Source organism: Anomaloglossus baeobatrachus, chromosome 3 (genome assembly GCF_048569485.1).
Source record: "Anomaloglossus baeobatrachus isolate aAnoBae1 chromosome 3, aAnoBae1.hap1, whole genome shotgun sequence".
In the NCBI taxonomy this organism is placed as follows: Eukaryota; Metazoa; Chordata; class Amphibia; order Anura; family Aromobatidae; genus Anomaloglossus; species Anomaloglossus baeobatrachus.
In genome coordinates, this window is record NC_134355.1 from 443,866,715 (window position 1) to 444,010,893 (window position 144,179).

The following is a 144,179-nucleotide window of genomic DNA, read 5'->3' on the forward strand; positions in this document are numbered from 1 at the left end:
GCGAATACGTGAGTATTACAAAGTACTGATTACCAGTATGGCGATTATAAATATTACGGTACTTGCTCATCTCTAGTGACTATAATAGCTTGCTACACCATGCCAATCACTGAAAGCAAACAGCTGCAGGGAGGATAAAACTTCAATTCACCTTCTAGCCGCTCTTCCAGTAAACCAGCATATCATGATTTTTTACAATATTTAACTAAAGGTTATGAATATACACTGGAGATCAAAATTAGAGAGCAATTTATGATCACTTGCATTTTTTCAGAAATAATGTAATCTGCATTGATCAACATTTGAAGGTTTTTTGTAAGGGGTACACCATGCCACTAGAACAGTGTTTTACAAATGATCCAAAGTTTATCAACATAAAACGTTTATTTTGCCCAAAACGTGATGATCATAATTAGAGAACAGCAATGACTGTAGCACAGAGAAAGATTATAACTAAATTTTCTGAAGGTAACAACAGTCACCAATCAGTAGGAAGTGTACAGGCCTTTGCTTTGAATTACTTCAGCACATCTGCAGACATAGGACATCACTAGTCTCTCACACTGCTCTGGTGTGATTTTGGTTCAATTATCTTCCAGTTTCTTCCACAGCTCGTTCACAGTTGTGGGTTTCTTGGCCATAATTTTGTCACCAAGGATTTTCCAGAGGTTTTCTATTGGGTTTAGATCAGGACTCTGGGCTGGCTGTTTCATTGTTTCAATGTTTTCTGTTTCAAGGAACTGCTTTACCCGTTTTGCTGTGTGAAAGGGGGCATTGTCCTACATGAAAATTGCTGGCTGATTGAGTGATGAACGCCTCAAAAGGAAGAGCCACGCCTTTAGAAATTTTGGCAATTGCAGAATCCATTCTTTGGACACTTTTCCCAGGTTTTGTACAGGTCCTCGCTAAACGGATACTTCCTTTTTAAGGTCTGCAGAACCAGCACTTTTTTAACCATTGTTTTTCCATTCCTTTTTGATTATGGCCAGTAAGTATTTATGTACTGGAAATACTCACTGTCTATGCTTCTCAAGGTTACTGAACACAGCGTTTTGTATTGATTATTGTTCTTTAGAGGACTCTACCCCCATAGTGGCTCTATCAACTTTTAATAGTCTAGCAGTGTCCTCCACCAGAAAATCCAGACGGCCATACTCCCTGCCAGAAGAGGTTGATTCTGACCCCTCTGAGTCTAGCAACTCACCTCACTCTTCCTCTGAAACTAATGTCTGAAAGTGCCTGCAGCCTATTACATGGAGAAGGAGCTTTGATATGGTTGAATCTCCCTCCTCACATTGCCTTAACCTCTTGTTTAATCAGATTTTTGATTTCCTAAAAGATTCTCTCTTCTGCCAGTCTTTTCAATACATGAGCGACAAAAAGTTTCAAGTTGTAAGCTTTAGGTAACCCTTTCCTGCACTTAGCACATTCCTTATTTTTTGTCTTTGACACCGTCTTCCTGGCCTAAAATATTCATAATAATAATAATAATAATAATAATACCATCATTATGATTATTATAAGGAAAGCACTCACCCCATCCTGTGCATCGGAACTATTGGGCTAGTAGCAGGCTTTGGATCTTCTGCTTTGCCTTTTGCACTGTAGGGTTCTCCACGATGCACGCTCACTGGAACCTGATTGCCACCAAAGAAAGGAAACTATCCCTTTACTTATGATTTCTGGGGTGAGGTATAATCAAAACAGCAGGGAAGAACCATAGAAGGAGGCCCCAATAGCATGCCACTGCCCTATGCCTGCCTATCCCCTCCTCATAGGCACCAGCTACTGCTGGATCTCCCATGGACCCAGATGTGAAGTAAATTCAGAAGAAGGAATCTTGCCACACTATCACTACACCAGGATGTAATAAATTATTACATGTCTTTATTATATATCCACAGGTCAACGCATTTCGGAGGTCACAACCTCCTTCCTCATGACAACAGGCAAGAACACAAAAAAGCGAAGCAAGATACCCAATTCATTCTTCTGAATTTACTGTACTCTGCTTGGGGTTGCAGCTGTCCACCTTAATATGACGCTGATATAGGAGTTGTGACTTGCACAACTTCTCTAGGTGAGTTCCTCACTACTATTAACCAATTGTATTATCTGGTAAGACCCAATTTTGCTTCTCCTCCACAGTTCTATCTTCTATGGACCCAGATGTGGCCCTGCCCGATGTTCCCTCTGGAGAAATCACCATAGGTATATCACTGGATCCGTAGGTATCCTCTTCCAGGGACAGGAGCCATACTGGAGAGTTCAGAGAGGTACCGCCTTTTTATATCTGTAGGTTTCCTGTTCCTGGGGAAGAAGCACTCTCTCACATGCGGTGCTGTCATGGTGAAGGGAAAATTTCTCCTTTCTTGTCTGTATGCAGCACATGCTCACAAGCAGCAAGGAGCAAATTATACATCACTACTAAGCAGTCCAGCTGTGAATCCGGCACTAAAGTAAGATGAATACATACTAAAAAGCAGCACTATCCATTCATGTCAAACTCTTTTCTCCTCCTTTCTCAGGCTTCAATAAACAACTGTAATTTGACACCTGTTAGCTGTCAGTACATCTTGCTTAGACAAATATTAACTTTATTATGAGTAAAGGAGAAAAGCGATTGGGGCAAGGGTCAAGGTGACTAAGTATTATTACAACTATATTTCACTGAAATACTGTTATATCAGAGAAAATATACTTTAAAAGGCAGTCTAGGCACTATGCATCTCAGATGACAAGACAAAGATACTAGTTCCATAACTGATTCCCTACACTGACAGGTCTCTCCCTCTCTGTGTACGTTAGGTACATGTCAGTTTAGGGATGTGGTACAGGAACAATCCGCCAGAGACCAACCTCTTGGCATTTCCCCTGAGGAAGCTAGTGTATAGCAGTGAAACAAATGGGGTTTATCCCCACTAAGATCAGTTTGCTATATCCTTTGGTATTTGGATTCCATACTATGGACCTTATTTAAGAAATATATCATACTAGCTGTAGTACCCAGGCGTTGCCTGGGATACTAACTATCTCTCTTCGAGTTTCTTTCTGTCTCTGTGTGTCTGTCTCTGTCTGTATCAGTTTCTCTATCTGTCTCTGTGTCTCGTTCCCCGGTCTGTCTCTTTCCCCGGTCTGTCTCTTTCCCCGTCTATCTCTGTCTGTGCTTATGTCTGTCTGTCTCTTTCTGTCTCTATCCATCTCTCCACCGACATCATATAACCTCACGCATAAGCTTCAACTAACTTTTTATTTTGTTCCTATAGCAACCACTGACAGTTGCTATTAATAACCTATAGCTCCCACCTCCATTCAGTTTAATGGCGGCAGGATTTAGAGACTAACTGTAAAGAACTGGGTTCAATTTTTCTGTCAAAACAGTCTACGACGCTCCCTGGGTCACATGAGGCGTCTGTGCAAAATTTCGTGATTATAAATGCAACGGTGCGGATTCCTTTAGCGACATACACAGATACACACACACATACACTCAGCTTTATATATTAGATGGATTAGCTCTACATGTACTGTACATCTATTTACTTTCTTATTATTGTCTTGCATGTTTATTATTCATTATATGATTTATATGTGCCACATATTATGCACTTGCACTCTTGGATATTTTTTGATTATACTGTATTTAATGATTGATATGAAGATATATTTTTGTAATACATTTTGCTGACTGGTGATACTATTTCCCAGGTTCTAAATATTGTTGGATATTACATATATTTCCAAAAATATTTCTCATATTAAGTTACAATGAAAGGAAAATTATTATTAAATTACTTTTGCATAAGTTATATATCTACCTATTGGATGTCAGTGTTGTGGATATTTTGGTTTTATTTTAATTACAGTGTATTATTTTTGGCTTTAATAAAGTTCATTATATTTACATGCAGGTATGCTTATCGTTACTCTAATGCCTTTTTTCTTTTTCTTTACATCTAGTTTTTGCTTACTGATATAGAACCCTTATATATTCTGGCTGTGCATCTATTATATTGTTGTACAGGCTCTGGGACTTGTCATCCAAAACGCACAGGTCCAGCAAGCTGCTGACATACTCATATACTTTCTCTGAAATTATGTATAATTTCAGAGCACGGATGTAACTATAATGGTTGCAGTTGCACCCGGGCTCTGGAGTTTAAGGGGCCCAAAAATTTCATTTTAGCCCATATAAGAAGAGCAATACTATTAAAGACTAGTGATAGTTGGGAGCCCCATTGGAGGTTTTTTGCATTGGGGTATACAAGCTTTACGTTTCACCACGGTTTCAGAATAACACTTTCATGGCTGCAATAACGTAACAAGTGTATGATTTATGTTGTTGTGGTTCAGAAATCATGAATCTATTAGTCAGGTTTCTTTTAGGATTCAAATATTCACTGTTGACAATAGTTGTCTATGTTACCTTGACTCGGAACGTGAAACAATTCAGTGTGGCTGATCACACGGCAAGATGAGGTGGCTTGACCCGAGTGGGGTTCAGATAAGTGCTGTTCCACTCGGAGGTAGGGGGTCAGGTCCTGTGATAGAGGCTATGGGTCCTAAGAGTGAGGACTAGCTAGAGGGCTATTGTATTGCTAGGTGTACAGAAGCTGCTGACCAAGCTGGATAGATCGTAAGCAGCTGTTGAGTGGGGGCTTTGCCTGGCAGCATGGGTGCTGTTTGCACCTGGATTGCTTCCCATGCTGATGCGGTACTGCTGCAGTGGTTATCACCACAAGGTGCTACGCCTGACAAGTTTGAGACCTACTAGGATGTTTGCTGTGCCGTGGCAATGGGTGCCATAAATTCTGATTGCGTTTTGTTCAATTTTGTAAATTTTCGCCATTGGTCAATGTATAAGATTTGGATGTGTGGTCCCTATCTTTATTTCTGCAGCCATAGCAATGTTTGTGAGCTACGACTAAAGATTCTTTAAATCAAACCAGCGGGTCCTCATTCCCCACATTGCAGGATATCAAAGAGACTCATCCTGAGCCTTCACAGTTTTTCTAAATACCATTTTGTGAACCATAAACCATATTGTCGACCTTAAATTGCTTTACCTCTGACTAACCACCAAGATTCCTGAACCTTATTGGTGAAAAGTGTGATTGGAGTTTGGATACGCCAGGAGTAAGTTCATGTGAGTTGTGCCATCCTTTTTCTGCAGCGTAGTGGTCCCTTGAAGTCCACTTATGATTCTTGAACAAGTTAGCATATATAAATATTCATAATCCAGGCTTGTATATTCTATTGTGTTCCATGAGTGGCAGATGTATATTAACTGTAACCAAACACCTATTCGATTTGTGTACTAGCTTTCCAAACCGTGAAAAATGGCTTTTTCTAAATTTAAGCAAATTTATTACAATGTACGATATTTCAAAATGGATGTAATAAATTCTAATACTGGGGACAACGTTACTAATGGTATAAGATAACAGTCCAAGCGGTCCTCGGTTATTAAAGTTGCTGTCTCTTCATTACGGACTCTCCGCGCGGTTGACAACTTTGCAGTTGTGGTGTCAAGTCTACAATACACGACTACTGTAGCTATTCACTTGGCTTAGAAGATAAATACGGCTTATCTTAATGTCATACATAATTGTAACTCATTGTCTGATTTTTAATGAAACCGTGCAACCCCTTTATTTCAAGAATTCTGAAAAGCAATTTTCCCCAATAAAATTACAAGTGTCTTTAAAACCAAAACAAAAAATACATGACTCCAGAGAACAATTTTTCTTGCTGTTGAGGATTTTATTTGTTTCTACTTGTACAGCTATTGTTACATTGCAATAATGCAGTTTTAGAAACAGCCCAAACCCTGTCTCCCGGCAGTTTATTATTAACACAAGCAGGACAAGCGTCATGAAATCAACGTAAGGAGAACAAAAAAAAATATATATATATAATAAAATAATGACTGACCTTTCCTAAAGATTAGTGACTAGCTTTAGGATGTACCTTTAAAAAGGGATTAGGTTCGAAACATTCATTAACCCCTTTAATGCCAGTGGGACTGGCAACTTGTTGCTCTTCCCCCTGGCGCCAATGAGGTTAAAAGGCACCAAAGACAAAATATACATATTTACAAACATACAATAAGAACAAAAGTTACATAATCCTTCGACAGGGTGTCTAAGTTATTAAACTTACTGTAAACCTTCACTTCCAAATAAAAAAACAAAAAAACAAAACTAAGAAATAAAATTACAGACAGACTGTTGCGTTTAGACAAAATAACTTTTCACGTACACTGGTGCAATACATTAAAATATCTTGTAAGTGCTCCATCACAATAAAACATACCTCAGATTGAATTCTGCCCGCAGATACAATCTAAAGGTTTGCTGTTTTTCAGAATTTCTTTATAGAGCTTTTTTTAAACCTTTATTTTTTTTTCACTCTTCATAATATAGGTATATTTATATATATATTTAGATATATATATATATATATTTACAACTCTTCCATAAATTCCTTTTCCTTTGGTTAAAACTATAACAAAAGTTAAAGCCCTCTTTTAAAAAGCATATACAATAATTCTTTGTTCTATTTTTCGCCTTTATGAGTGCACATTTTGCATACCATAAAATTAAATACTTTGTAAATGTTTCAAGGGTGCAAGAAAATTAGCAACTAGAAAAATAGCTGATTTAGGTGCCTCCTAATGCTGGTATAGTATTGCAGCTATAGCAAAAAGGTACCTTCTGGGGTCATATTAGCCTAATCTAAAAGGCAAGGTTATCATTGGCCAAATGACTCAAGAATGCCTTATTGCTTTATAAAGAAGGGGAACTAAGGCGGGAGAAGTGCTGAACTCTGCCTAGGCAGAATGGAGCAGTTTATCATTTCCCATTCAAACAATATTAGTCAGTTAACTCTGCCATGACAGTCTTGTGTTGGACCACAACACGGTGCATTGCTAGGTCCTGTAGCAGCCATCAGATTTACATAGACTTAAGTGTTCCTCACATTAGTATGTCAAACATCTAGCACCTGGCACTGACACAATTCATTAAGTCCAACGTATGAACATGGCTAAACACTGCTCCCTTTGAACACCCTCCTTGTGTGCATTATATATATATGCAACTATATATTAATGTGATTTATTTCAAAGGGTTTTCTCAATTTTCATACCGATGACCTCTCTTTATGATGGGTTATCAGTATCAGATCGAAGGAAGTCTGACACCCCTATCAACCAGCTGAGGCCAGAAAACCGTGCATGGAGCAGAACACCACCGCTTTGTCACAGTGTGTAGTAGCAGTTTGTGGATACTACGGATTAGTGCTCATTCAAATAATAGAAGCTATATCCGACAGGTGACACTAAACAATTGATTTAGCTGTGCAAATCGCAACAGACCACAACTGTTAACATCCAGTCCACCGCTGGACCTGAACAGCTGATTGGTGGGGCGCCGGGTGTCTGACCCTTGCAGATCTGATATTAAAGACCGATCCTAAAGTTTTGTCATCTATGTCGTAATTGCTAAACTCACCTTTAATAGGAACTAAAGGTGGAAGGTGCTTCTTTCAAGTGCTTGTGTTCTGTTGCATCCATAGAATGCCAGATGGCACCTAAGTCTGGAGATAATTCAACAGATTTCGGTTTCCCCACTTTATACTTGGCTTCTTTACAGTCACTAAAACATGGCTGTAGACATTATTCTACTAAGCTAGACACTGTTAGCCACCAAAGGAAAACAAATCTTATAAGGTGCTTTCTGTGGGTCATCTTGGCAAGTATTAACAAATGGAAAATTGGATAATCACAACAATGCCTTACCACGGGCAAGAGAATCAAGAAATCTTAAGGGACCTGTGGATCCTTTGGGTGATGAACTACCTATCAAAGTATGGTGGGGCAAAAACTGTATTCTTTAAAGAAGCTAACTCTGGCTATTATTACTAAGAGGCATTGTGGAGTTACTCCCAAAATAAACATACTAGCATAATCACCGATTCTTATATAGCTGGTGCTTCAAAAGCTATAAGTCACTCCTCATGGGAGTGCCAGTGCATTGTTGGCTGGGTCCACACAGCAAGGTGCAACAGGCTTTGCATGCCCAATTAAACTCTTCATTCAGTCTTTTCCTCAACATTCTGATTCTTTCAGGCTGAGAATTACAATGCTGAAATAATAAAGAGCGCATGGTCACTATGCCACACAGATTTAGAAAAAAAAATTATATATATATATATATTTACAATTAAAGGCGCACATTTCACATGACCAGGACAAAGAAAAAAAAAATAGACCCGTTTTGTTTTGCCCATATGCGCTTAAAGGTCAAAAAGAGGCACTCCAGTTTCACTGGGCAGGACTCAGCAAGATTTTGGGAGATCAGCAGGGAGCTCTGCTTGAGACACACGGTACTGGACTTTTGTGTTGGTGATTGCACCATGTTTTTGACGCAAATGAAGTCTTAGTTGGCTCTTGTGACGGAAATGGAGATTGCATTTTTCGCACTAGAAAAGAAATAAAATAAAATTTAATATTACATTTTTTTTTAAAATGAAACAGAGATTATGGACTATGTAAAAGTTTCCAGAAGTCAATTAACATATTGTGTATGTGAAGTGTAAAATACTTACAATACGTAAATATATTGTGCTTAGCATATATGAATACGCTGCCTTTGAAAAGTAAGACTGTAATCAATATCTTACTTAACACAAGAATAATTTCCAAAATTTTCACATGACTGCGTTTCATAGAACATTTCAAAAACCATAACATGAACGTAAGGTAAATAATTTAACTTTCATTGCAAAATTTTTAATTTTTAATCAAATTAGGTGCTGCACAAATGAATGATCCCCATATCAAGTACTTTGTATGACCTCCATGATTTTTTAGGAATAGCACCAAGTCTTCTAGGCAAGTAATGAACATGTTTGCAACATATTACAGCATCTATCTTGTGTTCTTTAAAACAACCTCTTTTAGAGCCCGGATGCTGGATGGAGAGTGATTCTCAACTTGTCTCTTCGGAATTTCCCATAGGCGTTTCATGTGGGTTCAGATCAGGAGACATACTTGGCCTCTGAATCACTTTCACCCTATTCTTTTTCAGAAATACAACTGATGAGTGTTTTGGATCATTGTCATGTTGGAAAAGTGCACGTCTGCCAAGGGCACTGAGTGATGGTAGCATCGTTTCTTTCAATAGACGAGTACATCTGTGAATTCATGATACCATCAATAAAATTTAGCTTCCCGACACCAGCAGCCCTCATACAGTTCCACATAAGGACAATGCCACAACGTTTCACTATAAGCACTGTGCATTTAGAAAAATGCATGGTGCCTACAGTGAAACATGGGGGTGGCAGTGTTCCTTTTGTGGGGCTGCATGAGCACTGCAGGTGTCGAGGAACTACATTTTATTGATGGTATCATGAATTCACAGATGTACTGTTCTATATTGAATGAGAAGATGCTACCATCACTCCATGCTCTTGGTAGACATGCACTTTTCCAACATGACAATGATCCAAAAGACACATTATTGCATTTCTGAATAAAAAAACAGGATGAAACTCATTCAGTGGCCAAGTATGTCTGCTGATCTAAACTCAATCAAACACCTTTGAACATCACAGATCTTGCAATATGTTCATTAGATGTCTAGAAGACTTGGAGCAGTCTTTAAAATCTTGAAGGTCATACATATACAGATAACAAATATAGTTGCTTTTGTTGTGGGGTATATTCATTTTTGCATCAACTAATTTGAGAAAATCTGAAGAAGATTTTGTAATGAAAGGTATTTAATTAACCTTACTTTCATGTTAAGAGTTAAAAAAAGTTCTACAAAACTCAGTCTTGTAACGATTTTGGAAATTTATTTTGTGTTCTGTAAGACATCGATTAAAATCTTACTTTTCAAAGGGGCCCCCACTCCAATAAATTAAACAGTTGCAGAAATGTTTGCAAGAAGTATACCATGTGTGAATATAGTCAGGTGTATATCACCTGTCATGTATGTGTAGAGTTTGTGAAAAATTCAGTTGTTTTTGTACTGATACATTAGTACAAATAATTGCATAAAGAAAATGATAATGTCTACCACAACAAACCAGCTCGTATAACAGTTCATATGACTCCTTTTTACATGTGGACCTACATGATAAGGTTTCTCTCCAGTGTGAATACGTAGATGGCTCTTCAATGTCTGCAAGTGTCTAAACCTGGTTCCACAGATCTCACATGGGTACGGTTTTTCTCCGGTGTGTATTAGTACATGGGCACGAAGATGAGCAACCTACGATTTAAAAAAATACAAATTTATTTTTAAAAACATTACCCTCTGCCTAATGAAAAACATAAGGCTACACTGTCAGGAAGAAGGCATTGACTGGGAAAACCAATTAAAGATCTCTATGGAACTCTATGGTTTCATAGTATGTAAGGTTGAAGGTAGACTTAAGTCCATGAAGTTCAACCTATACTCTAACATGTTGATCCACAGGGAGGCAAAAAAACTCCATAGGGCAGACAGTAAGCTCACATTAGGGGAAAAAAATTCCTTCCCGATTCCACATATGGCAATCAGACTAGTTCCCTGGATGAGTCACCGAATCTAGTGCACATAACCAGTAATATTATATTTTTCAAGAAAGGCATCCAGGTCTGCCTTAAATGTTAGTAGTGAATCAACCATTACAACATTATGTGGCAGAGAGATCCATAGTCTCACTGCACTTACAGTAAAGAATCTGCGTCTGTGATTACCATATGTGACTAAATAAAGAGTAACAGTTTTAGAAATGCCAAACTAATTTCTTCATATAGTCTATTTTGACATTTACCTGTACAAAGCGTGCACCACATGTCTCACACTTGTACGGCTTTTCTCCGGAGTGAATTCTGGTGTGGGTCTTTAGGTTTGCAGGTCGATTGAACTGTGCGCCACAAATACTACAGCGATATGGTTTCTCCCCTAATGATGAAATAACAACATCAAATTCAATCATTGCTTGCATTTAGACCATTAACTAAGTAGGAAGATAGGGGAAGGAAAGATATTAGAAATATTAAAGTTGGACCAGCTATATCACAATTTTTACGGATTTTTTTAAGTGACCTTAGCTAACATATAAAGTAAGTGCTAAATCCTAAATTTAGATGGGGTAAAGCTGAATATCTCTTTTAAAGCTTTGCTTTCCACTAGTATTAAAAGAGGACACAATCCATTACTGGAACAGATCGTCAATAGACTTTGCAACCCTTGAGTATTTTAGCAACTCACCGGTGTGTACGGTCTTGTGGCTGGCAAGGTTTCCTTTGTAGCGGAATGAAGCTTGGCAGCGATCGCACTTATAGGGCTTATCACTGTGCATCTGCAAAGTGTGTCTTTTTAAAGAGCCCTCTTCAGAGAAACGAGAGTCGCATTCGTTACAAAAGAAAGTGCCATTTTCTGTGGAGAAAACAAAGACCTATAAGAGATTATACAAACAAAATTCTATTTTTACTATTGTCACCTTATACAAAGGTACCACGGGTTACTGTCCCAAAAGGGTAAAATCTGCATGAAGTCAACATGCATTGATATTTCAGTTTTCACTAACACGTAATAATCTTGAATACGTTTTTTGACTTCCGATCCAAGTCTCAATTGTATACAGATGACTGTGATACGGCAATTATAGATTCCAAATACATAGGATAAAAGTTTGCTGTATTTCAGCATCTGTTTCTTCTGTTTTCATGGTAGAGAAGTCACCTCCAGAGGTGTCAGGCAGAGGCTTACAGCCTTCTCCCCATTGAAAACACATGTATTCGTGGATAAATTGAGCAATGGGAGGAATAGGGCTGTTTGCTGAACGACCATCTGCACCTACCCAAGGTGTAATGGCACGTAAAATCCCATTATAGGGATTAAAAAGCATATATATATATATATATATATACACACATATACATATATACACATATATATATATATATATATATATATATAGTTCTGTCGATTTAATGATTTAAAAACCTTTAAAAGAACTGCTTTGAATGTTCTTTTTGGAAAAAAACTGACACGGAAATATTGCAGTTATCGATGTAACAAGGTATGGAATTGATGCTATTTTATTGTCAAATTTCCCATGTAGAGGGCTGAAGGAAAAAATTAAACCATGCAATGATGATAAAAAAAACTGATCTAAAAATAAAAGTTTACATATTAAGTATCTTAAATGGAAACTTACCACAGCTTGAGTCCGAAAACTCGGATTGTGTCTCCGCTATCTCTTCTCCAAAGTTGGAACCAGGGGTATGAGGACACATTTCAGGAGGGGATTGTGAAGAAAACATGCTGAATTTGGTTGCGTGGATGTAAAGAGGCGAATGCCCTTCACTGCTCAAAGGTGACCCGTCCATACTCCTGTGAAAGCAAAAAAACAGAAATCCCTTTGGGTCACCTAATGGTTTTAGGAATGGATAAAAAAAAATCTAGACAAACATGAGTCAACCAAATAAACCATTTGGGATTCCACTCAATTGTATATGACTACTGGCAAAAACATTGTGTTAAAGCATTTCGGGGCTTACCTGTTCACAATGCTGTTCAGTTTGCTAGCCTGGGTCACGACAGAGTCTTCAGGGCTCCCATTAAGTTTTGATGAATTCTGATTGTCCATATTTTCTGACTTAACTGGCTGTTGACATGATGTCTGAGAAGCGTAAAATGGCGGGGACAGGTTGACCATTTCACCTTGGTTGGCGCAGCCTTCTTTGTCACTCTGGTTTAGGGAATTCAACAATTTATACTTTTTCCAGTTACAAGCCTTTGGGTCTGTAGAGGATTTCGACAAAGGAGAACTAGAGCCTTGTGAAATTCGAGCATTTTTACTGCTGCTGGACTCTGTAGGAGAGTTAGGTTGGCAGTCTGACTTCTGTGGACTTTGAGGACTAACAAGACCTTTGCGGTTGACAGGAGAGTTAGAAGGTTTAAAGTGTATTATTTCATCTTCTGAAAATGTTCTTTCCTCCTCTTTCCCCTTGTCACAATTATAGAAAGGGCTGTTTCTCACCGATGGACCAGTAGACCGAGAGCCTGCAAGCACATTGTATTGAGAGTCACTACGGGGGTCTTCAAATGCAGCTTCCTTAGGAGAGTAGATGTTGCTGTGGCATACGTTGACAGACAAGTCAGTGACTGCTTTCCTGTAATCTCCTAGCACAGTCCTTGAATTTTCTCCAGGTAACACACTTTCCTTAGGATATCTATTGGATCTTTGGATGTCAGCCATCTGCACATCTCTTACTTCATCCTCTGGAAACAGAAACCCGTGGACTGGAATGTGACTGTACAGAGGGTATGAAGATGGAGAGCCATTGTACAAGTTGGGTATGTAAGATCTTCCATCGCAGATGGCTGTATTACGGAGAGGTACAGTATTTTCTGATATCTCACAGTTTCTGTAGGCCATAACATCAGGAGGCAACATAGACCTGCCTTGTAGAAAATCTTCTCCTCTAGATGTTTTCACAGAACTCACAATATCTTCACTGAAAGCACAAAGACAAAAAAAAAAAATCATACTTACAGCATAAAAAAGCAATTATCTGCAGAACCTTAATAAAAAGATCCCTGTAAAGGTAAGAGCAATAAGCAGAGTTCATAATGCAAGACTACCTGGACTTGAGGAACCTCTGGCAGGTGTCCACAACATGCTCCATCTGTAAGTAAAGTGCAGTGCTCATGACCGCCATAATGCTGCTCTCTCTTAAGCTGAGCCGCGATGTGTACATGAAATCCAAAAGGACTCGAAAGCCCTCTGCGCTGATTTCTGGATCAAGGTTGATGATGTTCATATTGCATTTCGTTTGGTCAGTGAAGATTGTATAGAATAATCCACTGCAAAAAAAAAATAAATAAAATCAGGTATGAGTTTCTTACTCAACAGATCTGAAGATTCCATTTCTGAACAATACGCATAATCAGGACACTAAACAATACAGTAGAGTATACAAAATAATATATGACTTCATAACACCCGGCTGCACTCACCTGCAAGCCATAAGGACTGTCTTGTGAGCACGAAAGTGTTCCCTGTTCACAACGATGATCACATCTGTCAGGATGTCTCGACTTCGCAGACGATTGAGATTCAGGAGGACATCACTAGCATGCCGCGTGAACTGGATGCAGCTGTCAGTTGCAGATGTCATTGTTGCCCCTATCCTAGAGGAAAGAAAACAGAACCTTACTACATGTATAGACCCTAACCTTAACTGTCTGATTGCGCTCAGACAATACATTACACACAAGTTTCAACTTCTACTTTTGGTGGTTTGTATTATTTATGGATCACTGAAGGTTCACCAGTTATGAAAGTTGAGTAACATGCAGGTGCGTAACCAAATGCACACACAATTAAAATGAAAAAACACATAAGTACCAAATAGTAAATAGCATGCAGAGATAGAAGGAAAACACAAGTGATAATACACACAATAAAAGGGAAAGTCATCTAAGTACTCACCCAAAGTTTCACTTTATAATCCAAACTCCTCTTTGAATACTGCAAAAAAAGCACAATCAGAAGTGAGTAGACTTGTTGAATGAGACGTCAATGACAAAGTATAGGGTTGTACGATCAGATATTAGATGATGACTTTTTCCACAGTAACTACTAAAGAAACATGACTAAGTTACAGCATGTGGAGTGAGTCTGGACATGGCAGCACATGCTGCCACCTAGGGCTTTGCTCAGCTTTACATACAGATGTGTCCACCATTACCAATTCTTACATTTAATTAAGGGCTCCTGATACAAATTTAATATACTTGCAAAACCCTTAAGGGCCTGCAATACCCTAGGTGGCCATGCGAACAGATATACCATTGACATCTCTGAACAGAGTATTGCAAAAGTGTGTCTTTGTTTTGTTTTTTTTAAGGTGATCATCTAGTAAGGAAAGAAACATCTGTATGTATGCAGAACAGGGTCCCATACTGGAATCCCGGAAGGACATCGTCTTATTGGAGTTTATTTTACGTTCACTCCATTCCTTATAATAATATTTATTCACTTATATATTGCCGTTACTTCTATAGGACTTTACATACATCTAAAAGTCCCTATCAGTATGTCTTTGGATTGTGGGAGGAAACCGGAGAATCTGGAGGAAACCCACGCAAACACGTGGAGAACTTACAAACTCCTTGCAGATTTTGTCCTTGGTGGGATTGAACCCAGGACCCCAGACTGCAGTGCTAACCACTGAGCCACCGTGCCGCCCCGTCTAGGTTTTTTCATTCTAATTCAATACAACACTGCTCATGAACATGGGTCGAGATAATATAGGCAAACTACACACTGACAAAGGTAAATGTATACACTCAGCTACAATGTGAATGTTACAGCATTGAAGGAAAGCAATGAAGTGCCTCTTAGTACTGTTCTTTCCGTACACTAAAATGTGAGAGGCTCATATCATAGGTTTAAGTACCTTTCATATCCCCACAAGTAAAAGCAGAAGCTTTGTGATTAGATGGTGGGTCCAACAGATAACCAACAGATACTAAATGGTTAGGGCTAAAAATACAGTGGTTGATTCCTCTTCCTTTTTCAAGGAATCTTGAAACTAGGCATTTCTCGCACTCGGTAGTTTCTCTACCCTTTTTGCACATTCTCATTCACACAGGAAGAACACCTTCCAGAACAGACTGAAGAAAGCCACTGATTGTTGGATGACATCAAAAGAAAAAAACACAGTCTCAGTAACCCAAAAGTAAGAAATCCATAAAATGCATCAGATTAGAATGTGTAAAATACTCCCAAATATATATGAGCCATTACCTTCTAGACAGAGCCCCGAGGAGCCGAGTGCATGCATAGCTGTGGAGGTGGAACATTGACAGATACCCATGCGATGTCACCATCACCTGCTGTACATTGTCTTCCTTTACACAGAGGAATAGGGGTGGGTATTCCAGCCATATCATTCTGGGAAATATTTGACTCAGACTGGGATTACTTCACCAAATGAACTCTACTACAATTAGCTTTCCTGGAAAGCCAGCCCAGGACACAGACGTACAGTATGCGCTCCCTTCTAGGCTTCCCTAACACAAGACACATTTTGGTAGTCAAAACTAAAAAATCATGCATCAGTATCCGAGAAACAAAAAAGCAGAATTACCGTCAGAATGGCATCTAACAGGCTCATTTTAGTAACATGTGAAATATATTTTCGCACAGAATAGAGCCATTTTACTCTAGGCTGCTGGATTTGTAAAGACATTTGCCACAAACAAAGTTGATTTTAATCAATAGATCTTAGAGTAATAATAAGTTCCACAATTGAATGTGTTTAAAAATAATGTTCCAGTGCTGAGATAATCTTATATATGTGCCCCTGCTGTGTTCTGTGTAATGGCCGTGTCTGACCATACAGGGACATGGTCTGATCATACCACAGCGCCTGGGCCGGGGAGGAAGTAAAAGAGTATACAAGTAGCACAGCACGGGATCACAAATTATTCTTTCTTTGAGGTCAACATTTTTAAAAAAAACAGGTAAGGAAATGTTTTACCTCACAAAAAGAATCATATATGATCCCATTCTACAGTGTCTTTATACTCGTTTTATCCTCCCCTGCCCAGGAGCTGTGGTAAGATCAGACCGTGTCCCTGTGTGGTCAGACATAGCCATTATATAGTACCCGTGATCCCCACTATAGCTTCTCATAAGCCAGATCAGATACCCATACTTTGCACTGAAGAGGGGAAATCACCCCGAAACACCATGACTGCAAATTGGGGTTCTGATCTGGCATAAATCATACATCATATGAAAAGGCTAGTTAAAAAGCCACTTTTGACTTTTAGGATTGCTACTTCCTTCCAATAGGTGGCACTGGAGTTTGTCTCCTTTCTCCCTGGAGAGACAATTTGAATATTTCCCAGAGCAGCCCTCACTGACAGCCAGACTGGTTTGTCAGGTTTCCGCAAGGAGAATAGTCGTCCCCATAGTACATAGTAGGGACACATATATAAGATTATCTCAGCACAGGAAGATTTTTTTAAAAGACATCCAATTGTTGAAATTATTATTATTAGAAGATCTATTGATTAAGGTGAACTTTAAAATGAACTTTTTTTTGTGGGAAAACCCCTTTAAATTTTGCTCAATTTGTAACTAAACATAAATAAACTTGTGATCTTCATAATCTAAAGCAAAGTATGTGTACTGGGCCTGCTCGCTGACATGTAAACAGTGCTGTAGTCTGCCACCAGGTGGCGATAAATAACAGTGATTTGTCCTTTAGTCAGATTTGGGCTGCAGGTAGGGAGCAGATTAGTCTAGCTGTGATCTTTGTCCTTTCTAGCAAATCACCCAGTGCTATAAGAAGCTCTCCGGGTGCTTTGCACCATTATATACTTAATAACAGGACAAAGCTATACAGGACTGGAATTGATTATTTTTTGGGGTCTATTCACTTTAATATACAGACGGGCTCTATCTTGGTCTTTAAGAAACTCCCACTGACACAAGGAGAACAAAATCAACATTATGAATATCCTAATATGCAGTTTGCAAACTGGCCCACCACAAATGTCTAGGAGTCACAATATTACAAAATGGTAAAATAATGGCCCCCTCCGTAACCAACATAGAGCCATTGTTTTACCATTCTGTAGCAGCCAGTGTAGCCCTAGGAGTAATAGAAGCTGGAGGAGAGGAGGAACTGTGCTGTAATGCCTCCATGGTACTCCTACCAGGCAGCAAAGGGTTCAAGGGAAGGGAACAGATTGCTTGATCTAAATCTGCCCGGTTAAATAGAGATGCACTTTTATTCTGCTCATAGGAAAACGGATATGAGGGGGCAATGCTCCCAGTTTTGCTTTCCAGCAGAGAATCACTTTCAAGTTCATTGGATTAATTATTTAAAAATACACAAGCCGCCAGGGATTTGTGACTGGCAGCGAGCTCTCCCTGCAATGTTACTCATTCCTTATTTAACCAACAACTTGTAACAGTATCAGAGAAGAGCAACTTCTAAGAGGCAACACGAGGCAGCACCGCCCAGGGACAGCACTCAACTGGTTAACACTCCGAGCCAAGAAGCCGTCGTGTATATTGACAAATGGAAAAAAAAAAATCAAGGAAGCCAAAATCATCATTGCGCAAAAAAAAAAAAAAAAAAAGTATGTAACAAAGCGTAAATGCACAGGGAGTAGAAGCCAGCTCTGCCCATGGTCTTGGCATTATAGGACAACTCACCTACGCTAGGGGCAGCCATGGCAAAGTTGTTGCCCAATTCATGATAGCAAGCAAGTATTCCTCAGCTTAGAAGTGAAGGTGATATACCTAACATTACAATGGGATACCCTCCTAGAGCCCAGTGCCAACAGGGTATAGGGTGGCATCAACCATCGCTTGCTCCAGCCTATGGTTCCATACAAATTCCTATATAGCTATTTGGTTCTATAATGTTATATAGGACAAGGCGGAAGTGGATTATCTGCAGTCATGTTCAGGCACAAGACATTTAATATTAATCGAGCCTTTAAGATGAAGACTGAACTAAAATAGCAAGATGTCAGCAGCGTGCCCTGAGCACCACTAGATGGCAGTGCTCCCCCTCCGGTGGGGTTTTGGCAAACACTTTCCATTATGTCCCTAAGAAAAGTTGTTTTTGGATAAACACACACACGTTTGTTCTGATGTTTTGCCCTTTTCTCGCTTAAAAAAAGAAACATTTTATGGAGTTTTGAATCCTGACTCAACATGTGATTTTTTTCCACCAAGTCACCCAGGCTCCAGCAGCCTGGCCATGAAATAACAGTGCTGAAGTCTATGGCTTTGGGGAGCTGGCAGGGACGCGGCCTGGAATGCACGGCCTAGGAGCGCTGCGCAGAGACACCTCCTTTGTAAAATAACCTGAGCAGTATTAGTGGCAGGGCCAGCTACATTCCTGCCCTCCCAAACCTGACACCAGCACATCGCTGCGGAACAAGTTTCTATTATGGAACCTATATTTTGTCACTTTTTTGTGGCTCATGCCACCCAACCTGCTGACGGGTGCCAAATCTACAGATCAGGGCTGAATACAGTGCATGGTACTCTGATGTTACTAATAGCAGGTGCGTTGTACTATGGCTACATATAGACAGCACTCTATTATTACAATGGCAGACCATACCACTATGCCAACATCACCCATCATAAAACAGTGCCAATGTCACCCATCATACCACAGTGCCAACAACGCCAATTATGCCACAGTGCCAACATCACCCATCATACCACAGTGCCAACATCACCCATCATACCACAGTGCCAACATCACCCATCATAGTGCCAATGTCACCCATCATACCACAGTGCCAACATGACCCATCATACCACAGTGCCCACATGACCCATCATACGAGTGCCAACAACGCCCATTATGCCACACTGCCAACATCACCCATTATACTACAGTGCCAACATCACCCATCACAGTGCCAACATCACCCATCATACCACAGTGCCAACATCAACCATCATACCACAGTGCCAACATCACCCATCACAGTGCCAACATCACCCATCATACCACAGTGCCAACATCGCCCCTCATACCACAGTGCCAACATCGCCCATCATACCAGTGCCAACATCGCCCATCATACCAGTGCCAACATCGCCCATCATACCACAGTGCCAACATGACCCATCATACCACAGTGCCAATGTCACCCATCATACCACAGTGCCAACATCACCCATCACAGTGCCAACATCACCCATCATACCACAGTGCCAACATCGCCCCTCATACCACAGTGCCAACATCGTCCATCATACCAGTGCCAACATCGCCCATCATACCACAGTGCCAACATCGCCCATCATACCACAGTGCCAACATCGCCCATCATACCACAGTGCCAACATCGCCCATCATACCACAGTGCCAACATCGCCCCTCATACCACAGTGCCAACATCGCCCATCATACCACAGTGCCAACATCGCCCATCATACCACAGTGCCAACATCGCCCATCATACCACAGTGCCAACATCGCCCCTCATACCACAGTGCCAACATCGCCCCTCATACCACAGTGCCAACATCGCCCCTCATACCACAGTGCCAACATCGCCCCTCATACCACAGTGCCAACATCGCCCCTCATACCACAGTGCCAACATCGCCCCTCATACCACAGTGCCAACATCGCCCCTCATACCACAGTGCCAACATCGCCCCTCATACCACAGTGCCAACATCGCCCCTCATACCACAGTGCCAACATCGCCCATCATACCACAGTGCCAACATCGCCCATCATACCACAGTGCCAACATCGCCCATCATACCACAGTGCCAACATCGCCCATCATACCACAGTGCCAACATCGCCCCTCATACCACAGTGCCAACATCGCCCCTCATACCACAGTGCCAACATCGCCCCTCATACCACAGTGCCAACATCGCCCCTCATACCACAGTGCCAACATCGCCCCTCATACCACAGTGCCAACATCGCCCATCATACCACAGTGCCAACATCGCCCATCATACCACAGTGCCAACGTCACCTATGAACCAGAAAGCATCTACAACGCAGAAAAAGTAAACACTGACAGATATTTCACAAAAGACCATTAAAAAAGGCCGTCAAATCACTCGAAACAACAGACATAGGAAAAAAATACAAATTGTTCCATTTTGGGCTAAGTAATAAGTTCCATTTAGTTCATTTACTATAGAAAATCACAGATGAGCCGAGCCAACATGCCAAGTAACAAACTCAGCACTGCTACATGGGAAAGAGAACACAATGGTCCCGGACCGCTGCTAACGATCACGATCTCATCTCCCCAGCCAGTGCGGAGGATCCGAAACCTCCAGGTAACCTCTGCATTATTAACCCCTTGTCTGGGCTTCCGAGTACCGGTATAACAGGCCATTGGCGGCAGCCCCCTCAGTGAGCGCGGAGCCGCCAGCAGCCTCTAAATTTAGCGCGTCACTGGGGAATGTTAGCAGAGGTTGTGACGGTGACCAGCAGGGGGCGCTGCGGCCCCAGACACGGCGCAGACATATGCTATTTACCATTCGTGTGGACGGCGCGGAAAGCTCTGCCGTGCACTGTCATTATATCGCCGTGTACTGCACAAGGTCCTGCACGGCGGGACGGCTAATGTGCTGCGGGCACCTGCGCACCTCCTCTATGGAGCCATGCCCACAACTAAAGGGGCTCTGTGCATTAAATACCGCCGAAATCACCCAGAAGAGCGTCTGACAGAACCTGGGCACAGCCCGCGCCCCGTCTTCTGTCAGACACAGCCATGGACACAGCCCGCGCCCCGTCTTCTGTCAGACACAGCCATGGACACAGCCCGCGCCCCGTCTTCTGTCAGACACAGCCATGGGCACAGCCCGCGCCCCGTCTTCTGTCAGACACAGCCATGGGCACAGCCCGCGCCCCGTCTTCTGTCAGACACAGCCATGGGCACAGCCCGCGCCCCGTCTTCTGTCAGACACAGCCATGGACACAGCCCGCGCCCCGTCTTCTGTCAGACACAGCCATGGACACAGCCCGCGCCCCGTCTTCTGTCAGACACAGCCATGGGCACAGCCCGCGCCCCGTCTTCTGTCAGACACAGCCATGGACACAGCCCGCGCCCCGTCTTCTGTCAGACACAGCCATGGGCACAGCCCGCGCCCCGTCTTCTGTCAGACACAGCCATGGACACAGCCCGCGCCCCGTCTTCTGTCAGACACAGCCCGCGCCCCGTCTTCTGTCAGACACAGCCATGGACACAGCCCGCGCCCCGTCTTCTGTCAGACACAGCCATGGACACAGCCCGCGCCCCGTCTTCTGTCAGACACAGCCATGGACACAGCCCGCGCCCCGTCTTCTGTCAGACACAGCCATGGGCACAGCCCGCGCCCCGTCTTCTGTCAGACACAGCCATGGACACAGCCCGCGCCCCGTCTAATGCTAGTGAAAGGAACAGCGGGAAACCCCATATCTGTACGTGTGGTGGTCTCTGTCTGCTATCTGCTGGAGAGCAGGAGACCCCCATATCTGTACGTGTGGTGGTTCCTGGCCGCTTCCTGCTGGAGACCCCCATATCTGTGCGTGTGGTGGTCTCCAGCCGCTAACTATAGGAGAGAGGGGACCCCCATACTTGTACGTGAGGGGGTCCCTGGCCGCTGCCTCCAGGAATAGCGTGTGGAGCGGCGCCAGCACTATCACTGGGCGAAGCTGATTTACGAGTCGCCCTCCCTGTGCCAAGAGCCTTCATAGTAAACACTGAACAGACAGGAGGACGCGCTGCAAATCCTGCACAGTGCCATATACCGAGCTCCACACTGTATACAGTGCCATACACCGAGCTCCACACTGTATACAGTGCCATATACCGAGCTCCACACTGTATACAGTGCCATATACCGAGCTCCACACTGTATACAGTGCCATACACCGAGCTCCACACTGTATACAGTGCCATACACCGAGCTCCACACTGTATACAGTGCCATACACCGAGCTCCACACTGTATACAGTGCCATATACCGAGCTCCACACTGTATACAGTGCCATACACCGAGCTCCACACTGTATACAGTGCCATATACCGAGCTCCACACTGTATACAGTGCCATACACCGAGCTCCACACTGTATACAGTGCCATACACCGAGCTCCACACTGTATACAGTGCCATATACCGAGCTCCACACTGTATACAGTGCCATATACCGAGCTCCACACTGTATACAGTGCCCCCTATATACCGAGCTCCACACTGTATACAGTGCCCTCTATATACTGCATACAGTGCATCTATATACCGAGCTCCACACTGTATACAGTGCCATACACCGAGCTCCACACTGTATACAGTGCCATATACCGAGCTCCACACTGTATACAGTGCCTCTATATACCGAGCTCCACACTGTATACAGTGCCCCCTATATACCGAGCTCCACACTGTATACAGTGCCCTCTATATACTGCATACAGTGCACCTATATACCGAGCTCCACACTGTATACAGTGCCCCCTATATACCGAGCTCCACACTGTATACAGTGCCCCCTATATACTGCATACAGTGCACCTATATACCGAGCTCCACACTGTATACAGTGCCCCCTATATACCGAGCTCCACACTGTATACAGTGCCTCTATATACCGAGCTCCACACTGTATACAGTGCCCCCTATATACCGAGCTCCACACTGTATACAGTGCCCCCTATATACCGAGCTCCACACTGTATACAGTGCCCCCTATATACTGCATACAGTGCACCTATATACCGAGCTCCACACTGTATACAGTGCCCCCTATATACCGAGCTCCACACTGTATACAGTGCCCCCTATATACTGCATACAGTGCACCTATATACCGAGCTCCACACTGTATACAGTGCCCCCTATATACCGAGCTCCACACTGTATACAGTGCCTCTATATACCGAGCTCCACACTGTATACAGTGCCTCTATATACCGAGCTCCACACTGTATACAGTGCCCCCTATATACCGAGCTCCACACTGTATACAGTGCCTCTATATACCGAGCTCCACACTGTATACAGTGCCCCCTATATACCGAGCTCCACACTGTATACAGTGCCTCTATATACCGAGCTCCACACTGCATACAGTGCCTCTATATACCGAGCTCCACACTGTATACAGTGCCCCCTATATAATGCATACAGTGCACCTATATACCGAGCTCCACACTGTATACAGTGCCCCCTATATACTGCATACAGTGCACCTATATACCGAGCTCCACACTGTATACAGTGCCCCCTAAATATCGATACAGTGCCTCTATGTACCGAGCACCTCCATATACAGAGCTCCACACTATATACAGAGTGTAAACAGAGCACCTCCGTCTACAGAGCTCCATATATACTGAGCACTTCCATATGCAGAGATCCACACTATATACAGAGCTCCCTATATATCGAGCACCTTACACAGTGCCCTTGTAGACCGAGCTCCCTGTATACCATCCGTCTCTATATACAGAACTCCCTATATTCCGAGCACTTCCATATACAGAGCTCCACACTATATACAGAGCTCCCTATATACCGAGCACATCCATATACAGAGCTCCACACTATATACAGAGCTCCACACTATATACAGAGCTCCCTATATACCGAGCACATCCATATACAGAGCTCCACACTATATACAGGGCTCCACACTATATACAGAGCTCCCTATATACCGAGCACATCCATATACAGAGCTCCACACTATATACAGGGCTCCACACTATATACAGGGCTCCCTATATACCGAGCACATCCATATACAGAGCTCCCTATATACCGAGCACATCCATATACAGAGCTCCCTATATACCGAGCACATCCATATACAGAGCTCCACACTATATACAGAGCTCCCTATATACCGAGCACCTCCATATACACAGCTCCACACTATATACAGAGCTCCCTATATACCGAGCACCTCCAGAGCTCATCACCTCACACAGTGCCCCTATAGCCCGAGCTCCCTGTATACCATGAGTCTCCATATACGGAGCCCCTGGGCACCCGTCCTCCTGCCCAGCACACAGTCCTCCCGGAGTTTCCAGGTCTGCGCCCTCTGCCAGCCATGTAATAAGGGCACAGGTGCAGGGCACGGCCGGGCGCCCTCCAGATGGCAGGCTGGCTGCTGCACACAGGACTGCTGTCCTTGCAGCCAGTGAGGCCAGGCAGGCAGGGAGCTGGCACACGCAGACAGGCACACTCATGGCATGGACAGGGAGACAAGACTGGGATCAGCTCCTGAGAAAAGTCAGAAGAAATGCAGGAGGGCAGAGAGGAGAAGCAGGAGGAGAGGAGCTGCAGCCCCAGCAACTGGCAAGTAATAAAAAAAAAGAATGAAAGAGAAGCAATCACCTGGTAGGGCTTTCCTAGAAAATCCTTGCATCACCACTTCTAAGAACCCCCAGTTCTAAGAATCAACAGGGCTCAATTCTCGGAATTTGAGCTTCTGATCTTACCATTATATGAAGGCAGGGGAGGACTGAGAGTCTCCCAGCCAGCCCCTTTCATCGTCCTCCTGCCTATCGTCGCCGTCTGCGGGCACTCAGCGTCTTTCCAGGCACATTGCCCGAGAGGAAAAAAATGCCTTTTACACAGGTTCATCTTTGTTGAGGGTCTTAATCGGGTGTTTGGCATATAGGGTTACCGTACCCCCCCGGCTGACTTGGTTTCGCCCGGCTGGAGGTGTCACGTGGTATGTCTTTGGCCGTGACGTAGGCTTTTAACTTGGAAGGCCAGCCCTGAAATTCTGAGAACTAATTTGCTATTCTGTGACATAAGAGAGGGTCCGGCTGCTGCCTGCGCTGCACATAATCCACTCTGTACACTCAGCACACGGGGACACGCACAATGCACACTAATAAAGGCGTCCCAGCTCTCCTACATGTCCTGGGCAGGGTGGGCTCAGCCACTGGGGTCCCAAGGTGCCCCCCACAGCCTGGACCAGGAGCTATGCAGCCGGAGCCCGCATTCTGCAGCCTGGACTGAGCAGTGCACGCTGGCAGGACATTAACCTCTTGTTGTCATGCTTCAGTAGGGCTTGTCTGGACTGTTGGCATGGACTGGAAGGGTATGGTATTCTCTGGCATATCATTCTTTGTATATTGTATGCACATTGTATGTAGTGTGTGCTGTGCCAGGCTGTTGTGTGATGTTACTGTGCATTCCTTACGTCTGACCTTTTAGTGCCCACCTAGCACAGTGAGACGATGTTATGTGTGGCAGGGAAGGTTTAAGTAGGGGCAGCTCTGTATATAGAGACAACTCTATATAGGGGCAGCTCTGTATATAAGGGCAGCTCTTTATATATGGGCAACTCTGTATATAGAGGCAGCTCTGTACATAGAGACAACTCTATATAGAGGCAACTCTGTATATAGGGGCAGCTCTTTATATATAGGGAACTCTGTATACAGAGGCAGCTCTGTACATAGAGACAACTCTATATAGAGGCAGCTCTGTACATAGGGGCAGCCCTGTACATAGAGACAACTCTATATAGGGACAGCTCTTTATATATGGGCAACTCTGTATATAGAGGCAGCTCTGTACATAGGGGCAGCTCTATATAGTGGCAGCTCTGCATGTAGGGACAGCTCTGTATACAGGGGCAGCTCTTTATATAGGGGCAGTGCTGTACATAGGCACAACTCTGTATATAGAGACAGCTCTGTATAGAGAGATAACTATATAGGGGTAGCTCATTATATAGGGGCAACTCTGTGTAGGGACAGTTCTCTATATAGGTGCAGCTCTTTATATAAAGATAGTGCTTTATATAGGGGTACCTCTTTAGATATGGACAGTGCTTTATGTAGGGACAGTTCTGTATATAGGGACATCTCTTTATATAGGCATGCACACATCTTAATATAGGGACAGCACATTATATAGGGGCAGCTCTTGTGGTCTGTTTGGGTGCCTGGGTGGGGCCTGTCTGAGCAGACACTTCATATTATCGCATACCCCATGGGTAAGGAGAGGGTTAATCACCTACACAGTGAGAGTGGCACACTGACAATCCCCAATGAGCCACAACGCTTACATCAGTAGCCGGAAACAGGATTATAGTCCTACTAATCAGATTGACCATGGTTTTATGTTGCAGCCTGTGTCTATAACATGACAGCTTTAATCGGTGACACAATGGGTTTAACTCATCCAGTGCTTGTTCCAGTTCTCATAGAAATGTAGCAGAGCTGATGTATTCTAACTCTTTGGAGCTCCATTGTTTATGAATTCTGATAAGTAAAATAATGGGTTTATCTGCGATCCTATGGGTGAAATACGCTGGCAGACACAGCCAAAAAGGGCCCCTGTGCAAGAACAGTATATGGGCCAGTTTCAGTTCAGTAACTCATCATGATGCACTATTCCACCTGCTTTGGAGGTAGATGTGGACCCCCTCACTTTGGACCCCTGTGTAAGAACAATATATGGGCCCTTTTCAGTTCAGTAACTCACCATGATGCACTATTCCAAATGCTTTGGAGGTAGATGTGGACCCCCTCACTTTGGACCCCTGTGCAAGAACAGTATATGGGCCAGTTTCAGTTCAGTAACTCACCATAATGCACTATTTCACCTGCTTTGGAGGCAGATGCGGACCCCCTCACTTTGGACCCCTGTGTAAGAACAATATATGGGCCCTTTTCAGTTCAGTAACTCACCATGATGCACTATTCCACCTGCTTTGGAGGTAGATGTGGACCCCCTCACTTTGGACCCCTGTGCAAGAACAGTATATGGGCCAGTTTCAGTTCAGTAACTCACCATAATGCACTATTCCACCTGCTTTGGAGGTAGATGTGGACCCCCTCACTTTGGACCCCTGTGTAAGAACAATATATGGGCCCTTTTCAGTTCAGTAACTCACCATGATGCACTATTCCAAATGCTTTGGAGGCAGATGTGGACCCCCTCACTTTGGACCCCTGTGTAAGAACAATATATGGGCCCTTTTCAGTTCTGTAACTCACCATGATGCACTATTCCACCTGCTTTGGAGGCAGATGCGGACCCCCTCACTTTGGACCCCTGTGTAAGAACAATATATGGGCCCTTTTCAGTTCTGTAACTCACCATGATGCAGTATTCCACCTGCTTTGGAGGTAGATGCGGACCCCCTCACCTCTCAGTTGTACCAATAATATGTCCGCCCCTAGTGCAATATAGCAATAAGTTGTGCCCCAAAGACAAGTCACCCTGGCTACATGTGACAAACTCGGCTGTGCTACATGTCTAAGGCTGGTTTCACACTATGTCTTTTTAACATCCGCTGAAAACGTTTTTTTAGCGGCAGTACGGATCCTGCTTTTACAGCAAATAACGTATGCAAACGCATATGTTATTTTGCAGGATCCTGCACTGGATGTTTAGGGGCGGGCACTGGAGTCATGTGATCGGGAGTGAGGGGAACTAGACTGGGAGGAGGCTTCTGACAGCTGCAGACGCTGGTAACCAAGGTAAACATCGGCCTTGGATACCCGATATTTATCTTGGTTACGAGTGTCTGCAGCTGCTAGGAGCAGGGCTGTCTGCACACGTAACCAACGTAAACATCGGGTAACTAAGAGAAGTGGTTACGCGATATTTACCTTGGTTACGAGTGTCCGCAGCTCTCAGGTGGGAGAGAGAGGGAGGGAGGGAGGAAGGGGGAAAGACAGATAGAGAGAGAGGGTGAGGGAGGGAGGAGGGGAGGGAGGAGGAGAGAGAGACAGATCACGCGAGACTGGTTCTGGGCATGCTCAGTACTTTCTGGGCATGCTCAGTACAAAAGCAGGATCCTGTCTATCAGCATGCCAGCGTTCACCTGCGTTTGCGTGCGTTATAGTCAGGATCCAGCAATTTGCAGTATTTGGACGGAGCTCAAAAACGCTACAAGTAGCGTTTTTGAAACATGTTAAAAAACTGCAAGTCACTGGATCCTCACTATAACGCAGGCAAACGCAGGTGAACGGATGTTAACGCGAGTCCATTGCAAATGCATTGAAATGAAAACGCATTTGCACTGGATCCGCTTGTCCGCTAAAATAACGTTAAGGACGGATGTTAAAAAGACGTAGTGTGAAACTAGCCTTAGCCAGTTGAAAAATTATTGATCATTGATTCCTCTCACTGAGAACAATTAATAATACATATATAAAATATACTGAGGAAAGCAGGCTCAGGTCCCCCCAGGAAGTGGACGCCTGTCTGACAGTCCATATTCTGATGCTGGATTCCAATCCTTGTGGTTTCTGCACTGATCTCATCTGAAATGTGAAATGTTCCTTCCCATGTTCTTCTGAGTAGCTCTGATTGTGGTCAGGGTATGACAGGCACAGCAGCCAGAGTCTTATTCCTCACCTGGGCCCTGACAGAGGTGACTGAAGGAGTGTGCTCACATGCAGCAGTTCCCTGGCTACCATCCTATGGTAGTGTTCCATAGGACAATGCTATATGTTAATGCCAATAATGCACTGCAGAGTCCAGCTACAAACACTTGTCTGCTGCGCACAGCTCACGAGGGCAGTGTGGCCGCAGATTGCTGCTATTGTGTATCGCTAAGCCTCTGTTTACACTCAGGTATGCAGAGCTGGTTTGTTGATGTTTTTTTTCTTTTTGGCCTATCTCCTTTTTTTCCGGTGACCTACTTTTTAACAACCGGGCACTATGGGCCCAAGTTGTTAATGGACTGAAATCCAGTGGGTGTTTCGGCATCCTGCACGTCGGGATATTTCTTCTGCAGCTGAAAAAAAAAGAGCTAGCTAAGTGTCGGAATATTTAACCTTGTCTACCCCAGGTGACCCAATTTATCTAAACCTTGCAGAAGATATGTAAACTATGAAGTGACAAGGAAGATCCACCCTGTTCTAACTATTGAGCGTATTAACACCAACCTGTCAATTATGTGCAGTGTTATGCAATGCTGCATGGCTCTTATTGTTATGGGCCTGACGTGTGCACAGTGATTATTATGCAATGCGTATGGGCATGGGCAGACGCAATCAAGGCCGTATATATGCGCCTAATGGTGATGGAGGAGTATTTGGGCCGGTGGCAGTGGAGCTATATGACAGCTCTTTGTGAAGGCACAAGCCTCAGCCTCTGGCTTCGTGCCATCAGTCCTATTGCAGCAGATCCTGTACCCAAGTACAATATAATGGACAAGTACTGGTACTTTTCCATTGAGAATAACTGCTCCATGCATGAAGACGCTTTTGCATTACATTCCAGTCATGGGTGCATTCCCATGGGTCCCGAGCCATAATAAAGTCTCCGGCCAAAATCTGCCTTTACTGCTTTCAATCCACACTTACGAAATACCAGATTGTTAGTCCTGGTTAATCAATAACAAAGGCCTCTTGCACATAAGTCACCATACAAGGGGCAAAGTCTGGAGGGTAGACCATTTATTTAGCTGTCGAACTACAGTGCAAGGCCCCATTCATTCACAAAGTTTAGGAGATGCAGTTTCTTTGCAAAGCATTGTAGAAAAGGGAAAGTGGGTATGACAATGTGCACTTCTAGAATGTCACTTTCAGCTTCACATTATGTGGTCTGAGAGTTATACCAGCTGCATAGACAGTAGAGGATGCAATGTACAGGAGCTCGATGCACAATGTTCTCAGGATTCGTCTTTGTTTTATCATCACAATATTATTATTTCTTTTATTTTAAAAGATATATTCAAATTGTTAGTATTACATCGTATTACATCACTTGTGATGTCACGTGGAAGACATTCATCTCTGCTATGTGTAGCACAGTGCACTCTCCCAATTAATAAGTAATAACTAATCCTATTCTCGTTTGTTATACACGCATAATAGTTGTTAATGTTTCCTTAAACTATAGCAATATTGTGAATTGCAGCTTTAAGTGCCGATATAGCAGAGCCGAGCTTCTCCGTTAACTACGTGGGGCTGCAATTTTGTGTCCTTCATGATAGCTGTTAACGTTACTTATAGTAGTGACGTGACGGTGCCTTGAATATCAATAAACATATTATTTGCAACACCTGTATATAGATACTATAGGTTAAAAGGCTCATATGCTACTGGATATCTTACTGTTATATTCACTGTTGGAAGAAAGGGGCAAAAACTAAGTGTAATTGTAACGTGGATCCCATCACTATAAGCATTATATATACAGTATGTCTATATATATATATATATATATATATATAGACATACTGTATATACAATATATATATATATATATATATATATATATATATATATATATATACATATATATATATACATATATATAGACCTATAACATTACTCTCTGGTTTACAACTGAGATGCACATTCAGCCGTAGCCTTATTATTATTATTATTATTGAAAATAGACTGTCAATGAATCCAAATACAATGTCATTCCATGACAAATACAGTTTAACGTGTCTTTTTCATGAGAACTCTGGAGCATATTAATAATGTTTGCAAGCTGGCGAATGTTACTTAGAAGAAAGCGGTAGAATGACTTATTTATCATATTAGAGAGCTGCAGCAACTAAAGGGTTAGAGGACAAGCAGCGTTAACCCCTAACATCGTTCCTTATATTTGTGCGTTCTGCGGACTTAACAGAGACCTTTAGACTAAAATAAGAAGGATCCATCATACATATATAATTAAATTGTAACAAGGATCGTATCCACAATCAGCATCCAAGCTTTAGCGATAATCCTTTTTTGGCCACTTTTTATGAACTGACACAGTTTCATGTTATAAGAAAAAAAAAAAGCAGAATCAATTTAAATCTACAATATAAAAATCGTAGTGTCCTGCTGGATCAGTGGTTAAGAGTCATACTCCAGCATTTTACAGCTCGCTCTATCCGTGTTTGTGTATTTCTGGCCACATTGTGACACTGATAATCATCAGGCTTCCTGGGAAATTATGTGTGCACGTGTCTGGATCTTGGTTCTTATACTGTTAATAAATTCCTTCCCTGATCAGAGCAGCAGTATAGAAGTCAGAACTCCCTGTACATATGTCTGGTCAAGGTTGAAGAAAACTGAACTGAGATGTTATTTAATTGATCATTAGTACAAGTAGTAAATGATTGACCGCTTACTTTGTTATATCAGTCCTATGGTCATTTATGCGAGCAGAAGAATAAACTATTTTCTCTTGTAAACAAATGCCCCGTGCTATGATTAAGATTTCAATATCTAGTTCTAATTTAAGAAGTAAATAGCACATAAGAAAGATCCAAGTGGTTGATTGAATTTGCATTTTTACTCCCCCCCCAAGATTGGAAATGAAGATGTTTGGTAATTGATCCTGTCTTGATCCATGTAAACTTAAGTCCGCTTGCTCCTGATGTATCCGCCATATCAGCTGGCAGCCATTCCTGGCATGTACTACACTTTCAGTAAAAGAATACCTTCCAATGTTATTCCTGCTGTCCGCACTCTCCAGCCTCTCCTTGGCAATTGGTTGAGGTTTTACATCCTGGAGCGCACAGTTTATTAGAAAATACTCCAGACCTAATCTGTATAATATTTTAATGTTTCCATACTGTATTTTCTTTCCTTCTTTCTCAATGCCACACATTAAAGGCTTTTTCCTTAGGATCTCAGCATCAGATCGATGTGGTTCCGACACCTGGCACTTCCATAGATCATCTATTTGCTGCCCTAGAGATGGCCCAATGTACAAGGTGTTGGCACAGGCATAACAGCACAGCTCCGTACACTGTGCAGTAACCATCCTCTGACACTGCAGCTAAGCCCCTATTCACATGATTGAACTGCGGCCATATAGTGCTTGCATCCAACCATCTCGGGAACAACAAACACCTGATGGGTTGATATTTGACCCCAGTATCGTATAATAGAATAATTAATATTCCAATTCTGAAAAACCTCTTTAAGTTTCTAAAGTTGTTTCTACCATGGCACGGTGGCTCAGTGGTTAGCACTGCAGTCTTGCAGCGCTGGGGTCCTGGGTTTGAATCCCACCAAGGACAACATCTGCAAGGAGTTTGTATGTTCTCCCCGTGTTTGTGTGGGTTTCCTCCGGGTTCTCCGGTTTCCTCCCACACTCCGAAAAACATACAGATAGGGAATTTAGATTGTGAACCCCAATGGGGACAGTGTTCCTGATGTATGTAAAGCGCTGCGGAATATGTTAGCGCTACATAAAAATAAAGATTTTTAAAGATTTTACCATGTCAACCATTTTCAGACCCTTGATGATTACTAATACATTTTTGTATAGAAAGTCTACAGAATTTCAGATAATAGCTACAACTCTCTATATTAGAGTTAAAATCTTCCCCCTTCTTTGAAATGCAATATGTCTATATAAATACTACTATACTATTTCATAGCAATCGTGAAAATGTTGTGAATATTAGGTTCTGGTTAAATCTATATGACATTAGTGGTATGTCATGCCTGGATACAAATGGTGTTTAATGGACCCCTTTGACTTATAATGGGATTGTCAGGTTCCATTAGTGCACTTTTTTCTGTAAAATGTGATGGATTCTGTGATGGAGACTTCTCTGATGCAGATGTCTTCAGTAACCGCCTGTAATAAATTAACATTCCAGTGATAAGAAATATATGCTTGAAAAAGAAGCATAGTGAATACACACTGACCTCAATCGATGGCCTCGCTTTTGTAATATGTTCTGGTGTTGGGTTGCCAACTTTCTATAAATTCCAGAACATCTCTTAAGGGGAACCTGCCACCTCAGAAAATATTGTTCACCTGCAGATATAGAGCTAAACAGCAGCTAGAGAGTTACAATGCTCCAAAGCCGCCTAAACATATGGCAAGTGGGAGAAAATAAACTGATTTCCGCCCAGGACCCGCCGGCTTTCAGTCATGGGGCAGGTACGGAACAGCTTAAGTCACTGCTCAGAGTACTAGTCAGTATACTGTGAGCCACATCTATAAATATGGTCCGGCACTGTAATTGATAGTCGCTCTGCTCTGATGCGCTGCAGAGCTGGCTGTCAATCAAAGTGTCGGGGCTTACAGCCACTACAAATAGTGTAGAAAGCGGCGCTGTGAGCAGGGACTAAAGCCAACCCCAACGGCTGAGGTCCCGGGAGGAAGGAATTTAATTTTCCCACCTCTCAGTAAAACGACCAGGAGCATTCTAACACTTTTTACCATTGGATTAATCCTATATCTGCAGATAAATAACGTTTTCCGGGGTGACCACTTTTCTTTAAAAACATTTTTTTCCAGTATCCATGAAAAAACATTGCAGCATCCATGATTTTTCTGAAGCAGGAGGAGTTTGTAGAGATTACTCTGATGGCAATTACCATCATTTTACAGGCCCCAGTAAATATACTGTGTTTATATCTGCCATTAACAGCTATTACTAGGTATGCACTATCAGTTTAGGCATTCATAGTTTTCCAGTGTGTTCCCAATAAAGTTGCCTGGCAGATTATTATTATTATTATTATTATTATTATTATTATTATTATTATTATTATTATTATTATATTAGGGTTTCATGCAAGTAAATGTAGTGAGTTACTATATGAGTCTCATTTTGGCATCATGCTACAGTCCTGGCCAAAAGTATTGGCACCCCTGCAATTCTGTCAGAGAATACTCAGTTTCTTCCTGAAAATGATTGCAACCACAAATTCTTTGATATTAATATCTTCATTTCTTTTGCTTGCAATGAAAAAACACAAAAGAGAATGAAACAAAAATCAAATCATTGATCATTTCACACAAAATTCCAAAAATGGGCAAGACAAAAGTATTGGCACCTTTAGCCAAAATAACTGCAAACAACCGCTTCCGGTAACCATCAATGAGTTTCTTACAATGCTCTGCTGGAATTTTAGACCATTCTTCTTTGGCAAACTGCTCCAGGTCCCTGAAATTTGAAGGGTGCCTTCTCCAAACTGCCATTTTGAGATCTCTCCACAGGTGTTCTATGGGATTCAGGTCTGGACTCATTGCTGGCCACTTTAGTAGTCCCCAGTGCTTTCTATCAAACCATTTTCTAGTGCTTTTTGAAGTGTGTTTTGGGTCATTGTCCTGCTGGAAGACCCATGACCTCTGAGGGAGACCCAGCTTTCTCACACTGGGCCCTACATTATGCTGCAAAATTTGTTGGTAGTCTTCAGACTTCATAATGCCATGCACACAGTCAAGCAGTCCAGTGCCAGAGGCAGCAAAGCAACCCCAAAACGTCGGGGAACCTCCACCATGTTTGACTGTAGGGACCGTGTTCTTTTCTTTGAATGCCTTTTTTTTTCCTGTAAACTCTATGTTGATGGCTTTTCCCAAAAAGCTTTACTTTTGTTTTATCTGACCAGAGAACATTCTTCCAAAATGTTTTAGGTTTTCTCAGGTAAGTTTTGGCAAACTCCAGCCTGGCTTTTTTATGTCTCGGTGTAAGAAGTGGGGTCTTCCTGGGTATCCTACCATACAGTCCCTTTTCGTTCAGACGCCGACGGATAGTACGGGTTGACACTGTTGTACCCTCGGACTGCAGGGCAGCTTGAACTTGTTTGGATGTTAGTCGAGGTTCTTTATCCACCATCCGCACAATCTTGCGTTGAAATCCCTCGTCAATTTTTCTTTTCCTTCCACATCTAGGGAGGTTAGCCACAGTGCCATGGGCTTTAAACTTCTTGATGACACTGTGCACCGTAGACACAGGAACTTTCAGGTCTTTGGAGATGGACTTGTAGCCTTGAGATTGCTCATGCTTCCTCACAATTTGGATTCTCAAGTCCTCAGACAGTTCTTTGGTCTTCTTTCTTTTCTCCATGCTCAATGTGGTACACACAAGGAAACAGGACAGAGGTTGAGTCAACTTTAATCCATGTCAACTGGCTGCAAGTGTGATTTAGTTATTGCCAACACCTGTTAGATGCCACAGGTAAGTTACAGGTGCTGTTAATTACACAAATTAGAGAAGCATCACATGATTTTTCAAACAGTGCCAATACTTTTGTCCAACCCCTTTTTATGTTTGGTGTGGAATTATATCCAATTTGGCTTTATGACAATTTTTTTTTTTTTTTCATTGAAGACAAATTAAATAAAGATAATAATACCAAAGAATTTGTAATTGCAATCATTTTCAAGAAGAAACTGAGTATTATCTGACACAATTGCAGGGGTGCCAATACTTTTGGCAAGCACTGTACCTATGTTGACCATCTCATCTGGACAATACCAGTAGCCTCTACAACTTGTAGTCAATATGAATTGAAACGAACAAGGATCACAAGTAGATCGCATAGTGGTAAAAGCAACAACTCATTAATCATAATAACCAAGGCAATAAGAGTCTTTAAATTTGCTGAAAGCAGAGGAAATACCCAGACAAGCAATAATTGAAATATTTAGAACATTTATTGAAATAATGCGCTATAGGGTATAGCAGAATAACACAATATAGTATAGGACAAGGAGAAGGAGTACTGAAGGGGAAAGAACCCCACGTGTCCTGGAGAGATGGAGAGAAAAAGAGTTTTTTAACTTGAAAAGGTGAACATAAAGAACCTATAGGTCAAGTGCCCAGGGTACAGAAGAGAGCTGCATCAGAAACAGTCAAAAGGCTCACACGGAGTACAATGTACTTCCATATGCAGCATAAAGATGAAGGCAGTGCAACTTACCGAGGCCAGTCCTTCTCCTTGTCCTATACTATATTGTGTTATTCTGTTATAATACCCTATGGCGCATTATTTCAATAAATGTTCTAAATATTTCAATTATTGCTTGTCTGGGTATTTCCTCTGCTTTCAGCAAATTTAAAGACTCTTATTGCTGTAGTCAATATAAGTCCGTTTGTTTTTGTAGTAGCCAATCAGTAAGATTTTTCATAAACATCTATAAGCAAACAAAATTTAGTTGTTTGCAAAAACATTGACTGCGGGACACCCCTGGATAATGTAATCATTGATTGTTAAATTGATAGCATATTTGTGAGATATTCTTTTCCCATTTTGTGTTTTTTTTATTGCTATTTTTCATTTCGCTGTTAAATGTAAATGTGGGAAACTGTCAGTAAGCCACTGCTGATCAAGCTCTTTGGTTAAGTTTCCACGATGAGTATTTGGTGGATTCTTGACCCTTTTTTTAAAAAAAAAAAAAAAAAGCGGCAAATTACAATTGAAGCAAATGGAATGGAATTGAAGTGACTGGGATATGTAGAAATTTTATGTCCCCTTGCTTTTTTTACGCAGCATAAATGTTTTTGAAATCCCCAATATGTTATTTTCTAATTCAAATACTTATGAGTTTGATTTTTGGATTTTCCCCATAGAGCTGAATGAGAAAACGAAAATCTGAATGTAAAAAACATATAGTGAAAACACACTAAAAGTGATGTAATCTTCACATGACTTTATCAATAAAATTTTATCCAAGCCAAGCAATGAGGATGTATCCAAAACAAAGCAGTTTTAGTTAAAACATGACATATTAAAAAGAGACAAAAGGCGCAGCAGAACAAATGTGATGTGCACACACGCAATAAAGGGATCAAGCAGAGGCGTACCGATAGAGGTTGCAGGGGTCGCAACCGGGCCCAACAGGGTTAGGGGCCCAGTCCCCGTCCTGCAGAGAAGCAGCCAGCTCTTCTCTGTAAGAGAGGAGCTACGCTGTTCAGTGGCAGACCCCGCTGCCGCTATGGGGCCCGTGAGTCAGGGGGCCCAGTGCCAGCAGCAGCATCGGGCCCACCTTGCCTGCAGGCCCTCGCCTGTCGTTGCACAAAGTAATGATGAAGGATAGAGAGGAGCGCTCTGCTCTATCCTTCATCATTCTCCCCCTGTTTCTGCGCTCGACGTCTCAGTGCAGCAGAGCGAGGTACACTAACCGGAGCAAATGAGTAGAGGTGACTTGTATTTTTTTAATCAGTGATTGCACGGTGGCCAGAGGTCTATGGGGGTGCATTAAACGGTATGGAGCTGCATAATACAATATGAAAGACACCTTATATATGGATTATGGGTCTGCATTATAATACATGAAGGTTTATGGGGTGCATTCAATGGTATGAGGGCTGCATAATATGAAGGACCATGGGACTGCATTATAAACCATGGAGGGCTATGGGGCTGTATTAAAAGGTATGGGGGCTGCATAATATAATATGGAGGCCTATGGGTCTGCATTAAATGGTATGGGGGCTACATAATATAATATGGAGGACTATGTGGCTGCATTATAATATATGGAGGACTATGGGGTGCAGTATAATATATGGAGGGCTATGGGGTGAATTATAATACATAGAGAACTATGTGGCTGCATTATAATAACTGTAGGACTGTAGGGGTGCATTATACTACATGGTGAACTATGGGGGGTGCATTCTAATATATGAAGGGTTATGTGGGACCAATCCCCCCCCACATCCCGTCCGGATCACTCTCCACATTTGACCCAGTCACAGAGGAAGAAGTCTCCAGGCTCCTCTCCTCTTCTTATTCTACCATTTGCCCTACTAATCTCTTTCCCTCACATCTACTTCAGTACTTCTCTCTAGTCATCACTACTCACCTAACTAAAATTTTCAATCTCTCTCTTCTGGTAATCTTCCCCACCTCCCTTAAACACTCTATCATTACTCCGTTATTTAAAAAACCTACTCTTGACCCATCTTGCGCAAACAACTACAGAGCAGTCTCCCCTTCATTTCCAAACTATTGGAGCGCCTGGTCTATTCCCGCCTCACTTGCTACCTCTCCTCTCTCTCTCTCCTTTACAGTCTGGCTTCCGCCCCCTACACTCAGCAGAAACTGCCCTCGTCACAGTGACCACTGACCTACTGACAGCAAAACAAAATGGTGATGGTGTTATTCTTCTTAACCTCTCTGCAGCCTTCATCACTGTTGACCACCATCTCCTTCTCTCTATGCTCCATTCAATCGGCCTAAAGGACACTGTGCTCTCCTGGTTCTCTTCTTATCTTTTTATCATTCAGCGTATCATTTGCTGGCTCCACATCTTCTCCTCTTCCTCTCACAGTTGGGATCCCTCAAGGTTCAGTCCTCGGCCCTCTTCTTTTCTCCCAATACACTGCCCCAATTAGACAGACCATCAGTCAATTTGGCTTTCAGTACCATCTTTATGCTGATGACACACAACTATACACTTCATCCCGTGACCTCACCCCCGCTGTACTACAGAACACCAGTGACTGTCTGACTGCAGTTTGCAGCATCATGTCTGCTCTCTATCTAAAACTTAACCTTTCCAAAACTGAACTACTTCTATTCCCTCCATCTTCTAACCTCCCTAAACCCAACATCTCCCTCTCTGTGTGTGGCACCATGATAACTCCTAGGCAGCAGGCTCGCTGTCTGGGTGTTATACTTGACACTGATCTGTCCTTCACCTCTTATATGCAATCTCTTGCCCACTACTGACATTTGCACCTCAAGAACATCTCTAGAATCTGCCCCTTTCTCACAGTGGAAACAACAAGAACCCTCACCGTGGCCCTGATACACTCCTGCCTCGACTACTGTAACTCTCTATTAATTGGTCTCCTCCTAGCTAGACTCTCTCCTCTACAGTCCATCCTTAATGCAGCAGCCAGAGTCACCTACCTGGCTAACCGCTACTCGGATGCCTCCTCTCTGTGCCAGTCATTGCACTGGCTGCCCATATATCACAGGATCCATTTCAAACTGCTTGTTCTCACCCACAAAGCTCTCCACAGTGTGACACCCCCCTACATCTCCACCCTCCTCTCTTTCTATCACCCTACCCGTTCCCTACGCTCTGCAAATGACATTCGACTAACATCCATACTAATCCGAACCTCCCACTCCCGGATCCAGGACTTCTCCCGAGCTACACCAATCCTCTGGAACGCTCTACCCCAAGAAGCTAGGACAAATCACAACTTACTCAGCTTCAGACAATCCCTAAAAACGCATCTTTTTAGGGTGACCTATCACACTCCCTAGCCGAACTAAATTCACATAGTCCCGCCACGCCTTCTCAGAACATAACCCCACGTCAAACTCCAGGGCACCCAAATGCATCTCATGTTTCTGGTCAACTGGTCCAGGCAGCCATTATCTATCCCCCATTTCCTTGAGATGGCTGTATTGTCATTGTACATAAACACTTGTACCTTCTCCCCCCCTCATCTCATTGTAGATTGTAAACTCTCACGAGCAAGGTTGTCTCTTTTTTTCCATACTTTAATTATTGTATGTTCTATAACTGTTATTTGTTTGTATATGAACCTCCTGAATTGCGGAATATGTTGGCGGTATAGAAATAAAGAATTATTATTATTATTATTATTATACTATATGGAAGGCTATATGGGGCCATTATAGTATTTGGAGAGATATATATGAGGGGGGACAAAGATAAAAGCATGGGATGGGAAAGTTTTGAGCTGAGGGAAAGCAGCTCTTTCCCTCAGCACCCAGCTTACCCATGCTCTGCTATACAGCTTTCCCTCAGAACCCAGCTTTCCCATGCTCTGATATCATGGGAAAGCTGCATGTCGAGGGAAAGATGTATATCAGAGCATGGGAAAGCTGCATGCTGAGGGAAAGATATATAGCAGAGCCTGGGGAAGGTGCGTACTGAGGACAAGATGGATATCAGAACATATGAAAGCTGGGTGCTGATTAAAATAGGGATCTCAGATCATGGGAAACATGTGTGCTGAGGGAATGAGCCAAGTGTCAGTGACACTATCCCGTGCCCCAAGTCAGCATGATTATCCCATACCCCAAGTATCGTCATCATTATCCTGTACCCTGAGTGTCGGTGTACGGTGGGGGGGGCCCAAGTCCAAGGTTTCCACCACAGCCCATCAAACTCTAGTTATGCCACTTGGATCAAGCAGCAGCTAGCCTGATTATTGTTAGTTTTCATGTAGATACAGCCCAAAACATTTGATTCTTTAAAATGACTTATGTCATAAGTAACAAAATTAGTAATATCAGGCTGACGATTCTTGTCTACTAGATAGAGATCCCTTTCAGCAGTCATTTTAATATAATGACAGGCAAGATTACACATAAATGTAACACTTATACAGTACTGTGCAAAAGTTTTATAAAGGTGAGAAATAAATGCAGCAAAATAAGAATGCTTTAAAAAATTAGAAGTGTTAGTTTATTTTTATCAATTAACAAAATGCAAAGTGAATGCAAAGTGAATAAACGAAACAGCATCCATTCTTCTAGGTACATTTGCACACAGTTTTTGAAGGAACTCGACAGACAGGCTGTTCCAAACATCTTGGAGAACTAACCTCAGATCTTCTGTAGATGTTGGCTTGTACAGATCCTTCTGTCACTTCATGTAATCCAAAAAACCAATGGATACGGCACCACCATTAAATATATAAGGTAATGGAAGCGTGCTCCAACCCATAAAGGGAAGACTAGAAAACAAAACACATGGGAAAATGTGAGCACAGCTAAACCAATCATGTACTGGAAAATCCAGAATAATGGAATGAAGCAAGAGAAACCCCTTGTTGTATGCAAAAGTGTGAAAGGTTTATTAACAACACAGAAAAATATTAAGAACACTTAAAAATGGGAAAGACCAAAGAAGTGATCCACCCATGAGCAAAGTGGCACATCAACACTAAAACCTCACAAAATAATGCAGATGGAACAAATCACATACGCTCAAAAATACAGTACCAAAGGGCATTATACAAAAATACATAGTCACCAAATATAGGACTATCATGGGTATGGTACAGAAAAAAGAGAGCCAATACAGTGCCAGACAAATAGTGAGCAATGAAGGAGGTAGTGTGGGTGTGCCTGTCCCACGCACATTATGGCACCATGTGTGGCTTCATGGAGGAATGACCAGAACCTGGGTATATAATATATATATATATATATATATATATATATATATATAAAAGGACCATTAATAATTTCCGATCGGAATGTAGAATACGCCGCTCACCAAATGAACAGAGAGGGTAGAATCCTCTGTAACCTACATGTAAGCCAGAACAAAGCTTACTTCATGTAATCCCAGATAGACTCAATGATGTTGAAACCAAGGCTCTGTGGAAGCCATATTATCACTTCCAGGACTCCTTGTTCTTCTTTGCACTGAAAAATGTTATTAATGGAATTGGCTGTTGTTTGAGGTCATTGTCCTGCTGCAAAATAAATTTGAGACCAATGACATACCTCCTTGCATGATGGCTATATATCTCAGCATTGAGGACACCATTAATCCTGATTAACTCCTTAACTCCATTTGCTGAAATGGAGCCCCAAACTTCCCAAGAACCTCCACAATGCTTTAATGTTGCCTACAGACATTAATTGTTCTGTTCTCCAACCTTTTGTTACATCCAAATATTTCCCATTGTGACTCATCAATTCGGAGCTTCTGCTAGCATTTTTCTACACCCTAGCTTCTGTATTTTCAACCATAGTAGAGTCGCTTGACGTCTTCATGTTGAAGAAATGTCTTTTTCTCCATAATGTTTTCTTGAAGGGCACTTCTGGACAAACTTTTCTGAACAGTAGATAGCTGTAGCTGTGTCTCACTGGTTACTCCCAGTTACTGCCAATACATTTTTCAATTTCGAAGTGAGGAAAGCATGATGTGGCTTTCATCTGCTGCACCAAGTTTCCTTGATTGACAATTGCATCTACGATCCTCAACATTGGCGATCTTGGTGGTACATAAAAAGAGCTTGGATAGCACATCTTGAAATCTCAGTCTGATTTCAAATTTTTGCCCGTGAGAGACCTTGTTGATACAGTATAACCAGTACTACCCTATGTCTTATTGCGTGGAGCATGAACTTCAGCATGAAAGAAGAACATGGAATCCTGGAAATGATATCCTCCACCCCACAGATCACTGATTTCAATAGCATCGAGTATATCTGGAATTGTATGAATCGATACAAGGACTTAATCATGGAAGAACTGTGGTTACTTCTCCAAGACGTTTGGAGCAAACTCCCTGCTGAGTTCCTTTGAAATCTGTCAGCAAGTGTACCTTGAATATTTGAGGCAAAGGGTGATTACATCAAATAGTAAGTTTGAGTTAGACTTCTCTTTTTTCATTCATTTTGTGTTTTGTTACTCGATAAAAAATAAACTATTAACACTTCTATTTTTGAAAACATTCTTTTGTAGCATTCTTTTCTACACATGTCTAAAACTTGCACAGTACTGTATATAGTAAAACAGGATTCACAATTTACAATACCTGATGGTTACAACTCATCTTTCCTAAACAACTATCTCTGCACATTTCACACACCATACCTAACTATCTATCCTATGGAAGTCAATTAGTCAGATCCTATCATTTGCCGCTAAGGCCGGTTAGACACATCCGGCATTTTGCTGGATTGCTGGATCCGTCACACTCCAGTAAAGTGTAATACAGTACAATGGCATTGTGACACCTCCAGTCACATGCTCCAATCACATGACAGCATGTGACCGGAGCTTGCCGCGATGCCATTGTACAGTATTAACACTGTACTGGAGTGTGACGGATCCGGCAATCTGGCGAAATGCCAGATGTGTGAAACTAGCCTTAGGCTACAATCTCATGATCAGCGTTTGTTGAATTTTTGGCGCAGCTAAATTTCAGCATCAATTCCACTCACACAGTTCACTTACGTCTTTCCTTGCGGTTTTGTGTGCATTTTTTATGCGTGTTTTTTATGCGTTTTTGACGCATGTGATTTTGTCTCAATAAGCTTGGTTGAACCACAGACAGTAAATTAAACAGGAAGTTGCCCAAAGCAAAGAAACAAGTTTATTATGCAGATTATAGTAATATAAAATCATGCATAATTATAACCTTCACCATCTCATGAGAAACTCTATAACTGCACACATCCCAATACACACAAACACACATATACAGACAAAAAATAAAGATATAGCTAGGGTGATGATAGAAGTATATTAGATATAATGGATAGAGAGATAGATATCCAGCAGCTATATAATGTCACAATCCCCTACATGTTATACATTTGCACCCTTTAGTGCCTAAAATGTTTTTAGCCATGTACAACCTAGTAAAGAAATAAATAAATGATGTGACGTCCCCCTATTCTTGATAACCAACAAAGATAAAGAAGACAGCTCGGAACTATCAGGCTAGTAAGCTCCATGGTTATTGGGTCCTTCCCAGCCTAAAAATTCCAGCCCGCAGCCTCCCCATACGTTGTGCATCACATTAGATGAACCAAATCTAGCGCTTCGCACCAATTTCCCTGGTGCGGCGGCAAGCGGGATACTAGTAGTTGGGGTTTATGTCAGCATGTTTGTAATGGAGAAGCATTTATCAGATACCTCCATTACTAACCCAGTAAGTGAAAAGACAAAAAAAACACACACGAATAGTTTATTTGAAAAAAATACTCCCACACACTTTCCCTGGTTCCCCATTTCATTTAAAAAGAAAAAAGTCAAGCAGGTCCGCCGTACTCTAGGGATTCCAAAGTAGTCCACATATGGAAACTTGAAAGACAGAAAAAGAGAGAAACAAAAACAAGAGACTGTCCCTTGTTCACCAATTTATTAGAAACAAAGTTCCCAGGTCCGAAGTTGTCCAGCAATTCCTTCTCTGTTCCTTGAATGCGAAGATCAAAGGCTGTCCAGCATTAGTACAAGTCTCCATAGGCTTTTAGCAGCAGCCAGTCCCAGCTCATGGAAGACCCGGAACTCTGATGAGCGGTGATCATCAGTGTCGCCAGGTCTCCCAGAGTACAGCGTGAGGCGGGACTGGCTGCTGCTTAAAGCCTATGGAGCCTTGTTCTGATGCTGGACAGCCTTTGATATTTGTAATAGAGGAACATAGTGATAACCGCTGGACTACATCGCAGCTGAGAACTTTGCTGTCTAATAATTTGGGGAACAGGGGACAGTTTCTTTGTTTTTATTTCTCTCTTTTTATGACTTTCAGGTTTCCATTTGTAGACTACGTCAGAATTCCTAGAGTACATCGGACCTGCATGGCATTTTTTTTTTTAATAAAATGGTGAACCAGGGAAAGTTTGGGGGAGTGTTTTTTGCAATAAACTGTGTTTTTTTTCTTTTCACTTACTGAGTTAGTAATGGGGGTATTTAATAGAAACCTCTCCATTACTAACAACATGGCTTGATGCCAACTGACACTACACAGCTATTATGAACCTCAGTTACTATTACCCCAACTGCCACTGGACCAGGGCAGTTGGCAAGAGCCAGGTGAAGGTGCCAGAATTGCAGCATCTACTTTGATGCGTCAATTCTGGGAAGGCTGTAGGTTGGTATTTTTAGGCTTGAAAGGGCCCAATAACCTTGGACCTGCTCAGCCTGATAATATCAGCCCACAGCTATCTGCTTAACCTTGGCTGGTTATCAAAAATAGGGGCACTCCTCTACATCACGTACAACACTGTAAGCCAAACATATTTTGTATGAGACATTCCCTGTCAGCATCAGAAATTTCCGTGCAAACTTGAATGCTGCATGCCACATCTCTTCTTGCACTAACATTTTTTCTGATGAAGACCTAATGGCAGAAACATAAAAAAAATTCACGTGGATGCTAAAATAAATTCTATTTTTTTCTGCATTGGAGTGCCAATATAGATGCACTATATCAATCTCTCTATTCTATATAATATATTTCTATCATCTCATGAGCTATATCTTTAATTTTTTGTGTGTCTCTATGTGTTTCTGTGTATTCGGACGTTGAACTCTTCGCTTTGGGAAACTTACTGTTTGCTCTGCTGCCTGTTTTCTAGCCAACTTTATTGATACCTGATATGTTATGTTTAAATGCTTTTTCAGCTGCCGATTTTCTGCATCTAATGCATGTCTATGGGGAAAGTCTGCACTGAAAACTCAGTGTACTCGCAAGATAAATTGACTCTCTGCAGCTTGGAAAAATGCACTGCAGGTGATTTTACGCAGTGTAAAAGTGGACATGAGATTTCTATTAATCCCATCCACATTGTTGATCATGGGCACATAGCCTTATGTATCCTGTGGCTGCTCTACAGCATAAATAACTGTGAAGGTTGTTAGCAGCTCAGGTTTTCTGTTATTGCAAAGAGGTCACAGGAAAGGTAATGTGAAAAATAATGACATTATAAACAAATAAGCATGCATTTACAAACATACAGTCACAGCAAGGAAATATTAATAGAATTAACTATTGAAAATCTGCAATACACATTTCAGGATGCTCCTGGGTGTATGATGTTTATGAGAAACATCACTACAATGAAAGCGACAAGGACAAATTCAGCCATTCACAGACTATAGAAACACATGCCAAGGTTACCATGTTGCATATTTCAATGTCTGTACTAATCCCATCTGATCTGGGCTTCTGATCCATATCAGATTGGCTAATCCTTCTAGCCACACTAACATAGGGTTGTAATTCTCTGGGTAAATCAGCTAATATGTGATACATTCATATTTCTGTTCTATTCAAAGCAATCAGAACCTGAGACAATGGTGCAGAGCAGATTGCTAAGTGCAGTGATATATTAGTCTCTCGGTCGGTGCATGGTTTTGAAGGCTGTAGTTTTATTAGGAGAACATGGTATTGAGTGTATTATCTGCACTAAGTAGCGCTATGTATCGTGCTGTTCATCCAATGATGTCCTCCTCACTTGCTATAGTACAAACAGGTGTTCTTTTATCTTCTGTATTAATAATGATTAGGTAAATAAGAACTCCAGTCCAATGGGCAGAGGATAAAGCGGGCTTTACACTCTGCGACATTGCTAGCAATGTCGCGAGCGATAGCACCCGCCCACGTTGGCGGCGCGTCACGGGGTGATCGCTGCCGTAGCAAACAATATCACTACGGCAGCGTCACAAGCAATTACTTGTTCACCGACGTCGCTGTGGCCTCCGAACAATCTCTCCTTTAAGGTGGAGGTTCGTTCAGCGTCACAGCGGCATGACTAAGTGGCCGTCCAATAGAAGCTGAGGGGCGGAGATGAGCAGCCGGAACATGCCGCCCACCTCCTTCCTTCCTCATTGTGGTCGGCCGCAGGTACGGTGAAGTTCCTCGTTCCTGCGGTGTCACACATAGCGATGTGTGCTGCCGCAGGAACGACAAACAACCTGCGTTCCAAACGAGGAATGATTTTTTAAAAATGAACGAGGTGTACACGACAAACGATTTGACACCTTTTTGCAAGCATTACTGATCGCATAAAGGTGTCACACACAACGACATCGCTAACGAAGTCGGATATGCGTCACCAACACCGTGGCCCCGATGATATCTTGTTAGCGATATCGTGTGTAAATGGGCCTTAAGTCTCCAAAGCACTAAATTGAGGATGTGTTTATGGGATGGAGGTGTTCCACCATATTGGAAAATACCTGCACTAAATTGGGGATGTGTTTATGGGATGGAGGTGTTCCACCATATTAGAAAATACCTGCACTAAATTGCAGATGTGTTTATGGGATGGAGGTGTTCCACCATATTGGAAAATATCTGCACTAAATTGGGGATGTGTTTATAGGATGGAGGGGTTCCACCATATTGGAAAATACCTGCACTAAATTGGGGATGTGTTTATGGGATGGAGGTGTTCCACCATATTAGAAAATACCTGCACTAAATTGCAGATGTGTTTATGGGATGGAGGTGTTCCACCATATTAGAAAATACCTGCACTAAATTGCAGATGTGTTTATGGGATGGAGGTGTTCCACCATATTGGAAAAAGTCGATGTGCTAAATTAAAATCTTTATCACTTTGAGTGCAAGTAATTCCCACGTAGCCCAGTCCTTTATATCATTTTAGCTGAAATGCAGTCATATGAAAAAGTTTGGGCACCCCGATTAATGTTAACCTTTTTTCTTTATAACAATTTGGGTTTTTGCAACAGCTATTTCAGTTTCATATATCTAATAACTGATGGACTCAGTAATATTTCTGAATTGAAGTGAGGTTTATTGTACTAACAGAAAATGTGCAATCTGCATTTAAACTAAATTTGACAGGTGCATAAGTATGGGCACCTCAACATAAAAGTGACATTAATATTTTGTAGATCCTCCTTTTGCAAAAATCACAGCCTCTAGTCGCTTTCTGTAGCTTTTAATGAGTTCCTGGATCCTGGATGAAGGTATATTTGACCATTCCTGTTTACAAAACAATTCCAGTTCAGTTAAGTTTGATGGTCGCCGAGCATGGACAGCACGCTTCAAATCATCCCACAGATGTTCAATGATATTCAGGTCTGGGGACTGTGATGGCCATTCCAGAACATTGTAATTGTTCCTCTGCATGAATGCCTGAGTAGATTTGGAGCGGTGTTTTGGATCATTGTCTTGCTGAAATATCCATCCCCTGCGTAACTTCAACTTCGTCACTGATTCTTGCACATTATTGTCAGAATCTGCTGATACTGAGTTGAATCCATGCGACCCTCAACTTTAACAAGATTCCCAGTACCGGCTTTGGCCACACAGCCCCAAAGCATAATGGAACCTCCACCAAATTTTACTGTGGGTAGCAAGTGCTTTTCTTAAAATGCCGTGTTTTTTTGCCTCCATGCATAAAGCCTTTTTGTATGACCAAACAACTCAATCTTTGTTTCATCAGTCCACAGGACCTTCGTCCAAAATGTAACTGGCTTGTCCAAATGTGCTTTTGCATATCTCAGGCGACTCTGTTTGTGGCGTGCTTGCAGAAACGGCTTCTTTCGCATCACTCTCCCATACAGCTTCTCCTTGTGCAAAGTACGCTGTATTGTTGACCGACGCACAGTGACACCATCTGCAGCAAGATGATGCTGCAGGTCTTTGGAGGTGGTCTGTGGATTGTCCTTGACTGTTCTCACCATTCTTCTTCTCTGCCTTTCTGATATTTTTCTTGGCCTGCCACTTCTGGGCTTAACAAGAACTGTACCTGTGTTCTTCCATTTCCTTACTATGTTCCTCACAGTGGAAACTGGCAGTTTAAATCTCTGAGACAACTTTTTGTATCCTTCCCCTGAACAACTATGTTGAATAATCTTTGTTTTCAGATCATTTGAGAGTTGTTTTGAGGAGCCCATGATGCCACTCTTCATAGGAGATTCAAATAGGAGAACTACTTGCAAGTGGCCACCTTAAATACCTTTTCTCATGATTGGATACACCTGCCTATGAAGTTCAAAGCTCAATGAGGTTACAAAACCAATTTAGTGCTTTAGTAAGTCTGTAAAAAGTAGTTAGGAGTGTTCAAATCAAGAAATTGATAAGGGTGCCCATACTTATGCACCTGTCAAATTTAGTTTAAATGCAGATTGCACATTTTCTGTTAGTACAATAAACCTCATTTCAATTCAGAAATATTACTCAGTCCATCAGTTATTAGATATATGAAACTGAAATAGCTGTTGCAAAACCCCAAACTATTATAAAGAAAAAAGGTTAACATTAATAGGGGCGCCCAAACTTTTTCATATGACTGTAATTCTCTTCTTAATGGTATACTCATTTTAACTCCTTCCTGAAATTGTTCTTAACTTTTTTTCCCTCCCCTTCTTCCAACAGCCATAACAGGGTTTTTTTTCCATCACCATAGCCATATTATGGGGTTGTTTATTGTTGAACAAGTTGTAGTTTTGAACTACACCATTCATTTTAATGTACTGAAAAATGAGAATCTCAACATTTCAAGTGGGGTGAAATGTTGAAAAAATACAATTCTGATTTTTTTTATTGGGGGGAATGTGGGTATCACTTCTACAGTGTTTACTGTAGAGTAAAGAATGACCTGGCAAAGCTAATCTCCAGGTTAGTATGATTACAGTGACACTTATATTTTCTTTTTTTTCTTATTTTAGTAATGAAAAAAGTTCAGAAGTTTTTTTAAAAAAAAAAAAATAAATTTTGATGCCTTTTTGAGTCCCGTATCTTTTTTATTTCCATTATTATTATTATTATTATTATTATTATTATTATTATTATTATTATTATTAATAATAATGGAGTTAAAATTGTATATTTCCTTTCCATTGTATTAATATTTTTTAAAGTTATTTATTCATTTTCAAGTATTGTTTTTTAGTCCTTTTAGGGAACTTTAACCTTTAATCATTTAATTGTCTTTGCTCCAATCCTATTGCAGTATATCTTATAAGCAATCTCCTATTGGAGTACAAATGTGGGGGTGACAGGGTCTTCTATAGGACCCCAGGTGCCATTTTTATATATTGGTGCTCTATAATCTTGTCACACACATCACAATTATCCTGCTGTTAAATAGCAGCAATCAGATCTAGCTCCATTCACCACTGTTAGAGGCCAGTGCCAAACTGTATAACACAGCAGAGACCTGCACCATATACCAGTGCCTGACGTAAGATGTATATGTCCTATATGACCTACATTGGGAGGGAGTCAATACAGTCAGAACTATTTCACCTTTATCATACATAACAGGAATTCTAAAAGTATTAATTAATATTTAATGAGACCTGTAATCTGCAGATATTGAATGTGTCAAGCAATGTACAAATGGTCAGGCTGTGTTGTATGGGTTTTCTTATCTATGACTATAACACTACAGGTAATAAGGTCAGGGATTGGAGTTGGCAATTTTGACTATATTTGTTGGGGAAATTATATTGTGGTACTTAGTAATATATAATTCTAGGTTCGCCTCCTGAGCTTAGTGAAGTTCTACTCACAGAATGCGCAGTTCTCCTGCTTGAGCAGCATCTTATCCGATTTGTCCATCTGCACCTTTAACTGAAAATCAAGAAGGAAACTGTTTTTTGGTTGGAGGGTGCAGATGGGCAGGTGTTATAAGATGCTGCTGAAGAAAGAGAACTGCGCAGTTTTTGAGTAAAACTTCACTAAGTTCAGGAGGAGAACCTGGAATACTTATATATTACTAAGTCCCACAAAATTATGTACCCAGCATATTTATTCATGTAAAGATTGAGTGGCCAATGTCATAAGACTGCACAGTTCTCCTTCTTCAGCAGCAGACATCCGGCCAGTCGCAGCAGACATCCGGCCAGTCCATCACCAACTTTAACTGAAAAACAAGAAGAAAACTGTTTTTCAATTGGAAGATGCTGATGGGCAGGTGTTATAAGATGCTGCTAAAGAAGGAGAACTGTGCAGTCTTTGAGTAGAACTGGACTAGGTTCGGGAGAAGAACCTGGTATACTTATATATTAGTAAGTGCCACAAAATCATGTACCCAGCATATTTATTCATGTAAAGATAGAATGGCCAATGTCATAAGACTGCACAGTTCTCCTTCTTCAGCAGCAGATATCCGGCCAGTCCATCAGCAACTTTAACTGAAAAACAAGAAGGAAACTGTATTTCAATTGGAAGATGCTGATGGGCAGGTGTTATAAGATGCTGCTGAAGAAGGAAAACTGTGCAGTCTTTGAGAAGAACTGGACTAGGTTCGGGAGAAGAACCTGGAATACTTAGTAATATATAAGTCCCACAAAATCATGTTCCCAGCATATTTATTCATGTAAAGATAGAGTGGTCAATGTTTTAAAACTGTGACAAAGTGAAAAGTATAAGTTTTGTACATGATGCTAGTAATAATGACAGAGCAAGAAATCCTCATGGTAAATATTACATATATCAAAACTCAAGTGGTAACCATCATCAATTGTTCTCATACTATGCACATACACAATTTTCTATTGGATGAGACTGTTAGTCATTAGTGCATAATATCACTTTAAGGGTATCTTACAGTGTTACTCCCTTCATCTTGTGTCCCCTATTCATTTATAATAATTGGTTATCTAGCCGTATGGGACAGATGGAATGGATTATGAATATTGCTTTCATTATTCACTCCTGATGCATTGGATGAATAAAAAACTGGGTTGCCAAAAGAGTCCAGTAATTTTGGTAGATATCATTGCAAACTAATTAAGAGTTATGCATGTTGTATATTTTATAATTTTTATATCTGAGCTGTATTTATCAAAATTGTTTTATGAATAATAACTTTCTAGGAAGTTTGCACTGTTTAAAACAGGTAAAACCTCTCCAAATATAAAAATGCAATCCAAAAATGTACAAAAAAAGTTGCCGTTTTCTACCGCATACCAAGCTTTTGCTTCCTTTCCATATTGTATTAAAAAAACTCAATCGTAGCCAGTAGTTCTACACTTACCTAGCTTCCAGCCATTGCGGTATTAACTGTCAAGAAGAGGAGCAGTATGGCACTTCTATATTGTCAGCCTATGAAACGCATCCACTCTCCAGTTTTAGACCCCTGTAAGTTATATCTGTCTATGGTAAAATCACGTCTATTTATGATCATCTGAGAGAGGTTCTTTAAGAGTTATGGCAGTAGATGGTGAGTGCACAATCCAAAAACATTCCTACGAACCACAATTTGGATACTGCATAATACCATCTCGATTCAGCAATACCGAGAGGGCTGAGATGGTAAATTTGTGAGAGCAGGATATAGCCAATTCCCCAAACACTGCCCCACCCAACTGACCTGTAGGTTTCCAGAAAAGTGTGCAACCCCTTCCAGTGTGGTCCAGCGACATCTACCAGCCGTATCTTAACTCTTTAAGGACAGTTTACAAATGTCCACAGTCAAGTTATTGTCATTCTTTAATTGCTATAATTCAGTCAGTTGATCATATATTTGGATAAAGAAAAACTGTGCAAAATCCCCCTATCAACATCGATGTGCTTATTGGTTACATAGCTAGAGATTATTATTGCAAAAATGTGGTCCTGAAGTGGGATAAGGTGTGAATAGGGTTAAATGATCATAAAATAGAGACTTCAAGATGAACTGTACAAATATGTCTATAAAATTGTTGAGATGTCTCTCAGAACTGGTGATATGTAAGGTACATGAATGTGGTAGCATTAATATAATGGAAATGTTAAAAAATCACAGGGAAAAAATGGGAAATAACTCACTATATAGGTGTGAATTATTATTATTATTTTTATTATCATTATTTTTATTATTATTATTATTATTATTATTATTATTATTATTATTATTATTATTATTTTTGTTGTTATTATTATTGTTAATAATAATAACAATAAAATTTATATTTATATAGTACCAACATACCTCAGCAACTCTGGGGCTCACAATCTAAAATCCCTATCAGTATGTCTTTGGATATATATATATATATATATATATATATATATATATATATATATATATATATATATATATATATATATATACATATATATATATATATATATACAGTATATATGTATGTATATATGTATATATATACTGTATATACATGTATATACATATATATAGGCATAGATATATTCAGTGTATATTTATAATTATATATGTGTATATATATATATATATATATATATATCTATACACACATACACACACACACACACACACACTATATATATATATATATATATATATATATATATATACACACTGAATTATGACAAATTCGATGTGACAAATATCTCAGAGTTTGTTGTGATATCCATAATCTACAGCAAATAAGACAATACTAGAAATGGCCTTTGTAATTCCAGGTTTTTTTTGCCATAGTGCATAACAAGTTTATAGATGTGGAAAGGTTATTATAGATCTTTCATACTAGTATTTATTTAGTTAGATTTTGGTGTACAAAAAATGCATTTCCGAAAAAAAGAGCTAAAATTAGTAATCCTAGTAAGTAAAAGGTTAACAGTGAAACTTCACTTAAGTTGTGCGTTTGTCAATCTGGGACCTGTCTTTGTATCACTATTAAAAGTTTAAATATTCTGCAGAATAAAACTAAGATTATATTTTAATGTGAGATTAAAGTTCTTCTGCTTTCTTACAGTTTGTTGTAGAATTTTGAAAACATCAAGAAGTTTCAAAAGCCGCACCGATCTCCTGGATCCATTCCACTTACACGCTCGATGCTCAACTGTGCATAGCAGATTTTGACGTTGGTTATTATTGTGGCCATATTGTTTGAAAATAGTTGCGTACTTTAGAAATCCTCTTCCGATGGTCATAAAAGCATATGTAGAATTGATGTGTTTCTTTACTATACGAGACTCTTGCCCTTTCTATAGTAGTGACACAACCACTGGCATACACATAGCATCTGAAGTGTTTTGTTTGTGTATTAATGCAGAGATCAGGTACGCAATGTTAGTAAATACCATAGCACAATGTGTAAAGTAACCATTTACATTTTGCATTAGTGCCATGTTGTGGTTGTGTTTCGATGCTTCGGCTGACAGCTAATTCAGCTGGCTCTTCCATACATATGGGCAATCGTTCAGCCAAGTGCTCCTGTGTTCTCTATGAGAGATCTGTCATCAGACATGTCTGGCGACGGCTCGTCTTTGGGAGCACACAGTGATCGGCAGTTTATAATCGGACATGCCTGATTGACATTTCCCTTGATGGTCAGATGTCTGGGATCCCCACAAAGATTAGTCTAATGTGTATGGTGGGCTGTAGACAATACTGGAGTGCTGTGATGTGTTTGTTAATTTATTATTAATTTTTAATCAGGCACCCTATGTATGCACTATTGCATTTAATTATATTTCATGATAAAACATTTGACAGCACTAGACCATGAATATTTGGATACAAAGCATTCGATACTACATTACAGACTTTTGATATTTTAATGGAAAGCTGTCACCTCCAAATTAATATGCAGATAAATAGCATTTTAACTACGTGTTATTGTGTTATTGTAAGTGCAGCTACGGGGGGAGAAGTTATATTCTATTTGCAGCCATTTGCTTCCAATCTGCAGTGCAGAGAAGTGTATCTGTCATCACTCATTACACACTGACTGCTTTGTTATAACTGTAACGTCACATTGACTGACAGTCGGCTCTGCCAAGATACAGGGCAATTTATGACAGCAGGCTAGTCAGTGGTGACTTTTACACCTCGCTTCACCGCCACAAGGGCTGGAAGTGAGTGGCTGCAGGGAGAATATCAGTTTATTTTCTCTCTGTAGCTGCTCTTCCAGTAACACTGCAAAACATGGTTCAAATGCTGTTTTCATAGAATTTTGGAGGTGTCAGTTTCACTTTAAAGGGAATCTGTCAGCAGTTTTTGCTATGTAATCTGATGACAACATGAGGTAGGGGTTGAAACACAAAATTCAGTTGTGTATCACTTATCACATTATGTGCTGGCACATGAGCCTATGTCTGACTTTGCCCCTTCCTATGATAAGAAGCTCTCTGTCAATAGACAATGTACAGACAGCTGTGATGTGGCCAGAGTTAGATTTCTCAGTTATGTTGGGAAACTCTAATTGTTTCCCAACTGCAGCACCCAGTAAACTAAGTGATACATCATTGAAATCAGGGTCTCTTTTCCTACATTATATTGCTGTCAGATGAGGTAGCAAAATCCCTTTAAAGGTGTTCCACAGTTCTTTAGATTAATGGATTGTCTCCAGGATATCATCAATATTGGATACGTTTGGGGCAGATTCTCAGCACTCCTGTCCACCAAATATTTAAAGGGATTGTGTCCCCTTCATTATTTATGTGGCATATCTCTGTGCCAGCTGTGGGGAATTGCAGATCATCTCATTTACTTGAAAAGGACGAAGCCATGATACCAGGCACCGCTGCTCCTTAAAGAGTTGTGCATTGTAAAGAATGAAGTGAACACAGTGTTAGCAGGAGTGGAGAGGACCCTCACCAGCCTAAGGATAGGCCATACATTTTAAAGAACTGTCATTATGATATGTTGTTAATTCATCCTACAGGTAGTACCCTTAGCCTCTGTATTTGAGAACATCAAGGAAAGATGAATAATTGATTTTTATTTTGTAGATGAGCTTGAATTTTTATACCTGCAACGTCGTGTGAGATATATATATATATATATATATATATATATATATATATAAAATATATAAAGATACTTTATTATAAAATGTGACATGCAAGGCTTCTTTTGAGGGGTCAATTTTATATATATATATATATATATATATATATATATATATATATATATATGTATATGTGTAAATAAATAGTAAATGCATATATATATATACGTATGTGTGTGTGTGTGTAAGTGTGTGTGTATACACATTTTGATTTTTAAATGTGACAAACAAGTTTGGTTTTTTAAGGTCGATTTTAGTTTTTGGGGGAGAACGTTATGGGACTTAACAGCCCAAGTTACTAATACGTTCCATTACCTGTGGCTTTCCACTTTAACCCCAAATCACATCCACTTTAACCCCAAATCACATACAGTGAGGACCTATAATATTCAGGTAATGCTCAGGATTAACTGGCTTATTTCAACTGTTTTGATTTTTTTATGTCGACTAAAACTAATGAATATAAAAACTATCAGCACAATTCATATTTAATGAATTTTGAACTCCGTATTGGAAAACTATCCCTTCTCCAACATACGGATGGTTACTCTGTTAAGCGTTTTATATTATTTAATATAAAGTTGTTGCAAAAAATTAAGTGAATAACAGACATTTTATGTGTTTCAGAAAAATGAAAGTTGACTAATCTTTTTTTATTATTTTCAGCAACCTGTTTTACAGAATAGTTTTTCTTCTTTTCTTTTTTATACTTTGTTAATAAATGTTTATGTTGCCAACATGTCACATTATTTTTATACTTAACACAATTTTTATACTTTTGTTTGTGACAGAGATTATTTTCTTTTTGGCTTGCTACACTCCTTTAGTGGTGGTCAACAATTAATTAATCAAATTAAATAGTACAAATTTGAATACATATTGGTCATATTAGTTATCTAAGGATCAGCCTTGGTTTAACACATCAAATATTGTAGTATTATCTCCACATACTAACCATATTTTTTTTTACCTAACTAACTTGATACATTTTCATTTATTGGCAGAGTAACTTGGAATAGTCATCAAAAACTGAAACTGTGCTAGGCGTAAGAAAGCTTATTTTTAAAGAATACTCTGGTACTCCGGATGTTTTTCACTTATCGTATTTTAGTCATTATCTTATATTTAATAGCATATCATGAGTTACTTTTAGAAAAATATGTTTTTATAATTGACTATGCAGATCTAATACATTGTCATAATACTTATATCATTTGTTAACTGAGTAGAAGCTAATAAAGATTGGGCATAAACTTTCGAGTAGGTGCCGAACTATCAAAGGTTATCATGATTCAGATAATACAGCACTGACATATGGCAAAAAAAAATTCCATTCCTAAATTGACGTTGTTCAATGGCTTGTGCAGTTTTATCTTAAACCTCTAATTTGACAACTTATTAAGACGGTTTGTTGGCAGTCATGGTAACTTTTGCTACATCTTTGTGTCAACTTCACTATAAATTGAGCCTAGTGTACATGATAGTAAAAATCCATTATAAGCCCATTTAGCACAGGGAACTGTATTGTATATAAACTGTGTACAGTACTGCTAAACATGTTAATAAAAGTAACAAGGATAGATAACAGTAAAGGGTTTTTTCCAATGCAAGAAAAAAATAAAGAATTTTTAAAATTTTGGCAACAAGGTAATACACTTAAAAAAATCCCACATTACTTGACACATTTGAACTTTTTTTTTTCCCACTGCTTCCATGTGTGAGAAGTAATTATTGTTTCAAGATTATGCTGAAAACTACTGATCCCAGAATTCTTTGTATGCAGTCCTGGATATTTGCTCCACCCTGTATTGCAGAAATCATGGATGCTTGTGTCAGAAAGTGGATCCGGCCATCCAAAAATCGGAGTGTTGGTCAAATGGCCCTCTATGCAATCTCAATGGCATGCTTTTTTTTCTGTAGCGCTGTAATGATTTATACTTTTTTTTTAACTCATTTATATAGCGCCATTAATTCCACAGCACCTTACAGATGTGATCATCGCTGTCCCCATTGGGGCTCACAGTCCTAATTCACTATCAGTATGTCTTTGGAGTATGGGCGAAAAGGGAAAAACCCGGCAGAAACCCACGCAAACACGGGACGAGTATACAAACGCCTTCCAGATGTTGTTCTTGGTGGGATTTGAACCCAGGACCCCAGGAGTGCAGTGCTAACCACTGAGCCACTATACTGCCCATATATACATGTTAACACTTCCTGAAAAATGCAGTGCCACAGAGAAGCACGTGATTTCCCCGTGGTGAAAAGTAGATACTTATATTCGTGCTGCAGAATGTATTTCTGAATTAACATCATATTGTATACCTCCTATTGTCATTTATTGCAATAATTCTAAAACTGTGAGAGATGAGTTTCATCAGTCTGGTGCCCCCTACTTGCTGATGATGTCCTTCTGTGGACGCAGAAGCAAATATCAGCTCCTTGCATCAATCTCTGATTGTCAACATCAAATAGTGCTAATTTTATTATGCTCGGTTCCGAAGACAAAAAAATGTAAATTGAGAAACATTTTTAATTTTACCCTAAACTACTATTAGTAAATGCAAGTCCCAGACCCCATCTTGGTCTGTCTAGTGAGACGTCTGTAGAAAAAGTTTGATAATCCCTCCATATAGTAACATGCACGTATCAGTTCAGCATTTCTTGCTATAGTGGTATTGTATTGTTCATTAATTTTCAATAAAAAGAAATTCAACATGATTATCTGGGCAAAAAACAGTTAAGAAATAACTAGTAAAGTTGTTTGCAACACGAATATGATGCTTTCTTTTTGGGAGCTGGACGGAAAACTATTAAGCAAGGTTAATGCCGTGCTAAAACTAAAATCGAAAGCTCTTCACTGCACATCAGCTGTTTGAAGGTATTGGCTTCTGTATTTTGTAATTATTTGAATAAAATCAAATTATTTTATGTCTTGTTTCTTTTCCTTAAATAATATATTTCAAGATTATTTTTTATGCCTTTGAAATGTTTTGATACGGACGTCTGTGCCAGAGCCACTTGATGTTTTTTAATACTTCATATTATATGAGTGCGTGACATCAGTTTATGAAAATATCAATTAGCTTATTGGCTCAGGATAAAAATATTGAATTTTATTCTCCATATTTTTCCATTCAGTCAGTTCTTTGTTGCTAAATGGTATTATGGTACTCACAGCTGCAATATTGCAACCAAAATAAAACATCCAATATCTGCTGTAGCAAATATGTACACACATATTTGTGTATATATATATATATATATATAAAAATAACATATATTATATATATATATATATATATATATATATATATATATATATATATATATATATATATATATATATATATATATATAAAGATGCACATTAATACAGTTTAAACAGAAAGTTTAGACACTAAATTAAATATTTGTCAGCTGTTTCTGCTTGTAAGGGATAATTGGACACTACACGGTGTGAAGCCCGATACGGTGATAAGCAGCAAAGGGTTAATGAGCTTACTTTTAAGCCAAAGCCCACAGGAATGCCAAAGGGAATATTATTTAATCAAAAGTGCAAATAAACTCTGCATGATCAGGGTTGTAAAACAGCAAGAGAAATAAAAGGAGAGCACTGTTATACTCTGAAGATCCATACCCAATGAGCTACTGTGAAGAAGTTCTCTAAAACATTTGAAGAGTCTCCTTCATCATGGAGAGGAGGCTAATTGCTTATTGTTTTCAGAACCCATTCTATAATGTTAATATTAAGACTAGACCACTTGCCTTGGTCTGAAGGATGTAATGTATACAGCATCATCTCTTTCTATCTACCACTAAGCAAATGAAACAATGACATGTTAGATTACATATATAAAAAAATAAGCACGAATAGCATAATCAGTTGCTCCTCTAAGCATGGAAAGAAACAATCCGGCACTGGTTCTTCGTTAGGATAAAACTTTCATAATCTTTATTAGAAATATTAAAAGCATCGTGAAGGCCGAGGTATAAGTCAATACATGGAAACTTTACGCGTTTCGAACTACACCATGAACCGAAACACGTAAAGTTTCCATGTATTGACTTATACCTCGGCCTTCTAGATGCTTTTAATATTTCTAATAAAGATTATGGAAGTTTTATCCTAACGAAGAACCAGTGCCGGATCGTTTCTTTCCTTGCTATTTTCCACAAACCAGTTGGGACCCACCGGCGGATCCGAGGCACCCGCAAAGTTCAGCAGTCCGGGCAGCAGGTGAGCTGAAGATTTCCTTTATATCCATTTGGCTCCTCTAAGCATGCAGTTGATTGAGTATCCAGACCCAAAGTGTTATACTCAACTTCAGCGGCCCACCTTGGGAAGTACCAACAGGATCATAGTTGATATCTCAGCATTGGAACAGTGCCCGTATTTTGATTTGCAGGTAATTCATGGATGGCAGCACATTAGTATTTTAAGGATATATACAAATATGTATATTGACAATATATTTTTTTTATACAGGTTACCTAATATATCTATATACCTATATTCACACATAGGTAGACGAATTATATATATATATATATATATATATATATATATATATATATATATAAAATTCACTATATAAATATATATATGTATATATATGTGTATATATATATATAGATTATATAGTGAATTATAGATTTATATATTCATATAGTGAATTAATACCTTGTGTGTGTATATATATATATACATATATATATACATATATATACATACATACACATTTTATATATATATATACAGTATGCAAATGAGAAAGCCGCGGAGACACCATCACATGTTTCTCAACGCTGGCAGGAAACTATATATATACTATATATATACAGTATATATACAGTATATATATATATATATATATATATATATATATATATATATATACTGTATATGTATATATACTGCATATATATTTATTAGTGATGAATGAGCAGTAAAATAGTCGCATGCTCAGTACTCAATTCGAGTAGGATGGACGCTCGGATGGGCTCGATTCGAGTAATGCGTACAATGAAAGTCGAAGAGCATTTTTACAAAAGACCCCCCTAGGAGATCTGGGGAAGCCCTAAAATCACTGAGATGGATGGAAACTGCTCATGTGGGATAGAAACAGCATGGGTAAGATGCCTGGATGCATCTCTGACTCCTAGGTTGTTGCTGGGAACAATGTTGGCAGAGTATTATGCCACTTTTACGGACTGACAATATATGAGTTAAACATTATTTCCTCAATAATGACTTGTATAAAAGACAAAATAAAAAATAAAAAAAATCCTCCCCGACCCCTTAAGCTATGTTCACAAGTAGCGTTTATTCACTTTCTCACTGCTTTCAATATTGGAAAACGCAGCAAAAAAAGCTGCAAAAACACTGAAAGAGTTGACATGTGTCTTTTAAAAATGCAGCAGTTTACCATTTCAGTCAGGAAAAAAAAATTGTGTGCATTAGATTTATGAAATCGCATAGTTTTTGCTGGTACTGTAAAAATCATCTTTTAATTTGCATACAACTCATGAAAAAATGCTGCAAAACAGCACAGCAAAAATGCAACTTGTGAACATATAGCCAGGCCATCTCTCAATGTTTTTCCCTGTTGCCTATGACTACAGTAGAAGAAATAGAGAGGAGAAAATAAAACTACACCGACCAGTAGTCACCAGTAAATGTAATATTAATATTTAACTACCTAATCTGGGCATGTGGTATCTGTGACATGGACAAGACATATCCTGTGTAATTTATGAAGGCGGAACTCTGAAACTCACAAAGCCTGTGCGGACAATGAAGGAACTGCCAAAAATTGGAAGGAAGAGGATCTCCAATAAACCAATCAAGGTGCGTCTCATACATGTTCTCTTAAAATTGTTAGCTTGTGGGACACCTACACTCCTAAAGCCCATGCACTGTTTGCAAGGGCTGTCAAAAATTAGAAGGAGGGACTCAAATACACCCTGGAAGACACATAGAGGAAGGCCTCAGAATTTTTTTTTCCTCTTTAGTAAGAATGCAACTCCAAGACTAGTAAACTTATGCACTATATGTAAGTGCTGCGAAAAATTAATAGGGAGGATTCAAAAACACCCTGAAAGACACATAGAGACAGGCCTCAATTTTTTTTCCATAATTAATCATGGGACTCCTAGATTAGTAACCCTTATGCCCTATATTTTCTTTAGAAAAGCACCAGACAAGGGACCACCTAACCCTTGCCCTGGGAACTTGCCATATGTGTGTGCTATGGGGAAAAGTATTAACGCTTACTCCCTTTGGCCATCCCAGTTCCTTTTCCTGCCTGCTGTGGTGCTACAGATCCCTGCACCTCTGCGCTGCTGTCCTCGCTCTGAATGCCACCTTTCCAAGTTGGGTCAGTGACTTCATCGTCCACCATCTCACCTTCTACTTTCACACTCTCCTGACCTGTTGACTTAACAACATGACTTGCTGGCAACTGTGTTTCATCATCATTCATCCCTTGAGACAGTAATTGTCATTCCCCACCATCATCTTTTTCCTACCTTGACTGCTCAAATATTTGGGCATCACTCCACACGATCTCCTCATATCCCCCTTGAAATGCACATTTTACATTTGGTATGCAGTCAAGAGTGGTATTAATGGGGACTAGAAAAGAGTAGATGCAGGACTGAAAAGAATTTTTGGTTTTATGTTGCAGCAGCAAATACTCTACGAAAATACTCCTTGCCTACATGTTTTATTTACAAAACTAATACACTATCCTTTGTCCAGCAACTCTCCCCATACTAAATGCAGCTAAAATGAGTAATAATAGAGACTAGAATAAAATATGTGTAGGACTGAAAAGCACTTTTGATTTTACATTGCAGCAGCAAGGACTGTAAGGCAATAATCCTTGCCTAAATGCTTTAAATGCAAAACTAATATGCTGTCCTTTTTCCATCAATTCTCCCTACACTAAATGCAGCTAAGCAATATTAATAGGGTCTAAAATAGAATAGATGTAGGACTAAGAAGACTTTTGGTTTTACATTGCAGCACCAAAGACTATAAAGCTATAATCCCTGCCCTGCCAATATGCCTTTAATGCAAAACTAATACACTATCCCTTCTCCAGCAACTCTCCCTGCACTAAATGCAGTTAAGGGCGGTTATTAATTTGGAATAGAATATATGTAGAATTGAAAATAACTATTGGTTTTGCATTGCAACTGCAAAGACTGTAAGGCAATAATCCCTGCCTATATACCTTTAACCCCTTTACCAACTAGCAATTTTTCATTTTTCTTTTAGTTTTCTCCTCCCCTTCTTCCTATAGCCATAACTTTTTTATTTCCCGTCAATATATTCATATGGGGCTTGTTTTTTGCAGGACAAGTTGTACTTTTAAATTACACCATTCATTCTGCCACATATTGTATTGGAAAATGGAAACAAAAATTCCAAGTGCAGTAAAACTGCAAAAAAAAGTGCAATTCCGCAACTTTTGGCTTTTTCTTTTATCTATCCTGTTTACTATATGGTAAAACTAACCTGGCAGTATGATTTCCCAGGTCAGTATGAGTTCATAGCTACCAAACATGTTGTTATGGGTGTCAGTTGCAAATAAATTAAATAATTGCAACCGAAACCCGGGGTCCGCAATGCAGCTATAACCTGCTGCTAAGTTACCCACAGGGCAAAGCAAAAATAAATAGAATAGCAATAGAGATGTTCCAATCAGACTTGTGTTACTGCACACACTATGAGTATAACGGAACAGCAATATTCCCTGTTACATCATGGGAAATATGCAAAACAATACTAAGTCGCCGTAACCTCTGTTGATAGCACAGAGGAATGCTAAGCAAATGAAGTAAATGTAAAGAGGTGTGGTAACTGAACAATCTGTGTGTCTGCACAGGCAACCTGCCTGATCAACTGGTTCCTACTGCAAAGTAACCCTCTTGCTGAACCCGGTTGCAGTTGGTGTATCACTAGCGCTAAGCTGTGTCTACCTAGGTAGTCCACTAACAGCACCAGCACCGCACCGACCTGTCTGACATGCCTCTAGGAGCCCTAAGAGCTTACTGCCTGTCACCCAAACAGACAGATGCAGCGGGACCTCCACGCCTAAGCCCTAACACTAGCAGTATGTATCCAAGCTGGGCACAGAACAACAGACACCAAGATGGCGGTAGGCCAACACACGGTGCTACACATGCACCTCTCACAGAGACATGTTTAAAGCTTGCCGTCATGAGCATGACCGCACCTTTTAACCCCTTCAGCCCCCGGGCACTTTCCGTTTTTGCGTTTTTTGTTTTTTGCTCCCCTTCTTCCGAGAGGCGTAACTTTTTTATTTTTCCATCAATCTTGCCATATGAGGGCTTGTTTTTTGCGGGACGAGTTGTATTTTTAAATGAAACCATAAGTTTTACCATATAGTGTACTGGAAAACGGCAAAAAAATTCCAAGTGTGGAAAAATTGCAAAAAAAGTGGGATTGTACAATAGTTTTTGGGATATTTTATTCACCGTGTTCACTATATGGTAAAACTGATGTGTGGGTATGATGCCTCAGGTCGGTGCGAGTTTATAGACACCAAACATGTATAGGTTTACTTGTATCTAAGGGGTTAAAAAAAATTCACAAGCTTGTCCGAAAAACGTGGCGCACGTTTTGCGCCATTTTCCAAAACCCGTAGCGTTCTCATTTTTCAGGATCTGAGGCTCAGTTATGGCTTATTTTTTGCGTCTCGACCTGACATTCTTAACGGCACCATTTTTGCGCAGATGCTATGTTTTGATCGCCTGTTATTGCATTTTGCGCAAAATTTGCGGCGACCAAAAAACGTAATTTTGGCGTTTGGAATTTTTTTGACGCTACGCTGTTTACTGATCAGATTCATTGATTTTATATTTTGATAGATCGGGCATTTCTGAACGTGGCGATACCAAATATGTGTGTATTTTTTATTTTTTTAACCCTTTAATTTTCAATGGGGTGAAAGGGGGGTGATTTGAACTTTTAGGTTTTTTTATTTTTTTTTTAATTTTTTAAAACTTTTTTTTTTACTTTTTTTTTTTATTTTACTAGTCCCCCTAGGGGGCTATTGCGATCAGCAATCCGATCGCTCTGCACTATCTGCAGATCTCAGCTACAGAGCTGAGAACTGCAGATTTGCTGCTTCACTTTCAATGCCGGCTGTATTCCGGCATTGAGAGGAAGTGACTCATGTTAGCCACAGGCGTCATCACATGACCCTGTGCTACCATGGCAACCGCCGAAAGTCACGTGATCATGTCACGTGACTTCCGGCGGGGGCGGGGTAAGTCACTGTCATGGCGGCGCCCATATACATATCGCTGCCAAGACTTTGGCAGCGAAATGTAAGGGGTTAATGGCCGCGGGTGGAAGCGATTCCACCCGCGGCTAGCAGGCACACATATCAGCTGTTGATAACAGCTGATATGTGCGCGTCTCGCCGCCGACCGGCGGCAGGGGGCGGGGCTTACCGGCACACGATCCATGACGTATCTAGTACGTCATGGGTCGTTAAGGGGTTAAAGGTTAAGCCACGCCCCAAACACTCACCCCATTTTTGGGTAGTTGTGATGTTGTGATCACCTGTTATTGCAATGCAATGTTGTAGTGACCAAATAAAACATAATTCTGGAGTTTTGATTTTTTATCTTGCTATTCCTTCACCAATCAGAAAAATTAATTTTATATTTTGATAGATTTGAACTTGGCGATACCAAATATGTGTATTATTATTATTATTATTTTCAATGGTACAAAAGGGATGTTAGTTTAACTTTTAAGTTTTTGGGGGTTTTTTCATATCTTTTAAAACTTTTTTTTTACATTTTGTATTGATTTTATTATTCACCTGAGGGTACTTGAAGCCTACTCTGTCAAATCCCTTTTGCTGATCAGAGCGATGCTTCAGTATCCCTATGATCAGCAGAAATGCTGATCTCCTGTGAATGCCGGTGCTCTGCCGGCATTCACAGGAAGTGAGTCATGACAGCGACAGGGGTCATCAGCTGACCCCACGCTGTCTTGACAACCCATTAGCACCTCATGATCGTGTCACAGGACCGCCGATGGTGGCGAGGAACAGATCGATCTTTGTCGGAGCGCATTAGATCGCACTGTCAGAGTTTGACAGCGCAATCTAACTAGTTAACAGGTGCGCCTGTTAGCTGCACATGTCTGCTGATCAGATCTTACTGATGCTCTCATTCATTCTCGCCTGGATTATTGTAATTCTTTATTAATTGGTCTCCCTGTTACTAAACTCTCCCCTCTCCAATCCATTCTGAATGTCGCAGCCAGGATCATTTTCCTCTGCAACCGCTTCACTGATGCCTCTACTCTTTGCCAGTCATTGCACTGGTTGCCTATCCGTTACAGAATCCAATATAAACTTATCACTCTCACTCACAAAGATCTCCACAGTTCCGCACCACCCTACATCTCCTCCCTCATCTCTGTCTATCACCCCACCCGTGCCCTCCGCTCTGCTAATGACGTAAGACTGACATCCTCAACAATTCAAACCTCCCACTCCCGTCTTCAAGATTTCTCATGAGCTGCACCTATGCTCTGGAACACACTACCAAGAGCAATCCGATTAATTCCCAACATCCACACCTTTAAGCGGGCCCTAAAAATGCATTTCTTTAGACTAGCCTATCACCTCACTGGCCTGATCTAATCTAGTCCCTTGTAGCCCTTCAGAAAATTTACTTCCAGTTCTTGTCCCCTGTACCTGTATAAATTCTCACTGACGGGTTCATGCAGCTGCTTTTGAATACCCTATTAAATCGATGGCTGGACCATATATGACAAGTTTTTCTCCCCCCATTCACCTTTTGTCTCTCCCCTATTTCCTCATAGAATGTAAGCTTACGAGCAGGGCCCTCACTCTTCCTGGTATCTTAATTTTGTTATTTTGTATTGTCTCATATTGTCTGTACAAGTCCCCTCTTAATTGTAAAGCACTGCGGAATATGTTGGCGCTATAGAAATAAAACTTATTGTTATTATTATAGATCAGCAGACATGTGCGGGCAATAATGCAGACTCGACACGCAAGCCTGCATTAAAGGTAAAGATACGATCTAGGATGCACCAATATGTCCTAGGTCGTAAAGAGGTTAATGCAAAAATAATATATCTTTCCCTTCTTCAGCAACTGGCCCTACATTAAGTGCAGCTAAGAGCGGTATTAATAGTGACTAGAATAAAATGGATGTAAGACGACAAGGACTTCATTATAAGTTTATGCTCAAAATATACAAGGCTGACCTTCACCTCTCCAAACAAGCTTACTTCAACACCCTCATTACCTCTCTAGCCAACAATCCTAAACGACTCTTTGATACTCTCCACTCCATCCTCGGACCAACAGTTCTAGCCCCAACCACCAACCTCAGCGCCGATGATCTGACCAATTGTTTTAAAGAAAAAATTGACCATAAACGCCAGGAAATTTTGTCACAGCCTCATAACACCACACATTGTCTGCCCTCCTACACTTCATCTAGCTCACTTTCATTCTTTGATCCGGTCACAGAAGAAGAAGTCACCAGGCTCCTCGCATCTTCTCGCCCTACTACCTGCACCAGTGACCCTATTCCCTTATATCTCCTTAAATCTGTCACCCCAGCTGTCACCATTCACCTAACTAAAATATTCAATCTCTATCTCTCCTCTGGTGTCTTTCCTTCCTCCTTTAAACATGCCAGCATACACCCATAACTTAAAAAAACATACCTGGACCAAAACTGCACCGCTAACTACAGACCAGTCTCTAATCTCCCCTTCACCTCCAAACTCCTGGAACGCTTTGTCCACTCCTGTCTCATGCGCTGTCTTTCAGATTACTCTCTCCTCAACCTGCTACAATCCGGTTTTCTGCTCCTTACACTCTATTGAAACTGGTCTTACTAAAGTCTCTAATGATCTACTGACAACTAAATTTAACGGTCATTACGCTGTGCTGATTCTCCTGGATCTCTCTGCTGCATTTGATACTGTGGATCACCAGCTCCTCCTCACTATGCTCCGCTCTATCGGGCTCAAGGACACCGTTCTTTCTTGCTTCTCCTCCTATCTCTCTGACTGCTCCTTCACTGCATTTTTTGCCAGCTCCTCTTCCTCTCCTCTTCCCCTTACGGTCGGGGCTCCTCATGGTTCAGTCCTCGGCCCACTCCTTTTCTTTCTAGACATGGTCCCTATGGGGAAAACCATCAGCAGATTTGGCTTCCAGTACCATCTATGCTGGTGACACCCAACTGTATACATCACGCCGGCATTATTACAAAACACTAGCGATTGTCTGTCTGCTGTCTCCAACATTATGTCCTCCCTCTATCTAAAAATGAACCTGTGAAAAACTGAACTTCTCATGTTTCCTCCTTCTCCCAACCTTCCTAAACCCAGTATTACCATTTCTGTTTGTGGTTCTACCATTACTCCCCAGCAGCACACCCTCTATTTTGGGATTATATTTGACTCAGATCTCTCCTTCACTCCCCACATTTGTTCACTTACTCACTAATGTCATCTCCACCTCAAAAACATCTCTAGAATTTGACCTTTTCTTACCATTGACTCTGCAAAAACTCTTACTGTCACTCTTATTCATTCTCGTCTGGATTACTGCAATTCTTTACTAATTGGTCTCCCTGTTACTAAACTGTCCCCTCTCCAATCCATTCTGAATGCCGCAGCCAGCATAATTTTCCTGTCAACCACTTCACTGATGCCTATGCTATGTGCCAGTCATTGCACTGGTTGCCTATCTGCTACAGAGTCCAATATAAACTTATCACTCTGAGCAACAAAGCGCTCCACAGTTCCACATCGCCCTACATCACCTCCCTCATCTCTGTCTATCACCCCACCCGTGCCCTCCATTCTGCTAATGACCTAAGACTGAACATCCTCAATAATTCGAATCTCCCACTCCTGTCTTCAAGATTTCTCACGAGCTACGCCAATTCTCTGGAACACACTAGCAAGAACAATTTGATTAATTCCTAACATCCACACCTTTAAGCGGGCTCTAAGGCTATGTGCGCACTAGAAATGTGAAGTTTCTCAAGAAAATTTCTTGAGAAACTTCTGCCAGTGAAAGATTTCCGGACCTGCGGAAAAAATCCGCACCAAATCCGCATGCGTTTTTGCCGCGGATTTGCCGCGGATTTGCCGCGGATTTACCGCGGGTTTGTCCCTGCAATAAATAATAAAGATAATCGATAGACAGATAATGGATAGAGGGAAAGATGGATAGATGAATAGATAGATAGATAGATAGAGGGATAGATAGATAGATGAATAGATAGATAGATAGATAGATAGATAGATAGATAGAGGGATAGATAGATAGATGAATAGATAGATAGAGGGAGAGATGGATAGATAGATAGATAGATAGAGGGATAGATGGATAGATAGATAGATAGATAGATAGATAGATAGATAGAGGGATAGATAGATAGATAGAGGGATAGATAGATAGATAGATAGATAGATAGATAGATAGATAGATAGATAGATAGATGAGAAAAACCTATATAATGTTCCACCTCCCTGCATTTTCTAAGCTGGCACCCTTTAGTGACTTTCATGTGGTACTTAGGCTACTTTCACACCTCCGGTTTTTGCTATGCGGCACAATCAGGCACTTTGCATGAAAATCGCAACCGATTTTTTTTGCTGCCGGTTGCGATTTTCCTGCATAGACTTTAATTAGTGCCGCATTGTGCCGCATGGCCTTGCGTTCCGTCCGTTTTTTGCCGCATGCGGCAGATGTAGCCGATGCGGCGGCCGGATGGAACGTTGCCTGGCACGTTTTTTCGTGCGGCAAAAAAACCCGCATTGCGCCGCATTCGGCCGATGCGGCGCATTTTTCAATGCATGCCTATGGCGGCCGGATGCAGCGCGATGCGGCAATAACCGCATCCGGCCGCCGCATGCGGTTTTTGCCACTGCGCATGCTCAGTAGCATGCCGCAAGCGGCAAAAACCGGACTGGCCGCACAGGAAAAACTTATGCAAAGGATGCGGTGTTTTCACCGCATCCGTTGCATAGCTTGCACAGCCGGATTGAGCCGCAGAGCTCAAGCCGGATGTGTGAAAGTAGCCTAAAGGGTGCTTAGCCTTGTATTTAGCCATAAAATAAATAAATAATTAAAAAAAAATGACGTGAGGTCCCCCCATTTTTTGTAGCCAGCTAGGGTAAAGCAGACGGCTGCAGCCTGCACACCACCGCTGGCAGCTTCACCTTGGCTGATAATCCAAAACAGTGGGCACCCCACGCTGTTATTTTAAATTATATAAATAATTTAAAACAAAAAACGTGGGGTCCCCCCCATATTGGATCACCAGCCAAGGTAAAGCGGACAGCTGGGGTCTGATATTCTCAGACTAGGGAGGTCCACTGTTATCGGACACTCCCCAGCCTAAAAATTGCAGGCCGCAGCCGCCCCAGAAGTGGCGCATCCATTAGACGTGCCAATCCTGGCGCTTTGCCCCAGCTCATCCCGCGCCCTGGTGCATTGGCAAACGGGGTAATATATGGGGTTGATGCCAGATGTGTAATGTCACCTGGCATCAAGCCCTGGGGTTGGTGAGGTCAGGCGTCTATCAGATACCCGACATCACCAACCCAGTCAGTAATAATTAAAAAATAGACAACAAAAAAAGTTTTATTTGAAAAAACACTCCCCAAAACATTCCCTCTTTAACCAATTTATTGAAAAGAGCACAATCAATTCCACGTCCGGCGTAATCCAATAAGGGGGGGGGGGCACGGCGATCCATACCATAGTTGCTGTCCCAGTCAATGAAAAACAGAATGTTCCCCATTGGCTGGGAGAGCAATGCAGTGACCTGAGCTAACATCAATAGGTCAGCCCAGGTCACTGCAGGGGATGACGAGCGCTGCCATCAGGAGCATAGATGAGATCATTACCTTCTGTGATCATCTCCTGTACTGCTGACGTCAGCGCTGTCACTGACTTATCGCGAGAGCCCGTGACGTCACCGCTAGTGACAGTCTCGGGCCGCTCGCGAGACGGGCATAGACAGCAGTGACAGCGCTGACGTCAGGAGGCAGGAGATCGTCACAGCAGGTAATGATCTCACCTCCTGACAGCAGCGATCGTCATCCCGCGGCTCCCAGCACTGCAGGATGTCAGTGTCTGCCTGCGCTGCCGCGTGACAGGCTGCTGACACTGCGGGCAGACACTGACACTGCAGTGCAGGCAGCCGCGAGGCCGGAGCAGGACACACACTGCACGGGCACCTGGAGGTCGCACGGAAGTGCTTCTGTGCGGCGTCCAGGGAGTGTGACGTGTGTTTACTCTGCTCCTCTTCCTGGCATAATGACATCGCTTCCTGCAAAACCGCAGGCAGCAATGGGCATTACCGCAGGTAAATCGCGGCTATTCCGGTGGTATACCGCACATCATTGCTACCTGCGGAATACCCCCGGAATACCGCAGGTACCTGCGGAAATTAATGGACATGCACATTTTCTCAAGAAAGTTTCTCAAGAAAATTTTCTCAAGAAATTTTCTTGAGAAAAATCCGCACAGTGCGCACAACTATTTTTTTTTCTCATTGAATTTCATGGGAAATGTCTGCACAAAGATTGCAGACATTTCTCAAGAAATTTCCGGGGCAAATCCGCGGGTAAATCCGCGGGAAAAACGGTCTAGTGCGCACATAGCCTAAAAACGCATTTCTTTAGACTAGCCTATCACCTCACTTCCCTCATCTAATCTAATCCCATTCTGCCCTTCATAAAATTTACTTCCAATTCTTGTCCCCTTGTCCTTATGGTTTCCTTTTCTTTATGTACGTTTTTACACTCTATATGTATAAATTCTGGCTGGCGACCAGTCCACGCAGCTGGCTGGACTATATATCACAAGCTTCCCCCACACCCCATCCATTCACCTTTTGTGCCTCCCCTTATTTCCTCATAGATTGTAAGCTTACGAGCAGGGCCCTCACTCCTCTTGGTATTTGAATTATGTTATTGTATTGTCTCATTGTCTGTACATGTCCAGTTTGAATTGTAAAGCGCTGTGAAATATGTTGGCGCTACACTAAATGCAGAGTGGTATTAATAGGAAATAAAATATACGAGGGGTGATCCAAAAGTAATGATAATCGGTTATTTCTATTGCACACAGAAATTAAAATAAAATGTTTTCTTCTCTCTTAGGTACCCACTAGTCCAGGAAAAAAAAATCACTTAAATAGGCTATGGTTCCCAGGAGCTACATTCATTTGAATATGAACTGCCGAGGAGTGAACATCAAAATGGAAAAAATGGAAAAAAACGAGCTCAGAGCTGTCATCAAATACCTCTTCTTGAAAAAAATGACTACCAAAGACATACACAGCGACTTGGTGGAAGCATTGGGGGACTCTTCTCCTCCATATTCCACAGTTGCACGCTGGGCCAAGGAATATAAGCTGGGAAGAACATCGACGGAAGATGAACATCGTGAAGGACACCCATCCACATCCCTCAATGAAGAAAACGTGAAAAAACTTGAAGAAGTTGTATTGGCAGATTGAAGAGTGACTATCAGGCATGTAGCTGAGGTTACAGGGATCTCATATGGCAGTATTCAAAGAATCCTTGCAAAAGAATTGCATATGAGAAAGGTCTCCGCGCGTTGGGTGCCAAAAATGTTAACCGACAAGCAAAAGAAGAAACGAGTTGGCATTTCAATAACAAATCTCGAAAAGTTCCAAGCAGACAAGGAGAATTTTTTGTCACGTTTTTTGACCATGGACGAGACCTGGATCTACCACTTTGATCCCGAAACTAAACAACAGTCGATGACATGGAAACGAGCCGACGCCGAAGAAATTCAAAGTGTCAAGCTCAGCAGGGAAGGTTATGGCGTCCGTTTTTTGGGACGCTGAAGGAATTATTATGGTGGACTATTTGGAGAAGGGAGCCACTATTAATGGCTCCTACTACGCAGAACAAATAAGAAGATTGCGGGAGGCTATCAAGGAGAAAAGGCGCGGCAAACTGCGGGCTGGAGTGCTGTTTCACCAAGATAACGCGACGGCTCACAAAGCTGCATTTTCCATGGCAACCATTCAAGAAGCGGGCTTTGAACTGGTGGAACACCCCCCCTATTCGCCAGATCTAGCCCCCAGTGACTTCTTTCTCTTTCCTTGCCTCAAGGAACACCTCCGCGGCAAGAAATTTGACGACAATAGCGACGTGATAACCGCTGTTGGGATTTTTTTGAGGGTCAAGATCAAGAATTTTTTTCGAAGGGAATTCTAAGTTTAGAAAAGAGATGGACTAAATGTATAGACTTGTTAAGAGACTATGTAGAAAAATATTTTTTTTTAATATATTCATTGTGTTTATTATTGATTATCATTACTTTTGGATCGCCCCTCGTATGTAGCCCTGACAGGACTTTTTCTTTTAGGGTACAGCAGCAAGAACTGTATGGAAATAATATCTGCCTATATGTCTTTAATGCTAATAGACTACCCTTCTACAGCAGCTTTCCCTACACTGATTCCAAGGTAGCTCTCCCAATGATGCGATGTGAATGGGCAATTACAATAATGCCAGAAGCCAACATGACTACGGCATTACTGTGATTGACAGGCCATCTCCCATGCTTAGTGACTGAAAAACAGCAGTAAAACTGATAGACACATACCCCAAGCGACTTGCAGCTGTAATTGCAGCAAAAGGTGGCGTTACAAAGTATTAACTTAAAGGGGACGAATAATATTGCACGCGCCACTTTTCAGTTATTTATTTTTTTAAAAAAAGTTTAAAATAAGCAATAAATATCATTCACCTTCACAATTGTGTCCCACTTGTTGTTGATTCTTCACCATAACATTAAAATTGTTTCTCTTTATGTTTGCAGCCTGAAATGTGGGTAAAGGTTGACAAATTCAAGGGGGCCGAATACTTTTGCAAGGCACTGTAGATACTGAATTTAACTTCTGAATGTGCAGCATAAGGACATTTTTTCCCCAGCTTATATCTGTGTTCTTTATGCCATAAAAACAAATATTAGCTGTGTTTATATAGCATATAAATGACCATTCGTACTTATCAGACATTTTTATCCACACATTACCTTTAATATTCTTTAAGTGTGTTTACCACCAAATTAATCCCACACTGTTTTGTTTTTGTTGTTCCTTACCATTGGACAACCCGACTACCTCATTAGTCATTCTCTGCCCTCTTTGAGCTGTCAAGTTGGAACAGTTTAATTTGCTTTTACTGGAATCCAGCCTGGAACTCAAAAACGCTTGTGGTAGTTTCTCTACTTAAAAATACATGTTCACTTGTACAGGGAATAAATATTCCCCTTAATCGCTTATTCAAGTGACAGAGAATATACTATTTGTGATTTTAATATGTTAGAAAAACTACAATTCTTTCATAAAAGATAGATTGAAGTTGTGTTAAATAAAGAACAATGTTGGTGAATCAGTACAATTGCTCCTGAGACACAATAGAATCCTTTGCTCTAGTCCAGGGGTGGGGAACCTTTTTACTGCTGGGGGCCATTTGGAATTTTCTACCAACCTTCGGGGGCCGCACCAGGTTATCAACTTGAAAACGACCAGGCTATATTTGGTCAAACAATTAATTAACTCACCTCTAATGTGGTGGCCGGAGCGGCTGTGATGTTCGGTGATATTGATCATTTTGTTTCCCACAACTGCTTTTCCAGGTTTGTCTTGGTCTGGAGATGCTGAGGCATATACATCACAGGAGATGCTGAGCATGGACAGCACTAGGTGGCCGGCACAACGGACAGCACTAGGTGGCCGGCACAACGGACAGCACTAGGTGGCCGGCACAACGGACAGCACTAGGTGGCCGGCACAACGGACAGCACTAGGGGGCCGGCACAACGGACAGCACTAGGGGGCCGGCACAACGGACAGCACTAGGGGGCCGGCACAACAGACAGCACTAGGGGGCCGGCACAACGGACAGCACTAGGGGGCCGGCACAACGGACAGCACTAGGTGGCCGGCACAACGGACAGCACTAGGTGGCCGGCACAACGGACAGCACTAGGTGGCCGGCACAACGGACAGCACTAGGTGGCCGGCACAACGGACAGCACTAGGTGGCCGGCACAACGGACAGCACTAGGAGGCCGGCACAACGTACAGCACTAGGTGGCCGGCACAACGGACAGCACTAGGTGGCCGGCACAACGGACAGCACTAGGTGGCCGGCACAACGGACAGTACTAGGTGGCCGGCACAACGGACAGCACTAGGTGGCCGGCACAACGGACAGCACTAGGGGGCCGGCACAACGGACAGCACTAGGGGGCCGGCACAACGGACAGCACTAGGGAGCCGGCACAACGGACAGCACTAGGGGGCCGGCACAACGGACAGCACTAGGGGGCCGGCACAACGGACAGCACTAGGGGGCCGGCACAACGGACAGAACTAGGGGGCCGGCACAACGGACAGCACTAGGGGGCCGGCACAACGGACAGCACTAGGTGGCCGGCACAACGGACAGCACTAGGTGGCCGGCACAACGGACAGCACTAGGTGGCCGGCACAACGGACAGCACTAGGTGGCCGGCACAACGGACAGCACTAGGTGGCCGGCACAACGAACAGCACTAGGTGGCCGGCACAACGGACAGCACTAGGTGGCAGCACAGAGATTACCAGTTGGCAGCACAAAGAACACTAGGTGGCAGCACAAAGAGCACTAGGTGGCAGCACAAAGAGCACTAGGTGGCAGCACAAAGAGCACTAGGTGGCAGCACAAAAAGCACTAGGTGGCAGCATAAAAAGCACTAGGTGGCAGCACAAAAAGCACTAGGTGGCAGCACAAAAAGCACTAGGTGGCAGCACAAAAAGCACTAGGTGGCAGCACAAAGAGCACTGACAATGACAGCACTAGAAGGCAGCATGGAGAGCACTATGTGGCAGCACTGACAGCACTAGGAGGCTGCACAGATTACACAGCACTGAGGGGTTACACACAGTACTAGGGTGTACACAGCACTTGGGGCTACACACAGTAGTAGGGGGTACACACAGTACTGGATGGGGGCGCAGTGATGGGTTGCATACTCACAGTACAAGGGGAGGAAGAGTCACACAGCACAGGTCCAGGAGGCATGTACAGCAGGGAGGCATCAGCTGCACCTCTTCTGCTGTGACTGGAGCACAGGGCGCTGTTTACCCCGCCCTCAAGGTAAACCCTCAGCATGCGAGCACAGTCCCGGGTTCAGTCTAGAATGTACGGGCTGTAGTCAGGTCCCGAAAAGAGCCCGTACATTCTAGTACGGGCTGCAATCAGGATCTGGAAATAGCCCGTACATTCAAGCATCTACCCAGAACGCACTGAGATTTTAAAGGGCCGGCGGCTGGCAAAAGCACGAGTGCCGCTCAAGCACTGGGGTAGCCTGGAATGTGCCCGGGGGCCGCATTAAATGTCATCGCGGGCCGTATGCGGCCCGCGGGCCGGAGGTTCCCCACCCCTGCTCTAGTCGGACCATATTATTATGAAGAACATCGTTATATTATGAAATCACAAAAAAAAACCTACCTAAATGTGTAGAAGTGAAAAGACATGATGATATAGGGTGAACATTATATGGTTGATATTTTGGAAATTACAGTGTTTTACATGACTTCACTTTCTGTTATGGTCTATAGTTTTCAATTGGTATTTCCATCTCTTGCATTTATCATCTGGTAAATGCGGGTTCCTCAACCTTATCTATTTTAGGAACTCATATAGAAGAGATGAGAGGGTCCTGCATGTTCTGTCACCTTTTCATTAACAGTGACTGCAAGACTGAGCCCCATTCAGTGGTGTTCCCCCAGTGGTGACCATGCGACCATGATGCCGATACAATTGAAAGTGCAATTCCCAGGAGGGGTAGTGGCTGGTGTAGGAAAGCAAATGAAGTTGAAAGCAATGATGGGAAATGATCTGTTGCCTGCTTCCTCCTCCATCATTCTCCCACTGCCTCTAAGATCTGACATCTCAACACAGCGGGCGCGATAATGTCATTACTGCGTGCCCCCTGTGCCAAGATGTGTAGAGCTGCAGAACACACGCTAAGGGGCCAAAACTGTGGGGGAAATGGAAGAGATGAGTATTTGTTTATTGTTTTTTAAAACCAATGAATACACTGGTGGCTATTGGCCATAATACTAAATGGATAATAATTGGGTGTGCATTATACTATTTAACCCTAGAATGCATACCTGGGGCCTCGCAGGCCTGCTAGGTTACTGGTTTTCTATGGTAGATTTCTACGGTTGCGCGTTCTAGGGTTAATGGACTATGAGGGTGCATGGTAATGTATGGAGGACTATGGAAATGGATTAGACTATTTGGAGGACTAAAAGTGCATTGTAATATGTAGAGGATTATGGTTGGTGCATTATAATATATGGAGGATTATGGGATGAATTTGACAATATGGAGGACTATGGGATGCATTTTACTATATTGAGGACTATGAGGGTGCATTATATTATATGGAGGGCTGGGGGGTGTATTATTATATATGGTGCACTAAGTGGTGTGCATTATAATATATGAAGAACTATGAGGCTAAATTATAATATATGGAGGTCTATGGGGGGTGCAGTATACAATATGGAGGACTATGAAGGCTGCATTATAATATATGGGGAACTATGGGGGTTGCATTATATGGAGGATTATTAGTTGCATTATAGGAGTATATGAGGGCACTATACTATGTGGTGGACTATGGAGTGCATTATTCTATATCGAGGACTATGCAGGAGCATTATACTACATAGGGAACTATGGGGGAGCATTATACTATATTGAGGACAATGAGATGCATTATACTATATGGAGGACATTGTGGGGCACATTGTACTTTTATGGAGGACTACAAGGGGTGCATTTTACTATATTAAAAGCAATGTGGTCCCCATTATACTATATGGATAATTATGGGGGTGCATAAAATGGAAGACTATGTGGTTGCCATTATAATATTTGAAGCGATATTTGGAGGCCACTAAACTATTTGGAGAGCTATGAGGCACCATTATAATATTTACAGGGCTATGAGGGAGCCTTTATACTTTATGGAGGGCTATTTGAGAGCCAATATATTGTATGCAAGCAATTATACAGTGTGAAGGTTTGTGCTGAGGGCTTTTTGGGGGCCATTATACTGTTTGTAGGGCTAGTAGGGGCCATTATACAGTGGGGGGCATTATACTGTTTGTAGAGCTAGTAGGGGCCATTATATAGTGTGAAGAGGTGAGGAGTCATTATACTGTATGTAGACTCATTATACTGCATGGAAGTCTGTGTGGAAGTCACAGTTGGGGATAATACTGCATTGGAGTCAATATACTTTGAGTAGCTGAGGGTGGATACAGTAGGGTCAACACACTGTGCATGTGCAGAAATTCACAGTGTTTGTTGGTCATGTTTGTTAGAATAATACTTTATGGGTGCAATGAAAGGGGAAACTAGGGGCTTCAATAGAAGGACAATAACGTTGTAATGGCTGTAAAGTTGTGAAATATGTTGTTATGTGACCCAGCCAAATATTAAGTCATATTATTATTTTATTTTATTTTTTTTTTGGGGGGGGGGTGCAGTTAGAACTTCTGTTATGGTGCCCCATAATTTCTATGTATGCCCGGGCCCCATTCATGGTATAGTTACATTTACAAGGGTAGGTCCTGCTTCTCTCAGACATATATCCTGGGGACAGGCCATTAATAGTCTGGGATGGGAAGACCACTGTAATATTTCATTCTGTCCATCAACACAATTCTATTGTACCTCAGTGTTTGTAAAGTGACACAGCTCAACCGAGTCAAACAGCATCAAATGCCATTTCTATGAACTCAGTCTTAAATGAGGTATTCCCATACTATTAAGTAATAAAATGTCACAGGAATATGCTGTTGCTTTATGATCAGTAGGGTTCAATCTCTGGGATATCTATCAATCCTTAATAATATGGTGCTCAACTTGTAATAGTAACTACAGTTTTCGGCACAGCTAGATGGCAGAGCTATTGTGTGCACAGTATACACTGTATAGGATACTCTGGACTTAATCAGTTTTACAGCCGCTTTAATCTCGAGGTTCGGTGGTAATCACAGAGGTCGTACTGCAACTAAGCGTAAAATGATATCATGGCAGTTGGCCATCTCTTTATGGCCAATTAAGGATTTTTACTGGTCGGGGGCTGCTTAGTCGTGATAGTCAGGTAAAATGTGTCAGCAACCTGTCGTCTACGTTTATAGAACAGAACCCTTAAAGGAAACCTGTCAACAGATTTGGCGACTATAAGCTGCGGCCACCACCAGTGGGCTCTTATATACTGCATTCCAGAATGATTTATATATGAGCCCAGGACGTGCTGTATAACGTAAAAAAAACACTTTTTTAAACTCACCTAAGGGGCGGTCCGGTCCGATGGGTGTCGCTGCTCTCACTCCGCTTTTATGCACACGCACTGATTACAAGCAAACAGGTCACAGGTGAGGATGTTACCTTTATTAGCCATTCAAACCCATCTGTGCCAACTTCTGTGCATGTTATCAGGCCAAAATCACTAGAGTATGTGAACCTCTGATCTGGGTCATTTGGATGGTTTTGCTTATCATTATGATTTAAAAAGAGAAAACACAGCAGTTTGACAATAAATACTCAACCACTAACCATGAGTGGAAAAACGTTTTTGTGCTATGATTCATATTCTCTGAAAAAAGACCAAGAAAGAAAAAACCTGCCAGGGTATGTAAACTTTTGAGCACAACTGTATGTCAGTGTTTCCGCAACTCCAGTTCTCGTGGCCCCAACAGGTCATGTTTTCAGGATTCCCTTAGTATTTCACAGTTGATGCCTTGAGAATGATTCTATCACTTGTTCAACGCTAAGGAAATCCTGAATAGATGACTTGTTGGGGGCCATAAGGACTGGAGTTTGAGAAACACTTGTCTATATCATTACTATACGTAGCATTTTTCCTCCCCCTTCATTTATAGATTATAAGCTTAAATTAATGAAATTATTTGTTAATTATTATTTATTATTACCTCTTTGATGTAAACATTATTTTCTACTTCTGAAATAAATTAACATTAACCTGTTCCCAAACTGGCGATTTTCCATTTTTGCACCTTTGTTTTCTCCTCCCCTTATTCCATATGTCAGAACTTTTTTATTTTGTTGTACTTTTGAATAACACCATCAAGTTGATATGTTGTACTGAAAAGTGTTTATTTTACAGCAAAAATAGTGGAAAAATATGATTCTGCAGGTTAGTAAGATTACGGAGATCCCAAACAGGTATAGTTTTTGTTTTATCTAAGTGGTGAAAAAAAAAATGTTGCTTTTGTTGCCATTTTCCAAAAGCCATAATGATTTCAAGTTATGGAATATGGAGCTGTGTGAGGGCCTGTTTATTGTGCTCTGAGTCTATGTTTTTATTAATATTAGTTGGGGTAGATACAATGTTTTTATCACCTCTTCATACTTTTTCTTGTTTTGTTGCAGCTGCTGAAAAACATTATTATGTCATTTTGATTTATTTTCTCGTTATTCCATTAACTAATTGCATTAATTTATTTTATACTTTTGATAGCTCAAACTTTTATAAGGACAGCGATAACAAATATTTGTATTTTAATTTTTTAAATACCTTATTTTTTAATGAAAGAAAAGGGGAGGGATTAGAAAGCTTATATTATTTCCGTTTCAAACATTTACATTTTTTTATTGTATTTGCTAGTCCCCTTAAGAGAAAATGAAATTGGAATCATCCTATCACTTCTGATATATATGTTACCGGCAATGTGTAAAAACAGACATTCTATAGAATACCTAGGCTATGTATACAATACCGGAAATGGGTTGTCAAAGTATGAAATGCATCAGATGTTCATACATTTCCTAGTCATTCTATAGAATACTTAAATGACAAACAGGCAGAGTGTAGAATACTACAGGGGTGTGGTCCATCCAAAAGTAGGTAGACAATGAAGGCAGTAGCAGATCTGGGAAACTGGCTCAGTTGCCCTTAGCATCAAAAAGTAGGTGGACAGAGCAGGCAGCAGCAGATCTGTGAAACTGGCTCAGTTTCCCTTAGCATTAGCAACCAATCAGATTCCACCTTTCATATTTCCAAGATCACAATTCAGTGTTTGTCAAAAGGGCTTGCTCAAGGTTCAAGATGTTCCTGACCACAAAATACCTCTTTGATCTGCTGCTACTGCTCGGTCCACAGGAAGTGGCCAAGGATTTTTGAGGTGTATGTGCAAGACTAAATGCCAAACTAACAAATGCCTTTGCGTAAAAAAAAAAAATGAAGTGCAATTCAAAATGCCATTCTAGCCTCCCGTGCTGCAACAAATAGTCAGGAATGACATTTCTGATTCCTTTTTTTTCCCAGCAAAGATATCCTGTTGTTCCTTTTGCATTTCATCTTTCATGTTTTTGACTGTTTGTTACTAAAGACTAATAGTCAGGAATGACACTTCTGTTTCTTTGTGTTTTTCCCCATAAAGATATCCTGTTGTTCATTTAGTTTTTGACTGTTTGTTACTTCTTTCATTAGTTTTTTGACTGTTTGTTACTAAAGACTTTTCCAATCTGGGCATTATATCAGACTTTGCCTGAGCAGTTCTTGTCATTCTTTATAATACCTAGACATTTTATGTAATGGCTAACTTTTCAAATCTGGGCACCTAGACATTTTATGTAATGGCTAACTTTTCCAATCTGGGTGTTATATCAGACTTTGCCTGAGCAATTCTTGTCATCCTTTATAATACCTAGACATTTCATGTAATAGCTAACTTTTCCAATCTGGGCACCTAGACATTTTATGTAATGCCTAGGAAAAGTATAGAACGACGCAGATATTTCATACCTTGCCTGAAAACGACAGGGATTGCATATATTGCCTAGGTATTCTATAGAATGCCAGGTTTTCATACATTGCCATAACATAACATATATAACAATGCCACAGTAGTGCTGTATATAGCAAAAAAAGACAATCTCTTATGAATACCAGCCATAGGCTGACTTTTACAGGAGTGCCATAATGACAGACATGGTGACCTTCAGCAAATTGATAGCAGCATTTAACGAGTTAACAGCCATGGATAGAGCTCTGCTCCACCTGCAACTGTTAAAGGCAGAAGATGGCTGAATATGACAGAAATCACCTGCTGGAAAAGCTAATGTTGGAGAGCTGGCATATGATGTGCATCATGTGTCGTATGTTGGTCAGGGGTTAAGCAGCCAAATTGCATAATATTATAGAAAAAATGGCAAAAAAAAAAAATAAATGGCTATTTCAACTAATACTCAGATGTTCCAAATTCTTAACTTCCCTGTAAAATCTTTTTAAATATGTAAAAAAAAAAAAATCTTTGGAAAACCTATTCCACATTTGTAACTTTCAGTGTTACTCTTTATTGCCTATGTATCCATCATTTCTCCATTTACAGATGTGCTCTTACTTAACTTGTGTCAAAACATAACATTTTCTCTAATGTAGAGCACAAAAGTCTAAACCAAAATATGTGAAGAAAAATAAATATGCAGTAAAATCGGTGGATGCCTAGACGGATGCCATGTGTTGGTCATCCTTCACATGTAGACGTGTCGTATTTTTTGTTTTATACAACGCACCGGATGATAAGACGCACCCAAAATTTAGAGATAAAAAAAGTAAAATAAAAAAGGGGGGGTCCGTCTTATACTCCAGTGGTGTATTACAGAAGGGGGGCAGCAGCGGTGGTGGAGCAGGGTAACTGGAGGTAGGGGTAGTGCTGGAGTAGGACAATGCTGCAGGCGCTGCGGTGGGGGCTGTGCTGGCTGCGGTGGGAGCTGTGCTTCCTTGCTGGTGCCATGCTGGCTGTGTGGTGCAAGCCTTTGTAGCGGGTGTCACAGATGCTCAGAAGGCGGTGCGGGTTTCAAAGAAGTGGGGCCCAGTGTCGGCGCGTATGCAGATTGAGCTCTTGGCCGAGATCTCATCTGGTCGCCTCCGGGTGCCATTTTCTTTAAATCTGCTGCTGGGAGATCAGTGGGCCCGAGGCGCCGACTCTGGGCGCCATTACTTGAATCCCGCACCGCTGACAGAGCATCTCACCCACCGCACTGCCTTGCTCCACACAGCCCCTACCACAGCCAGCACGGTGCCCCTTCTCCACCTCCCGGTAAGCCACATTCGCATTATAAGACACGCCCCTCATTTTCCTCCCAAATTGCATCTTATAATCCGAAAAATACGGTATACATTCAAATATACTTTTCTACTAGGTTGATAGATATCTATTCTAGTGGATTAATTATGTTGACTTGTGATCATGAAAAACTGTACAGTTAAACTTTATTCAAGAAAGGTTAAAGGTGGACACACTTTTATTCATCCCCAGATGTAGCAGCCACCAACATGATGGCTGGGGTGCACTACTGCAATATTCCGATGTGAATGATAATGACTACACTTGGCAAATAGTTATTAATATAGCTAGTCAGCTATCATGTTGACCACTGCTACATCTGTAGTGACACAGGTAAACAAGAATACTTATTGGAGTGGAAGCATTCATTTAAAACAAAAACAATATCCAGGGTTTATATTTAAGAAGTTGGCAATTAACGCTTGTTCTGAGTAAGAAATAAACATTCAGCTTTTGACCAGACTTATTGAGCACTACCTGCCTCCAATAGTTCATCTAAGCTTAGAGCTTCGTAGCTGTCCTCTACTAGGCCACAAATCTTTGCTAATGGCGTGGCACTGTCATGGCCCTCCAGAGAGTAGACAGAAGAAATACTACAACTTAGGTTCTTGCACAGGGGGTTTGGCGATGTATAAGCCAGTGTGCGCACACAGAGACACAAAGTGTCTTACAGACAGGAACTCGTTAATCAGTGGCTCAATTAAAAATGTAATAAAGCCATGTTGTACTGCACCTAAACAATGTCATTATACTTCACACTTAAACAATGCTGCCACACTGAACACTAAAGAATGCAGCCATCCTGCATACCTGAACATTTCCACCAAATTGCACCTAAAGCAGTGCCAAGATATTACACACATAAGCTAAATACTGCTGTACTCAATGACTAAAACATGCCACCATATGGTACACCTAAAAAGAACTAATATAAAAGAATAACCCTCAAATAATCCATCTAAGTAGAGATGATTGAGCGTTTTGAAATTCAAATCTGCCATGGTTGCCAAATTTTTATTTAAAAAAAAAAAAAAGATATCTGGCAACTCTCATTATAGTGGAACCTTGGATTACGAGCATAATTGGTTCCGGGAGTGTGCTCATAAACCAAGTTACTCTTTCTTATATTACAGCGAATTTTGCCATAGGAAATAATTGAAACACAGACAAGTCGTTCCACAACCCAAAAATATTTACTGTATTTATACAAATTTATTACAGTAATATAAAATAATGTACTGTATTCATATAAAATTATTACAGTACACTAATACAAAATACTGTACAATAAAAACATATAAAGCAAATTAAACTATGCTTTAGCTTACAATAAAATTGTTGGTGTGGGAGGTACAGTATAATCAATGTGCTGTACTGGTTAGCAGAAATAAAGTACAATACTGTATCCATAAATGCAAATTGATAGACATGCTATATAGTATATACTGTACTGTACAATGGTATATTGTATACAGTATACAGTACATACAGTCATATGAAAAGGTTTGGGCACCCCTATTAATATTAACCTTTTTTCTTTATAACAAATTGGGTTTTTGCAACAGCTATTTCAGTTTCATATATCTAATAACTGATGGACTGAGTAATATTTCTGGATTGAAATGAGGTTTATTGTACAAACAGAAAATGTGCAATCCGCATTTAAACAAAATTTGACCGGTGCAAAAGTATGGCCACCCTTATCAATTTCTTGATTTGAACACTCCTAACTACTTTTTATTGACTTACTAAAGCACTAAATTGGTTTTGTAACCTCATTGAGCTTTGAACTTGACAGGCAGGTGTATCCAATCATGAGAAAAGGTATTTAAGGTGGCCACTTGCAAGTTGTTCTCCTATTTGAATCTCCTATGAAGAGTGGCATCATGGGCTCCTCAAAACAACTCTCAAATGATCTGAAAACAAAGATTATTCAACATAGTTGTTCAGGGGAAAGATACAAAAATTGTCTCAGAGGTTTAAACTGTCAGTTTCCACTGTGAGGAACATAGTAAGGAAATGGAAGAACACAGGTACAGTTCTTGTTAAGCCCAGAAGTGGCAGGCCAAGAAAAATATCAGAAAGGCAGAGAAGAAGAATGGTCAGAACAGTCAAGGACAATCCACAGACCACCTCCAAAGACCTGCAGCATCATCTTGCTGCAGATGGTGTCAATGTGCATCGGTCAACAATATAGCGCACGTTGCACAAGGAGAAGCTGTATGGGAGCGTGATGCGAAAGAAGCCATTTCTGCAAGCACGCCACAAACAGAGTCGCCTGAGGTATGCAAAAGCACATTTGGACAAACCAGTTACATTTTGGAAGAAGGTTCTGTGAACTGATTAAACAAAGATTCAGTTGTTTGGTCATACAAAAAGGCGTTATGCATGGAGGCAAAAAAACACAGCATTCCAAGAAAAGCACTTGCTACCCACAGTAAAATTTGGTGGATGTTCCATCATGCTTTGGGACTGTGTGGCCAATGCCGGCACCGGGAATCTTGTTAAAATTGAGGGTCGCATGGATTCAACTCAGTATCAGCAGATTCTTGACAATAATGTGCAAGAATCAGTGACGAAGTTGAAGTTACGCCAGGGGATGGATATTTCAGCAAGACAATGATCCAAAACACCGCTCCAAATCTACTCAGGCATCCATGCAGAGGAACAATTACAATGTTCTGGAATGGCCATCCCAGTCCCCAGACCTGAATATCATTGAAAATCTGTGGGATGATTTGAAGCGTGCTGTCCATGCTCAGCGACCATCAAACGTAACTGAACTGGAATTGTTTTGTAAACAGGAATGGTCAAATATACCTTCATCCAGGATCCAGGAACTCATTAAAAGCTACAGGAAGCGACCAGAGGCTGTTATTTTTGCAAAAGGAGGATCTAAATAATATTAATGTCACTTTTATGTTGAGGTGCCCATACTTTTGCACCGGTCAAATTTTGTTTAAATGCGGATTGCACATTTTCTGTTAGTACAATAAACCTCATTTCAATCCAGAAATAATACTCAGTCCATCAGTTATTAGATATATGAAACTGAAATAGCTGTTGCAATACCCCAATTTGTTATAAAGACAAAAGGTTAACATTAATAGGGGTGCCCAAACTTTTTCATATGACTGTATGTATAGAAAATTACCTCCAGAGTGGGTTAGAGCGTGGTGAAAGGACAGAACCGGAAGTATACACGGTGAGTATTTGCTGTTCTTGCAAAGCATTGCTCTTAAACCAAGTTATACATTTGTAAAATGCTTTGTTTGTCTTGCAAAACGCTCTCAAGCCAAGTTACTCTTAAACCAAGGTGCCACTGTATTTCAATTGCCTTGGAACTGTGTGTATGGTCTTAGGGGAAAGAGAGAGAGAAAGATGAGTAAGGTGTGAATATATTATAAATGATACTTGGACTACTCCCCTTGCCATGTCTCTCTCTGTAAATGTTCATCAACAATAGTGCTTTTTTCTGTCCCTATGTGGAATGAGTTGTGTGCTCTGACCTCTATGCCCATGCTGCAAAGGACAAAATGGGGTGGCTTGCTTGACCCTACTCTTTATACTTAAATCCAATTATCTGTGGATTGATCAGCTCAATTATTTTATTCTCTTATACAAGTGCATCTCAATAAATTAGAATATCATCAAAAAGTTAATTTATTTCAGTAATTTAATACAGGAAGGGAAGCACATACGTATATTATATAGAGTTATTCCAAACAAAGTGATCTATTTCAACATTTTTGTTAATGTTAGTGATTATGACTTACAGGCAATGAAAACCCAAAAGTCATTATCTCAGAAAATTAGAATAATTACCACAAAACACCTGCAAAAGCTTCCTAAGCGATTAAAATGGTCCCTTAGTCTGGTTCTGTATGTTACACAATAATAGGGAAGACTGCTGACTTGAAAGTTGTCCAGAAGACAGTCATTGACACACTCATCAAGAAGGGTAAATCCCAAAAGGTCATTTCTAAAGAAGCTTGCTGTTCACAGAGCGCTGTATGCAAGCATATTAATGCAAGGTTGAGTGGAAGGAAAAAGTGTGGTAGAAAAAGGTGCACAAGCAACCGGGATAACCGGAACCTTGTTAGGATTGCTAAGAAAAGGTTATTCAAAAATGTTTGGGTGGATTCACAAGGAGTGGACTGCTGCTTGAGTCAGTGCTTCAAGAGCCACCACACACAGACGTATCCAGGACATGGGCTACAACTGTCACATTCCTTGTGTCAAGCCACTCATGACCAATAGACAATGCCAGAAGCGTCTTAGCTGGGCCAAGGGAAAAAGAACTGGACTGTTGCTTAGTGGTCCAAGGTTTTGTTTTCAGATGAAAGTACATTTTGCATTTAATTTGGAAATCATGGTCCCAGAGTCTGGAGGAAGAGTGGAGAGGCGCAGAATCTAAGCTGCTTGATGTCTACTGTGAAGTTTCCACAGTCAGCGATGGTTTGGGGAGCCATGTCATCTGCTTGTGTAGATCCACTGTGTTTTGTCAAGATCATAGCGCAGCTGTCTACCCGGACATTTTAGGGCACTTCATACTTCCCTCTGCTGACAAGCTTTTTGGAAATTGAAATTTCATTTTCCAGCAGGATGTGGCACCTGTCCACACTGCCAAAAGTACCAATACCTGGTTTAACAACCACAGTATCTCTGTGCTTGATTGGCCAGCAAACTCACCTGACCTAAACCTCATAGAGAATCTATGGGGTATTGTCAAGAGGATTATGAGTGAAACCAGATCCAATAATGCAGACGAGCTGAAGGCTGCTATCAAAGCAATCTGGGCTCCCATAACACCTCAGCAGTATCACAGGCTAATCGCCTCCATGCCACGCCGCATTGATGCAGTAATTCATGCAAAAAGAGCCCCGACCAAGTAATGAGTGCCTTTACTGTACAGACTTTTCAGTAGGCCAACATTTCTGATTTTAAAATAATTTGTTCAGTTGGTCTTATATAATATTCTAATTTTCTGAGATAATGACTTTTGGTTTTTCATTGGTTGTAAGCCATAATCATCAACACTAACAGAAATAAACACTTGAAACAGATCACTCTGTTTGTAATGACTCTATATAATATATGTGTTTCCTTTTTGTATTGAATTACTGAACTAAATTAACTTTTTGATGATATTCTAATGTATTGAGATGCACTTGTATAGCTCCATTAATTTCACAGCACTTTAAAGACATCATTGCTGTTCCTATTGGGGCACGCAATCTCAATTCCCTATCAGTATGTTTTTGGAGTGTGGGAGGAAACTGGAGACCGAGAGGAAACTCACATAAACTTGGGGAGAACATACCCATCGCTGCAAAGCAACTGTGCTAACCAATGAGCCACCATGCTGCCCATAATCTCTACTAAACAGTAACAGTAGCCAAATACTAATGGTATCTTAAGATGCAAAGGCAAACATACACTCAGTTACTACATCTCAGTACACACACAAGCAAACTATGTATATGGAGACATAAACCACAATATCACACTATCTACAGTACATTTGCATTTATTTATTTACTAGAAGGTGGCCCGATTCTACGCATCGGGTATTCTAGAATTTACGTATTGTGTAGTTCATGTATGATTTTTGTTATATATATATATATAGATGTTGTGTGTAGTTACCAAGTGTTTGTGTAGGGCGCTGTACGTTCTGGGTGTTGTATGGGTGTGGCGGGGGGTGAGAGCGGTGTTGTTTGTGTGTTGCGTTGTTTGTGGAGCGCTGTGTGTCTGTAGCGTTGTGTGTGTGTGTTGTGCGGTTTGTGTGTGTGTGGTGTGTTTTGGGGGGAGGTATGTTTTGTGCAATGTGTGTGTTGTGCGGTATGTGCGTATATTTGTGTGTGCAGCGTTGTCTGTGTGTGGGTGTCTGTGTAGGGCAGTTGTTTGTGGTTCCCAGTGTGTGTGTGGTGTGTTGTGCAGTGCGCGCGCACGTGTGTGTGTGTTGGGGGAGGTGTGCACTTCCCATCGTGCTCCATCCCCCATGCAGCGCACTCCCCATCGTGCTCCATCCCCCATGCAGCGCACTCCCCATCGTGCTCCATCCCCTATGCTGCGCACCCCCCATCGTGCTCCATCTCCCATCCTGCGCACTCCCAAACGTGCTCCATCCGCCATGCTGCGCACTCCCAAACGTGCTCCATCCGCCATGCTGCGCACTCCCAAACGTGCTCCATCCACCATGCTGCGCACTCCCCATCGTGCTCCATCCCCCATGCTGCGCACTCCCAAACGTGCTCCATCCGCCATGCTGCGCACTCCCCATCGTGCTCCATCTCCCATGCTGCGCACTCCCAAACGTGCTCCATCCGCCATGCTGCGCACTCCCAAACGTGCTCCATCCACCATGCTGCGCACTCCCAAACGTGCTCCATCCGCCATACTCCGCACTCCCCATCGTGCTCCATCCCCCATGCAGCGCACTCCCCATCGTGCTCCATCCCCTATGCTGCGCACCCCCCATCGTGCTCCATCTCCCATGCTGCGCACTCCCAAACGTGCTCCATCCGCCATGCTGCGCACTCCCAAACGTGGTCCATCCGCCATGCTGCGCACTCCCAAACGTGCTCCATCCGCCATACTCCGCACTCCCCATCGTGCTGCATCCCCCATGCTGCGCACTCCCAAACGTGCTCCATCCGCCATGCTGCGCACTCCCAAACGTGCTCCATCCCATATGCTGCGCACCCCCCATCGTGCTCCATCTCCCATCCTGCGCACTCCCAAACGTGCTCCATCCGCCATGCTGCGCACTCCCAAACATGCTCCATCCGCCATGCTGCGCACTCCCAAACGTGCTCCATCCGCCATGCTGCACACTCCCCATCGTGCTCCATCCCCCATGCTGCGCACTCCCAAACGTGCTTCATCCGCCATGCTGCGCAGTCCCCATCGTGCTCCATCTCCCATTCTGCGCACTCCCAAACGTGCTCCATCCGCCATGCTGCGCACTCCCAAACGTGCTCCATCTGCCATGCTGTGCACTCCCAAACGTGCTCCATCCACCATACTCCGCACTCCCCATCGTGCTCCATCCCCCATGCAGCGCACTCCCCATCGTGCTCCATCCCCTATGCTGCGCACCCCCCATCGTGCTCCATCTGCCATGCTGCGCACTCCCAAACGTGCTCCATCCGCCTTGCTGCGCACTCCCAAACGTGGTCCATCCGCCATGCTGCGCACTCCCAAACATGCTCCATCCGCCATACTCCGCACTCCCCATCGTGCTGCATCCCCCATGCTGCGCACTCCCAAACGTGCTCCATCCGCCATGCTGCGCACTCGCAAACGTGATCCATCCGCCATGCTGCGCACTCCCAAACGTGCTCCATCCACCATGCTGCGCACTCCCAAACGTGCTCCATCCGCCATGCTGCGCACTCCCAAACGTGCTCCATCCGCCATGCTGCGCACTCCCAAACGTGCTCCATCCGCCATGCTGCGCACTCCCAAACGTGCTCCATCCACCATGCTGCGCCAGCATCAGCCTCTCTACCCGCAGCATCAGCCTCTCTCCCCCCAGCATCAGCCTCTCTGTCCCCAGCATCAGCCTCTCTGTCCCCAGCATCAGCCTCTCTGTCCCCAGCATCAGCCTCTCTCATCCCAGCATCAGCCTCTTTCATCCCAGCAACAGCCTCTCTCATCCCAGCATCAGCCTCTCTGTCCCCAGCATCAGCCTCTCCATCCCAGCATTCCCCAGGATCAGCCTCTCTCCTCCCAGCCTCCTCCAGCACGCCATGCTCCTCTGCCGACACTCACACACCCGATCGCATACACTCACACACACCCGATCGCATACACTCACGCACACACACATTGACGATATTGCACATACACGCTCATACTCACAACATCTGGAGATACCACATGCTTCTGGCCATGTGATCCTCTGGCAGGTCCTGGAAGGTCACAACAGCACAGTATCGAGGCCGAGAAGCAAGCGATATCGCCGGATGCTGTGAGTGTGTGGATGCGATGTGATGTATGTGTGAGGTGTGTGTGAGAGTGAGTGTGAGCCGGTGTACACTGGTAACTATGATACAGATCGGGTAACCAAGGGACCTTAGTTACCCGATGCGTATAATGGTTACCAGCGTTCACGGGCTCCGTGAATATCCCAGCATCGCAAGGTTATGTCTGGCGCTGCTGGGATCGTGACGGAGCCGGTGTAGAAGCAAGCGATATCCCAGGATGTTGTGAGTGTGTGGATGTGATGTGTGAGGTGTGTGTGAGAGTGAGTGTGATCTGATGTGTGTGTGTGTACTCACCTGGGAGTCGGAGCTCCGTGTCAGTTGGGCCAGAGCGAGCGTGCATTGCGTGAGGGGGCGGGGCCTGCAGAGAGCCGGGGCGAGAGGCCTATCCATGTGGGGGGGCGGGGCCATGGCGAGCCCAGCGGCCAATCAGCTTTGTGTCACCGTAAGGACACAATTTTGGAGCATGACAGACAGACAGACAGACAGACAGACAGAATAAGGCAATTATATATATAGACTAGAAGGTGGCCCGATTCTACGCATCGGGTATTCTAGAATTTACGTATTGTGTAGTTAATATATGATTTTTGTTATATATATATATATATAGATGTGTTACCAAGTGTTTGTGTAGGGCGCTGTACATGTTCTGGGTGTTGTCTGGGTGTGACGGGGGGTGAGAGCGATTTTGTATGTGTGTTGCGTGTGTTGCGTTGTTTGTGGAGCGCTGTGTGTCTGTAGCGTTGTGTGTGTGTGTTGCGCGGTTTGTGTGGGTGTGGTGTGTTTTGGGGGGAGGTATGTTTTGTGCAATGTGTGTGTGTTGCGTGGTATGTGCGTATATTTATGTATGCCGCGGTGTTTGTGTGTTGGGTGTTGTGTGTGTGCAGCGTTGTCTGTGTGTGTGGGTGTCTGTGTACGGCGGTGTTTGTGGTTCCCAGTGTGTGTGTGTGGTGTGTTGTGTGTGTGTGTTGGGGGGAGGTGTGCACCTCCCATCGTGCTCCATCCCCCATGCTGCGCACCCCCCATCGTGCTCCATCCGCCATGCTGAGCACTCCCAAACGTGCTCCATCCGCCATGCTGCGCACTCCCAAATGTGGTCCATCCGCCATGCTGCGCACTCCCAAACGTGCTCCATCCGCCATGCTGCGCACTCCTAAATGTGCTCCATCCGCCATGCTGCGCACTCCCAAACATGCTCCATCCGCCATGCTGCGCACTCCCAAACGTGCTCCATCCGCCATGCTGCGCACTCCCAAACGTGCTCCATCCGCCATGCTGCGCACTCCCAAACATGCTCCATCCGCCATGCTGCGCACTCCCAAACGTGGTCCATCCGCCATGCTGCGCAGTCCCAAACGTGTTCCATCAGCCATGCTGCGCACTCCCAAACGTGCTCCATCCGCCATGCTGCGCACTCCCAAACGTGCTCCATCCGCCATGCTGCGCACTCCCAAACGTGCTCCATCCGCCATGCTGCGCACTCCCAAACATGCTCTATCCGCCATGCTGCGCACTCCCAAACGTGGTCCATCCGCCATGCTGCGCAGTCCCAAACGTGCTCCATCTGCCATGCTGCGCACTCCCAAACGTGCTCCATCCCCCATGCTGCGCACCCCCCATCGTGCTCCCAGCCTCCCCCAGCATCAGCCTCCCCCTCCCAGCCTCCCCCAGCATCAACCTCCCCCAGCATCAGCCTCTCTCCTCCCAGCCTCCCCCAGCATCAGCCTCCCCCAGCATCAGCCTCTCTCCTCCCAGCCTCCCCCAGCATCAGCCTCCCCCAGCATCAGCCTCCCCCAGCATCAGCCTTTCTCCTTCCAGCCTCCCCCAGCATCAGCCTCCCCCAGCATCAGCCTCTCTCCTCCCAGCCTCCCCCAGCATCAGCCTCCCCCTCCCAGCCTCCCCCAGCATCAGCCTCCCCCAGCAGCAGCCTCTCTCCTCCCAGCCTCCCCAGCATCAGCCTCTCTCCTTCCAGCCTCCCCCAGCATCAGCCTCCCCCTCCCAGCTATCCCCAGGATCAGCCTCTCTCCTCCCAGCCTCTCTCCTCCCAGCCTCCCTCCTCCCAGCCTCCCTCAGCATCAGCCTTCCCCTCCCAGCCTCCCTCAGCATCAGCCTTCCCCAGCATCAGCCTCTCTCCTCCCAGCCTCCCCCAGCATCAGCCTCTCTCCTTCCAGCCTCCCCCAGCATCAGCCTCCCCCTCCCAGCCTTCCCCAGGATCAGCCTCTCTCCTCCCAGCCTCCTCCAGCACGCCGTGCTCCTCTGCAGACACTCACAGATCCGATCGCATACACTCACACACACCCGATCGCATACACTCACACACACCCAATCGCATACACTCACACACCCAATCGCATACACTCACACACACCCAATCGCATACACTCACACACACCCGATCGCATACACTCACACACACACACACTGACGATATCGCACATCCACGCTCACACTCACAACATCCGGAGATACCACATGCTTCTGGCCATGTGATCCCCCGGCAGGTCCTGGAAGGTCACAACAGCACAGTATCGAGGCCGAGAAGCAAGCGATATCTCCGGATGCTGTGAGTATGTGGATGCGATGTGATGTGTGTGTGAGGTGTGTGTGAGAGTGAGTGTGAGCCGGTGTACACTGGTAACTATGATACACATCGGGTAACCAAGGGACCTTAGTTACCCGATGTGTATAATGGTTACCAGCATTCACGGGCTCCGTGAATATCCCAGCATCGCAAGGTTATGTCTGGCGCTGCTGGGATCGTGACGGAGCCGGTGTACACTGGTAACTATGATACACATCGGGTAACCAAGGGACCTTAGTTACCCGATGTGTATAATGGTTACCAGCGTTCACGGGCTCCGTCAAGATCCCAGCATCGCAAGGTTATGTCTGCGATATCCCAGGATGCTGTGAGTGTGTGGATGTGATGTGTGAGGTGTGTGTGAGAGTGAGTGTGATCTGATGTGTGTGTGTGTACTCACCTGAGAGTCGGAGCTCCGTGTCAGTTGGGCCAGAGTGAGCGTGCATTGCGTGAGGGGGGGCGGGGCCTGCAGAGAGCCAGGGCGAGAGGCCAATCCGTGGGGGGGCGGGGCCATGGCGAGCCCAGCGGCCAATCAGCTTTGTGTCACCATAAGGACACAATTTTGGAGCATGACAGACAGACAGACAGACAGACAGAATAAGGCAATTATATATATAGATTTGGATACACATAAATGTACACTTACAAAAATTATGGGTGTAAGAATAAATAAAAATTTTTACATAGCACACTCACTACATGGATAGACACACATATTCATACATGTATAAGCATATTCATTACATCCATTGCACATATGCACATGATCATTAAAGGAGTTGTCCACTGCTCAAACAACCCCTTCTCAATCTGAGTGTTTGCCCCCAATAAAAAAAAAAACAAAAACAGTTTAACTCATCTCCGGTGCCGCCACAGTTTAAACGGTGTTAGCCCTCACTCCCCGGGCTCATGTGAAATTGTTACATCAGGCGTTTACTTCCTTTTCTCCACCATCAGATGTATCAAATATCAGTAGGAAGTGAGAGATCACCCACAGCTATGACTTTATCTTGATGCTCAATTTTTCCAAAGGCAACGAGAAGGAAAGCCGGCACCACTTGGGCGCAGGGCTTACGAGATGTAATCACTTCTCGCAATGTCAGACTGGGCCGATAGGGGCCCAGCAATAACATTGAGTCTGAGGGCCCGCTGATCAACTAGATGCAGATATTACATTCACAGATTTAACGATGTATCAATATAATAATACACTCGTTAGTTTGTAACATGAATGATGATATGCTTCCTTTATCTCTACAAAGTGAAACAAGTTTATTGTGCCAAGTACTGATTATGCTGGGGGGATAAGTGATGTACTACCGCAAACGGTTCCACCAGAGGATTCTCCTACTCTCCTGTGGGCCAGTCCAAGCCTGACTTCACGTGAGCCCCGGAAGAGAGAGGACAGACACTGATTGAACTGTTCCAACACTGGAGTTAAGTAAAAGTGTTTTTATCTTAACGGGGGCGCACACTCAAATTGAGAACATGTTGTCCAAGTAGTGGACAACCCCGTTAAATACTTTTATATTCATATATGGATATGTCCTAAGGATAAATCATTAATCTTGTAGCCTGGATAACTGTATCCTGATATGAACACAGTAGCACAAAGCCCAAGAAAAGGGAAAAGCAGTATTGTGATATAGTAGAATAGAGCCCTTAAATGGAGACAGCGATTAGATTTTATCATCATCAAAATAAAGCACAGCTTGTAAAAGATGATTAACACTACCACGCTGTCATCACAATAAAAAAGGTTATTAGTAGACACATTTTATTGTGACATCACAAAAAATGTATAAATAAGGACAAAGGTCATGGTGATATCTTCACTAAAGAAAACAATGGCAGTTGTTGACATCATGACAATAAAATACAGCATAGGAGTAATGATAAAAATTATGACATCATCAACATCAAACAAAGAAAAAGATAAAACGTATTGTGACATTATGACAATAGAACACAGCCTGATAATATGTACAATCACTACTGTGACTTTAAAATACAGTTTGGCTCTGTTCACACCTATGTTTTATTAATCCAATTTCTCTGATCAGTTTCATAACAAGTATAATCGGTAACAAAAGGACAACTTTAGTTATAAATTGGACTGATTTCCATTACAGTGTCCATTCTTTGACTTGTGCAAAAATTGCAGAATGCTGTCATGACAGAGCAGGGATAACACCCAGCATGCTGAGCAAAGGGAAGTGAAACAGGTTAAAGGGTACCCTGCAATAAGGAGAGGGGGAATGGGTGACTTCTAAATGCTCACCTGAAACTAAACCCTGCACTCATTGTCCCTAGACGGGTCCTCCCCTCTATGTGTGTAAGCCCTGGCTGACCATGGGCTAGCCCTGCCTAGTGAGTCATGCTACATATAAACAACACTAGGAGAGAGGCAAACACAAGGGAATGAAACAACAAACAGATTTCCACAGCTTCCACAAAGACAAGTTCTCCTGGGAGGTCAGCATAGAAGAACTATCACTGGCATATGGGAGAGCCAGGAGTGAATTTAAAAGGAACCAATCATCAGATTTTCGTATATAACCTAAAGCCAGTGCTATACTGGCACTATCAGGCTGATTCTATACATACCTGTAGTGGTCAGCTCGGATGATTAGGTTTTGAAATCCAAGAAAGTAAAGTTTATAAAATCGGCAGCTTCTTGAGTGACAGCAGCTGATGATCAGATAATATCTGGGGGGGGTTATTCAGAGTTATTTACACCCCCTATTAGAATGGGGTGGGGCCTCAGGATATGAGACTATTTGATGGCTTATTTTCTTGCACCCTGAGATTATGTTTTTATGTATACCATTTTGGGGTTGAACTCAGCAATACCAAATATGTCTATTTATTTTAAAGGCTTGATTGAGGGTGATTTGAACTTTTGCATTTTTTATTTCTTTTCATATTTTTAAAAACTTTTTTTTCCACTTTATACTGTATTTGTTAGTCCACTTAGGAGCTCTTGAAGCTCCGATCATCCAATTTCTTGTGTTATACATAGCAGTGCATCAGCACTACTATGTATAGCTAATATCACGGTTTCCTGTGGACGCAAGCTAAACTCTGGCTTTCACAGGAGAATCGTAATGACAGACACCTGGGTCGTCAAGTTGATGGGCATATGGAATGATGCATACCCCTGCCAACATGTGTTAAATGCTGCTGTTAGAGCTTGACAGCGGCATGTAACAGGTAACAGGTTAACAGCCACAGCCGGAGCTCTGTCCACCCATGGCTGTTAGAGGCAGATGATGACTGAATACTTCAGACATTATTTGCCGGAAAAGATGTGGGCTTGTCTTACAAACCTGCATCATAGGCAGGGACATGACATATGACGTAAGTAAGGGGTTTTGGTAATCTGTCAGTAGGTTTTTGCTACCTCATCTGAGAGCAGCATAATGTGAGAAAATGGACCCTGAGTCCAACAATGTATCACCCAGTTTACTGGATGCAGCAGTTGTGATACTATCACAGATTTTACATGTTGCAGAGCTCAGAAAGCTGACCCCAGCCACAGTTCTCTGTGTTCATTGTCTATTGACAGTGAGCTGCTTATCAGAAGAGGGGGCATGGTTGGATCAGTGCTCACAAGCCCTGTAGTCTAGGCAGTGATAATCTCCTGAGGATAAAACCTTCATTATAAGTAAACAAAAGCACACAACTTATGAAATGACAAACTGCTTAGACTTATCTCCTGATGTCTTCAGATTACATAGTAAAAAGCTGCTGACAGACTCCCTTTAATGCAAAGTGATGTCATTTAACAGGGTCACGAGAGTGCCCTTAGAAAGACTGGAGGACACAAAATAGACTTTGAAGATACTTCTACTATAAATATTACTTGCTGAGCAAGGTTGATGTAAAAGGAAAAAATAACAGAATTTCTAATCTTGAAATGCATTTTTAGAGACGCTCATTATCCCCAATATAAGGATCACTTTTTTCACTAAACTGAGGGGGATATATTTAGTTCGCATTTATAGCCAAATTAGTTACAAACTTGTAATTAATTAGGTTACTAAGCCAGAACACTAGTACAAATGTACCATTTAATGCAACACATCCTTGTAAGTTTAATTTACATATTTCTACTAATTAATAATGTATAATGAATAATTCAATAACTTACTTGTATGTTTTTACATTTTTCAACTACTCCTTGCTATTTTATTCTATTTATCATATATTGTTAATTAATCTTTATAGTTTAAGGATTGATACAATGTACATTTTAATCTCTATCCATGGGACCAAAACCGACATAGAAGTGTGTCATTCTGTGTCCATCGACTACCTCAGAGCATAGCTGGGGGCCTAGGTTACTATGACAACTAGGGGTCTGTGGAAGACCCCCATGGGGCCTAGGTTACTATGACAACTAGGGGTCTGTGGAAGACCCCCATTACTGCCATCATGGAGCCTGTAGCTGAGCTTCAAAGAAGACCATGCTTTTTACTATATCCAGCAATACTTACAGTGTAACAGTTGTTTTCATTTTTACTTCATAAATCAGTGACACTGTATAAAAATGATGTTATTGTATTATTAAAAAAAGTTACTGATGAGATTCTATGGGAAAAAAAAGAGGGAAGAGGGGGCAGAGCTCTGCCTATAGCTCCTCCCTCTCCCTCTAGCTCCACCTTCTGCCTATAGATCCTCCCTCTAGCTCCACCTTCTGCCTATAGCTCCTCCCTCTCCCTCTAGCTCCACCTTCTGCCTATAGATCCTCCCTCTAGCTCCACCTTCTGCCTATAGCTCCTCCCTCTTCCCATCATCATAGAATCTCATCAGTAACATCTGCCATCTCCTATCTTCGTAATGGGAAAGTCTCCACTGAGTACAGATTTTACCTCAGAATTGAGAATTTTGATAATGTCTAATCAATTCTGGGTGAGAAAAAAAAAGATTTCTCTGATAAGATATATTGCAAAGTTGCAGATTTTTATGTGTACTAGTAATGTATGAAATAAAAATGAAAATGACGATTATGCATTTAATAGATGTAGTACTAGTGATTTGATGATCTACATTTTCTAGTACCCTGACTGAACTAACAAATGCAATAAATCTTGAAAAAAATAATACAAAGTTTAAGAAAAAAACAAGACAAAAAGTTTGACTAAAGCCCCTCTTCTCCCCACTAAAAATAAAGATATTAAAAGAATTTTTAAAAATATACATGCAATGCCTTAAAAAAGTATTCATACTCACTGCACTTTTTCCACATTACACCCACAAACATAAATATATTTTATTGAGATTTTACGTGATATACCAACACAAAGTAGCAAGTTTTTGTGAAGTGTACAGAAAATGAATGATACATGTCATGCTAATTATTTAAAGCATAAAATTCTCAATATTATAATGTACATTTGTATTCGGCCTCCCTGAATTTTTGTAGGACGACCTCTCACTGCAGTTATTACTGCAAGTCTTTTGAGTATGTTTCTACCAGCTTTGCAGAACTAGAGGATACATTTTCTTCTTTAAAAATTAGCTCAAGCTCAGTGAGGTTGGATGGAGAGCATCTGCGAACAGCAAATTTCAAGTCTTGCCACAAATTCTCAATCGGATTTAGGGTAAGAACGCACTTTGCGTTCACCTACTTGCAGTTCTAAACGCACATTTTGGGCTTAATTGATTTGACCAAAGTTGCCTTTTTCAGAACTTTAGCGCTGAAAACGCATGTGTATTTACCGCGTTGTTGATGCGCTTTCAGCGCTTTTTACATGCTTTTTCACCTGCGTTTTGACAGATGCGTTTTGAACATCAAGACACTGCTAAATAAAGTTTAAACAGTCAAACATAATGAAAAAAGAGAAAAAAAAGGATCATATCTATATTAATGGGAAAAATAATGAAAATAGATATATTTCATCAAATTATAGCGGTAATATACATTTTATTGCTAAAATAGCAATAAATGCATATTTTTCTTAAATTTAATTGTCGGATTATGTGTGTGTGTAAAGGGACATATCAAATCATTATTTTGATGTCCAAAACGTATGTTTTCTGCACTGAAAAAGCAGGTAAAACGCAGGAATTTGAAGGAATCTTGGTTTAAGCTATTTCTCATTGACTTCAATGTCACCAAAATGCACCCAAAATGGCAAAAACAATTGACATGCTACTTCTTTGAACGCATGGTTTTTGCCACAAAATATGCAAATTAAACGCAGCATTTAGAAACGCAAAGTGCGGTCTAGAAATCCCCATTTTCCATAGACTTTGCTGTGAAATCAAAACGCATGCCTTTTGGCATGAAAAAGGCGCTTCTCAAAATGGACCTAAAACGCAGGTGGAAACGCAAAGTGCGTTCTCACCCTTAGGCCTGAGCTTTGACTTGGCTATTCACACACATTAATAATCTTTAATCTAAACCATTCCATTGTAGCTCTGGCTATATGTTTAGGGTCATTGTCCTGCTGGAAGATAAACCTACACTCCACTGTCAAGTTTGTTGCTGCCTCTTACAGGTTTTTCTCTAGGATTTCCCTGTATTTGCCTCAATCAATTTTCCCATCAACTCTGACCAGTCACTATCCCTGCTGAAGAAAAGCTTCCCCCCCAACATGATGCTGCCACCACTATGTTTGATGGTGGGGAAGGAGTTTGCTGAGTTAGCTTTCCACAAAATATAGCACTTTGCATTTAGCCCAAAAAGGTTTACTTTGGTCTCATCTTCTACATGCTAGCTGTGTTTCCTACAGGACTTTTTGCAAACTGCACTTAAAGCGGGCTTTACACTCTACGATATATCTAACAAGATGTCGTCAGGGTCACGTCATGACGCACATCCAGCATCGTTAGTGATATCGTAGCGTGTGACAGCTACGTGCAACGGTGAACGAGCAGAAATACTCACCTTCTCGTTCATCGTTGACATGTCGGTCATTTTCAAAAAATCGAACCTCCGGTTGTTCATTGTTCCCGAGGCAGCACATATTGCTCCATGTGACACCCCGTGAACGATGAACACAGCTTACCTGCGTCCTGCCGGCAATGCGGAAGGAAGGACGTGGGTGGGATGTTTACGTCCCGCTCATCTCCGCCCCTCCGCTTCTATTGGGCGACCGCTGTGTAACGTCGCTTTGACGCCGAACGTCCCTCCCCCTTCAGGAAGTGGATGTTCGCCGCCCACAGCGACGTCGTGATGGAGGTAAGTACGTGTGACGGGGGTTACGACTTTGTGCGACACGGGCAAGAAATTGCCCGTGCCGCACAAACGATGGGGGCGCATGCCATCGCAAATGCGATCGCACGACAAATTGATACGTGTAAAGCAGGCTTTAGACTTCTTATAGTTTGCTTTAAAAAATGGCATTCTTCTTATCACTTCTACAGTATAAAGGCCAGATTTGTGGTGTATAAGAATAATAGATGTCCTATAGACAGATTCTCCCTGAGCTGTGGATCTTTGCAGCTCCTCCAGAGTGACCATGGGCCTCTTATCCACTTCTCTATTGTTCTGCTTGCTTGGGATGTCAGATTTGGTGGACGGCCATGTCTTGGAAAGTTTGCAGTTATGCTATACTCCTTCTATTTTTGGATGATGGATTGAAAGGTGTTCTGTGAGATGTTCAGAGCTTGGTCTATTTTTTCATAACCTAACCATGCTTCTCCACATCTGTGTCCCTGACCTGTCTGGTTTGTTCCTTGGTTTTCATGATGCTGTTCCTTAATGATGCCTAATGCTCTCAAACAAACACTGAGGCCTTCACAGAACAGCTGTAGTTATACCGAGAATAAATTACATACAGGTGGACTTAATTTAGTAATTTGGCGAGTTCTGGAGACAATTGGTCACTCAGGATCTTAGCTATCTGTATCAAAAGACAGGGGACCGAATATAAATGCTCGTCACAATTTTTAGATTTTTTTAAGTTTTTAGAACACCATGTATTATTTACTTTGTACTTCACAAATACTTGATACTTAGTGTCGCTATATCACAGAAAATCCCCCAAAAATGCATTTAAGTTTTTTGGTGTAATGTAAAAAAAGTGGAAAAATTCATTGGGTATGGTCACTTTTTAAAGGCACTGTAGGTAATATCGCCACATCCATACCAGTGTGATCTATCAAAGTATAAAGTTAACTGTACCAATCTGTAAACAGAAAAAAAAAATCATTTTTTGGTCATTGCAATACCACAACAAATGAAAAAAAGAAAGAAGCGATCAAGGAGAATCATAATGCCTGGTCATTTTGAACACATAATGTACACCGTAAAAACAATTTTGAAAAAAAAATGTCAGAATTGCAGTTTTTTTGCAGTCTCACCACACTTGGTAGCTTACTTTCAGTGGTAAAACAAATATTGCAATTCTGCAAAAATCGAGCTTCATATATCTATGTGAATGGAAAAATAAAAAAAGTTATAGCTTTAGGAGGAAAAAGTGAAAATGTCAAAATGGAACTGGCCATGTCAGGAAGCTATTAACTGCTTAATTAGGATATGCCGTATGATTAAAAATGTTGAAAAAAAATTGTGGAAAAAAAATTCTACAAAAAGCAATATGCCAGGACTGACCAACTACTCTATGAAATAGTAAATGTTAGAAGGAAACAACAGGGCACTACTGCAACAAGATAACCTGCCAAGTTGCTCACAGCAGTCGGTTGCAATCAGCGTTACATACGCTTTCAATAACTGCGACTATGTGGGAACCTCAGGAAGGATAAAGACAGAGTTGCAGCTTTGTGGTGCTTATTTCTAAAGTTCAACACATAAGACTTTAGATAAAGAGAAAAAAATTGAAACCAGCACTCACCATATTATGCTGTGCAACACTCTGATGTTTTTTATTTCAAAAACAGCTGTCGTCTTTATGCGCTGACCTTCTGTTTTCCCTCCCTGTAACGCCGCAGCATGTATCCATGTTTTTTTAAATAAAAAACATCAGAGTGTTGCACAGCATAATATGGTGAGTGCTGGTTTCAATTTTTTTCTCTTTATCTATACTCTATGAAATACTGTGCTATTTGCCCATAGATCAATCAGAGCATTAAGGCACAAAAATGAAGGCTGCATTGTGATTTGTTAGGAGCAAGTAGGCCATTAGGCCCAATGTCTGGAGAGAAATTGGTAAGTACCTTTCTTATATATAAGAAGCAATGACTGTTGTGTTGAAAAGGGCCCCTAAAACTGAAGCAAAAAAACACAGTGTGTGTGTATCAGATGAAAGATGTAGGCGGACAATGAAGGCTGGACTTCTGGCTTTGATGTACTGATCTTGAGTGAGTCATATAATTCATTGTCTGTTGTGAACACACATACTTGTTTGTGTAGCTTTTCTCATTCTCATTACTATGTCATCTTAAAACTATATTTAAGGTAAACTCATCCCAAGTCTCACTACCTGTCATTTTTTAATTCTCCTTAATTATTCAATATTAATCCTTATTGATTGCATTAAAAAGGTTTTCTGGGAGCCAGTAAGTCCAGTCTAATGAACCACAGCCCCCTAGATAATAAGGCAGTAATACCCACCCTGATCCATCCAGCTTAGTCTTGATTGTATCAGGATGTAGAGTGGACAGGGCTTATGAAATTTAGCATAAATATAGGAGGTGTTCTGTGATTCTTTAAGATCTTTACCTTGCCTTCCTAGCCAATTAGTTTTTTTCATTCTTCAAAGTGGTCCAACAGAGGGGCTTGGTGCTACTGACAACTAAAAACCAAGCAGCTTTTTATTCTTCAGAGCAGTTTATGATTAGTTGCTGTAGGTCACATTTAAGTAGTATGAGTGTGCTCACCACTGCTTGATACTAAATAGAGCATCAGGGTGCTCGGGTACTCGTGGTGCTCGGCCGAGTGTCACAGGTGGTTGGATGTGTCGTCCATGAAACAAGGACTACAATGCAGAGGCTTGCTTCACTACATAATGTGAGCAAACACCTCAGGGAAAACCAGTCAGTCTCTGGAGTTAAAACAATGTTTTCAGTGACAGTGTGTCAAAAAACCCAACACCTTCCGTCTTTATGGCTGGCTGTATGTGGGCAGATAAACAAACTGCCGAATCATTGACTTCCATTTTTACTTTACATTGTTACTTGAGTTGAGCCCTTTCTGAGTGTCTCACCGAGCAACAAAGCATTTTAGTGCTCGCAAATTACTAGTCGCAATGCTAGTATTACTTTGAAGGTCCACTCACATTTGCGTGTAAATACCCGAGTGCATCCCATAAAAAATCAGATTGCATTTGGATCAGTTAAACAATAAGTCAGTGCTCATCTGCAATTTTTTTCCTCAGCTGTTTATAGCCTGAGCAGAAAATCGAAGGATGCTCTTTGTGGTCACGTAAAATAGCCGAGAGTCGCCAATGTAAGTTTATGACTGCAAGAAAAAAACGTATGGCATACAGACCATCCGTATGCCGACCATTTTATGTGGATATATTACCATTCTGTAGCTTAGAACACTGTAAATGGACCAGTAAATGATTGCAGAATAATAGGTGCTGAGAAAAAAACGCACTTCATCCGGATGCTAGGGGAGAAAAAAAAAATCGTACACTCGCATGACATATGGAAAACCATACAGATTTCACTTGCCCCACTTTTCTGGATGATAATTGGTGCAATTTTTTATATGCAGATGTGAGGCTCTGTTCACTCTGGTTGCTGTTATATTTGGACTGATGGCACAGTGCCAACTCAGTAATACGATAGAGACCTGGGACAATTGTTGGACCTCACTGATTTCAAACAAGGCTTGTTGACTTCTGCTAGGGAATCATTAGGCTTAAAGGGAATCTGTCATGAGATTCATGCTGCCCAAACTGTGGACAGAATGATTCCGAACCTGGCTGCGAGATTGTAGCCAGGTAAAATCTACTGAAACGCTGTTACGGTTGCTGTGGCACTGGAGACTATGTTCGGATTTCTTGCTACTGCACATGTGCGAGCACTGGAGACTATGTTCGGATTTCTTGCTACTGCATATGTGCAAGCGCTGGAGACTAAGTCCTATCTTGGAGCCATTGCACATGTGCGGGTGACATCATCGCTGACACGAGGTCACATGTCTCTGACACCTTCTAAGCTGATTGGCCGCTGGTCATGTGCTTGTGACACGTGGTCACATGTCTCTGACACCTTCTATGCCGATTGGTCGCAGGTCATGTGCTTGTGACGCTTTGCTCGGTGATAGGCCAGCGTGACGTCATTGCTGTCATTCTGGCAGCGGATTGGCTCTGGTGTCCTCCATCTTGGATGAGGCACAGAGTCTATATAAGACCCTGACGCACGCCGCCCGGCGCTCAGTCCTCTTGGTTCCTGCATAGGAGTAGACGCTCTGTGCATGTCCCTTGCGGCACCTATTCTATCTAGGCGAGCGTTATTGGTAGGGTAACGCTCTTGTACCTTGCAGCTTATGCTGTGGTCCGTATCCTCGCACCTTAGTGGAGTGGACATAGGCAGGTGCTTGCTGCACATGGTCTGACTGGGCCTTGTGGTTCTACTCTGAGGTGAGCGCTATCGGTAGGGTAGCGCTCCTGTACCTTTCAGCCGTACTGTTGTCCGTGTCCTCATTCCTTAGTGGAGCGGACATAGGTAGGTTAGGTGGTCGTTGCCTTCTAGGGTAACGCTCCACTACGCTGCCTCCTGCAGCAGTCCATATCCTCGCACACTAGGGGAGCGGTCATAGGCAGGAGTTTCAAGCTAGCAGCCTTGCTGCTGTCCGTATCCTTGCACCACAAGTGGAGCGGACATAGGTAGGTGCCATATTGCACACACTACACCTAGTCTCTGTGACTGTTAACTGAGACAGGTGCTTTCACGCTCACAGACTGTGAGACTTCTATGCACTTTTATGTTGTATTCCTCACTCTTTTACATTTCCACTCCTATGTTATTCTAATAAGGTAGTCGCTGTGACTTAAACAGTATACGCCGCCATTGGTCTTGGTGACACTGTGACGCAACAGTGTCAGTACCGCTTTGGTGGTACAGGTTTCCCCTATCCTCTGCCATACTCTGCAGCAGAGCTCTGCACGGTGGACCCTGACTGTCAGATAGCCTTCCATTCCCTTATTATCCGACAGCCCCCGTAACAAACGCTGCTTCCTTTCAGAGAAAACATGAATTTAAAGGCCGGCTATGTGTCTTGTTCTCGGTGATTGACAGGTCTCTCCCTATAGGGTGCTTTATACGCTGCGACATCGCTAGCGATTGCTAGCGATGTCGTGAGTGATAGCACCCGCCTTCGCCATTCGTGCGACATGTGGTGATCGCTGCCTTAGCGAACTATATCGCTACGGCAGGGTCACACACACATACCTGTTCAGCGACGTCGCTGTTGCTGCCAAACAATTCCTCCTTCAAGGGGGAGGTGCGTTCGGCATCACAGCGACGTCACAGCAGTGTCACAAAACGGCCGCCCAATAGAAGAGGAGGGGAGGAAATGAGCGGCCGGAACATGCCGCCCACCTCCTTCCTTCCTCCTTTCCAATGGACGCAGGTAGGAAGATGTTCGTCGTTCCTGCGGTGTCACACACAGCGATGTCTGGTGCCGCAGGAATGATGAACAACCTGCGGAATGAAACACCAACGACATTATGATTTGGAGCGACGTATCAACGATCTGCCGTTTTTGCGATCGTTGATCGTCGCTCCTAGCTGTCACACGCTGCGATGTCGCTAACCATGCCGGATGTACGTAACAAATACCGTGACCCTGACGATATGTTGTTAGCGATTTCGCAGCATGTAAAGCACCCTTATGACTTTACACAGACATAGGCAGAGACCTATAGATACAAGACCATGAAAAAGATTAGGGCTTACCACATCTATAATCCCTCTGCTGCTGATGTTAGTAGAAACCAGTCTCAAAGTATGGGAGTGCCCTTTAAAATTGCAGACGATCAACTGATTCAATGAAATCGGTAGTCAAAACTTCATAATTGCAATTAAAAATATGCAAATTGTATTCCATCTTGATAAAAAAGAGCATTTCACAGTATTGCTATTAATACACAGAAAACATCTAACTTGTTTCTGCTGTGTAGCTGTTCCTTGTCATACCGCTGTTTTTTTAATCAAGATGGAGTAAAATTTGGATGTGCATACGAAAGGAATCGGGATTGAGCAGTTTTCTTTACCTTTTTAATAGGCAATGATGACCTGTGTCATGTGGAGTAAGGTGAGGAGGAGCCGCCTCAGATCAGTCATTTGAGACATATTATCTCCAGTCGGCATTTGAATGTATGTTTTCTGTGAAATGCCAAAACATTTCAGAGTAAAACATACACAACTGCAATAGTGGACTCAGCATTTGATTCATGCTGCCTGTGGTGTGGGCAGCAATCAACTGATGACAGGTTCCCTTTAGGAGAAGAAATAGATGAGCCTTGACAAAGATTTGATCATAGCCTAAAATAGCTTAAATAAATAATTTCTCATGCTTTAAGGCTTATTCACTCCAAACGAACAAGCAAACTGTGTCTAGATAACTGGCAACGAGGGATGATGCCCAAATCTCCTCCTAGATGCAGAGAGAAAGGCTTTATCCCTATCCTATATAAGTTGGAAAACATTACATACAATTGCGTATATTTTTGTATGACCATATTAAAATGACAAATCACCCCAAGGAACATCAGAAACAACTCATTTAATGCAAATTTTGATACATTCGACCCTTTTGTGGGTTGAAACAGTGCCGATAAAAATGAGCTTATCGATGAGTATGGTTTAATTAGGAATTAGCGAACCCAAACAGTAAAGTTCAGTGTTTGTATCGAACACTGACTCTACAAAAAAATTAGTGTTCAAGTTCAAAGTTCCGGGGCTTTATGTATGCAAATTACTCAAGTGAGCATGGCTATGCTCGGTGCTCAGCTCTGTGCAGGCCACTTGCAGTGTTTGAATGGCTTTCACTGGGGGTAAAACATTGTTTTCGGATGTAGTGTACACCAAAAAAAAAAAAAAAAATGGTAAAACCCTGCCCACTGGCCCACAGAAGTATTCTGTTTATGACATGTGGGCGGAGACCTGAACTGCCCAATTAATGACTTTCAATGGGGATCAGGTCAAGTCTGGGTCCCAAACCGAACCAAATGTTATCTAAAATCCGACTGAACCCACCAAACTCTGCTCATCTCTAGTTATAATGTTACTACATAACTACTGGGGTGATTGTCCTGAGATCCAGAATAGAAAAGTGGCGAGGTTTATGTTAATTTAAAATAGGTGTTTCCAGGCATACAAGAAGGAAGTCTGGATCCGACAAAGCGCCCGTGAGTGTGAAACGGCCGCCGTCGTCTCTGACGCTACTCGCATCCCTCCCTGCTTTTTCATGTCTATTTTTTAAAGAATAAAGAAAGATTTTTGTTGGTGAGTGCCACCTCCTTTCTTCTTCTATTCCGGAGTTATTACATGTGTTCTAATGGAGAGTGCTGCACCACAGGTGCTTTTTTTCAGTCTCTGTCATGACCTGTTTTTTGCACTGCGTTACTTAAAAATGGATGAGGAGCAGTGAATGTGGTTTTAGTGTCGGACTGTCTTCTTTTAGCAGGCATACAAGAGGTAAGGCTTAAAATGTCCTGGGTTTTGGATATGAGTATTGGTAAATATGCTAAACACACTGTGTTTAATGTTTTCTTTCTATAGGACTAAACAGTAAAACCTTAAACCAGAGCTGTCAATCATACCACAACCGTAATATGATTGACCCATATTCAGCTGCTTCCAATCTATGACAGACCACATGAAACAAGTAAACAAGTCGGTATGGATTTAGTCGTTTATTACTTCAGGTGCACAGTTGTCCTTCTATAATAGTGTGCAATCATTCTGCATTTTTTCATTAACATTTTAACCGTAGGCACTAACTTAAAGCTCATTTTATTGCACAATCCAAATAATGGACGTCTACGTTTTATTTTATATAAACCAAATAATATTGCACTCCTCAATGTAAATTTTGTAGGCCTTCCATGCCCCGGATTTACATTATTAATAGCAGCTGCCCAGGTTTTTACATATGAAAGTGGAATGGATCATGACACACCTGTTCCTGGAAATCTTCCCTAGGTACAATAAATGTGCTGCCAGCAATGATCTACAAATATGACTAAAATAAATAAAAGTTAATTATAAATGTATCATCACAGAAGATTACGCATAGATCTTACAATACCACTCTGTAACTTAAGATGAGGGCAATTTACACATATGTATTGTATGTTTATAAGAGATAGTATATCTACTACTATTCTCTACTTTTGTCTACTAATCCATGGGAAAGAACAATGTGTTCACCATTAAAAGTCTTGTATAATGGCCCAGTCACAAACAAAAACTTACCAGCGATCCCGAAAATGATGTGACCTAATAGGGATCGCAGGTAAGTCGCTGGGAGGTCGCAGGTGAGATGTCACACAGTCAGACCTTACCAGCGATGCAGGAACAATACTGGTCGCAGTAGTGACCTGTATAACGATCTCAGCAGTCACTGTGACCCTGTCACACAGTGTCAAACACAGCGATGTGTCCTGCCCAGCAGGACATCGCCTTTGAAGAAAATGGCCTGGACCATTCTGCAACGACTAGCGATTTCACAGCAGGGGCCTGATCGCTGGTAGGTGTCACACATAACAAGATCGCTAACGGGATCGCTACTGCGTCACAGAAACCGTGACTCAGCTGCGATCTCGCTAGCGATCTTGTTATGTGTGACAGTACCTTAAGGGGTTAATGCGGGTAAATCCAGCTTAATAGGACGATGTTCACATTTGAACACCATTTTTCAGTTTACATTTAAACTAAAAGGTGTAAGCAAGAAAAATTCAGGATACTGGTAGCTACATTGCTTTACCTTTTTTGAACTCAAGGCTTAAACCCTTCACCCCGATTTTCTGTTTTTCATTTTTGTTTTTTCCTCCCCTTCTTCTGAGAGCCATAACTTTTTTATTTTTCCGTCAATATTGCCATATGAGGGCTTATTTTTTGTGGGACGATTGTACTTTTGAAATAAACCATTCGTTTTACAATATATTGTACTGGAAATTGGGAAAGAAATATCCAAATGTGGAGAAAGTGAAAAAAAGTGCCATTGCACAATTATTTTTGGGATATTTTAATCACTGTGTTCATTATATGGTAAAACTGACATGTCAATATGATGTCTCAGGTTGGTATGATTTCGTAGATACCAAACATATATACTTTTACTAAGGGGTGAAAAAAAATTCAGAAGTTTGTCCATAAAAAGAATAACGCTTTTGTTGCTATTTTCCGAGACCCGTAGTATTCTCAGTTTTTGGGATCTGGGGCTCAGTGATGACTTATTTTTTGTGTCTTGAGCTGATGTTTTAATAATACCATTTTAACATAAATGCACTGTTTTCATCACCTCTTTTTGCATTTCAAAGAAATATTGCGGCAACCAAAAAACGTAATTTTGGTGTTTGAAATTTTTTTCTCGTCACACCGTATACTGATCAGAACACCGTATGCTGATTTTATATTTTGATAGATTGGGCATTTCTGAACATGACGATAACAAATATGTGTATTTTTTAATTTTGTTTAACTGTTTTATTTTTAATTGGGCAAAAGGGGGGTGATTTGAACTTTTAGTTTTCTTTTCTCCTTCATATTTTTGAAAACTTTTTTTACAGTTTGTATTTATTTTACTAGTCGGGGAGTTTATGTCTGCACCGTCTGATCGCCTGTGCATTTCTGCTGACCAGAGCAGTATCGCTCTGATCATCAGAAATGCTCATCTCCTGTGAGTGCCGCGCTCTGACGGCTCTCACAGGAAGTGAGTCGTGCTAGTTTGCTAGTGTCTGGGGTCATCAACTTACATGTGCTAACATGACAACATATTGGTTACCCATGCCCACAACACGGGGCTGCCTATGCCGGCGGGGAACAGCGTGATCCCCGCCCTTACCATTCAAATCACGCTGTCAGTATTTGACAGCACAATCTAAATGGTTAAGTACATACCCTGGTACCAGTACGTCTTTGGTCATAAAAAGGTTAAAGGGAGTTGTCTACCTTTCAGGAAAAAAATTCATCTTACTTCAATAAATATAACTGGGAAAATAAAACAAATATTTACAATTTGGTTTCATTCAAAATTTTGCACTTATATTATAACTAGAGATGGGCGAATAGTAAACTATTTGGATTCAGATTATGCAATCCGAATGCCAAGTACTATTCCAGTATTTGTCATGAATACAAATCTAATGCAAGTAAATGGAAACCCAAACAAACATTTATCTGGTAAATCTACCAGAAAAATTAAATATGCAAGGAAACAAAGGGCTTGTAAAAGCAAAACGGTGCAAAATTTGTAATGAAACCAAATTTTAAAAATTATATACATGTATTTATGAAAAAATAAAATTTTTCCTAAAGGTGGACAAGCCCTTTAAATTTATTCCTGGATAGAGGAACAGGTCTCTATTTGTGGGTTCTTGTAGTGTGAAACTCATCTAAATTCTTCACATGGACTAGGCCCTAAATATACAAGATGTGAATACCACTTTAAGTGTGGCTCTTTGTTCTGAATGATCCAAGCATTAACATTTTTAACCTATGAAGTCATTATTTTATTAAGAAAAGAAAAGCTTCCTTAACTATTGTTTTCTTCCCATATCACATGGTGGCAAATAACTAGCTAAAGCGCCTCTACAGCGTGAGGACTCCATAACACAACTCACTAACGTACAGCTTCTCATATCCCGTTTTGTATGATTGACTTGGGAATATAGGGAGAGATTGGGTAAACTGCAGTCACAGATGGAAATATATATATATATATATATATATATATATATATATATATATATATATATATATATATATCATGGACTCAGGTAATCAGGTTCTCTAGGAGTTAAATAAAAATCCTTTGTTAGAGAGAACACCTTTTGGTGCCAGAAATGGATTTACTGTATTTACATATGCTGAACAGGATTATACAAGTTCATGAACAGTGTAAAACTAATACAGCTCTGATTCGTCATATAAAGACATAATCTGCCCATACATGAAAGGTTGTATCTTATTTAGGGTGCTTGTGTATTGTATTGTGCTACTCAATGATTGTGCATAATAAAACAAATTCACAGTATACATTACAAATACACAATATACAGAGATACATAGAATAAACTTGTAAACAAGCCGTTCTTAATTTGCTGTCTCTAAGAAAAAGGGTGAATTGTACAACTACTTACTGAATACATCGTCAGAGGTATAAATATCTTCTGTAAGAGTTAGTCCATGGTGTTGTGTCCTCCTCAGCCATTCCTTAGCATCTGAATTTTATCAGCACACTTTTCCGGTCCTGGTTACACCAATAGCTTTCACTCTGTGATGATAATGCAAAGATTTTATATACTGGTTTCAGATTTGTAAGATGATTTTCTATAACCAAGGCTAATACAGTTCCAGGAAGTTTAACCTCGGCCATTATGTCGAATGAAGATGCTGCAGAGAACAGGCAAGTCAAGTAAGTGCTTAGATAAGTAGGAAAAGTCTAACAAACCTGAATTAATCATGTATCATTTGCCGTACGTTGAGTCACATAAACATAAAAAATGTAGATTACGTCTATCAATCTGATGTTTTGCCACACATAAGCATCACCCATTACTAATTCCTTTGGAGACTGGTATAAAGGGCGGCACCGCTTCATAGTTGTGGATTCATTCCAAGGTATATAATCGTTCTGCTGGCAAGCAACCTCTTCTCTTCCCAGGAAGCACTGTTTCTGAAAAGCAAATTTGTGTACTTGTCTAAGATCTGAATGAGAAAAGAAATGAGACCACCTGTCCTGTCAATTGTAGAAATCTTACGCTAGTTCTAACATAATTCTAGTATACTTTTTTATTTTTCTTCACATAAATTGATTGATGGCATATTGATAAGATGTCTGTAGGATATACATGCCATTACGCTATGATGGGACCATGTTGGCGCCTTAGTCAGATATGGTATATCCAGCACCAACTGCGGCCCCCCAAAAAAAAATGTATTCATAATGTTAATGATTGGCTCATTGACATTTAGGGAGTTAGGGGTACTTTGCACGATGCGACATCGCAAGCCGATGCTGCGATTCCGAGCGCGATAGTCCCCGCCCCCGTCGCAGCTGCGATATCCTTGTGATAGCTGCCGTAGCGAACATTATCGCTACGGCAGCTTCACATGGACTCACCTGTCTTGGGACGTTGCTCTGGCCGGTGACAGCCTCCTTATTAAGGGGGCAGGTCATACGACATCACTGCGACGTCACACGGCAGGCGGCCAATAGGAGCGGAGGGGCGGAGATGAGCGGGATGTAAACATCCCGCCCACCTTCTCCCTTCTGCATATCCTACGGGAGCCGCAGTGACGCCGGTAGGAGATGTTGCTCGCTCCTGCGGCTTCACACACAGCGATGTGTGCTGCTGCTGGAGTGAGGAACAACATCGGACCATCGCGTCAGCGTAATTATGGATTGCGCCGACGCTACAACGATGATACGATTACGACGCTTTTGCGCTCGTTAATTGTATCATCTAGGTTTTACACACTACGATGTCGCCTGCGATGCCGGATGTGCGTCACTTTCAATTTGACCCCACCGACATCGCACCTGCGATGTCGTAGTGAGCAAAGTACCCCTTAGGGTAAGCACAGATGGCGAGAAAAACGGAGCGAGTGGAATGCGATAAAAAAATCGCATTTCACCTGGACTCATGTTATTCTATCAGTCCGCTCCCATGAGCGATTTTTTTTCTCAGCCCTAATCGGACCGAGAAAACAATCGCGGAATCGTGGAATCCAATTCATTTTCACCCGCACCCATACAAGTCTATGGGTTCGAGAGAAACATCGCATTGCACTCTTATTACATCAGTGTAATGCGAGTGCTGTGCGAGAATCGCATCAGCTGACAATGGAGGACATGGTGAGATTACTCTGTCCCTCTCCTCCGCAGCGTCCATCCCCCTCCTCCTCAGCTGTGCTGTGATTGCAGGAACACAGCACAGTGGCATGACACTCGGCTTACACTCCAGCAGAGCGGAAGTCGAGTGTCATGCGATTCACTCGCATTAATACCCATGTGACCGCAGCCTTAATAAAAATATTTCTGGGTCAAGAATTTAGTGTCTCATGGTTTACTTACAACACCATCCGTTGTCTTTGCTCAAATCAGTGGTCCACTATTAAGTTGGCAGAAGCTAAGAATGCAGGGAACCTGACACATACACTGCCAGGGCAGGAGCGCAGTCACTAAGGTGCATACTTCATCTGTGCCCACTGTTGGCTATATATATCTATACTAGCTGTACTACCCAGCTTCGCCCGGGTTAATAACTGTTGTTAACAAAATAGAATGTATTAACATTCCCGGGATAGAATGTATAAATAGAATGTATTAACGCCCGGGATAGTAACTGTCTCTCTGTTTCTCTCCCATTTTCTGTCTGTCTCCCCCTCTGTATATATCTCTCTGTCTCTCTCTCTATCTCTTTGTCTGTCTCTTTCCCTGTCTGTCTCTGACTGTCTCTGTCTCTTTCTCCATCTGTCTCACTCTCTTTCCCTGTCTGTCTATCTCTTTCCCTGTCTATCTATCTCTGTCACTTTCCCTGTCTGTCGCTTTCCCTGTCTGTCTCTTTCCCTCTCTTTCCCTGTCTGTCTCTTTCCCTCTGTCTCTTTCCCTGTGTCTGTCTCTTTGTCTGTCTCTTTACCTGTCTTTGTCTGTCTCTTCCCCTGTCTTTCTCTTTCCCTTTCTTTCCATGTCTGTCTGTTTCCCTGTGTCTGTCTCTGTCTCTTTGTCTGTGTCTGTCTCTTTCCCTGTCAGTCTGTCTCTTTGTCTGTCTCTTTGTGTCTGTCTCTTACCCTGTCTATGTCTGTTTCTTACCCTGTCTGTGTCTGCCTCTTTCCCTGTCTGTCTGTCTCTTTCCCTGGCTGCATTGTGACACGCCAACATTCCATATAAGGGCGTGGCTGTGCATTCTTTTGAAGTTCTGGCTGCACTGTGGCTCCCAGCTCGATTCGCTTTAATGGAGGCAGGTTTTTTGGCGAATAACTGTAAAGCGCGGGCTTAAAATTTCCCCTCAATACATAGCCTATGACGCTCTCGGGGTCCAGACGTGTGAGTGTACAAAATTTTGTGGCTGTAGCTGCGACGGTGCAGATGCCAATCCCGGACATACACACATACACACACACACACACACACACACACATTCAGCTTTATATATTAGATATATATATACATTCAGTTGGTACAGAAAGTATTTTGACCGCTTTAAATTTTTCACTCTTTGTTTCATTGTAGCCATTTATTAAATTCAAAAAAGTTCATTTTTTTCTCACTAATGTACACTCTGCACCCCATCTTGATAGAAACAAACATATATGTAGATATTTTTGCAAATTTATTAAACAAGAAAAACTAAAATATCACATGGTCATAAGTATTCAGACCCTTTGATCAGTATTGAGTAGAAGCACCCATTTGAGCTAATACAGCCATGAGTCTTCTTGGGAATGATGCAACAAGTTTTTCACACCTGGATTTGGGGATCCTCTGCCATTCTTTTTTGCATTCTCCAGTTCTGTGAAGTTGGATGGTGAATATTGGTAGACAGCCATTTTCAAGTCTCTCCAGAGATGCTCAATTAGGTTTAGGTCAGGGCTCTGGCTGGGACAGTCAAGCATGGTCACAGAGTTGTTCTGAAGAAACTCCTTTATTTTAGCTGTGTGCTTAGGGTCATTGTCTTGTTGGAAGGTGAACCTTCGGCCAAGTCTGAGGTCCAAAGCACTCTGGAAGAGGTTTTCTTCCAGGATATCTCTGTACTTGGCCGCATTCATCTTTCCTTCAATTGCAACCAGTTGTCCTGTCCCTGAAGCTGAAGAATACCCCCATAGTAGGATACTGCCACCGCCATGTTTCACTGTTGAGATTGCATTGGGCAGGTGATGAGCAGTGCCTGGGTTTCACCACACATACCGCTAAGAATTATCACCAAAAAGTTCTATCTTCATCTCATCAGACCAGAGAATCTTATATCTCATAGTCTGGGAGTCCTTCATGTGTTTTCTTGCAAACTCTATGCAGGCTTTCACATGTCTTGCACCGAGGAGAGGCTTCCGTTGGGCCACTCTGTTATAAAGGCTCGACTGGTGGAGGGCTGCAGTGATAGTTGACTTTGTGGGACTTTCTCCCATCTCCCTACTGTATCTCTGGAACACAGCCACAGTGATCTTGGGGTTGTTCTTTACCTCTCTCACCAAGGCTCTTCTCCCATGAATGCTCAGTTTGGCTGGACGGCCAGGAAGAGTTCTTTTGGTCCCAAACTTCTTCCATTTAAGGAAGGCCACTGCGCTCTTAGAAACCTTGAGTACTGCATAAATTATTTTGTACCCTTGGCCAGATCTGAGCCTTGCCACAATTCTGTCTCTGAGCTCCTTGGGCAGTTTCTTTGACCTCATGATTCTCATTTGGTCTGACTGCACTGTGAGCTGTTAGGTCTTATTTAGATAGGTGTGTGCCTTTCCAAATAAAGTCCTTTGAGTTTAATTAAGCACAACTGGACTCCAATGAAGGAGTAAAACCATCTCAAGGAGGATCACAAGGAAATGGACAGCATGTGACTTAAATATGAGTGTCTGAGTAAAGGGTCTGAATACTTATGACCATGTGATATTTCAGTTTTTCTTGTTTAATAAATTTGCAAAATGTCTACATTTTAGTTTTTTCCTGTCAAGATGGGGTGCAGAGTGTATGTTAATGTATTAATGAGAAAAGAAATGAACTGCAATGAAACAAAGAGTGAAAAATTTAAAGGGGTCTGAATACTTTCCATGCCCACTATATATATATATATATATATATATATATATATATATATATATATATATGTACATATATATATATATATATATATATATATATATAAAAAATAAATAAATATATATATATATAAAAAAAATATATATATATACATACAGTATATATGGACAAAAGGGGGCTTTACACGCTACGATGTCATTAATGTTTTATCGTCGGGGTCACGTTGTTAGTGACGCACATCCAGCGTCATTAACGATATTACAGCGTGTGACACTTACCAGCGACCTTAAGCGACCTCAAAAATGGTGAAAATCGTTCACCATGGAGAGGTCGTCCCAAAACCAAAAATCGGTAATGGTTGATTATCAATGTTGTTCGTCACTCTTGCGGCAGCACACATCGCTGTGTGTGACACTGCAGGAGCGAGGAACGTCTCCTCACCTGCCAGCGGTCGCAATGCGGAAGGAAGGAGGTGGGTGGGATGTTACGTCCCGCTCATCTCCGCCCCTCCGCTTTGATTGGCCGGCAGCTTAGTGACGTCGCGGTGACGTCGCTGTGATGCCGAACGTCCCTCCCCCTTGAGGGAGGGATTGTTCAGCAGACACAGCGACGCCGCTGACCAGGTATGTGCGTGTGACGCTGCCGTAGCGATAATGTTCGCTGCGGCAGCGATCACACAAAATCACATGCACGACGGGGGCGGGTGCTTTTGCGTACGATATCGCTAGCAATTGCTAGCAATATCGTAGCGTGTAAAGCCCGCTAAACTGTGCCCAATTAGCCATTTTTCCTCCCTGGTGTTTTTAATGCCAACATGTACCGTGAAATACTGAAACAGAGCATGATCCACTTCCATTGGAAACTGGGCCACGGGGCAGTATTCCAATATGATAACGAACCCAAACATACCTCCAAGATTACCCCTGTCTTGCAAAAGAAGCTGAGGGTCAAGGTGCTGAATCGGCCAAGCATGTCTCCAAATCTAAACCCTATGAGCATCTGAGCGGCTTCCTCAAACAGGAGGTGGAGGAGCGCAAGGTTTCTAACGATTGGGTTGCATGGTTCAATATTTAGAATCTGATATTGATTACCTCTCTTGAAGCTCTCCATAAACATTAGATAGGCAAACGATCCTTCAAGCAACAGCTATCTCTCCTTATTATAGAGGAACTGCTACCAAACTCCTGCGGAACAGAGCAGCAGTGAAGGTACAGCTCTGGAACTTAGAATATGTACATACATCTTGTTAAGACAGGTCTATTCTGAAACCCACCAGAAAAAGCACAAAGAAAATGCTCAAAAAGAATGAACTTCAGGTCAAAAAACTCTGACATATCCTGAAGGGTCTTCCTCTTGAAAAACTTAGTGGGTTGTACAAATACCTTAACAGCTGTGATTGTAATTTTATAATCCCACAAATCTATGGAAAAATAAAATGATAAACCAGATAATACATTAATACTATCCAATTACATATTTTGGATGCTTAAAGCACCTTTCCATTGTCTCTTTTATTTTCAGTGGTGCTATAAATCTAAGTAGCCTGCCCCGAGTCTTATACTCACCCTCTGGCGCCTTCACCTTTTTTCGTCATCGCTCTGGATCCATCTTGAGACGAAAACTTCTGACTAATTGGAAGTCAGAAGTTATGTCACAAGCTCTCTATGCAAGTCTAGGAGAAACAGAACTAAGCTCTCATAGACTTGCATTAAGTTGTGACCTTCGGCGTGCTCCAAGAAATACTGGAGCAGCCACCAGGTCACAAACTGGAGAAGACTGACAGGAGTTGCACAGATAACAGATGAAGATTGAGTATAAGACAGGGGGCAGGGGACTTCGATTTAAAGCACCACTCCAGCGGTGAAATAAAAGAATCACTGGAGTGGTGCTTTAACATAAATCATAGAAAATGTGGAAACATGAATGAAGTTTAGTTTAGGGTGCAGTCACACGGCGGTGTGACTCGTCCGCGGATCAGTTCGCAGTGCTCGGACTGGCTGGCGACTCTCCTGACCCGAGTGTGATAGGTGCTTAGAAATACCTGCTGACTCACTCAGTTCAGAAAAGCCGGCCAATCTGAGCATTGTAATGTGATCCTCAGACGAGTCATACAGCCTTATACAGATACTAGTGGATATAGATAGCTTAAATTTGGTGCTTAAAACATCTTATATTACCAAAAATACTTTATGAAATGTTAGAAAATATTTCTTTCAAATTACTTATTTTTTGGTTAAAAATATATATTGAATTAATGTACAAGTTACCTAACTTACAGTTAAGTCCAGAAATATTTGGACAGTGACACAATTTTCGCGAGTTGGGCTCTGCATGCCTCCACATTGGATTTGAAATGAAACCTCTACAACAGAATTCAAGTGCAGATTGTAACGTTTAATTTGAAGGTTTGAACAAAAATATCTGATAGAAATTGTAGGAATTGTACACATTTCTTTACAAACACTCCACATTTTAGGAGGTAAAAAGTAATTGGACAAATAAACCAAACCCAAAAAAATAATTTTTATTTTCAATATTTTGTTGCGAATCCTTTGGAGGTAATCACTGCCTTAAGTCTGGAACCCATGGACATCACCAAACGGGTTTCCTCCTTCTTAATGCTTTGCCAGGCCTTTACAGCCGCAGCCTTCAGGTCTTGATTGTTTGTGGGTCTTTCCGTCTTAAGTCTGGATTTGAGCAAGTGAAATGCATGCTCAATTGGGTTAAGATCTGGTGATTCACTTGGCCATTGCAGAATGTTCCACTTTTTTGCACTCATGAACTCCTGGGTAGCTTTGGCTGTATGCTTGGGGTCATTGTCCATCTGTACTATGAAGCGCCGTCCGATCAACTTTGCGGCATTTGGCTGAATCTGGGCTGAAAGTATATCCCGGTACACTTCAGAATTCATCCGGCTACTCTTGTCTGCTGTTATGTCATCAATAAACACAAGTGACCCAGTGCCATTGAAAGCCATGCATGCCCATGCCATCACGTTGCCTCCACCATGTTTTACAGAGGATGTGGTGTGCCTTGGATCATGTGCCGTTCCCTTTCTTCTCCAAACTTTTTTCTTCCAATCATTCTGGTACAGGTTGATCTTGGTCTCATCTGTCCATAGAATACTTTTCCAGAACTGAGCTGGCTTCATGAGGTGTTTTTCAGCAAATTTAACTCTGGCCTGTCTATTTTTGGAATTGATGAATGGTTTGCATCTAGATGTGAACCCTTTGTATTTACTTTCATGGAGTCTTCTCTTTACTGTTGACTTAGAGACAGATACACCTACTTCACTGAGAGTGTTCTGGACTTCTGTTGATGTTGTGAACGGGTTCTTCTTCACCAAAGAAAGTATGCGGCGATCATCCACCACTGTTGTCATCCGTGGACGCCCAGGCCTTTTTGAGTTCCCAAGCTCACCAGTCAATTCCTTTTTTCTCAGAATGTACCCGACTGTTGATTTTGCTACTCCAAGCATGTCTGCTATCTCTCTGATGGATTTTTTCTTTTTTGTCAGCCTCAGGATGTTCTTCTTCACCTCAATTGAGAGTTCCTTAGACCGCATGTTGTCTGGTCACAGCAACAGCTTCCAAATGCAAAACCACACACCTGTAATCAACCCCAGACCTTTTAACCACTTCATTGATTACAGGTTAACGAGGGAGACGCCTTCAGAGTTAATTGCAGCCCTTAGAGTCCCTTGTCCAATTACTTTTGGTCCCTTGAAAGAGAGGAGGCTATGCATTACAGAGCTATGATTCCTAAACCCTTTCTCCGATTTGGATGTGAAAACTCTCATATTGCAGCTGGGAATGTGCACTTTCAGCCCATATTATATATATAATTGTATTTCTGAACATGTTTTTGTAAACAGCTAAAATAACAAAACTTGTGTCACTGTCCAAATATTTCTGGACCTAACTGTACATCCACTATAAGGGTAAGTTCACACAGTGCGTTTTTCGCGGCGTTTTTGCGCAGTTTTCGGGTGCGTTTTTGCTCAGAAAACTGCATGACTTTGCTTCCCCAGCAAAGTCTATGAGTTTTCATTTTTGCTGTCTGCACACAGCGTTTTTTTTCAGCTGCGTTTTTGTGGTGCCACAAAAACAAAGCATGTCAATTAATCCCGGGTTTTTCACTGCGCTTTTCATCCATTGAGTGCAATGGGATGTTGAAAGACGCAATGAGAAACGCAAATAGGTGCGTTTTGGTGCGTTTCTAAGACCAAAAACGCAGCTATAAACGCAGGAGGTGGGTAGTAAAGTGACATGTACAGGAAGAGGATTCCTTCTGTCAGTAAACACAGAAGCGTGAATCCTCCCGGTACCGTCACCGCCGCTTCCACCTCCAGTCCTGTGCATGTCAGCTGCCATGCGGCGTCATGTACGGGCAGGAGGTGGAAGCGGCTAAGAAAACAAAAGTGAACAGTAGAAAAAAAAATGTCATACTCACCTGTCTGCAGGGTCCCGGTGCCATGCCCGCTCCCAGCTCCTCCTCCCGGTACCGCTGCTCTGGGTGTGTGCAGTCTCCCCGGGTACGTATGCCTGCAGGATGCAGGACCTGGCGATGGATCACCTGATGCAATCACCTGACGGGTCAGCTGATCGTAAGTCTCAGGCTGATGCCAGCAGCTGGCCGGTTTAACTTATCAGCGGATTTTTGCACAGATGCATCTGCTGATTGTATAAACGGCTTTTATACAATCAGCTGCTGTGTGATGTGATTCAGGCACTTGAACCTGACACATCATCTGATCACTTTGCCTTCCTTCCAGCAAACCGATCAGATGATATTTGATCCGGATTGGACGGCGCGGGACCCTTGACCCAGGATTACTGCAGAGGGAGGTTCTTTATTTCAATAAAGATGGAGTCACTAATTGTGTTGTGTTTTATTTCTAATAAAAATATTTTTCTGTGTGTTGTAGTTTTTTTTATCTTTACTAGAAATTCATGGTGGCCATGCCTAATATTGGCGTGACACCATGAATTTCGGGCTTAGGGCCAGCAGATAATATACAGCTAGCCCTAACCCCATTATTACCCAGTGAGCCACCCGGCATCAAGGCAGCTGGAAGAGTTGGATACAGCGCCAGAAGATGGCACTTCTATGAAAGCGCCATTTTCTGGGGTGGCTGCGGCTGCAATTCGCAGCGGGGGTGCCCAGAAAGCATGGGCACCCTGCACTGTGGATTCCAATCCCCAGCTGCCTAGTTGTACCCAGCTGGACACAAAAATTAGGCGAAGCTCACGTCATTTTTTTTTTTAATTATTTCATGAAATTCATAAAATAATTAAAAAAAGGGCTTTCCTATATTTTTGGTTCCCAGCCGGGTACAAATAGGCAGCTGGGGATGGGGGCAGCTCGTACCTGCCTGCTGTTCCTGGCTAGCATAGAAAAATATGGCGAAGCCCACGTCATTTTTTTTGTTTGGGTGGGCAAAGAAATCGTGCATACAGTCCTGGAAGGAGGATGCTGAGCCTTGTAGTTCGACAGGTGCTGTCTGCTCTCCTGCATACAATATTGGATGGAGGATGCTGAGCCTTGTAGTTCTGCAGCTGCTGTCTGCTCTCCTTCATCCACTAGTGGATGGAGTATGCTGAGCCTTGTAGGTCTGCTCCCCCTGACTCTCCCTCCAGCATACAGTTTTTTTTTTCAACAATCTTTAATGGCAATGTTCACTGATAAAAAAACGCAGCAAAACGCAGAGATCAAAAATGCAGCAAAACGCAGCCAAAAACGCACGAAATCGCGGTAAAAACGCATGCGTTTTTTCAATGCATTTTTAAAGACGCTGCGTTTCTGTGCGTTTTTAGAGCTAAAAAACGCACAAAAATGCAGCGTCAAAAAAACACAGTGTGTGCATTTAGCCTAATATATACTTGACAACACTGCACTTCACTGCAGGTTAGCAAGAGGACAAATAAAAAGTATTTAATGAGTGTGCCCTGGGCCAGACTGTGTGCGCTCAGCTCTGCACATCTACAGACGTTCCCTGCCGACTAAAATTCTCTCGATGAATCCTGGTGGCTCCGAAGGCAAACATCTTAATGATATGCTATTTTCTCCACCTATTTTTCAGAGATTATAACCTAGGAATTTTATGAATGCAAAAATATTAATTAAAACAATCTGTATTTTATGGTATAGTATATACCCTACAAAATGTGAAAGGAAACATAAAAGGGTGCTTTACATGCTACGACATCACTAATGATGTATCGTCGGGGTCACGTCATTAGTGACGCACATCCGGCGCCGTTAGCGACATCGCAGTGTGTGACACCAAGGAGCGACGATCAACAATCGCAAAAGCGTCAAAAATCACTGATTGTTGACATGTCACTCCTTTTCATAATATCATTGCAGCTGCAGGTATGATGTTGTTCATTGTTCCTGCGGCAGCACACATCGCTATGTGTGACACTGCAGGAACTACGAACATCTCCTTACCTGCATCCACCGGCAATGAGGAAGGAAGAAGGTGGGCAGCATGTTTCGGCCGCTCATCTCCGCCCCTCCTCTGCTATTGGGTGGCCACTTAGTGACGCCGTAATGACGTCGCTATGATGACGAACGCACCTCCCCCTTGAAGGAGGGATTATTCGGAGGTCACAGCAACGTTGCTGACATGGTATGTGCGTGTGACGCTGCTGTAGCAATAATGTTCGCTACGGCAGCGATCACCAAATGTCGCACGAACGACGGGGGCGGGTGCTATTGCGCATAACATCGCTAGCTATCGCTAGCAATGTCGCAGCGTGTAAAGCACCCTAAAGATTCTGATTCATTATTGCTTTGCGCCTTTTTTGTCTAGTTTTCTGGGTTTCTGACTGTGTCTTATATTGTATCGTATTTATCTTTGAATTTGCTCTTTTTTTAAAATTCACTTTTTTCTATGTTATGTTTTGTTTTATTTTACCATTGTGGTCAGGTTTAGGCTTTATGTTTTTTGGATGATTAATCAACTGCAGCTTTTTGAAAACTTGCTACATTTTTGGAGCAAATTTAATGCGGTCCCTGCTCCCTGGAGTGATTCCTCTCCCACCAACCCCTTGAATTTTTGCAATATTTTGCCAAAAATTTACGTTCACCTAAAAGTTGCAAAAAACATTAAAGACAAAAATAAAGAGATTCTTTTCCTTTACCCAAAATTCATCCTCCATTTTGAAGAATTTTGTGCAAAACAAAATATCTACAAACACTAGAATTTAAAAAATAAAAAAATAAAAGCATCTTAAAAATATTAAAATTATTAATCAGAGCCATAATTCTAAAACAAGGGCAATCTTTATGACTAACATTTTTCAGGAAATAGGTATACTTGTTCTGTACCTCAACTGCTAAGGGGAAAAATAAAGATCGATTAATATCACATCATGGTAAAAGAACATCCTTTAACTCACGACGGTCCAGTAAATACAGTATGGAAAATAGGTTTTTGATACACTGCCGATTTTGCAAGTTTTCCCACCTACAAAGAAAAGAGAGGTCTGTAATTTTTATCTTAGGTACACTTCAACTGTGACAGACAGAATAAAAAAACCAAAAACAAAAAAACCCAAAACAGATAATCACATTGCATAATTTGCAAATAATTAATTTGCATTTATTGCATGAAATCAGTATTTGATCACCAACCAACCAGCACAAATTCTGGCTTTCACTGTTATTTTTTCTTTAAGAAGTCCCCTACTCTGCACTCATTACCTGTATTAATTGAACCTGTTGGAACTCATTACTTGTATAAAGCCTGCTTTACACGTTGCAATTTCGCATACGATACCGTATGCGATTTGCAACGCCCCCATCGTATGTGCAGCGCGTTCAATTTGTTGAACGTGCCGCACAAACGATTAACCCCCGTCACACATACTTACCTTCCATACGACCTCGATGTGGGTGGCGAATGTCCTCTTCCTGGAGTGGGAGGGACGTTTGGCGCCACAGCGACGTCACGTGGCAGCTCGCCAATAGAAGCGGAGGGGCGGAGCTGAGCGGGACGTAAACATCCCGCCCACCTCCTTCCTTCCGCATTGTGGGCCGGGAGCCGCAGGAGGCAGGTGAGATCTGTTCATCGTTCCCGGGGTGTCACACACTGCGATGTGTGCTACCCCGGGTACGATGAACAACCTGACGTTCAATTTGTCAGGAATGAACGACGTGCATGCGATGAACGGTTTTTCGTTCAATCGCAATTGCACGTCGCTGTCACATGCTACAACATACCTTACGATGCCGGATGTGCGTCACTTACGACGTGACCCCGCCGACACATCGTAAGATATCTTGTAGCATGTAAAGCAGGCTTAAAAGACACCTATCCACACAATCAATTACACTCCAACCTCTCCACCATAGCCAAGACCAAAGAGCTGTCTAAGGACATCAGTGTCAAAATTGTAGACCAGCAAAAGGCTGGGATGGGCTACTGGACAATAGCAAGCAACTTGGTGTCAAGGCAAGAACTGTTGGTGCAATTATTAAAAAATGGAAGAAACACAAGATGACTGTTAATCTTATGTAGTTGGGGGTTCCATGCAAGATCTCTCCTCGTGGTGTAAGAATGATTCTGAGAAAGGTCAGGAATCAGCCCAGAACTAAATGGGAGGTCCTGTTCAATGACCTGAAGAGAGCTGAGACCACAATCTCAAAGATTACCATTAATAACACACTATGCCGTCATGGATTAAAATCCTGCAGGGCACACAAGATCCCCCTACTCACGCCAGCACATATTCAGGCACATTTTTATTATTATTATTATTATTATTTATTATTATAGCGCCAGCTATTCCATGACGCTTTACATGTGAAAGGGGTATACATAATAGGAACAAGTACAATAATCATTAACAATACAAGGCACAGACTGGTACAAGAGGATAGAGGTCTCTGCCCGCGAGGGATCACAGTCTACAAGGGATTGTTGAGGATACAGTAGGTTAGGGTAGAGCTGGTTGTGCGGCGTTATATCAGACTGAGGGTTACTGCAGGTTGTAGGCTTGTCGGAAGAGGTGGGTCTTCAGGTTACTTTTGAAGCTTGTCAAGGTAGGAGAGAGTCTGATATGTTGTGGCAGAGCATTCCAGAGTATGGGGGAGGCACGGGAGAAATCTTGGATGTGATGGTGGGAAGAGGAGATGAGAGTGGAGCAGAGAAGGAGATCTTGTGAGGATCAAAGGTTACGTGCAGGTAAGTACCGGGAGACTAGGTCACAGATGTAGGGAGGAGACAGGTTGTGGATGGCTTTATATATCATATATCCTGAGTCATATTGCAAAGGATTGTTAAAAATCCACTTGTGACTTTTAGGATCGCTACTTCCAATAGGTGGCGCTGTGCTAGAGTTTGTCTCCTTTACTGGAGAGACAATTTGAATATTTCTTAGAGGGGCGTGGCAGCTATAAGTCCCCTTACTTGGCAGCCAGACTGGCTTGCAAAGTCTCCTTAAGGAGAATAGTGTTCCCCCGTGGTCCCCACATAGCTTTCTCATGAGCCAGATCAGACACCCCCATACTTTGCACTGACGAGGGGCAAGCACCCCGAAACACCGTGTCTGCAAATTGGGATTCTGATCTGGCTTATATATCCTGAGTCATATTGCAAAGGATTGTTAAAAATCCACTTGTGACTTTTAGGATCGCTACTTCCAATAGGTGGTGCTGTGCTAGAGTTTGTCTCCTTTACTGGAGAGACAATTTGAATATGTCATGGTTAGTGTTTTGAACTGTAATCGTTGGGCAATGGGAAGCCAGTGAAGGGACTGGACGAGAGCAGAGGTCAGGTTGTAGCGGGGGGACAGGTGGATTAGCCAGGCAGCATAGTTTACAATAGATTGTGGGGGTGCGAGACTGTTAGAAGGGAGGCCACAGAGAAGGAGGTTGCAATAATCTAGGCATTGAAGTTCACCTATGACCATCTGAATAATCCAGAGGAAACATGGGAGAAGGTTATGTGGTCGGATGAGACCAAAATAGAACAGTGAAGTCCAATAGAGCAGAGTATGCAGCATGGAAGGTACAGATTAAGCAGAGCCAAATATGGTCCATGACAAGGCTCCAACCTGCAAAGCTGATCTGGCAACAGCAATCAGAGAAAGTGTGAGCCACATTGATGAAGAGTACTGTTTGTCACTCATTAAGTCCATACCTCAGAGACTGCAAGCTGTTACAAAAAACAGAGGTGGTGCAACAAATTACTAGTGATGTATTGGAGTGTTGTTTTGTTTGTTTGTTTTTCATGATTCCATAATTTTTTCCTCATAATTGAGTGATTCCATATTTTTCCCCCTGTTTGGTTTTAAAAAGTAACTGTTACTGGCTAGCACATTATGTTTTCATGATTTTTTGTTAGTGTTTCTTAAAGCCAGAAAGTTGACACTTGAAATTACTTTAGTTTTGGGCCATGTCTGTGATCTGCTTTTTTTAAACAAAAGTAACCAACTGAATGAACATCCTCAGAGCCAGGTGAGTCCATAATTTTTGCCAGGGGTTGTTTAAATATACATATATAAAAAAGGTGAGGTATTATATATATATAAAGAGAGAGAGAGAGAGAGATAGATAGATAGATAGATAGATAGATAGATAGATAGATATAGATATAGATTGATATAGATATACGGTAGATATAGATAGATAAGAGAAAATAATAGAGTAATCCTACCAGTGGGAAAAATTATTTGTACCATATATGAAAAAGACCTTTGATGCCAGTGGACTAATCGGAACGTTATGCAATGGGATTCTCCAGAGGTAGAAACAAGAAAAAAAAGCTATATTTAGTCATGTATTTAGGATAAATCAAACTATAATTGATTAGTTACAAGTAAAATGTTGCAGTAGATTAAGCAACACGAGAAAGAGCAAACAGAACACATGCAGACAAATTCAGAACTAGGGTTTATGCACAAAGTTTGTTTTTTGATGTGTTTTTTGAGAAACGTTTTGAGACATCTGCACCAAAATCTGCATGTCTATCCTGAAAATCTGCAGCATTGTCAGGGCGTTTTTTCCTGCATTTGTAAGCCTTTCCAGCCATTGACATCCAAACGCATGTTTTTTAGGGCGTTTTTCTGACAGAAGGTGCATGGAAGAGGGAAATGAAGAGGTGGAGTCTCTATGGGTGGAGATACAAGGAGGGAAAACTAATAAAATCCTCATAGGGGGTTGTTATAAGCCACCAAATATAACAGAAACCACTGAAAATGTATTATTAAAACAAATAGACAAAGAAGCAAATCACAATGAGGTGATCATTATGGAGGACTTCAACTACCCCAATATAGACTGGGAAACTGAGACCTGTGTATCTCAGAAAGGAATACGGCGTCTGTCAGTAACTAAGGATAATTATCTGTCCCAACTTGTGCCGGACCCAACTAGAGGGGCAGCCCTTCTGGACTTAATTTTAAGCAACAGGCCAGATAGAATAACAGACGTACGAGTGGATGGGCACCTAGGGAATAGTGACCACAATATAATACAATTCCACTTGTCCTTCAGTAAGGTGCCTTGGAGGGGGGTTACAAAAACGCTGAATTTCAGGAAAGCAAAGTTTGATCAGCTTAGAAAAGACCTTTGCCAAATTGATTGGGACAATGTCCTCAAAAATGGGAGCACAGAAAATAAGTGGGAAATTTTTAAATCGGTATTAAACACCCACTGCGAGCGAGCCATACCATACGGATATAAAAGGGCTTGGAACAGGAGAAAACCAATGTGGCTAAATAAGGATGTAAAAGGGGCAATGAATAATAAGAAAAAGGCATTTAAAAAGCTAAAACAAGAAGGCAGCGAAGAAGCATTACAAATAAATTACAAAGCCAAGGAAGGAGTCTTGCGAGGATAATTTGCATATTCCCAGTGCCTTCTGGGATAAGTGAAGAGTCACCGCGAGCTCAAGGAGAACCGGGTTTTGGCCGTTACAGCCGGAAGGAAGACTTCTGAAAGCCAAGGAAGGAGTCTTGTGAGGATAATTTGCATATTCCCAGTGCCTTCTGGGATAAGTGAAGAGTCACCGCGAGCTCAAGGAGAACCGGGTTTTGGCCGTTACAGCCGGAAGGAAGACTTCTGAAAAAAGCGCGCCTAGCGGCGCGCGAATTTTAGCCTGTCTTCTTCATTGTGAGCGTGAGTGAGCAAAGTGTGAGCAAAAGTAAGTGTGAGTAGAATTGTTTGTATTTAGTTGTTTAATTACTTAACATTTGTTTAGTGCTATCCCCATTAGAAAATGTGCTCCACTATTGCTAATGCGATCCAGTGTACATCTTGTCTCATGTATGCAGTCCTTGAAAAGCCGTTCGAGGGTGCATACTGTTGTTCGAGATGTGAGCAAGTTGCACATTTGGAAGCCCAGATACTGGATCTAAATGAGCAGCTGGCAACTCTGAGATGCATTAGCAATATGGAAAGGAGTGTGCTGCTCACTGAGCAGCAGCTTGCTGGGTCAGATGTGGGGGAGGATCGTAGTAGGGAGCGGCAGGACGGTGAGGTTGGTAGCTGGGTGACAGTTAGAAAGGGGGGTAAAGGGAAAAGTGCTAGGAAGGCTAGTCCTGAACTGACACACCCCAATAGGTTTGCAAACTTGGCAGATGAGGGGGATGTCATTACAGGGGTAGCATTGCTGCAGCAAGGCATGACCTCTGAACGCCAGAGGAGTGTCTGCTCCAGTAAGGGGGGGAATAGGAGTGCAGGGCAGGCAAGACAGGTACTGGTAGTGGGGGACTCAATTATTAGGGGGACAGATAGGGCAATCTGTCACAAAGACAGGGATCGCCGAACAGTGTGTTGTCTTCCTGGCGCTCGAGTTCGGCACATCGCTGATCGGGTTGACAGATTACTGGGAGGGGCTGGGGAGGACCCAGCGGTCATTGTACACATTGGCACAAATGACAAAGTTAGAGGTAGGTGGAAGGTCCTTAAAGATGATTTCAGGGAATTAGGTTGTAAGCTTAAAGCATGGACCTCAAAGGTGGTATTTTCGGAAATACTACCTGTGCCACGAGCCACACCAGAGAGGCAAAGGGAGATCAGGGAGGTTAACAGGTGGCTCAGGAATTGGTGTAGGAAAGAGGGTTTTGGGTTCCTGGAGAATTGGGCTGACTTTTCAGTTGGCTACAGATTCTATGCTAGGAATGGGCTGCATCTTAATGGGGAAGGTGCAGCTCTGCTGGGGCAGAAAATGGCTAGAAGGTTGGAGGAGTGTTTAAACTAGGAATGGGGGGCGAGGGTATTCACTTTATAGAAGGGGAATGTAGTGCAGATAGTGACCAGGGCACAAGTAATGAAATTGGGGGTGGTACGGGGGGAAGGGTTAGGACAGTTAATACAGTAAGCAGGAATACAGGTACAGAGTCATACGTAACGTGCATGTACACTAATGCCCGAAGCCTCACAAATAAGGTGGAGGAATTAGAATTAATATTGTTGGAAGAAAATTATGATATAGTGGGGATATCAGAGACATGGCTGGATGAGAGCTATGACTGGGCTGTTAATTTACAGGGTTATAGCCTCTTCAGGAATGACCGTACAAATAAGCGAGGGGGAGGTGTGTGTCTTTATGTAAAATCATCCTTAAAACCCATCCTGCGTGACAACATATGTGAGGGTACTGAGAATGTAGAGTCCCTATGGGTGGAGATAAGGGGAGGGAGAATGAATAATAAAATACTGATAGGGGTGTGTTATAAGACGCCGAATATTATGGAAGAGGTAGAGAATCTCCTCATAAAGCAAATTGATAAAGCAGCGAGTCTCGGAGAGGTAATTATTATGGGGGACTTTAACTATCCTGATATAAATTGGGGAACAGAAACTTGCAGTTCCAGCAAAGGAAATAGATTTTTGATAACAATGAAAGATAATTACCTTTCACAAATGGTACAGGACCCCACAAGAGGGGGAGCACTACTAGACCTTGTACTAACCAATAGGCCAGACCGCATATCAAATATACAAGTTGGGGGTTACTTGGGGAATAGTGATCACAAAATAATAAGTTTTCATGTATTCTTTAGTAAGATGTCTAGTAGAGGGGCTACAAGGACACTAAACTTCAGGAAAGCAAATTTTAAACGGTTGAGAGATGATCTTAGTGCAATAAACTGGGATGATGTACTAAGTAATAAAAGTACACAAAGCAAATGGGAGACTTTTATGAGCATCCTGAATAGGGCTTGTGCAGAAAATATACCCTATGGGAACAAACATGCTAGAAATAGGAGGAAACCCCTATGGCTAAATAGAGCTGTAAGGGAAGCAATAAAAGAAAAACAGAAAGCCTTAAAAGAATTAAAGAGGGTAGGTAGTGATGAGGCATTATATAATTATAGAAAATTAAATAAAATATGTAAAAAGCAAATTAAGTTAGCTAAGTTTGAGACAGAGAGACTCATTGCGAGAGAAAGTAAAAATAATCCTAAAATATTCTTTAACTACATAAACAGTAAAAAACTGAAAAGCGATAGTGTTGGCCCCCTTAAAAATAGTCTTGGTGAAATGGTGGAAGGGGATGAGGGTAAAGCCAACCTGCTGAATGACTTTTTTTCTACGGTTTTTATACAAGAAAATGCCATGGCAGATGACATGACCAGTGATACCATAAATTCACCCTTGAATATTACCTGCTTAACCCAGCAGGAAGTACGCCGCCGCCTCGAAATCACTAAGGTTGACAAATCTCCGGGCCCGGATGGCATACACCCCAGAGTACTACAGGAATTGAGTTCTGTGATAGATAGACCATTATTTTTAATCTTCTCAGATTCCTTAATAACAGGGTCGGTACCGCAGGACTGGCGCATAGCAAATGTGGTGCCAATATTCAAAAAGGGGACAAAAACTGAGCCGGGAAATTACAGGCCGGTAAGTTTAACCTCTACGGTTGGTAAAATCCTTGAGGGTTTCTTGAGAGATGCTATACTGGAGTATCTCAAGAAAAATAACCTTATGACAGAGTATCCACATGGGTTTATGAGGGATCGATCCTGTCAAACTAATTTGATCAGCTTCTATGAAGAGGTAAGTTCAAGTCTGGACCAGGGAAATGCAGTGGATGTTGTGTATATGGACTTTTCAAAAGCTTTTGATACGGTGCCACACAAAAGGTTGGTACATAAAATGAGAATAATGGGGATAGGGGAAAATATGTGTAACTGGGTTAAAAACTGGCTCAGTGATAGGAAACAAAGGGTGGTTATTAATGGTACGTACTCGGACTGGGTCTCAGTTCATAGTGGGGTACCACAGGGGTCAGTATTGGGCCCGCTTCTTTTCAACATATTTATAAATGACCTTGTTGGGGGCATGCGGAGTAGAATTTCAATATTTGCAGATGATACTAAACTCTGCAGGGTAATCAATACAGAGGAGGATAATTTTATATTACAGGGAGATTTATGTAAATTGGAGGATTGGGCTGAGAAGTGGCAATTGAAGTTTAATGTAGATAAATGTAAGGTCATGCACTTGGGTAGAGGAAATAACATTTATGATTATGTACTTAATTGTAGAACACTGGGTAAAACAGACACAGAAAAAGACTTGGGTGTATGGGTGGATGGTAAACTTCACTTTAGTGGCCAGTGTCAGGCAGCTGCTGCCAGGGCTAATAAAATAATGGGATGTATTAAAAGAGGTATAAGTGTTCATGAAAAAAATATAGTTCTACCTCTGTACAAGTCACTAGTGCGACCGCACTTAGAATACTGTGTACAATTCTGGTCACCGATATATAAGAAGGACATAGCTGAACTGGAGAGGGTGCAGAGAAGAGCGACCAAGATTATTAGAGGAATGGGTGGGCTGCAATACGAAGACAGGTTATTAAACTTGGGGTTATTTAGTTTGGAAAAACGAAGGCTTAGGGGGGATCTAATAACAATGTATAAATATATGAGGGGACAGTACAGAGACCTTTCCAAAGATCTTTTTACACCTAGGCCTGCGACTGGAACACGGGGGCATCCGATACGTCTGGAGGAAAGAAGGTTTAATCATAATCACAGACGAGGATTCTTTACTGTACGAGCAGTGAGACTATGGAACTCTCTGCCGCATGATGTTGTAATGAGTGATTCACTACTAACATTTAAGCAGAGCCTGGATGCCTTTCTTGAAAAATTTAATATTACCAGTTATGTATATTAGATTTTATGACAGGGTGTTGATCCAGGGAACTAGTCTGATTGCCGGATGTGGAGTCAGGAAGGAAATTTTTTCCCCATTGGAACTTGTTTGCCACATTGGGTTTTTTTTTGCCTTCCTCTGGATCAACATGTTAGGCTACGGGTTGAACTAGATGGACTTAGAGTCTCCCTTCAACCTTAAAAACTATGATACTATGATGATACTATGATATATATAGTAAAAAATAAAATGTGTAAAAAACAAATACATTTAGCAAAAGTAGAAACTGAGAGACTCATTGCTAAGGAAAGCAAAACAAATCCCAAACTATTCTTTAATTATATAAACAGAAAAAAGATTAAAATTGATGGTGTTGGCCCTTTAAAGAATAATGAGGGTAAAATCATAGAAAGCGATGTGGGAAAAGCAAATGTTTTAAATACTTTTTTCTCAACTGTGTTCACACAGGAAAAGCATATGCCACGGGAAATGCAGAGTGATCATGTAAACGCTTCATTAAGTATGACCTGCCTAACCCAGGAAGAAGTGCAGAACCGACTTAGTAACATTAAAATTGACAAATCACCAGGCCCTGATGGCATTCACCCTCGGGTATTAAGGGAGTTAAGTAATGTGATAGACAGGCCTCTATTCCTTATATTTAAAGACTCTATAGAAACTGGGTCTGTTCCACTGGATTGGCGGCTAGCAAATGTGGTACCAATATTCAAAAAAGGGTGTAAAAGGGAACCTGGAAACTATAGGCCGGTAAGCTTAACATCTGTTGTGGGTAAAATGTTTGAAGGGTTTTTAAGGGATACTATTAGGGAATGTCTCAATGTTAGTAATTGTTTAACTCCATATCAACATGGATTTATGAAGTATCGCTCCTGTCAAACTAACCTGATCAGCTTCTATGAGGATGTAAGCTCTCACATGGACCGAGGAGAATCATTGGATGTCATTTATCTCGACTTTGGTAAAGCATTTGACACTGTCCCACATAAAAGACTGCTAAGTAAAATGAGAAAGCTTGGGCTCGGGGAAAATGTGTGTAGATGGGTAGGTAGCTGGCTTAGTGGTAGAAAACAAAGAGTGGTTATTAATGGCGCATACTCAGATTGGGCCAGGGTTACTAGTGGGATGCCACAGGGGTCTGTATTGGGCCCCCTACTATTTAATATATTTATTAATGATCTGGTGGATGGTTTACAGAGTAAATTATCAGTATTTGCAGATGATACAAAACTATGTAAGGTAGTTAACACAAAGGAGGACAGTTTGCAACTACAGATGGATTTGAGTAAATTGGAGAATTGGTCTGAAAAATGGCAAATGAGGTTTAACACAGATAAGTGTTGGCCAAAACTGAACTGATCATCTTTCCTCCATCTCCCCTGCACTCTCCACCTGATCTATCCATTACAATTAATAACATCACGCTCTCCCCAGCACCCAAAGTTCGGTGCCTCGGAGTGACCTTTGACTCTGCCCTGTCCGTCCATACCGCACATCCAATCCCTCACCACCTCCTGCCGTTTTCAACTCAAAAATATCTCCAGAATCCGCCCTTTTCTCAATCCCCAATCTACAAAAATTCTAGTGCACGCCCTCATAATCTCCCGCATCGACTACTGCAACATCCTCCTCTGTGGTCTCCCTGCTAACACACTCGCCCCTCTCCAGTCCATCCTTAACTCTGCTGCCCGACTGATCCACCTCTCTCCTCAATACCACCCCGCTTCTCCTCTCTGCAAGTCCCTCCACTGGCTCCCAATCTTCCACCGTATCCAATTCAAATTACTAACACTGACCTACAAAGCTATCCATAATCTGTCTCCTCCATATATCTCTGAACTAATCTCTCGCTACACTCCAAAACGTAACCTCCGGTCCTCCCAAGATCTCCTTCTATCCTCCTCTCTCATTCGCTCCTCATGCAACCGACTCCAAGACTTCTCCCGAGCATCCCCAGTCTCCTGGAACTCACTGCCTCAACACGTCAGACTATCTACTACACTTGCAAACTTCAAACGGACCCTGAAAACTCATCTGTTCAGAAATGCCTATAATCTACAATGACCTCACCGCCCCACCACCGTGCGGAGCTGCCGCCCCACCACCGTGCGGAGCTGCCGCCCCACCACCGTGCGGAGCTGCCGCCCCACCACCGTGCGGAGCTGCCGCCCCACCACCGTGCGGAGCTGCCGCCCCACCACCGTGCGGAGCTGCCGCCCCACCTACACCCCACCTACTGTCTCCTCCCCAAAATCCTTTAGGATGTAAGCCCGCAAGGGCAGGGCCCTCTTCCCCCTGTGCTAGTCTGTCTATTGTAACGTGTACATGTATTCTGTATGTAACCCCCTCATGTACAGCACCATGGAATCAATGGTGCTCTATAAATAAACAATAATAATAATAATAATAAGGTTATGCACATGGGAAGGAGAAACAGATGCTACGATTACTTACTAAATGGGAAACCGCTGGGGAAATCAGACATGGAAAAAGACTTAGGCATATTAGTCAATAAGAAGCTAAATTGGAGTGCCCAGTGTCAGGCAGCAGCCACCAAAGCAAATAGGGTGATGGGATGCATTAGAAGAGGTCTGGGGGCACGAGATGAAAACATCATTCTCCCTCTGTACAAATCACTCGTCAGACCACACTTGGAGTATTGTGTGCAATTTTGGGCGCCGGTGCTCAAGAAAGACATTACTGAACTTGAAAGGGTTCAGAGGCGGGCTACTAAAATAATAAATGGAGTGGGTGCATTACAATACATGGAAAAGTTATCAAAATTAGGTCTATTTACTCTAGAAAAGAGAAGACTTAGGGGAGACCTAATAAATATGTACAAATATATCAGAGGGCCATATAGAGATCTCTCCCATGATCTGTTTGTACCAAGAACTATGACAAGAGCAAGGGGGCATTCTCTTCGATTGGAGGAAAGAAAATTCCTACATCAGCATAGAAGAGGGTTCTTCACGGTAAGAGCAGTGAGGCTCTGGAACTCTCTTCCTGAGGAAGTGGTGATGGCCAAATCACTGAATGAATTTAAGAGAGGAATGGATGCTTTTCTTGATAGCAAAAGTATAGAAGGTTATAAATAGCATAATCTTACAGGTAGATAGAAGAGCGACCTAGATTATTAGAGGAATGGGTGGGCTGCAACACCAAAACAGGTTATTAAACTTGGGGTTATTTAGTTTGGAAAAACAAAGGCTTAGGGGGGATTTAATCACAATGTATAAACATATGAGGGGACAGTACAGAGACCTTTCCAAAGATCTCTTTACACCTAGGCCTGCGACTGGAACACGGGAGCATCTGCTACGTCTCGAGGAAAGAAGGTTTAATCATAACCACAGACGAGGATTCTTTACTGTACGAGCAGTGAGACTATGGAACTCTCTGCCGCATGGTGTTGTAATGAGTGATTCACTACTAACATTTCAGCAGAGCCTGGATGCCTTTCTTGAAAAATATAATATTACCAGTTATGTATATTAGATTTTATGACAGGGTGTTGATCCAGGGAACTAGTCTGATTGCCGTATGGGGAGTCAGGAAGGAATTTGTTTCCCTATTGGAGCTTGTTTGACACATTGGGTTTTTTTTGCCTTCCTCTGGATCAACATGTTAGGCTACGGGTTGAACTAGATGGACTTAGAGTCTCCCTTCAACCTTAAAAACTATGAAACTATGAAACTATTTGATGCAGAAAATTTCTGCATCAAATCTGTAGTGTGTGTACTTACCCCTGTATTAGATGGGTACAAAAAAGGATAATACAGGACAAATAAGGTGTATATGCAAACAGGTAATAAGTGATAACATAAGATATGAAGCTGTATATGTCAGTTACAACCTGTGTATAATAACCGATGAAAGAAATGGCCTCATAAATGATGTAAGCTGATTATGCACTTCCGAACCAAATGTATACAGACACAATAGTGTTATAGCATGGAAGGTTTATATAGATTATAAAGTGACATGTGCATGTAGTGTAGTGCAAAACCACAATAAGTAAAGAAAGCCTATAGTGTAGTGTAAAGAATAAAAGGTTAAATTTATTTTAGCAAAGTACTGTGACATGAGTACATTGTGCAAACAACCAGCAAGCGTGCACAAAGCGTGACACAGAGATATGTGTCTGGTAAGGGGCTGAATAATTGTATATATCAGGTTAATATCGTAACCAGTACAAAAACTACATGGGCAGAGGAATATTAGAATGTTCAGTGCAATGACATATACTTAGTAGGCACACTCTGCTTACAGCCACTATTCTTCTAGACATGAAAGAAGTGTCCAGAGGTGGAATATGTCACGGCCGGGCGGTCGGGCAGACCCAGGAGGTGGATCCACTGGACCGAACTCGAAGATGGTGGTAGGGAGTCCGGCAGCTGAAGCACTGATGGGCAGCAGAACAGTCCGTGCAAGTGAAGGCAGCGGAGGAGTCCCTGGGACCACGGAGTCACAGATGGTAGTCCTGGTGACGTAGCTCAGGTTCGGAAGCCGAGATGATATCAGGCGGGGTCCGGAACCTCAGGAGCGAGATGACGGGTCACCGCAGGGATCCGAGATGGTACGGACTGTCAGATGGCAGACGGACAGTGTGCGGGGTTCAGGATACGGCTGACTGGATGGCGAGGCAGGTACGGCTCTACAAAGAGAGATAGGTGAGTACAGGCACATAAACACCAGGAGACCTGACTCCTAGCTCAGGGAACACGAAGATCAGGCCCCGCCCCCTTGGACAATAACCCCCTTTATACCCAGTACCTGTTCAACCTCATTTCCTGTTAATGGACGCTGGCCCTTTAAGAAAGGGTCAGTGACCGCGCGCGCGCCCTAACGCGCATGCGCGCCGCCCGGGTGCCAGAAGCCAGGGAAGGAGGCTGAGAGGAGGACGCAGGAGAGCCGGCCAGGTCCTGGGAAGCCGTCGGGCGCCGGGATCGGGGACCAGGGGGCCTGGGACGGACGGAATCCGGGGGCTGAGGAGCGGGCAGCGTGGCAGGTGAGCCGGGGAGCGGGGGTGAGGACCCGGGGAGCGTGACAGTACCCCCCCCCCACGCCCCCCACCCCGCAACCGGGACATGAAGGCACGGATAAGAGGAGTGCCCACGTTCTCCCTGGGCTCCCAAGACCTATCCTCAGGACCATACCCTTCCCAGTCCACCAGGAAGAACTGCCGACCTCGTACGGTCTTCATGGCCACGATATCCCTTACCGCATAGATGTCGTCATCGGCAATAGGTGGAGGGGCCGGACTGGCAGCATCGGAGAAGGGACCAAGGATAACCGGCTTGAGCAGGGAGACGTGGAATGAGTTGGGTATCCTCATCGTGGCCGGGAGCTGTAGCTTGTAGGAAACCTCATTGATCTTGCTGAGGACTTTAAACGGCCCAATGTAGCGAGGACCCAGCTTGTATGATGGTATCTTCAGGCGGACGTACTGGGAAGCAAGCCAGACGAGGTCTCCAGGAGAGAAACACGGAGGGTCCAGACGTCTCTTGTCGGCGTGTCTTTTCATCCGCAGGGAAGCACGCCCAAGGGACGATTTGACAGAGTCCCAAATGTTTGCAAAGTCACGGGCTACTGTATCTGCAGCAGGGACATCCGAAGAGGGGGATACAGGCAATGGGATGGAAGGCTGAAGCCCGTAAACAACATGGAAGGGAGAGCTGGAGGACGACTCACTGAAGTGGTGGTTGTGGGAGAATTCAGCCCAAGGTAGAAGGGCGGACCAGTCGTCATGATGGGCATTGACGTAGTGACGTAAGAAAGAGGTCAAGATTTGATTGACCCTCTCTACCTGGCCATTAGACTGAGGATGGCATGCAGATGAAAAGTCCAGAGTCACTCCCAGATGGTTACAGAGAGCCCTCCAGAAGCGGGAAGTGAACTGAGTTCCTCTGTCTGATACGATGTGCAATGGAAAGCCATGCAAGCGGAAGATGTGTTGTATATAGGCGTCCGCGAGTTCCTGAGCAGAGGGCAGTCCAGCCATAGGGACGAAATGGGCCATTTTAGAGAACCGATCCACCACGACCCATATGACTGTGTGTCCGGATGACAATGGCAAGTCCGTAATAAAGTCCATAGCTATGTGTTGCCACGGAACTGAGGGTATCGGTAGAGGCAGAAGACGGCCATAGGGCAGGTGTTTGGGCGTCTTGTTCCTGGCACAAGAGGAGCAGGCAGAGACAAAGGCGGCGACGTCAGTGCGAAGGGATGGCCACCAGTAATGGCGTACAATCGCACCCCAGGTTCTCTTCTAGCCTGCATGGCCGGCTGTTTTTGAGGCATGACCCCAGTGTAACACTTTTAGCCTGTCGGTCTCCGAGACATAGGTCTTCCCGGGTGGTATTTGGGCCAGAGTGACGGGAGCCACCGGAACAATCTTGCTAGGAGGGATGATAGGTTGGGTAGTCTCTTCCTCCTGCTCCATGGGCATGAGGGACCTAGACAAGGCATCGGCGCGTACATTCTTGTCCGCGGGTCGGAAATGGAGCTGGAAGTCAAACCTGGCAAAGAATAAGGACCACCTGGCTTGCCGTGGGTTCAGTCGCTGAGCGGACCGCAGGTATTCCAGGTTCTTGTGGTCCGTGTAGATGGTCACGGGGTACACTGCTCCTTCCAGGAGGTAACGCCACTCCTCCAGAGCTAGTTTGACCGCCAATAATTCTCGGTCACCGATGGTGTAATTCCGTTCAGGTGCTGAGAAGCTCTTAGAAAAGAAACCGCAAGTCACCATCTTCCCGGAGGAGGATTTTTGCATGAGCACTGCTCCGGCTCCTGAGGAGGAGGCATCCACCTCCAAGGTGAACTGGCGGTTTAACTCCGGTCGGTGGAGTACAGGAGAGGAGGCGAAAGCTCGCTTCAAAGAGCAAAACGCGGCGTCGGCCGCAGGTGACCAGTCCTTTGGTTTAGCCTCCTTTTTGGTCAAAGCGGAGAGAGGAGCAGTCAGGGCGGAGAAGTGCGGGATAAACTGGCGGTAGTAGTTGGCGAATCCCAGGAACCGTTGGATTGCCTTCAGTCCAGAAGGAGGAGGCCAGTTGAGTATGGAGGAGACCTTCTTTGGATCCATCTGCAACCCAGTACCCGAGATGATGTATCCCAGGAAAGGAAGAGAAGACTGCTCAAAGACGCACTTCTCATATTTGGCGTAGAGACGATTCTCTCTCAGTCTTTGTAGAACCAGCTTTACGTTCTCTCTGTGGGTCTGGAGGTCCGGAGAGAAGACAAGGATGTCATCCAGATAAACTACTACACAGAGGTAGAGGAGGTCCCGGAAAATGTCGTTCACCAGTTCTTGGAATACGGCAGGAGCGTTACACAGACCGAAGGGCATCACGCAGTACTCGTAGTGCCCGTCGCGAGTATTAAATGCGGTCTTCCATTCGTCCCCAGAGCGGATACGAACTAGGTTGTAGGCACCCCGAAGATCCAGTTTGGTGAACACACGGGCTCCTCTGAGCCGGTCGAACAATTCGGGGATGAGCGGTAGGGGGTACTTGTTTTTTATGGTGATCTGATTCAAGCCCCGGTAGTCAATGCATGGGCGAAGGTCACCCTCTTTCTTCTTAACGAAGAAGAAGCCTGCTCCCGCAGGAGAGGAGGATCTCCGGATGAATCCCTTTGCCAGGCTTTCCGTGATGTATGTGGACATGGCCCTGGTTTCAGCTGGAGACAACGGATATATCCGTCCTCGAGGTGGTGTTGTTCCTGGGAGCAGGTCGATGGCGCAATCGTAGGGACGGTGTGGCGGAAGTACCTCAGACTCCTTCTTGTCAAAAACGTCCGCGAAGGACCAATAGGCCGAGGGCAGTTCCGGTAGGTTCTCTGGAGCCAGGGGACGTCGGATTGGTTGTAGGGACTTTAGACATCTCTCATGACAAGCAGAGCCCCACCGAGTGATCTCGCCAGTACCCCAGCTGACTGATGGTTCGTGTGTCCGCAACCAAGGAAGTCCCAGCAGGATTTGATGGGACATGTGTGGAAGGACGTAGAGAGCGATGTTCTCGGTGTGCAGAGCACCTATACGCAATTCCACCGGCTTGGTGATCCAGGAGATGGTATCAGAGAGGGGTCTCCCATCCACCGAGGCAATCACTAGGGGCTTATCGAGTGGAGTAACAGGCAGCTGGTACTTGTCCACCGTGGCCTGCTGGATAAAATTGCCTGCTGCTCCGGAGTCGAGGTATGCCTCAGCCGTGAAGCGCGTCTCTCCTGTTGACACTTGTACCGTCCACATAACTGGGTCTGAGAGAGTCCCAGCACCTAGGGTGGCCTCTCCTACCAACCCTAGGCTTTGGAGTTTCCCGGCCTTTCCGGACAGGAGCGTAAGAGATGAGTGCCCTCTCCGCAGTAAAAGCAGAGGCCTTTGGCGAGCCGCTCTGCTCTACGTTGGTCAGACTGTCGTACTCGGTCAACCTGCATGGGCTCGTGGACAGGAATCCCAGCTGTTGATGAGTGAGGCACAGAGGACTTCTGTGGAGGAGGGGAGTGCCGTACTGCACGTCTCTCACGATACAGCTCTTTGGAGCGTTCCTGGAAACGAATGTCCACTCGAGTGGCTAGGGCAATCAGGGCATCTAGGGTGGAGGGCACGTCACGACCCGCCAACTCATCCTTGATGCGACTCGAGAGTCCTTCCCAGAAGGCGGCTGTCAGGGCCTCATTATTCCACCCGAGTTCAGAAGCCAAAGTACGGAAACGGATGGCATATTGGCCCACCGTCAGTGTTCCTTGACGTAGGCGGAGGAGGGATGAAGCAGACGCAGAGGCGCGTCCCGGCTCGTCGAAGGTGCTGCGAAAGGCCTGCAGGAAGTCTTGAAGGTTCTTGGTCATGGGGTCCTCCTTCTCCCACAGGGGGTTCATCCACGCCAGCGCCTCGCCCTCCAGATGAGACATTATAAAGGCGACCTTGGCTTGGTCAGAGGCGAACAGATGTGGCAGCTGCGTGAAATGAAGGGAACACTGGTTTATGAAGCCCCTGCAGGTCTTGGGATCTCCAGCATAACGAGGTGGTGACGCCAAACGGAGACGGGAAGCATCTGAAGAGGCTGCCACTGGTGCGGGAGCCATGGCTTGCCTAGCTGGGGACCTGGGTGCCGCAGGCGTCATTGATGCTTGTAACGTGTACAGGCGGGTGTCCACGGAGGTCATAAATTGCAACATGCGGGTCTGGACTTCATGCTGACGTTGGAGTTCCTCTTGCAAGGCCGCTAGTGCTGCAGCGGGATCCATGGCCTGATCTTACTGTCACGGCCGGGCGGTCGGGCAGACCCAGGAGGTGGATCCACTGGACCGAACTCGAAGATGGTGGTAGGGAGTCCGGCAGCTGAAGCACTGATGGGCAGCAGAACAGTCCGTGCAAGTGAAGGCAGCGGAGGAGTCCCTGGGACCACGGAGTCACAGATGGTAGTCCTGGTGACGTAGCTCAGGTTCGGAAGCCGAGATGATATCAGGCGGGGTCCGGAACCTCAGGAGCGAGATGACGGGTCACCGCAGGGATCCGAGATGGTACGGACTGTCAGATGGCAGACGGACAGTGTGCGGGGTTCAGGATACGGCTGACTGGATGGCGAGGCAGGTACGGCTCTACAAAGAGAGATAGGTGAGTACAGGCACATAAACACCAGGAGACCTGACTCCTAGCTCAGGGAACACGAAGATCAGGCCCCGCCCCCTTGGACAATAACCCCCTTTATACCCAGTACCTGTTCAACCTCATTTCCTGTTAATGGACGCTGGCCCTTTAAGAAAGGGTCAGTGACCGCGCGCGCGCCCTAACGCGCATGCGCGCCGCCCGGGTGCCAGAAGCCAGGGAAGGAGGCTGAGAGGAGGACGCAGGAGAGCCGGCCAGGTCCTGGGAAGCCGTCGGGCGCCGGGATCGGGGACCAGGGGGCCTGGGACGGACGGAATCCGGGGGCTGAGGAGCGGGCAGCGTGGCAGGTGAGCCGGGGAGCGGGGGTGAGGACCCGGGGAGCGTGACAGAATATAACGTACACAGAGTGTGCATGGAGGCATTATGTAAAAGGTAAATACCTGAGAGTAAGGCGGGCTTTGCACACTGCGACATCGCAGGTGCGATGTCGGTGGGGTCAAATTGAAAGTGACGCACATCCGGCATCGCATGCGACATCGCAGTGTGTAAAGCCTAGATGATACGATTAACGAGCGCAAAAGCGTCGTAATCGTATCATCGGTGCAGCGTCGGCGTAATTCATAATTACGCCGACGTGATGGTCCGATGTTGTTCCTCGCTCCTGCGGCAGCACACATCGCTGTGTGTGAAGCCGCAGGAGCGAGGAACATCTCCTACCGGCGTCACTGCGGCTTCCGTAGAATATGCGGAAGGAAGGAGATGGGCAGGATGTTTACATCCTGCTCATCTCCGCCCCTCCGCTCCGATTGGCCGCCTGCCGTGTGACGTCGCAGTGACGCCGCACGACCCGCCCCCTTAACAAGGAGGCGGGTCGCCGGCCACAGGGACGTCGCACGGCAGGTGAGTGTGTGTGTGAAGCTGGCGTAGCGATAATTTTCGCTACGCCAGCTATCACCACATATCGCTGCTGCGACGGGGGCGGGCACTATCGCACTCGGCATCGCAGCATCGGCCTGCGATGTCGCAGTGTGCAAAGCCCGCCTTACATCCTGGAAGTTTGGAGTGCCCAACCCCCGAAGCGCATTTTGGTGAACGACGTTACCTTTTGTCAGGGGATTTGGGCACCACATGTCATTTTATGTGTCTGACTTTCTATGTCTGTTAATTGTTTTCAATCATTGTCAACAATAAAAATATATTTTTAGTTATTTTTTTCAGCCGTGCACATTTTTTGCATAGGTATTTTTTTGGATTCAATGTGCCCATAAGCTTTACACTTAAAGTTTAAATTAGTTATGTCAGTTAGATACTTTGACATAACAGAGGCAAAGGTGTAGACAGCTCAAGGAACACCAGAGTTGAGTTGATAGTAGGAAATGGATGCTGGATAGCTGTCAGGAGCAGCTCCAACACATCTGAGAGCAGAACAAAGTGGGCAGTATGGATTGACTCCTGGAAAGCACAATGTAGCATTGTGCATTACTAGCAGAATACTCAGGCGGCCTGCAGCCACCTGAGACAGCTTTGGAAGGCATCAGATGATGACATCAGAGGTGCATAACAGGTTACCATAGTAACCTGATGTGGACTTGCGCAGAGAGATTTGGTCATAGGTAGTGATGGGCAGATGGGCAGTCCAACTGGGTTTAAAAAACTGCCTCCCATTACTAACCTAGGGCATATTGACAGCTGTGACCTGTCATTAACCCCTTATTACCCCGATTGACATTGCACCAAGGCAATCAGAATGAGCTGGGTAATGTAATGGGATTGTCGCATCTAATGGATGTGACAATCCTGGATGGCTACAGGTTGCTATTTTTAGGCTGGGGACCCCAATAACTATGGGTTTCCCCAGTCTCAGAATACTAGCTCCCAACTGTTGGCTTTATCATGGCTGAGCATCAAAATTGGTTGGATCACGCTCCGATTTTTAAAACTATTTATTTTAAAAAAGCTGAAAGGGGTCCCTCTTATTTGATACACAGCCAAGATAAGCACACGGCTGAGGGCTGCAGCCTGTAGCCGTATGTATTATCTGTCCTGGGTATCATAATATAGGGGGACCCTACTCCAATTTTGTTATTTATTTTTACACCATGCTAGGGACACGCACAGTGCTTGTGATTGCAAGTAGTCAGACACAGTGTTACCCTGGGTAGAGGTGCTGTCTGACTGCAACTAATGAGACGCCGAGACTGCTGGTGGGCAGGGAAAGCAGTGCATATGTATGAAGCATAACGAGCAGCCCTGGAAGCAGTATGAGTGGCCCGGGAAGTAGTTTTACAAATGCATAGGACACTGGTAAAACGAGAATGCTTTTCTCTTTTTTTTTTTTTTT

The 144,179-nt window shown here is 42.6% G+C and overlaps 1 protein-coding gene and 1 long non-coding RNA gene across 9 annotated transcripts; one reads left to right on the forward strand and one right to left on the reverse strand.

Moving 5' to 3' along the window:
- Positions 1–5,739: 5,739 nt before the first annotated feature.
- On the reverse strand, positions 5,740–111,872 carry BCL6 (BCL6 transcription repressor). 8 transcript variants are annotated; one of them, XM_075340455.1, is made up of 12 exons: positions 111,784–111,872; positions 111,473–111,606; positions 40,802–40,933; positions 14,503–14,541; positions 14,028–14,201; positions 13,653–13,874; positions 12,566–13,525; positions 12,223–12,398; positions 11,271–11,438; positions 10,831–10,961; positions 10,146–10,283; positions 5,740–8,484 (listed from the first exon to the last, which is right to left on the reverse strand). In XM_075340455.1, the coding sequence occupies exons 5-12, from the start codon at positions 14,186–14,188 to the stop codon at positions 8,341–8,343; spliced, it is 2,100 nt and encodes a 699-aa protein (XP_075196570.1). In that variant the 5' UTR covers positions 14,189–14,201; positions 14,503–14,541; positions 40,802–40,933; positions 111,473–111,606; positions 111,784–111,872; the 3' UTR covers positions 5,740–8,340. The 8 variants fall into 8 exon arrangements, with proteins under 8 accessions (XP_075196570.1, XP_075196574.1, XP_075196569.1 ...); XM_075340459.1 differs by lacking the exon at positions 111,784–111,872 and having other exon boundaries at positions 14,028–14,196; positions 111,473–111,751; XM_075340454.1 differs by lacking the exon at positions 111,784–111,872 and having other exon boundaries at positions 111,473–111,751.
- Positions 25,361–58,331, forward strand: LOC142296625 (uncharacterized). Its single transcript, XR_012751660.1, has 2 exons — positions 25,361–25,642; positions 53,361–58,331. It is a non-coding gene; the product is annotated as an uncharacterized LOC142296625 (long non-coding RNA).
- Positions 111,873–144,179: the final 32,307 nt, after the last annotated feature.

Coding starts and splice junctions, on each gene's coding strand:
- BCL6 (XM_075340455.1), bottom strand. CDS start 14,188: ATGACATCTGCAACTGACAGCTGCATCCAGTTCACGCGGCATGCTAGT. Junction 10,962..11,270: donor CCACAAGACCGTACACACCG/GTGAGTTGCTAA, acceptor TTTCATCATTAG/GGGAGAAACCATATCGCTGT. Junction 10,284..10,830: donor GTGGTGCACGCTTTGTACAG/GTAAATGTCAAA, acceptor TTTAAATCGTAG/GTTGCTCATCTTCGTGCCCA.